At 48.2% G+C, this 128,824-nt stretch overlaps 10 protein-coding genes and 1 long non-coding RNA gene across 19 annotated transcripts in view; 6 read left to right on the top strand and 5 right to left on the bottom strand.

Moving 5' to 3' along the window:
- Positions 1–22,947: 22,947 nt before the first annotated feature.
- On the bottom strand, positions 22,948–54,543 carry LOC126081038 (uncharacterized). The gene is made up of 4 exons (XR_007518277.1): positions 54,366–54,543; positions 53,910–54,119; positions 26,521–26,590; positions 22,948–25,858 (listed from the first exon to the last, which is right to left on the bottom strand). It is a non-coding gene; the product is annotated as an uncharacterized LOC126081038 (long non-coding RNA).
- Positions 54,544–55,104: 561 nt separating this feature from the next.
- SYVN1 (synoviolin 1) lies at positions 55,105–62,414 on the top strand. Of its 3 annotated transcripts, XM_049892447.1 has the most exons (16): positions 55,324–55,396; positions 56,211–56,359; positions 56,580–56,672; positions 56,760–56,912; positions 57,056–57,104; positions 57,506–57,609; positions 58,215–58,341; positions 58,438–58,537; positions 58,622–58,687; positions 58,781–58,897; positions 58,990–59,150; positions 59,441–59,569; positions 59,662–59,829; positions 59,914–60,100; positions 60,948–61,099; positions 61,183–62,414. In XM_049892447.1, exons 2-16 carry the CDS (start codon positions 56,228–56,230, stop codon positions 61,287–61,289), a joined length of 1,845 nt encoding a protein of 614 aa, XP_049748404.1. In that variant the 5' UTR covers positions 55,324–55,396; positions 56,211–56,227; the 3' UTR covers positions 61,290–62,414. The 3 variants fall into 3 exon arrangements, with proteins under 3 accessions (XP_049748403.1, XP_049748404.1, XP_049748402.1); XM_049892446.1 differs by lacking the exon at positions 55,324–55,396 and adding an exon at positions 55,105–55,193 and having other exon boundaries at positions 59,662–60,100; XM_049892445.1 differs by having other exon boundaries at positions 59,662–60,100.
- Positions 62,415–62,464: 50 nt separating this feature from the next.
- MRPL49 (mitochondrial ribosomal protein L49) lies at positions 62,465–66,275 on the bottom strand. Its single transcript, XM_049892448.1, has 4 exons — positions 66,155–66,275; positions 64,762–64,912; positions 63,807–63,931; positions 62,465–63,676 (listed from the first exon to the last, which is right to left on the bottom strand). The coding sequence occupies exons 1-4, from the start codon at positions 66,230–66,232 to the stop codon at positions 63,530–63,532; spliced, it is 501 nt and encodes a 166-aa protein (XP_049748405.1). The 5' UTR covers positions 66,233–66,275; the 3' UTR covers positions 62,465–63,529.
- Positions 66,276–66,398: 123 nt separating this feature from the next.
- Positions 66,399–67,939, top strand: FAU (FAU ubiquitin like and ribosomal protein S30 fusion). Its single transcript, XM_049892444.1, has 5 exons — positions 66,399–66,491; positions 66,757–66,839; positions 66,932–67,076; positions 67,548–67,603; positions 67,766–67,939. Exons 2-5 carry the CDS (start codon positions 66,765–66,767, stop codon positions 67,889–67,891), a joined length of 402 nt encoding a protein of 133 aa, XP_049748401.1. The 5' UTR covers positions 66,399–66,491; positions 66,757–66,764; the 3' UTR covers positions 67,892–67,939.
- A 2,273-nt stretch (positions 67,940–70,212) lies between these two features.
- ZNHIT2 (zinc finger HIT-type containing 2) lies at positions 70,213–71,707 on the top strand. Its single transcript, XM_049892435.1, has one exon. It carries the CDS (start codon positions 70,397–70,399, stop codon positions 71,609–71,611), a length of 1,215 nt encoding a protein of 404 aa, XP_049748392.1. The 5' UTR covers positions 70,213–70,396; the 3' UTR covers positions 71,612–71,707.
- Positions 71,708–72,013: 306 nt separating this feature from the next.
- Positions 72,014–76,402, bottom strand: TM7SF2 (transmembrane 7 superfamily member 2). 2 transcript variants are annotated; one of them, XM_049892433.1, is made up of 10 exons: positions 76,105–76,402; positions 75,537–75,733; positions 75,377–75,431; positions 74,918–75,112; positions 74,737–74,840; positions 73,227–73,346; positions 72,978–73,146; positions 72,670–72,750; positions 72,463–72,585; positions 72,014–72,185 (listed from the first exon to the last, which is right to left on the bottom strand). In XM_049892433.1, the coding sequence occupies exons 1-10, from the start codon at positions 76,157–76,159 to the stop codon at positions 72,025–72,027; spliced, it is 1,260 nt and encodes a 419-aa protein (XP_049748390.1). In that variant the 5' UTR covers positions 76,160–76,402; the 3' UTR covers positions 72,014–72,024. The 2 variants fall into 2 exon arrangements, with proteins under 2 accessions (XP_049748390.1, XP_049748391.1); XM_049892434.1 differs by having other exon boundaries at positions 76,163–76,402.
- Positions 76,403–76,491: 89 nt separating this feature from the next.
- VPS51 (VPS51 subunit of GARP complex) lies at positions 76,492–92,034 on the bottom strand. Of its 2 annotated transcripts, none has more exons than XM_049892431.1 (10): positions 91,706–92,034; positions 91,116–91,245; positions 80,712–80,858; positions 80,390–80,609; positions 79,437–80,154; positions 78,806–79,021; positions 78,402–78,650; positions 77,845–77,966; positions 77,668–77,755; positions 76,492–76,833 (listed from the first exon to the last, which is right to left on the bottom strand). In XM_049892431.1, the coding sequence occupies exons 1-10, from the start codon at positions 91,928–91,930 to the stop codon at positions 76,573–76,575; spliced, it is 2,376 nt and encodes a 791-aa protein (XP_049748388.1). In that variant the 5' UTR covers positions 91,931–92,034; the 3' UTR covers positions 76,492–76,572. The 2 variants fall into 2 exon arrangements, with proteins under 2 accessions (XP_049748388.1, XP_049748389.1); XM_049892432.1 differs by having other exon boundaries at positions 76,493–76,833; positions 78,402–78,620; positions 91,706–92,033.
- A 4,359-nt stretch (positions 92,035–96,393) lies between these two features.
- TMEM262 (transmembrane protein 262) lies at positions 96,394–97,255 on the top strand. Its single transcript, XM_049892443.1, has 3 exons — positions 96,394–96,831; positions 96,933–97,032; positions 97,179–97,255. Exons 1-3 carry the CDS (start codon positions 96,658–96,660, stop codon positions 97,253–97,255), a joined length of 351 nt encoding a protein of 116 aa, XP_049748400.1. The 5' UTR covers positions 96,394–96,657.
- ZFPL1 (zinc finger protein like 1) lies at positions 96,649–101,664 on the bottom strand. Of its 4 annotated transcripts, none has more exons than XM_049892439.1 (8): positions 101,581–101,664; positions 101,048–101,157; positions 100,623–100,734; positions 98,991–99,184; positions 98,823–98,895; positions 98,602–98,748; positions 98,294–98,417; positions 96,649–97,755 (listed from the first exon to the last, which is right to left on the bottom strand). In XM_049892439.1, exons 2-8 carry the CDS (start codon positions 101,147–101,149, stop codon positions 97,569–97,571), a joined length of 939 nt encoding a protein of 312 aa, XP_049748396.1. In that variant the 5' UTR covers positions 101,150–101,157; positions 101,581–101,664; the 3' UTR covers positions 96,649–97,568. The 4 variants fall into 4 exon arrangements, with proteins under 4 accessions (XP_049748396.1, XP_049748393.1, XP_049748394.1 ...); XM_049892436.1 differs by having other exon boundaries at positions 101,472–101,655; XM_049892437.1 differs by having other exon boundaries at positions 101,499–101,655.
- Positions 101,665–101,712: 48 nt separating this feature from the next.
- On the top strand, positions 101,713–109,205 carry CDCA5 (cell division cycle associated 5). 2 transcript variants are annotated; one of them, XM_049892442.1, is made up of 6 exons: positions 101,713–101,935; positions 102,163–102,257; positions 102,342–102,401; positions 102,487–102,522; positions 107,020–107,451; positions 107,624–109,205. In XM_049892442.1, exons 1-6 carry the CDS (start codon positions 101,890–101,892, stop codon positions 107,702–107,704), a joined length of 750 nt encoding a protein of 249 aa, XP_049748399.1. In that variant the 5' UTR covers positions 101,713–101,889; the 3' UTR covers positions 107,705–109,205. The 2 variants fall into 2 exon arrangements, with proteins under 2 accessions (XP_049748399.1, XP_049748398.1); XM_049892441.1 differs by having other exon boundaries at positions 102,342–102,407.
- Positions 109,206–124,244: 15,039 nt separating this feature from the next.
- NAALADL1 (N-acetylated alpha-linked acidic dipeptidase like 1) overlaps positions 124,245–128,824 on the top strand; it is a 10,485-nt gene continuing 5,905 nt past the window's right edge. The window contains exons 1-8 of the mRNA XM_049892430.1: positions 124,245–124,429; positions 124,512–124,684; positions 124,771–124,892; positions 125,278–125,400; positions 126,765–127,048; positions 127,138–127,242; positions 127,927–128,012; positions 128,094–128,213. Coding sequence (XP_049748387.1) covers positions 124,245–124,429; positions 124,512–124,684; positions 124,771–124,892; positions 125,278–125,400; positions 126,765–127,048; positions 127,138–127,242; positions 127,927–128,012; positions 128,094–128,213 — 1,198 coding nt within the window. The remainder of the gene's footprint in view (positions 124,430–124,511; positions 124,685–124,770; positions 124,893–125,277; positions 125,401–126,764; positions 127,049–127,137; positions 127,243–127,926; positions 128,013–128,093; positions 128,214–128,824) is intronic.

Genomic DNA, 128,824 nt, shown 5'->3' with positions numbered 1-128,824 from the left:
TGGGTTTTGCATTTTGTGTCTTGTGTCTTGTTGCCTCTCTGCCTCTCTGAGTCCCCCAGTCTCTGAATCTCTCAAACTCTCTAGATCTGTTGGGGTCTCTCTGTGTCCCACTGTACCTGTGGGTCTCTCAGTCTCCCTGAGTCTCTCAGTCTCGCTGCATCTCTGGCTCTCTCCAGATCTCCCTGGGTATCTCTGAAATTCTGGGCCTCAGAGTCTCTGGGTGTCTCTGAGTCTTTTGGTATCTCTGGGTCCCTCTGGGTTTCTGAGTCTCTCAGAATTCCTGGGTCTTGATAGTCTCCGTATCTCTGCGTTTCTTGGTGTTGCTGGGTCTCTCTAAGTCTCTGGGACTCTAAGTCTCTGGGTCTCATGGTCCCTCTGGTTCTGGGTGTGTCTGCATCCCTCTGGGCCTCTCTGGGTCTCCCAGTCTCAGTGTCCCTTGGTCTCTGGGTGTCTCAGTCTCTCTAGGTCTCTCTGGGTCTCTCTGACTCTCTTGGTGTCTTTGGGCACCTGTGTCTCTCTGGGTTTCTTAGTCTGGTTGTCTGTGTCTCTCTGGGTCTCTTGAGGTCTCTAAGTTTGAAGATGTCTAGGTCTGAAGGTCTCTGGGTCTTTCCAGGTCTCTTGGTCTCCCTGAGTGTCTTAATCTCGGTCTCTGGGTCTCTGGGGGTCTCTAGGTCTGGGTCTGTCTGGATCTCCTTAGTCTCTGTGTCTTGGTCTACCTCCTGGCCCCCATCTGTGTTCCCTGAGGCCATCAAGGCCTTCTCTGACCACCTGGTCTTCATCAAGGCATCTGTTTTGCTCCCATGTGGCTCTCCATCATCTGTTTGTTGTCGGCCTCCCCCAGAATGGTCAGTCTGTGAACATAGCAGCCTCCACGGCCAGCTCTAAACACAGGTACATGGTGCTTACTAAAGAGGCCATACATGACTCAGCGCATTTGTTCTTCACAGTAACCCTGTGAAGTGGCTATTATTAGTAGCCTCATTTTACAAAAAAAAACACAATAAACCACAGAGTTTTGGTTGTTTCCGAAGAGGTGAAGTCACTTGCTGCCAACAGCTAGTAAGTGGAAAGCTGAGTTTCGACCAGGCCGACCTGCTTGGGCCTCGTGCTGACGTGTAAGCCAGGTGGCCTGGCTGTCTGGTCCAACAATGTCCCCGGACAAAGCCTGACATAGGAAGGTGCTCAGTAAAATGTGAATGAATCCCCTGGACCAGCTATCTTCACCCTCTCCCTCCTCCCCACCATAAATAAGTCTAGAGATCAATAAGGGGTTACAAAAATAAACAGCCTGTGAGTGGGCACATCGCCTTAACCCTGGGTGGGCTCCAGGCCCATTCCCTTCAGTGCCAGCCCCCTGCTGCTCAGAAATCTAACACTCTCCACATTGGGAAGAATTTTTTTTTAAACTTTTTATTTTGAAAGAATTTTAGACAGATGCAGATGTCGCTTAAAAAAAAAAAGCAAAGAAAGTTTCCATGTGCCCTTCACCCAGCTTCCCCCAGTGTTAACATCTCACATAACCACAGTACGATTATCAGACCCAGGAAACTGGTAATGATACCACTAAACCACAGGCTTTATTCAGAATTCCCCATCTCTACCCGCATTCATTTTAGGGTTTGTTTGTTTGTTTCTAGTTCTACCCATTTTATCACATGCATAGATTTGTGTAACCACCACCTCAATCAGAATACAAAAGTGTCCCATCACCTCAGAGAAACTCCCTCCTCTATCCCTACCCACCTGTCTTAGTCATCTAGTGCTGCTATAACAGAAATACCACAAGTGGATTGCTTCAGCAAAGAGAAATTTATTCTCTCACAGTCTAGCAGGCTAGAAGTCCAAATTCAGGGCATCAGCTCTAGGGCACATCTTTCTCTCTGTCACTCTGGAGGAAGGTCTTTGTCGTCAATCTTCCCCTAGACTAGGAGTTTCTCTGTGCAGGAATCTCAGGTCCAAAGGACACGGTTTGCAACCGGCACTGCTTTTTTGGTCATATGAGGTCCCCACTCTTTGCTTGGTTCCCTTTCCTTTTATCTCTTGTAAGATAAAACCTGGTGCAGGCCACACTCCAGGGAAACTCCGTTTACATTGGATCAGAGATGTGATCTTAGTAAGGGTGTTACAATCCCACCCTAATCCTCTTTAACATAAAATTGTAATCACAAAATGGAAGACCACCACACGATACTGGGAATCATGGCCTAATCAAGTTGACACATATTTTGGGGGGACACAATTCAATCCATGATGCCACCCCGCCCCTAGCAACCACTACTCTGTTGTCCAGCTTGATAATTTTGTCATTTCAAGAATGCTATATAGATGGAATTATACAGTATATGACCTTTTGTGACTGGCTTTTTTTCACTCAATATAATGACTTTGAGATCCATCCAGGTTGTTGTATGTATCAATAGTTCATTCCTTTTTATTAACCAATCGCTGTAGAGTTGACTTTGACTCATAGTGACCCAATGTGTGTCAGAGTAGAACTGTGCTCTATAGGGTTTTCAATGAGTGATTTTTCGGGAGGTAGATTGCCAGGCCTTTCTTCCAAAGTGCCGTTGGGTGGACTAAAACCTTCAACTTTTTCGTTAGCAGCCTAGTGCATTAACCGTTTGCCCCACCCAGGGACTCCTTTCCTTTTTATGACTGAGTAGCATTTGGTGGCTTGGATGTACCACAGTTTTCATTTTCTTGCTGAAGGACTCTTGAGTTATTTCCAGTTTGGGGCTTCAGCAAATAACGCTGCTATGAACATTTGTGTACAGGTTTTCATATGGACGTGTTTTAATTTTTCTAAGGTCGTATGATAATATGTGTTTAACTTTATAAGAAACTGCCAAACCATTTTTCAGAGTGGTTATTCTGTATTGTGTTTTATTATTATTATTATTATTATTATTATTTTAGCCCTCCTTTTTTTTTTAATAGGTTAAAAAAAAGAAACAAGAAGAAATTGATGCATTTGAATTGTGGTATTGGTGAAGAATATTGAATATACCGTGGACTGCTAGAAGAATGAACAAATCTGTCTTAGAGGATGTACAACTAGAATGCTCCTTAGAAGCAAGGATGGCGAGACTTTGTCTCTTGTACTTTGGTTGTGCTATTAGAAGGGACCAGTACCTGGAAAAGGACATCATGCTTTGTGAAGTAGAGGGTTAGCAAAAAAGAGGAAGACCCTTAACAAGATGGATTGACACAGTAGCTGCAACAATGGCCTCAAACAAAGCAACGATGGTGTAGGACCCGACCATATTTCATTCTGTTATAATAAGGTTGCATGTGAGTCAGAGCTGACTTAACGGCAGCTAACAAGGATAGGTGTGCAGTGGTATCTGACAAGGGCTTTAGCGTCCATTTCCCTAATGGCTAATAATATTGAGCATCTGTTGTGTGTCAGCTTGGCTGGGCCACAATTCTGGTTTGGCAGTTATGATGTACTTTGACAGTCATATGATGATATGATCACTTCATGATGAGATTTGATATAATATGATCACCTCCATGATGGGATCTGCTATGAGTAGCCAGTCAGTTGAAAGGGAGTTTCCTTGGGGGTGTGGCCTGCATCCAACAATATAAGTGGACTTTTCAGCAAGGCTCATGGGCTTTTGCTCACTCGGGATCCACTGAATAGCTGGCTCCTATTCATCTGACCTCCAGTTCTTGCGACTGGAGCTAGCAGTTACCTGCAGTCTCCCCTGCCAGTCTTGGGATTCCTCCATCTTTGAAACCTGTAAGCAAGAGCCCTGCTGTCTGACCTGCCGATCTTGGGTTCACCAGCCCCTGTGACTGTGAGGCAGGAGGAGCCTCTATCCTAACCATGGACTTGGGATATTCCAGCCTCTACGATCGAATGACCCATTTCCTTGATATAAATCTCTCTGTGTATATATTTATACACTTAACTGGTTTTGCTTCTCTAGAGAATCCAGCCTAAGACAGCATCTTTTCATGTGTTTATTTTCCATTCACATATTTCTTTGGTGAAGTGTGTTTGAGTTTTTGCCTGCAGTTTTTTAATTGGATTGTTCGTTTTCTTACTGTTGGGCCTAGAGCATTCTTTACATATTCTGGATACAAGTCCTTTGTCAGATATGTGATTTGCAAATATCTTCTACCAAACTGTAGCTCGTGTTTTCATTCTCTTGACAGTGTCTTTCACAGAGCAAAAGATTTTAACTTTGAGGACATGCCATTTATCAATAGTTTTGGTATAGATTGTGAAAAGGATTTCAAAGGTAGGGTTTCTCCCATCCCTGAAGGCCTATTACCCCAGAGAGAGGACAAAAACCAGGCAATGAAGAGAGGCAGCCAAGAGCAGGTCACTGTCAGAAAAGGGCCAGAGGCGTGGGACTTCCAAGCTGCCCTAGGTGGACACATATGAGGACACGCTATGGCAGAGAGGCCTGGCGGGGAGGAGGAAGGTGGGGAAAATGAGCAGGTAAGTCTGGAGTGTGGATGGGTGAAGGTTGCCCTAGAACACTGGCCCAGGAGGCAAAAGACAGCCAATGTTCCAGGCCTGGTTCTTGGCCCCTTGCCACTGCTCATGCTCCCCAAAATTGCTCCCTGAATTTCCTCATCTAAATCCAAAGGCTCCTCCCGGCCCTGACTGCTCTTCACAATCCACCCTTGTATCTCCAGCTGCCCTTTCAACATCTGCACTTGAATTCTCAAAACCACCAGCTGCTGTTCAGTTGACTCCAACTCATGGCAACCTCATGTGTATCAGAGTGGAACTGTGCTCCACAGAGTTTGTGATGGCTGATTTCTCAGAAGCAGATAAAAAAAAACCCAAAAACCAAACCCAGTGCCATCAAGTCGATTCCGACTCATAGCAACCCTATAGGACAGAGTAGAACTGCCCCATAGAGTTTCCAAGGAGCGCCTGGCTGATTCGAACTGCTGACCCTTTGGTTAGCAGCCATAGCACTTAACCACTACACCACCAGGGTTTCCAGGAAGTAGATCACTAGGCCTTTAATCTGAGGTGCCTCTGGGTGGACTCGAGCCTCCAAACTTTCGGTTAGCAGCCCAGGATTTTAACTGTTTGCACCACCCAAGGACTCCCCCGGATTCTCAGGCACCTCTAACTTGTTATCTGCCCTATGAACCTGCACCTTCCCGGTCTACTTACCAATAAAAATAACCTGTTGCCGTCCAGTGGATTCCAAGTCATAGCAACCCTAGAGGACAGAGTAGAACTGCTCCATAGGGCTTCCAAGGAGCGGCTAGTAGATTCGAACTGCCAACCTTTTGGTTATCAGCTGAGCTCTTAACTACTGTGCCACCAGGGCTCCACTTACCAATAGTTGCTAAAAAAACAAAAAAACTTACAACGAGGAGTCTTTTTTTTTCTCCTAATGGCTAGTATGTATGTAACAGAACATTTGCCATTTCAACATTGGTCACATGTACAGTTCAGGGACACCAACTGTGTTCTTCGTGTTGGTCAACCACCACCGCCCATTTCCAAATGCTTCCATCCCCTTAATGGACCCTCAGTGTCTCCTGCGAGTGATTTTTTTACGTAAACTTTATTTCGGCATAGCAGCCATTCAGAAAAGTGTGCAGATCAGAAATGAGCAGCTTGATGAATTGTCAGAACGCACCTGTGTAACCAGCACCCAATTCAAGAAACAACATTACCCGTCCTTCCTGTCTCAGTGGCCTCATCCTGCCCCTCCCCCCAAAGTTAACACAATATTCTGGCTCTAGCCTGTCATCACAGGTTCCATTTGCCTGTTTTCAAACGTTATGTAAATAGAATCCCACAGTAGGTCCACTTTTGGGTGAGATTCAGTCATGCTATTGCTTGCTCTTTGTTCTCCCTGCTGGGCTGTGTTCCCTTGAATAAATATTTGGGAGTATTGCTACCTTCTTCTCATCCCCAACATCCAACTTATCACGAAGTATCGTGGCTTCTAGCTCCAAAGTGTCTCCCTAATCCATGCCCTCCTCTCCTCCCCACAGCTTCTCCCCAGTCCACGCTGCACCATCTACAGCCTGGGTGACAGCAATGATCCCTAGACAGTCTCCCCACATCCTTCTGCTCTCTGCCACCTCTAATGGTTCTTCCCCCCAAACACTGAATGACCTTTTTAAAATAGTTCTTTGAATAAAATTTTTTTCCGGTTGTCGTCAAGTTGATTTTTGGAACTACATCTCCAGGCCTTTCTTCCAAAGCACCTCTGGGTGGACTCAAACTTGCAACCTTTTGGTTAGCAGGCAAATGTGTTAACTATTTGCACCAACCAGGGACTCCTTTTAATAAAATACAAAAAATACAAGCTCCTTAACCGTGGTGCTTACTTATCATGGTCTGGCATCGTGCTTCCTAGTTTACTTCTTGTCCTTTTTTCCCTCTAGAAGGTCAGTGCCTCCAGAACAGGGACTTTGTCAGCCTTACTCATCCTCGAACCTCCAGCCATGGTTCAGGGCCTGGTACGTAGTTGTATCGCTCATATTTGTTGAGTGAATAAATAGCTTGCATGCCTGGCACAATAGGTCCTGGCTCACTTCTCCAGCCACATCCCTGGCCCTGCCCCTCCACCACCGCCCTCCAGGTCCCACCAGCTCTCTCAATTCTGTTAATCCCATTCCTTCTTGCCCCAGGGTTTCATACATGCTAGGCCCTCCCTACAGGACCTCTCCTGGTGTCCTCCCTTTGAGGAGGAGTCTACTTCCAGCCCCATGTTATGCTTAGCCACGTGACTTGGCTTTACCAGTGGAATTTGAGCAGAAATGGTGTATACCACATTAGGGCATATGAGTTAAAAGCCATTGCTCTTTTGCATCTGCCCTGAGCCTGGTGTGTCCCAGGTAGGGGCAGCCTCTGGCCTGGGTTCTGGAATAAAAAGTGGAGTCAAAGCTGAACCGTAAAGGGCAGGTAATATGAACAGGAAATAAACTTTTCTTTTTGAGAGCCACTGAGATTTTTGGGTTGTTTCTTATTGGATTCCTACTTGGGGCTGTAACAAATCGCTGCTAACTTAACGACTTAAGACAACACGAATTTACTATGTTACAGCATAAACACATGCTGGAGGTCAGAACTCCAAAATGGTTATCACTGCGCTAAAATCCAGGTGTTGGCAGGGCTGTTCCTTTCTGGAGGCTTGAGGGAGCATCTGTTTTCTTCCCTTTTCCAGCTTCCTGAGGCTGCCTGCGTGCCTTGGCTCATGATCCCCTTCCACCTTCAAAGCCAAAATGGCTGATCAAGTCTTTCTCACACTGTGTCACTCTGACATGGACTCTTCTGCTTCCCTCATCCATATTTAAGGACCCTTGTGACTACAATGGGCCCACCTGAATAATCCAGGATAATCGCCCTATTTTAAGGTCAGCTGATTAGTAACCTTAATCCTACCTGTCACTTTAACTCCCTTTCGTCATATAACAGCATATTTACATCCCACAATAACCACAGCATAATCTATACTATGCTAATTAATACGCCACCAGATGCAGTTTTTAGAGTTACACCTAAAACCATACCCCCACGTGTCTGTCAGTTTGTTGTACTGTGGGGGCTTGCGTGTTGCTATGACACTGGAAGCTATGCCACAGGTATTCAGATACCAGCAGGGTCACCCGTGGCAGACAGGGTTCAGCTGAGCTCCCAGACTTCTAACCATTCACAGTTTCAAAAGCACTTCTACATTTTAGGTATCTGTTAGAGCAGCACCCCACTCTCTGGGTACCAAACTCTGTCTTAGTCATCTAGTGCTGCTATAACAGAAATACAAGTGGATGGCTTTAACAAAGGGAAGTTTTTTTTTTTTCTCAAAGTCTAGTAGGCAAGAAGTCCAAATTCAGGGTATTGGCTTCAGGGGAAGGCTTTCTCTGTCGGCTCTGGAGGAAGGTCTTTCTCATCCATCTTCCCCTGGACTAGGGGCTTCTCCGCACAGGAACCCTGAGTCCAAAGGACGTGCTCAGCTACCGGTGCTTCTTTCTTCGTGGTATGAGGTCCACAGCTCTCTGCTTGCTCCCCAGGGAAACTCCCTTTACATTGGATCAGGGATGTGACCTGAGCAATGTTGTTACATCCCACCCTAATCCTCTTTAAGCAAAGGCAGAGATCATGACTCAACAACACATAGGAAAATCATAAAATGGAGGACAACCACACATGGCCTAACCAAGTTGACACATATTTTGGGGGGACACAATTCAATCCATTACAGACATGTTCAAAGTAAGTGAATGAGGCAATGTTCTGTTGTGATCCGTAAGGTTTTCACTGGCTAACTTCCAGAAGTAGATCACCAAGCCCTTCTTAGTCTGGAAGCTCTGCTGAAACCTGTCCACCATGGGTAACCCTGCTGGTATTTGAAATACGTGGCATAGCTTCTGGCATCACAGCAACACACAGGCCACCACCGCACAACAAACTGACAGGTGGTAACTAGAGACAAAGAGGATGACTACATAATTAATTAAAAAATATATCTCAATTTAAAAGTTTTACTCTTAATAATAAAGTCAAAAAGCAATAAAAACACATAAGTACATATATACCAAAAATTGACAGAACAAGGCAAAACAGATAAATTATAATCGTATTGGTAGATTTGATGGTACATGCAGAAAAATAAACTAGCAAGGATATAAAAAAAATGAAGAATATGATTAACAAACTTGACCTTGTGGATAAACACGGAGCACTGCACCCAACAAATACAGAGTAGGTGTTGTTTTCAAACATCACAGAACATTTTCAAAAAAAGTTGATCAAATTCTTGGCCATTAAGCAACTCAACGAATTTCAAATAATTAAAAAAAAATTTTTTTCTGTTTTATGTTAAACATTCCAACGAACAGATAAATAGAAAAAAATCTTAGGTATTTGAAATAAAGAAATGTTTTCCATAATTTCTGGGTCAAGGAAAAAAGATCGTAACAGAAATTAGAAAATACTTACATTGAAAATTACTATATGTCAAAGTCGGGGGACACAGCTAACAATTCTTAGAGGAATTTATGATTTCAAATGCAGATATTAGAAAGTAAGAAAGGCTGGAAGTTAATGAGCTAAGCTCCATCTTCAAAAGAGTAGTTACCATTGAGTCCATTCCGACTTAATAACGGGCGACCTCTGAGTGGACTCGAACTACCAACCTTTAGGTGAGCAGCCCAGCGAGTTAACCATTCACACCATCCAGGGACCCCCAAGCTCCAGCTGAATTACAAAAGACCAAAGGGACTTCGAGTAGCTGAGGAAAATAACAGCTGCCTGAGTCCTCATCTCCCAAGCTTTCCCCCAAAACAAAGAGGAACAACAAGGGAAAAATAAAACTATGCCAAAGCCACGCCCTCAGCGTGACGTGAAAACAGAGAGTGGCCGAACTTCAAAATAACTGTAACTAAATAGAGAACACACCAAAGCCCAGCGCTGAGCTCTCCTGCCCCACCTAACCCCAGAGGAGGAGCGAAGAGGGGAGCTGGCAACTGGGTCTAAGGCTGTCTAGTGCCACCAGCGGAACGACCAAGTCCTTCCGAAGTCTGAAAACACTAAGAAAACGCCCTGGCAGATCAGAGCTCAGACTACTGGGAAGGGAATTAAAAGCATGCGCGATTTGGAGGGACAGTCTTTGAAATGCATAGCTTGGGGACCGTTGGGGGCGGGGGGATGGGGCGGGAGAGAAAAAAAAAGACGAAAAAGAGCGAGAAATGCCCTTTGGTAATTGAGTTGAGAAGTGGAAAAGAAGCAAAAGGGGCAAATTTTAGGGTCCTGCAAGACAAAAGCGAGCCAAAAAAAAAAAAAAAAATCGGAGAACACAACCCCTCCCCCCCCCCACCAAAACAAACACAATCCACTGAAGAATCTGGACTTTGCTATACTGACATAAGAGTGTGCTGTTCAACAAGGAATCTTGAAACACTCCCCAATACCACAAAAATGAACAGGAAAAAGATTTAACAGATCCGTATGGAGCTATTACGAAAAATCAGAAAACAAAATCCAACACACATCAACTGAGGAAAATCCCCACCCCCACCTGAGAAAACAACCCTGAATTCAAAGACACGGTATTCACACAAATTGATCATATATTAGGTCACAAAGAAATCATTAATAAGTTCAGTAAAGTAGAAATATTACAAACAGTATTCACTGAGCACAATGTAATAAAATGAGAAATTAACAAAAACAAAAAGGCACTTCTCCCTGGAAATTTAAACCACCTGCTAGTGAACAACTCTTGAATGAACGACAAACTAAGAGAGATTGTCAGCCAGAGTTGGGGTGGGTGAGTATATGGAACTCTCTATCATCTCTATTGTTCTGGAAATCTAAAACTATACTAAAAAAAAATTTTTTTTTTTTAATTCCCACAAAGAAAAACCTAGGTGCACATGGCTTCAGTGGTGAATTCTACCAGACATTTACAGAAAAATACTAAACCTTCACAACTCTTCCAAAAATAGAGAGGAGGGAACAATTCCCAGCTCATTCTATGAGGTCAGTATTACCCTGTTACCAAAATCACAGACATCTCACGAAGAGAAAATTGAAAACCAACATCCCTTATGAATATAGATGCAAAAATCCCCAACAAAATACTCGTAACTGAGTTCAGCAGCATGTAAAAGAAGATCATACACTAAGAGGGATTACCCTAGAAACGCAAAGTTGGTTTAACATACAAAACACATTCAATTTAATACAACACAGCCTTGCTTGCTGAAAGTCAAGAGGACTTGAAGCACTTACTGATGAAGACCAAAGACCACAGCCTTCAGTATGGATTACACCTCAACATAAAGAAAACAAAAATCCTCACAACTGGACCAATAAGCAACATCATGATAAACAGAGAAAAGATTGTCAAGGATTTCATTTTACTTGGATTCACAATCAACACCCATAAAATCAGCAGTCAAGAAATCAAAAAGATGCATTGCATTAGGCAAATCTGCTGCAAAAGACCTCTTTAAAGTGTTGAAATGCAAAGATGTCACCTTGAAGACCAAGGTGTGCCTGACCCAAGCCATGGTATTTTCTATCGTTCATATGCATGTGAAAGTTGGACAATGAATAAGGAAGGCCAATGAAGAATTGATGCCTTTGTATTGTGGTGTTGGCGAAGAATACTGAATATACCATGGACTGTCAAAAGAACGAACAAATCTCCCTTGGAAGAAGTACAACCAGAATGCTCCTTTGAAGCAAGGATGGCGAGACTGCGTCTTACATACTTTGGACATGTTGTCAGGAGGGATCAGTCCCTGGAGAAGGAGGTCATGCTTGGTAAAGTACAGGGTCAGCAAAAAAGAGGAAGACCCTCAAGAATATGGATTGACACAGTGGCTGCAACAATGGGCTCAAGCGTAACAGCAATCGTGAGCATGGTGCAGAATGGGGCAGTGTTTTGTTCTGTGGTACATAGGACTGCTATGAGTCAGAACCGACTCGATGGCACCTAACAACAATAAATTAATAAAATAGAGGGGAAAAAAACACATGATCATCTTAATAGACAGAAAAAAAGCATTTGACAAGATTCAACACTCTCATGAGAGAAACACTGCACAAACTAGGAATAGAAGGGAACTTCCTCAACCAAGTAAAGGACAAATATAAAATACCCACAGCTAACATCATGCTTAATGGTGAAAATCTGAACCCTCTCCCTGCCCTAAGATCAGGAACAAGACAAGGATGTCGACTCTCACCACTTCTATTCAACATTGTATTAGAGGTTCTACCAGAGTGATTAGACAAGAAAAAGAAAAAAGGCATTCAGATTGGAAAGAAAGAAGTAAAACTACTTTTATTTGTAAATGACGTGATCTTCTATATAGAAAATCCTGAAGAACTCACTAAAAAACTATTAGAACTGATATATGAGCTCAGCAAGGTTTCAGGATAAAAGGGCAATAAAAAAAATCAGTTGGATCTATACACTCACAATGAACAATATAAAAATGAAATTAAGAAAACAATTCCATTTACACTAGTATCAAAAATAAAATAATTAAAAATGAATTTAACAAAAGAAGTGCAAAACTTGTACACTGAAAACAACAAAACATTGTTGAAATGAATTAAGATCTAAAGAAATGTAAAGACATCCCAAGTTCATGGACCAGGAGATTGAACATTGTTAAGCTGATTTACAGATTCAATGCCATCCCTATCAAAATCCCAGCTGCCTTTTTTTGCAGCAATTGACAAGTCAGTTATTAAATTCATATGGAAATGCAAGAAACCCTGAATAGCCAAAGTAATATTAAAAAAAAAAAAAAGAGCAAATTTGGAAGACTCACACTTCCAGATTTCAAAACTTACTAGGAAGCTTCAATAATCAAGACTGTGCTTTACTGGAATAAGGATAGACAAATAGATTTACAGAAATAGAATTGAGATTCCAGAAATAAATCCATATATTTATGGTCAATTGATTTTCTGTAAGGGTGCCAAGATCACTCAATGGGGAAAAAATAGTGTTTTTATAAAATGGTGTTGGGACAAGTAAATACATACATGCAAATGAATGAAGTTGTACATCTACATTACACCCTACAAAAAAATTAGCTCAAAATGGATCATAGAACTAAATGTAAAAGCTAAAATCATAATACTCTTAAAAGAAAACATAAGAGTAAATCTTCATGACCTTGGGTTAGGAGATGATTTCTTAGATTTAACACCAGAAGCACAAGTGACAAAAGAAAATAATAGATAAATTGGACTTCATCAAAATTAAAAAGTTTTTTTTTATTGCAAAGGGCACCATCAAGAAAGTGAAAAGAAACCACAGAATGGGGGAAAATATTTGCAAGTCATATATCTGATAAGGGACTTGTATCCAGAATATTTAAAGAACCGTTAAAAATGCAGTAATAAAAATATAAATACTCCTTACTTTTAAAAAAGGGCAAAAGATTTGAATAGACATTTCTCCAAAGAAGATATACAAACAGCCAATAAGCACACAAAAAGAGGCTCAAAATTGCTCATCATTAATGAAAAACAAATCAAAACCACAATGAGATACCACTCCACACCCACTAGAATGGCTACAATAAAAAAGACAGACAATAACAAGTGTTAGAGAGGATGTGGAAAAATAAGAACCTTTGTGCTTTGCTAGTGGGGATGTAAAATGGTGCAGATGCTTTGGAAAACAGCCTGGCCATCCTCAAAAAATTAAATATGTTGTTTCCATATGATCCACAATTCCACTCCTAGGTATATACCCAAGAGAATTGAAAACATGTTCATGAAAAAACTTGTACATGACGTACATCATGGCAGCATCATTCATAACAGCCAAACAGTGGAAACAACTCAAATGCTCACCAATTGATGAATACATACAGAAATTGTGGTATATTGTACAGTGGAATACTATTCAGTCATAAAATAAAATGGAGTACTGATACTACAACATAGATGAATCTCGAGAACATTCTACGTGAAAGAAGACAGTCACAAAAGACCACATATTGCATGATTCCGTTCCTACAAAATGTCCAAAATAGGTAAATTCATAGAGCCGGAAAGTAGATTTGTGGTTGTCAGTGGCTGTAGATGAGAGAGAAGGAGGAGCGGCTGCTTATAGGTATGGGGATTGTTGATGGGTGATGAAAATGTGCTGAAATTAGATTGCGGTGATGGTTTCACAACTTAGTGAATTTCCTAAAAACCATGGAATTGGACACTTTAAATAGATAAATTATATGATATACAAACTATACCTTCATAAAAATGTTTTTAGAAAATTATAAGAGACTCCTGACCTTGCAAAATAAATCTTAAAACCTAGGAAAAATGGATGATTTCCTGGAGAAATAGAGAATAGCAAAATTTACCCCTTAAAGTTAGAAATCTTAAACAGACCAATATTAATAACAAAAAAAGTGGAGAAAGTCAATTAAGGAACTACCCCACCAAAAAACTCTGGGCCCCGATGGTTTTACAGGGGATGCCTTCTGAATCTTCAAAGACCAAATAGTCCCATTGCTCTATAAATTTGTCCCAGAACTTCGAAAGTGAAACAAAACTTCCCATTTCTTCTTTTTTTAATTTTATTGTGGTAAAATATATATAACAAAAGTTTTTCTTATTTCTTTTATGAAGCAAGCATAATATTGACACCTAAGACAGTATAAAAAAGAAAACTGCACAATGATATCATACATGAATAGTGATGCAAAAATACTAAATAGAATATTAGCAGACAGAATCCAGCACCACATTAAGAAAACAATACACCGTGACCAAGTGTGACTTATTCCAAAAATACAAGTTTGGTTCAATATCAGGAAATCTATTGATATCACAACCATATTAATAGATTTATGGGAAAATATATCTTCATAGATGCTGAAAAAGCCTTAAATAAAATTCAAACCTCTCTTGATGAAAATACTTAAGAAAGTAGGAATTGAGAGATGCGATGCAGTGAACTACTTAATATGGCCCTTCAAGCTATAGTCTAAAGCCAAAAACCCTGGTGTCATATTGGTTAAGAGCTACGGCTGCTAACCAAAAGGTTGGCAGTTCCACCAGGCGCTCCTTGGAAACTCTATGGGGCAGCTCTACTCTGTCCTATAGGGTCACTATGAGTCAGAATTGACTCTATGACAATGGGTCAATGGGTTAGCCATAGTCTTTGTGACTCTCACACAATGATTGTGTGGAATTATGCAAATAAGCTTCTTGTGGCCCATCAAGGGGATTGGGCAGCATTTCTAATAGTGAAAATAAGGTGCATGGCACCCTTGTGGGGGTGGAGCCATGCAAATAAGGTGTATGGAACCCTAAGGAGGGGATTGGCTAGTTTTGCCATCCTACTAAGCTTAAAAGAGAGCCAATTTGAGAGCAAAGAAGGGACCTGACAACCATCAAGAAACAGCTGGGACCCTTCAGCCAAAGATTAGGCAGGCCTGTAAACAAAAAATAACACAGGTAGTTCGACCATGTATATAAGACTAATGGGCACACCAGCCCAAAACCAAAGATGAGAAGGCAGGAAGGGACAGGAAAATTGGACAAATGAAAATGGGGAACCCGAAGTCGAGAAGGGGAGAGTGTTGACACATCTCGAGGTTGGCAATCAATGTCACAAAACAATTCGTGTATTAATTGTTTAACGAGAAACTAATTTGCTCTGTAAACTTTCACTAAAGCACAATAAAAAAAGAAAGAGTAGGGAGTGGAGCATGTCTTTTGGACCCGGGGTCCCAGTCCTGGGAGTGCCCTAGACCCAGGAGACAGAGAGAGAGAGCTGTAACATTGGAGAGACAGTGAGAGTTGGTAAGAAGTGGTAGCAGCAGAGGCAGTAGAACCAGGAGACTGTGCGGTGGGTGTGCCGAACCATGGAGTGAGGGAGAAAAGCTGAGTGCCTTCGAGAAGAAGGCTTATGGGCAGAGTGGGGTGCCTCTGAATACTTATCAGCAGAGCTAAAAGAGCTTTGTAACACTTGCCAGAGCAGGCCAGAGACCCAGCCTCAGCCCTAGGGGACGAAGGCCAGAGAGAGGCCAGCCTGGCTACTGCACAGCTGTGAAGAGGGCTATCCTGATGGAAGAACTATATATCCTGAGTGTTCCTGAACCTGAACTGTAACTTGTCACTTCGTTAATAAATCCCATAACTGTGAGTATGGTCTGTGAGTTCTGTGTGCCCATTGCAATGAAGTATTGAACCCAGCAGAGGAGTAGAGAATGCTGAGGCGGGGACACTTGGTGTCAGAATTGTTAAAAAGGTTGGAGAGAGTAGGTGTGTCTGACCTCTGCCTCAGAGGAATCAGCCTTGGGCTGTTGATGCTGGTAATGATTCTCCCCGCCTGGTGAAGTTAGAAGAGGTCAGAGCCCTCCACCACTACGCCATTTTTACAAGATATACTTCCTTACTATGTGTCTTAGTTATCTAGTGCTGCTATAACAGAAATGCCACAAGTGGGTGTCTTTAATGAACAGAAATTTATTTTCTCACAGGAGGCTGGAAGTATGAAATCAGGACGCCGGCTCTACAGGAAGTCTTCTCTGTTGGCTCTGGGGGAAGGTCCTTGTCTCTTCAGCTTCAATTCCTTGACTCCTTGGTGATCTTCATGTGACATGGCATCTATCTTCCCCCATCTCTGCTCTCTTGCTTGCTTGTTTAATCTCTTTTATTTCTCAAAATAGATTGATTTAAGATATAAAACTAAAAAACCAAACCCAGTGCCGTCAAGTCGATTCCGACTCATAGCGACCCTATAAGACAGAATAGAACTGCCCTATAGATTTTCCAAGGAACGCTTGGCAGATTCAAACTGCTGACCCTTTGGCCAGCAGCCGTAGCATTTAACCACTACGCCACCAGGGTTTCTGATTTAAGATATACCCTGCACTAATACTGTCTCATTAATATAAATCGAGTCATAGATTTAATGCAATCCCAATAAAAATACCAACAAGGTTTTTTATAGAATTAGACAAATTGATATTAAAGGTCATATGGAAAAACAAACATACAAGATTAGCCAGAAAGATACTGGGTGGGGGAAGAAGAACGGAACTAAGAAGAAAGATTTGAGAGCCAGCCTCCAAGATGGCCCCTAATGATCCCTTCGTCCTGGTATTCTCTTCCTTGTATAGTCCCCTTCCACATTATACCAAGGTTGGTCTGTATGACCAAAACAGAAAAAGTGATATATGTCACTCCTAGGTTAAAAAAGGTTCCATCATGGGCTCTCTCTTAGATCATTCATTCTGAAGGAAGCCATGTTGTGAGGAGTCCCATGGAGAAGGCCATATGGGAGGAACTGACATCTCCAGCCAGTGAGGAACTGAGGCCTGTCCACAACCACATTACTGAGCTTAAAGCTGATCCTTCAGGCTTCAGCCTCAGCTGAACGTCGAGACGACTGCAGTCCTGGCTAATGGCTTGAATGCAACCTCACGAGAGATCCTGAGCCAGAATACCCAACTACGCCACTCCCAGATTCCCAGTGCTCAAAAACTGTGTGAAATATTAAAGGAGCCATGGTAGCGCAGTGGTTAAAGTGCTCAGTTGTGAACCGAAAGTTGGCGGTTCAAACCTACCAGGCACTCTGTGGGAGAAAAATGTGGCAGTCTGCTTCCGTGAAGACTTACAGCCTTACAAACCCTATGGGGCAGTTCTGCTCTGTCCTATGGGGTCATTATGAGTCAGAATTGACTTGATGGCAGTGGGTTTGGTTTTTTTGTGGTTGCGTTGTTTTTTGGTTTTTTATCAACTCCACCAGTTGCCACCAAGCTGATTCCGACGCATGGTCCATAGGGTTTTCAGTGGCTAATTTTTGGGAAGTAGGTTACCAAGCCTCTCTTTCAAGGCACCTCCAACCTTTCAGTGAGCAGCTGAGCAAGTTAACTGTTTATACCACCTTTGCTGTTGTTAGTTGCTGTCTAGTCAGTGTGAACTCATGGTGACCTTATGTATAACACAATGAAAAATTGCCCAGTCGTGCACCATCCTCATAATTGATGGTATATTTGAGCCTATTTTTGCAGTTATTTTGCACCACCTGTTGTTGCTGTTGTGTGCTGTTCTGACTCATAGTGACCCTATAGGACAGAGTAGAGGTGCCCCATAGTATTTCCTAGACTGTGATCTTTACGGAAGCAGATCACCAAGTCTTTCTCCCATGGAGCCAATTGTGAGTTTGAACCAACAACCTATTGGTTAGCAGCAGGGCACTTAATCACTGTGCCACCAGAGCTCCTTTTGCACCACCTAGGGACTCCTAAAACACACTATAAAACCTTTTATAATTAACACAGTGCTGGTGCATGAGTAGACAAATAAACCAGTGGAATGGACTAGAAGCCTAATAATAGACCCTAGCACACATGAGAATTTAGCATACGAAAAAGTAGCACAGTAGGCATTTCAACTCAAGGGTCCAAAGACAGACTTAATAAATAGTGCTAGGACAACTATGCAAAGATTTGGACAAAGATAAAATTAGACCCATACCTCACACTAGACATGAGAATAACTCTAATTGGATCAGGGATGTAAATGTAAAATATGAAACCATATGTCTTAGTTACCTAGTGCTGCTATAACAGAAATACCACAAGTGGGTGGTTTTAATGAACAGAAATGTATTTTCTTACAGTTTAGGAGGCTAGAAGTCCAAATTCAGGGCACCGCTTGTAGGGGAAGGCTTTCTCTCTCTCTGTCAGGTCTGGAGGAAGGTCCTTGACTCTTGTGAGCTTCTGCTCCTAGGCAATCTTCATGTGGCTTGGCATCTCTCTTCCCCCATCTCTGCTCTCTGGCTTGCTTGTTTAATCTCTTATATCTCAAAAGAGAGTGACTCAAGATACACCCTACACTTATCTGGTCTCATTAACATAATGAGACCACCCATTCCCAAATGGGGTTATAACCACAGGCATAGAGGTTAGGATTTGTAACACATATTTTCGGGGGACACATTCAATCCACACCACCAAACAAGTACTAGAAGAAAATATGGGTGAATTCCTCTTTAACCTTTGAGTAGGCAAGGCTTTCTAACTGTAATTCAAAATCCAGAGACAATAAAAAGAAAAGATTAATACATTTGACTCACTAAAAATGAAAAAAAAAAAAAAAGTTGCATGACAAAAACACCCTAGATGCCACAAAGACACCTGGCAAACTAGAAGAAAATATTTACAACATGTTATCATTGATATAGGAAAAACTATTACAAATTGAGGGACGAAGGACCAAAGCCTTGATTTAAAAAAAAGGGGAAAAGATATGAACAGAAAAAAAAGATATTAAAATGGCCCTCAAACGTATGAACAAATGTTCAAACTCATTTGCAACTAAAGAAATGCAGACTAAAACCCTGAAATCCCTTCCTTCACCTATCAAATTGGCAAAAATTAAAGACGCTGACAATGCATTCTGTCGGCGAGACCGTGGGAAAACAGATCTCCTACATTGCCAGGGGAACTGGCACAACCCTTCTGTAGGGAAATTTGGAAATACTTAGCACGTATCGGAAATACTTAGATGTTGCTTTTGACCAAGCAATCCCACTTACAGGAATTTACCATAAAGATACACTCCCAATGGTATAAAAATACGTAGGCACAAGATTACTCACAAAGTGTTAATAATTGCAAATTATTGAGAGAGCCTTTACATACTACGCATGCTAGCAGATTGATGAATACCCTCAAGTGCACCCACTCAATGAAGTACGATGCGTTGCAGCATTCTGAAAAATGAGGAAGAGCTCTATTAACCGACAGAGAGTTGTTTCCAGGATATGTTGTTAGGTGCAAGAAAGCAGCTCTGGTTATGCTATCCTTCACGTAAGAGGAAAGAGGTTTTAAGAAAATATACATATTATCTGCTCATTTGTGCAAAAAGAAATCCAGGAAGGATAAACCAGAACAAATGGCGTTTATTACCCATATGGGGTGGGTAAGAATGAGGCAGAAAGAATCATGGGATGGGGCTGGGACTGAAGAGGTGAGGGAAGAGTGACACTTCTCTGAGTCCACCTTTTTGTACACCTCTGACTCTTAGACCCAAGGTAATGTTTCACCTACCCCCCAAAATCAATTAATTAATTCAGCTAGGAGGGTGTGTGGGATGGCCCAGAAAGGAAAATAGTAATACATGAACCAAACTGTATTAAAACTAACAAAGCACACTGGAGGGAGTGGGGTAGAAAATAACTAACTTAAGTAACTTTGGAAAATGGCATTTTGACTATGTACTTTAAGGCAAAATATAAAACTACTTTAATTAGCAAACACTGAACACAAGTATTATACGCTAATTAGTAAATTTGTTTCTCAAGGAGATATGGGTAGAAATTCAGAAACTATTTCATGTATGTACTTATATTGAACAAATCATTACTACTGTATGTTTTCACAAATAACACAACCACATAAGTAATCCACCCCCCCCATATAACCTGCAGCATAGTGCACTTATGAAAATAGCCAGGGTGGGGGGGAGGTTGGCAAAAAAACTTATAATGCGTGTGTTATTTGCATAAAAATACAGTATGTTGTGGCTAATGAAAGCCAGGTTTCTCACTGTCGGAGATAGCAGTCACAAATAAGGAAAGGAGGAAAATTAGAATGAACCCTGTGGTGCTGGACTGGAATCAGAGGTATAACTATGAACTCACGGTTTTAGTGTATATACAGACAGACAGATACAGGAATAAACAGATGTGTGTGTGTGTCTGTGTGTATATACATGCATATATTTCTTCCTCTACCACTGAGATGATCTAGAGGCGATTACGCTCCAGTAGCAATGGGCACACTCAAAACTTAAATCCTGGTTTTTAAATTCCATTCTCCAATAAAAGGAACCAGGGATCTTTGGAGAAATGGTGCATTTCAGGCTTGGGACTGAGATGATACAAGATGAGTCTGGAACATCATGTGGTGACAGAAAGAAAGAAGTGCTCAAAAAATAAGGGGCTGGGAAACTAATTTGCTCTAAAGCACAATAAAAAAAAAAAAAAAGAAGAAGATAGGGAACTTCCACTGGAATGTAAATCTATGCACTGCTTTCTTCATCAAGAAAGTCTACGAAAAAAATATCAGCTGAACCAGAAAAAAAAAAATAAGGGGGACATGTTGCAACTCGAAAGGTTAGATAGGAACCTTAGAGGATAGTGGGTTTATGAGGGAGGAAAACCCATGGCCACTGAGTTGGATTCACACCAACCCTACAGGACAGACTAGAACTGCCCCATAGGTTTCCAAGGAGTGGCTGGTGGATTGAAACTGCTGATCTTTTGGTTAGCAGCTGAGCTCTTAACGACTTCACCACCAGGGCCCCAGTGAAGGAGGAACAACTCAGAAAAGGAGAGTGAGAATGGTTGCACAACTCAAAGAATGTAAACAATGTCACTAAATTGTACCGTAGAGACAATTGAATTGGAATATGTTTTGCTGTGTATATTCTCAACAACAACAAAATAGATAAAATTTAAAAGAAACTAAGAAAGAAATAAGGAGTCACCACCACCACTACCCACTGCCGCTGAGGGGATCCCAACTCACAGAGACCCTACAGGAGAAAGCAGAACTGCCCCATAGGGTTTCCAAGGAGCACCTTGTGGATTTGAACTGCTGACCTTTTGGTTAGCAGCCATAGCTCTTAACCACTATGCCACAAGGGTTTTGGAAACAAGAGGTACATATCAAATTACCATCAAAGTCTTATCAAAAGACAAGCACCAACTGGAAGGAGCTCCCAAGGGCCAAAGCTGGGACAATTTGAGGAACAAAATAATGATAGTAATGGATTATTACTCTTAGAATAAAATAAACATCTACAAGTCCATACTGGTATAAGCAGATAAATAAGTAAATTGGGGCGGGGGGTTGAGAAGACAGCTCTTCCTTGAAGAAGAAATCTGGTAAATAAATGTAGGAGGAATGATGGAAATAGAAAATCATCATTAGGCAAACACTACAATAATAATCATTGCAGGCATGAGTCATTGAAGGATGTTAAAATTAGTGGATAAAAGTATGATGAGAAGCAAGGTGTTTGCATAGGTCAAAGTAGCTCCCCACAAGATTTACAATTACGAAGGGAAAAAAGAGTAACTTTACAGTGGAGAAACTTGGCAGATACTGCCTAAGCTAAGTGATCTAAGTTAATAACACAGTAATAATACATACTGACATCAGCACCATCTGATGCGATGCACTGAGAGAGCACGGCGTGACTTCTACAGTCTTCTTGCCAAAAATGAATAAATGCAAACTAATCATTATGCAACATCAGACAAATCCATATGGAGAGACATCTACAGAATAACTCGCCAGTACTCTTTGAAAGTGTCCAGTTCATGAAAGAGAAATTTGTCCCAGGTTGGAAGACACTGAGGAGCCATGAGAACTGTAGTAGCCGGCCTCCAAGATGGCTCCCCAATGACACCCACATTCTGGTATTCATGCTCTTGTGTAGTCCCCCTTCCACACGGAATAGGGTTGACCTGTGTACCCATAGGGCATTGTAGAAATGACAGAGTGTGACTTCTGAAATGACATCATAAAAGACTTTGCAGGTTTCACTGTCCCTGGGAGAAACCAGCTGTCATGCCATGAGGCCACTCAAGCATTACCATGGAGAGGCCCCATGGTGGGAAACTGAGGACTTCTGCTAACAGCTATGTGAGTGAACTGTCTTGAAAGCAGATCCTACAGTCCCAGTCAAGTCTTCAGATGACAGCAGCCCTGGGTGACATCATGATTATAACGTCATCAGAGACCCTGGATGAGAACGACTCAGCTACCCCAAATTCCTGAACCAGAGAAAGTTTGAGATAATAAGTGTTTGCTGTTTAAAGCTAAGTTTTGGGGTAATTGTTACCCAACAGTAGATAACTAATACAGCAATTAAATGCAATTTGGAATCCTGGATTGGACCCTCGACCAGAAAAAAAAAAAAAAAAATCACTGTTGGAAAAATTAAAATAAGGCCTTTAGATTAGTTAAAAATACTACACGGATGTTAATTTCCTAGTTTCAATAACTATCCCAGGGTTGTGTATGATACTAGCATTAAGAGAAGTTGGGTAAAGGGTATACTCAACTCTCTGCATCATTTTTGCAACTTTCTGTAAGTCTGTTAATCTTTTATTTCAAAATATGTAACGTTTAAAAAGAACAGCAAAATAATACCTAATGAAAGTAGAAGGAATAAAATAATAAAGTTAAGAGTGGAAATTAATAAAATAGATAACATGTAATGGAAAGAATCAGAAAAGTCAAATTTTGCTTTTTGAAAAGACCAATAAAATTGACAAACTTCTGGTATGATTAATCCATAATAATTGTTTAAAAGGGAAGGCACACCAATTATCACAGGAATGCAAAAGGAGATATAACTACAGATGTTAATTTTTTAAATGAGGATATTATGATCAACTTTATGACAACTTTTGAAAATTCATGTGAAAAATGGACAAATCCTCGTACAAAAATATTACTGACTCAAAAAAAAAAAAAAAAAAACTGGCTCAAGTAGAAATAGAACACCTGATTGGCCCTATAACATTAAAGAAATTTAATCAGCAGAAAAAAATCTCACCACAAAGAACATTTCACAACTATATGGCTCCACCTGTAAGATTTACCAAACATTCAAAGAACAAATAATTCTATCATGTACAAATGCTTCCAGTGTATAACAAAAAGGACCATCCCCCACAGCTGTCTTAAGGGTAGTATAACCAAAAAAAACCAAACCCACTGCCGCCGAGTCGACTCCGACTCATAGCGACCCTATAGGACAGATTAGAACTGCCCCATAGAGTTTCCAAGGGTAGCATACTAGATCCCAAACCTAACGAAGACTGCATAAGAAAGAAAAATTACAGGCTAATATAGCTCATAAACAGAGATGCAAAAATCCTAAAACAATTATCAGCAAACTGAATCTAGTAACATATAGAAAAGATAACACATCATGACGTACTTGGATTTACTCAAAGAATGTAAGGTTAGTTTAATATTATTAGAAAATTTAATTCATGTAGTTTATACCTTTAACAAGGAGTCCCTGGGTGGTGAAAACAGTTAAGTGCCTGGCTACTAACTGCAAGGTTGGCAGTTCGAATCCACCCAGAGGTGCCTCAGAAGAACGCTCTAGAGATCTGCTTCCGAAAGGTCACAGCCATGAAAGCCCTATGGAGAGTAGTTCTACTCTGCAACACATAGGGTCACCATGAATCAGAATGCACTTAACAGCAATTGGAAAACACCTTTAAGAGATCAGAGGTGAAACCTTGCATCATCTTACCACAGAGCGTGCATCTTGCTGTGCCCAGTGAAATATCCCACAGCGCATATTCATACCCGTAGGGCTGAGAACAGCAGCGGGGCAGTGATGGGTAAAAAGTCATCTGAGCCAGGGGTTGATATGGGATCTAAATATTGGGAGTTTATCTGGAGTGCAGTCAGGGTGGCTCTGAGGAGGCAAATCCTTTCCATCCTTAGCTTGAACATTTTTTGTAAACATGTTCATAAGAAAATAACCACCTGGGTTTATGAGCAAAATAATGAGTTTTAAAATAATAAAATTTGGGATAGTGGTGTCTTTGAGGACCTCTGCATCCTCAGCATCTCCACCTACCCTGCCCAGCCAAGAGCAGGCCGCCATTATCTCTCCCCTGGCTGCCAGTCAGCTGCCTGACCACTTCCTGCTCTGATCCTGCTCCCCTCCTCCTCTGTCCATCTCTGGACTGTGGCCACGGTGATTTCATCCAGTGCACATCTGCTCCACTGCTTAAACCTCTCAGTGCCTTCCCACTGCCCCTAATATGAACCCTAAAACCTTAGAGATCCGACCGCCTCTTCAGACTCATTTTCTGCGGCTCTTAGCCTCGCTCTCCAAGCCCCAGTCACCTGGCTTCTGTTTCCTTAAATATACCCTAGCTATTATGGATTGAGTGGTGTCCTGGTGGCACAGTGGTTAAGCTTTCAGCTGCTAACTATAAGGTGGGCAGTTCAAATCCACCAGCTGCTCTTTGGAAACCCTATGGGAGCAGGTCTACTCTGTCCTATAGGGTCACTATGAGTCAGAATTGACTTGATGGCAAAGGGTTTGGTTTTTTTGTTTTTGTTTTGGTTATGGATTGAATTGTGTCCCCCCAAAATATGTGTTGTAAATCCTAACCCTTATACCTGTGGAGGAGCCCTGGTGGCCCAGTGGTTAAGAGCTTGGCTGCTAAGTAAAACGTTAGCAGTTTGAATCCACCAGCTGCTCCTTGTAAACCTGGATGGGACGGTTCTACTCTGGCCTGTGGGGTTGCTATGAGTCGGAATTGACTCCACGGCAACGGGTTTGGTTTGGTTTTATACCTGTGGTTATAATCCCATTTGGGAATGGGTTTTCTTTGTTGTGTTAATGAGACAGTGTAGGGTTGTGTTTTAAGTCAATCTCTTTTGAGACATATAAGAGATTAAACAAGCAAGGAAGCACGCAGAGATGGGGGAAGATAGATGCCAAGCCACAAGATGATCGCCCAGAAGCAGAAGCTCAGAAGAGACAAGGACTTTTCTTGAGAGCCAAAAGAAACAGAAAGACTTCCCCTAGAGCCAGCGCCCTGGATTCAGACTTTTAGCCTCCTAAACTGTGAGAAAATAAATTTCTGTTTGTTAAAGCCACCCACTTGTGGTATTTCTGTTATAGCAGCACTAGGTAACTAAGTCACGAAACTTTCAGGCTAAAGGATCCTCACATTGATCCTTATTCCCTTCTCCCCTCCTCCCCCCTACTCTTCAGTCATCTTTTTTATTTCCTCTTAAAATCACTTCCTTATCTCATTTGCCATTACTTTTTATTACTCATTACCAGGCATGGCCCTTGAAAACCTCCCTCCCTTACAATTGGCTTCACTCTCTACTCCCCTGACTCCCAGCAAAATGCAGATCTCCAGAGAACTCCAAGAGCTCCTTGGGGATGGCAGAGACACAAGATGGAAGGAGCCTGGGTCCCTGAACAACCAGGTGGAAGCCTACCCTCTGATTGCTCCTCTCTCTATCAAAGACACCTGTCGCAGCATAAAAATTACACCAAAACTTTGTGGTTTAAAAAAAAAAAATTATTATCTCATAGCTTCTGTAGGTCAGGAATTCAGGAGCAGCTTAGCTGGGTGGTTCTGATTCATAATCTCTCATGAGGCTTGCAGTCAAGATGTTGGCCAAGACTAGTCATCTGAAGGCTTAACTTGGGCTGGAGGATCCTCTTCCCATGTGGCTCACTCACATGGTTGTTGGCTGGAAGCCTCAGTTCCTTGACACATGGACCTGTCCATGGGGCTGATTGCATGTCTTCATAACATGATGACTGGTTTCCCCCAGAGCAAATAATGAGAGTCTTGGTTACCTAAAACAGAAATACCACAAATGGATGGCTTCAACAAGCAGTTTATTCTTTTACAGTCTAGTAGGCTAGAAGTCCAAATTCAGGGTGTCAGCTCCAGGGGAAAGCTTTTCTCTCTGTCTGCTCTGGAGGAAGGTCCTTGTCATCAAACTTTCCCTGGTCTAGGAGCTTCTCTGCACAAGAACCTCTGGTCCAAAGGACACGCTCTGTTTCCGGTGCTGCTTTCTTGGTGGTATGAGGTCTCCCACTCTCTGCTCACTTCCCTTTTGTCTCTTGTATTATAAAAGTTGGTGCAGGCCACACCCCAGGGAAGCTCCCTTTACATTGGTTGAGGGATGTGACCTTAATAAGGGTGTTACGATCCCACCCTAATACTCTTTAACATAAAATTACAATCACAAAATGGAGGACAACCACACAATACTGGGAATTATGGCCCAATCAAGTTAACACATATTTTGGTGGGACACAATTCAATCCATGACAATGAGAGAGCAATCAGGAATCCAAAATGCCTTTTATAACCAGGTCTCCAAGTCTCACACCATCACTTTCTCTTTATTCTACTCATTAGAAATGAGTCACTAAGTCCAGCCCACATGCAAACAGAGGGGAACTAAGCTGCATCTCTCCAAAGGAGGAGTATGAAGAACATATGGACTTACCATAAAACCATCACCCCTGAAAAGCTCCAACTCTGGTTGAACCCTTCCATCTGCCTTCTTGATATTGGCACTGAGGAGAAAAGAGATCAGATAACCAGAAGATTGTTGCAAACAAACCTCCTTGGGCACTCACGCGCCCAGGCAATCCTATTGCAGTTCTCTAGTACATAATTCTGAGGTAATTATGTCACAACTTCTCCTCAATCGATCCTCACACCTCCAAGGCCCTTTCCCTCCCCTCTCCTGCTCTCCCATACTACCTGAATCTGCACCTGTACTCACCTTCTCTGCCTTCCCTCCTGCTGAAAACCAAAACCAAACCCATTGCTGTGGAGTTGATTTTAACTCGTAGTGAGTCTGTAGGACAGAGTAAAACTGCCCTGTAGAGCTTCCAGGGAGCACCTGGCAATTCGAATTACCAACCCTTTGATTAGCAGCCATAGCACTTAATCACTATGCCACCAGGATTTCCTCCCTCCTGCTAAGATGGAAGAAATGTCTCTTCTCCTTTCAAAGGTTCTGAATCCTCCTTGTCTGCTCCGCCTCCCCCCACCCCTTTATTTCTCAAAATCATCACTTCTCTGTGTGTTTCCTTGTTTAGTTGTTGTTATGTTGTGTCATTTGTTTGCTTGTTTTGGTGAAAATATACGCTACAAAACATATACCCCTTCAACAATTTTTACATGTATTGACAATGGTGACATTCTTCACATGTGTCACCATTCTCACTCTCTGCCCCTATTTTTTCACCGCTTTAACTTATACTCCTTGCTTAGCTTTTGTTTTTCACAGACTGCAAGCTCCCTGAGGGCAGGGCTTTTTGTCTATAGCATTCACTGAGGCAGTCTAGTTTATGGTGGGCACTCAACTGAGTGAATGGAGGGAGGGAAACTCCATTCATTCTAACAGGAAGGAAGAATGAGGTGGCAGAAGCAATTAGGAGAGGTGGGAGGAAGGTGTGTGCACCGAATTTCTTGCACCGAGCAAGAAGGCCCATGAAGGCAGACTGTGTTGTTTTGCTTACCACTGAGTTCTCAGCATCCAGCCTGTGCCTGACACATAAACAAAAAAAAACCAGACTCGTGGCTGGCAGGTTGGTTCCATCTTCCTGTGACCCCATGTGTTACAGGGTAGAACCGAGCTGTATAGGGTTTTTTGGGCTGTAATCTTTATGGAAGCAGATTGCAAGGGCCTTCTTCTGAGGCACCTCTGGGTTGGTTGGAACCACCAACCCTTCGGTTAGTAGCCAAGAGCTTAACTGTTGGCACCACCCAGAGACTCCTGGTACATAATATGCTTTTGTAAATGTGTGCCCTGTTGGCATTTTTTTTTTTGGCACAGTGGTTAAAGCACTTGGCTGCTAACTGAAAGGTAGGCGATTCAAACCCACCAGCCACTCCACTGGAAAAAGATGTGGTGGTCTGCTTCCGTAATGATTAAAGCCTTGGAAGCCCTATGGGGCAGTTCTACTTTCCTATAGGGTCACTATGAGTCACAATCAGCTGGATGGCAATGGGCTGTTGTTTGTCGTAAATGTGTACTGACTGGCTGGGCACCAGCTGATTCTCCAGGACCCCACCTTGTTACCGCCAATGCCTTCCTTTCTCTGTACTTGGGTGATGAGGCTACAGTCAGTCATCTGCCAGCTTGACTGGGGCTGGCGGATCCCCTTCCTCACATGGTAGCTCACTCGCATGGCTGTTGGCTGGAGGCCTCAGTTCCTCACCACGTGGACCTGTCCATAGAACTGATTGAGTGTGTTCCCATGACTGGGGGCTGGCTTCCCCCCGAGCAAGTGATCTGTGAGAAAGCAGGAATTCAAAATGCCTTTTATAATTAGGTGTCCGAGTCTCACATCATCACTTTTTCTTTAGAAGCCAGTCACTAAGTCCAGCCAACACGCAAGGGGAGGGCTGAGGGTCCAGGATCTATCTTCAACCTGCCCCTGTGTTCTATTTCCCTGTCACAGATGACCAGGCTGGCCTGAGTTAAAAGTCCTGACATGGTCTACCACTTGGCTGCCTGCCCCCCGCAGAGGGGAGAGGCTTGGGCTTCCTGTCCCTGCCCTCTGAGGACACCCAGGCTTGATAACTTTCAGACCAACAGGCAGCCTGGCTTTGCTCAGAAATTTCTGGGAATGACTCAGCCCCAGACATGTTTCTGGGGGGATGGGATCCACCATAGCCGTGGAAGAGTTAGGTCTAGACGGTGGGGCCTGAGAGCTCACAGACTAAATTCCTCAGCCTCTCCAAGCCTGTGTTCTCATCAACAAAATGGCGAGTTGTCTGGGAGAACGAGAAAACCAACATGCTGAAAAGTGCAGAGGGTGTGAGTGGGGCTGTGAGGCCACACTGCCTGGGTTTGAATCCTGTGCAAATCTTAGGAAAGTTAATCTCTCTGTACCTCAGTTTCCTCACCTACGACCCCGTTCTGTTGCCAGTCGAGTCAATTTTGACTCACAGTGGCCCTACAGGACAGAGTAGAACTGCCCCACAGGGTTACCAAGGAGCAAATGGTGGTGGACTCGAACTGCCAACCTTTTGGTTAGCAGCCGAGTTCCTAACCACTACGACACCAGGGCTAACATTAGTACCTGGCTCATAAGACTGAGGACTAAAATGGTGCCTGATATCCTGTACACACTGGATGTGTGATTGTTCTTATAATTTATAGCACCTGAGTAGTTTTTTCTTTTTAAGTAGTCATTTTTGTTACTCTGAGCCCTGCCCTGGTGGAGGTCACAGACACAGACGCGATTACAATATAGGATCATACTGGGCTGCGTTCAGTCGAGTCAATAGCTGTAGGCACCAAGAGGAGAGAAAGAGTCACCCAGCTTCCTGGCTGACACTGGAAGGGTCTTTGGGCGCGCACTAAGGGTTTTCTGGCAAACAGGAGAGGGAATAGCACCCTGCACAAATGGAGGAGCAAATGCAAAGACAGCTAGGCTGGAGGGGCAGCAGAGTTTGGGAATGGGACGAGCTAAGTTTGCCTGCAATGCAAAATACATGACAGGGAGTGGGGAGGTGACCTGAAAGTAGATGATGCAGGGCCCTGAATGCTAGCTTATGAAGTATGGCCTCGGTCAGAGCAGCGAGCCTCCTCCCAGCTGCATTCCTGGACTACAGAGTTTGGAATGGTAAAAACCTCGTGTTCCACAACGCATAATCCCTGATGGAGCAGGAGAAAAGTGGGATGCAGATCTCAAATTCTTGTAAAAAAAAAAAAGACCAAGCTTAATGGTCTGACTGAGACTGGAGGAAGCCTAGCAGTCATGGTCCCCAGGCCCTTTGTTAGCCCAACATTGGAACCATTCCCAAAGCCAACTCTACAGACAGGGATTGGACTGGACTACCAGATAGACAATGATACTAGTAAGGATTGAGCTTCTTGGCTCAAGTAGACACTTGAGACTATGTGGGCAACTCCTGCCTGGTGACAAGATGAGAAGGCAGAGGGGGACAGGAGCTGGTTGAATGGACATGTGGAATACAGGGTGGAGAGGAGGAATGTGCTTTCTCATTAGGGGGAGAGCAGCTAGGAGTACATAGCAAGGTGTGTATAACTTTTTGTTTGAGAAACTGACTTGATTTGTAAACTTTCACTTAAACCACAATAAATAAATTAAAAATTAATTAAAAAATTAAAAAAACCCCACATGTTCCAGATGTGAGTTCGCTTCCTCCCACAGCTGCAATTGTGTGAGACTTCAACTTGGAAGCGAATTAAACGGGGATAGGGACGGTGTCCCTCGTCGAGACATCCCTTCTGCTGGGGTGGTTCCAGTGGGTATGGTGTGGTTCTGAAACCAGCTGATCCACGGAGGCTTCTGTGTCTCTGGATTGCAGCCATCACCTCACTTGAACAGCTGTGGAGGCACCACCTGCAACATGCCACCTCCAGTAGATCTGGCAGGGGCTTTGCCCAGGAAATGTCTTACAAGAACCCAGCAGACTGTCCCCTTGTCCTCCAGGAAGCTGCTGGCCTCTGGGTCCTTGATTCTGCCATATCCCTCCATCAACTGCCAGGCCCAAGACTGTCCACCCATCCAACCATCCATCCATTCACTTCTTCAACACTCACTGAGCTCTTATTCTGTAGCAGCCCTGGACCTGGGACTGGGAACAGGAGACTTATCAGACACGATGCCTACTATTTTGGTTATCTATTGCTGTGAAACAAACCACCCTAAACCTTAGCAGCTTACAATAGCAATCATTTATTTCCTACCATTTTGCAATTTGGGCAAGGCTTTGTGGGAACAGCTTTTCTCTCGTCCATGTGGCATCAGCTGGAGCAGTTCAACTGGGGCTAGAATATCCACTTCCAAGTGGCTCACTCATATAGTTAGCAAGTTGATTCTGGCTGTTGACTGGACCCTTGATTCTCCTCTACATGAGATTCTCCACAGAACTGCTTGAGCTTCCTCACAGCATGGTGGCTGGATGCCAAGAGAGGGAAAGGGAAGCTGCCAGTTCTCTTAAAGGGTAAGCCCAGAATTGGCACAGCCTTATTTCCACTGTGTTCTATTGGCTCAAAGCAAGTCACAGGTCAAGCCCAAAATCAAAGGGGTGGAGAAATAGACCCCACTTCTCTGTCAGGTGGTATAATAAAAAACTTGTGGCTATCTATAACCCACAAATCTACCAAGGAGTGAAAAGTCTTATGCTACTTAGATTACATTAAACACTGAGACTGATCAATTGACTAATTGGTGGGATAACTGCTTTGGTTTGAATGATGAGATTTAAGGATTATTTCCCATTCCCCTTGTTCCCATGGGGTGGTCTTTTCTGAAATAACTAACACACCTGGTCTCAACCCACTTGCCCTCACTCTCTCCTCCCAAGGACAGGAGTGGCTTTTCTGGTTAGTGAGGTTGATAGAAGGAACCAAACATGCTCTGTTCGGCCCTTTCCTATCTCTTCCTCCTTGGGATCTGCCTGCCCATAGCACACATGTATTCTGCTCTGCCTTTTGTCATTGATTAAGGACCCCAAAGGAGGAGAAACCCGTGAGAACAGAGCGGCTAAGTCTGTCCAACTTAGGAGAGGTATAGACAGATCTAAAGTATCATTTTCCCAACAACTTGATTGGTAGCAAAAGCAACCTCTGATCTCTAGCTGATGTGTTTATTTCCCAGTTGGTTCTGAGTTTGAGCAGGAGGGGACTGGTGTTATACCTGTGCCCTCCAAAAACCCCAGGGCTAAGTCTGTCACATAGTTGGTACTCAATACAAATGTGTTGAATGTGACAAGAGAATGCTGATAACAATTCTGACAGGACAGGAATTTGGACCATGTTGCATTCACTCATTCAGCAGAAGTTTGCTGAGAACACCTATGTGCCAGCTGGCCACAGCACGACCCTGCGATTCGTGGCTTAACGCATCTCTCTACCATGAGACTGAAAACTCCATGAAGTCAGTGTTGTGTTTTGTCCTTCAGTATCCCCAGAACCTGGCATGGGCCTGCACACAGTAGTCCCTCAGTAAATGTTTACTGATTAAAGGAATGATCTCAGAAGCCAAGGGAAGTCCAAGGGCAGTCTAGACAGACAGACTGACTGCCTGACAGACTAGCACTTGCATGTGGTCATTGTTCTGGGGGAGGCATCCTGGGGAAGCCAGAGGAGGTGACCCTCCAGGCTGGGAGGATCTGGCCATGTTGTGCCAAGGAGATGGAAGTTTCCTCGTTTCCTCTTTCATGGAGGGAGACGGAGGATCCAGAGGAGACTAGAGGGTAACCACATGGAGGTATCCTGGGATTGTCTCCACCCAGGGACTGCTCTCCACCCTCACAATTACACCCATGTGCACACACTTCCTTTAGGGGCATGCTCTCACCCACCAATTATGCCTTGTATATAATTCTGCTACCATGTTTATTGGAAACCCTGGTGGCACAGTAGTTAAGAGCTATGGCTGCTAACCAAAAGGTCAGCAGTTTGAATCCACCACATGCTCCTTGGGAACTCTATGGAGCAGTTCTGCTCTGTCCTATAGGGGTGCTATCAGCCAGAATGGACTTGATGGCAACATATTTGGTTTGGTTTGGTTTATCATGTTTTCACACTTGCGAGTAGACATTTGTTTCCAGCTGTCTTCCCTGCTGGACTGTGCACTTCCGGAAAACAAGGGCTGTATATTCTCATCTCTGTTCCCACTGTGCCTACAATGGGCTCAGACTAGAGAAGAAACACAATTTAATAAATGCATGTTAAATAATGGAAGAAATCGAAATCTCAATGGACCTGAGCTGAGGTCCCTGGGGAGATGTGTGCCTTATAAGTAGAATCTGGCCAAAGAGAGAAGTGGGCACTGCAGTTCAAGGAACGTCAAGAACATCTACATTTCAAGCAGGCAACAAACCAATTACACAGAACCTGGACAGGAAACATGTAACAGTGATGCTGGCTGGGGGACTGGAGAGCAGGAGACTCAGCAGCCAGAAATCTTTATTTCTTATGTAATTTGTAAAAGTTGTAAATGCATAGGCCAAACAAAACTCAACCATGGGCCAGATGCCCCCTGGGGCAGGCGATCCATGTCCCTGATCTGAACTGAGGCTGCCCATTCTCTGGAATGCTACTGGCAGGCCCTCCACACCGTGACCTGGAATTGCTACACCTTTATCTTTAAACCTTCATTTCCTTTTCTGCTTATGAAAGGAACTTCCACTCTTTGTGAAATTTTCAAATCTTTCAGAAGTTTATATATAACCAGTAAACTTACACCTAATCCTATATCCCTCCACGTGTCTGTCAGTTTGTCGTGCTGTGGGGGCTTGCGTGTTGCTGTGATGCTGGAAGCTATCCCAATGGTATTCAGATACCAGCAGGTTCACCCATGGAGGACAGATTTTAGCTGAGCTTCTAGACTAAGACAGACTAGGAAGAAGGGCCCGGCAGTCTACTTCTGAAAAGCATTAGCCAGTGAAAACCTTATGAATAGCAGCAGAACGTTGTCTGATATCATGCTGGAAGATGAGCCCCCCAGGTTGGAAGACATTCAAAACACAAGTGGGGAAGAGCTGCCTCCTCAAAGTAGAGTTGACCTTAATGACGTGGATGGAGTAAAGCTTTTGGGACCTTCATTTGCTGATGTGGCATGACTCAAAATGAGAAGAAACAGCTGCAAACATCCATTAATAGTTGGAACCTGGAATGTACGAAGTATGAATCTAGGAAAATTGAAATTCATCAAAAATGAAATGGAACACATAAACATCGATATCCTAGGCATTAGTGAGCTGAAGTGGACTGGTATTATCCATTTTGAATCGGGCAATCATATCGTCTGCTATGCTGGGAATGGCAACTCGAAGAGGAATGGTGTTGCATTCATCGTCAAAAAGAAAACGTTTCAAGATCTATCCTGAAGTACAACACCGTCAGTGATAGGATAATACCCATACGCCTACAAGGAAGACCAGTTAATACGACTATTATTCAAATTTACGTACCAACCACTAGGGCCAAAGATGAAGAAATAGAAGATTTTTATCAGCTGCTGCACCCTGAAATTGATCGAACATGCAGTCAAGATGCATTGATAATTACTGGCAATTGGAATGCAAAAGTTGGAAACAAAGAAGAAGGATCAGTAGTTGGAAAATATGGCCTTGGTGATAGAAACAATGCCGGAGACCGAATGATAGAATTTTGCAAGACCAGCGACTTCTTCATTGCAAATACCTTCTTTCACCAACATAAACGGCGACTATACACATGGACCTCACCATATGGAACACACATAAATCGAATTGACTACACCTGTGGGAAGAGACGATGGAAAAGCTCAATATCATCAGTCAGAACAAGGCCAGGGGCCGACTGTGCAACAGACCATCAATTGCTTATATGTAAGTTCAAGCTGAAACTGAAGAAAATCAGAGCAAGTCCATGAGAGCCAAAATATGACCTTGAGTATATCCTACCTGAATTTAGAGACCATCTCAAGAACAGATTTGACGCATTGAACAATAGTGACCAAAGACCAGATGAGTTGTGGAACGACATCAAGGACATCATCCATGAGGAAAGCACGAGGTCGTTGAAAACAACAGGAAAGAAAGAAAAGACCAAGATGGATGTCAGAGGGGACTCTGAAACTTGCTCTTGAGCATCAAGCAGCTAAAGCAAAAGGAAGAATTGATGAAGTAAAAGAACTGAATAGAAGATTTCAAAGGGCGGCTCGAGAAGACAAAGGAAAGTATTATAATAACATGTGCAAAGAGCTGGAGATGGAAAACCAAAAGGGAAGAAGAACACGCTCGGTGTTTCTCAAGCTGAAAGAACTGAGGAAAAAATTCAAGCCTTGAGTTGCAATAGTGAAGAATTCTATGGGGAAAATATTAAATGACGCAGGAAGCATCAAAAGAAGATGGAAGGAATACACAGAGTCATTGTACCAAAAACAATTAGTTGATATTCAACCATTTCAAGAGGTGGCATATGATCAGGAACCGATGGTACTGAAGGAAGAAGTCCAAGCTGCTCTGAAGGCACTGGCGAAAAACAAGGCTCCAGGAACTGATGGAATATCAGTTGAGATGTTTCAACAAACAGATGCAGCGCTGGAGGTGCTCTCTCGCCTAAGCCAAGAAATATGGAAGACAGCTTCCTGGCCAACTGACTAGAAGAGACCCACATTTATGCCTATTCCCAAGAAAGGTGATCCAACTGAATGTGGAAATTATAGAACAATATCATTAATATCACATGCAAGCAAAATTTCGCTGAAGATCATTCAAAAACAGCTGCAGCAGTATATCGATAGGGAACTGCCAGAAATTCAGGCCAGTTTCAGAAGAGGACGTGGAACCAGGGATATCATTGCTGATGTCAGGTGGATCCTGGCTGAAAGCAGAGAATAACAGAAGGATGTTTACCTGTGTTTTATTGACTATGCAAAGGCATTTGACTGTGTGGATCATTAACAAACTATGGATAACACTGTGAAAGAATGGGAATTCCAGAACACTTAATTGTGCTTATGAGGAACCTTAACATAGATCAAGAGGCAGTTGTTCGGATAGAACAAGGGGATACTGATTGGTTTAAAGTCAGGAAAGGTGTGCGTCAGGGTTGCATTCTTTCACCATACCTATTTAATCTGGATGCTGAGCAAATAATATGAGAAGCTGAACTATATGAAGAAGAACAGGGCATCAGGATTGGAGGAAGACTCATTAACAACCTGTGTTATGCAGATGACACAACCTTGCTTGCTGAAAGTGAAGATGACTTGAAATACTAATGAAGATCAAAGACCACAGCCTTCAGTACGGCTTGCACCTCAACATAAAGAAAACAAAAATCCCCACAACTGGACCAATGAACAACGTCATGATAAACGGTGAAAAGATTGGAGTTGTCAAGGATTTCATCTTACTTGGATCCACAATCAACAGCCATGGAAGCAGCAGTCAAGAAATCAAAAGACGCATTGCATTGGGTAAATCTGCTGCAAAGGACCTCTTCAAAGTGTTGAAGAGCAAACATGTCACCCTGAAGACTAAGGTGCGCCTGACCCAAGCCATGGTATTTTCAATCACATCATATGCATGTGAAAGTTGGACAATGAATAAGGAATACCGAAGAAGAGTTGATGCCTTTGAATTGTGGTGTTGGTGAAGAATATTGAATATACCGTGGACTGCCAAAAGAACGAACAAATCTGTCTTGGAAGAAGTGCAGCCAGAATGCTCCTTAGAGGCAAGGATGGCGAGGCTGCATCTTATGTACTTTGGACATGTTGTCAGGAGGGACGAGTCCCTGGAGAAGGACATCATGCTTGGCAGAGTACAGGGTCAGCGGAAAAGAGGAAGACCCTCAGCGAGGTGGATTGACACAGTGGCTGCAACAATGAGCTCAAGCATAACAACAATTGTAAGGATGGCTCAGGACCGGGCAGTGTTTCGTTCATGTTGTGTTTAGGGTCGCTATGAGTCGGAAGCGACTCGACGGCACCTAACAACAACAACAATCCTATATCCACCCCATTTCACTCATATATGTTATTACCTGCCGTCAAGTTAACCCCTGACTCATGGTAACCCCGAAACACTGCTCGGTCCTACGCCATTCCCACGATTGGTTGCAGATCAGACCGTTGTGATCCACACAGTTTTCTTGGATGATTTTTGGGAGTACATCTCTTGCATTTCAATATGAATTTTACAATCAGCTCATCAATATCTGAAAAAATTCAACCAGTATTTGGTAGGGATTGTGATGAATTTGTAGATTAATTTGAAGACTATTGTCAACATTAAGTCTTTTGATTCAAGGACTTGACTATACGCATTTGTCTTTACATTTATCTAGGTCTTCTTTCATTTCTTTCAATAATGTTTTGGTGTAAAAGTCTTGCACTCCTTTTGTTAAACTTATTCCTAAGTGTAGCCTTTTTGATGTTATTGTAAATGGAGCTGTTTCCTTAATTTCACTTTTGTTCACTGTTAGTGTACAGAAATACAATTGATTTTTGTATGTTGCTCTTGTATCCTGCAACCTTCTTAAACCCATTTATTGACTCTAATAGTTTTTTTTGTGTGTGTGGATCTCTGAGGATTTTCTACATTCTCTTCCTAAATGACTACTAATGTTTTACTATTTCAAACAACATGGCAGCAAACATCATTAGGTTTACATCTTTCACCCCATATACAAGATTTTAAGTGGGTTAGACTCCTGAAGGTGGCAAGTCTAGGTCCGAGTGTATATTCACTTAGAAAAGTTTTTTGATGAACTTTATTGAGGTATAGTTAACATACTATAAAATTTATCAATTTTAAGTATACAATTCGGTGAGCTTTGACAAATGCATATAGTCATGTAATTACTATTACCATCATGATACAGAACATTTCCATTAGCCGAAAACGTTTTCTCATGACACAGTGGAATCCACACTCTGCCTTACCCCCGGCCTTGGCAATCATTTGAGATGGTCTTTATCAATACAGTCCTGACTTTTCCAGAATTTCACTCAAATGGAACATACTCTTTTGTGTCTGGCCTTTCTTTCAGTCTTCCCACAGAACCAGCTGTTGGTTTCATTGATTTTCTGTATTTTTTTTTTGGCGGGGGGGAGGGAGGTTACTTCATTGATTTAAACTTTGGTCTTTTGTTCTGCTTATTTTGGGTTTAATTTGCCCTTCTTTTTCTGGTTTCTAATGGTGGAAGTCAAGATCATTGATTTGAGACCTTTCTTCTTTTCTGAAACAGGTGCTTAGTGCTATAAATTTTCCCTTGAGTACTGCTTTAGCAGTATCTCAGAAATTCTTATATATTGTGTTTTCATTTTCATTCTATTCAAAATACTTTCTAATTTCTCTTCTGGTTTCTTATTCGATCCATGAGTTATTTAAAACCAAACCAGATGCCATTGAATCAATTCTGATTCATGGTGAGTCCATGTATGCAGAGTAGAACTGCACTCCAAGGAGTTTTCAAGGCTGTGACCTTTCAGAAGCAGATGGTTGTGCCTTTTCTACAAGGCAACTCTCAGTGGGTTCAAACCTTTCAGTTAGTACTCAAGCACTTAACCATTTGCATCACCCAGAGACTCCATGAAGTATTTAGAAATATGTTATTTAACTTCCAAATATTTTGAGATTTTCTGGGAATTTTTTTGTCATTGATTTCTAATTACATTGTGGTCAGAGAATACTCTTTATGACTTGAATTCCTTTAAGTTTATTGAGTTTTGTTTTACTTCCCAGCGTATGATCTATCTTGTAAATGTTCTGTATGCACTGAAGAAAAGCATGTATTTTGCTGCTGTTGGAGAGTCCTAGGAATGTCAATCAGGTCAGAGTAGAACTGCTCCACAGGGTTTTCAAGGCTGTGATCTTTCAGATGCAGATCACCAGGCCTGTATCCCAAGGAGTCTTTGGGTGTATTCAGACTGCCAACCTTTAGGCTGGTAGTTGAGTGCTTAATCATTTGTACCACCCAGGGAAGTCCAAAGACTACTACATCCTTGCTGATTTTCTACTTTCTTGTTCTAGCAGTCATTCAGAGTGGGATACTTAAATATCTGACCATTATTGTAGATTTGTCTATTTCTCCTTGTAGGTCTACCAGTTTTTGCTTCTTGTAATTTGAAGCTCTGCCATTAGATGCATAAATATTTAGGATTACTATGCCCTCTTGATTAATTAAGCTCTTTATCATTATAAAACGACCTCGTTTATCACTGTTGATATTCTTTATTCTGAAATCTATTTTATCTGATATTAACATAGCCATTCCAGCTTTCTTTTGACTAGTGTTAGCATGGTATATCTTTCCTGCCCTTTTACTGTTAATCTTTTTGTGCCTTAATACATAAAGCATGTTTCTTATAGGAGATACAGTTGAATCTTGGTTTTTCTTTTTTTAAAGCCAATCTGACAATTTCTGACTTTTAATTGGGTGTTTGGATCATTTACATTTAATGTGATTACTGATATGGTTAGACTTGAATCTATCACCTTGCAATTTGTTTTCTATTTGTCGCTCCCCTTTTTTTTTTCTACTTTTATGCCTTCTTTTGGATTAAATGAATTATGATTCCATTTTGTCTTTTATTGGCTTATAACCTATAATTCTTTGTTTTGTTATTTTGGTGATTGTTTTAGGATTTATAGCATACGTATTTAACTTAGCACAATCTACTTTCTGATACTGTACCACTTCATCTATAGTACAATATTCTTATAATATTATACTTCTAAGTTTCAACAACTAGATGCAGACTGGAAGGGTTCATTCGTCTATGCCCAGAAATTTGGAAGACAGCTACTTAGCCAACCGACTGGAAGAGATTCATATTTATGCCTATTTCAAAAAAGGTGAAAGAGCCAAAAGCAGAAATTATCAAACAATATCATTTAAATCACGTGGAAATAAAATTTTGCTGAAGATCATTCAAAAGCAGTTGCAGCAGTACATCAACAGGGAACTGAAAGAAATTCAAGCCAGATTTAGAAGAGAATGTGGAGGGGATATCATTGCTGATGTCAGATGGATTCTGGCTGTAAGCAGAGAATTCCAGAAAGATGTTTACTTGTATTTCACTGACTATGCAAAGACATTTGACTGTGCATCATAACAAATTATGGATAACATTTCAAAGAATGGGAATTCCAGAACATTTAATTGTGCTCATGAGGAACCTGAACATAGATCAAGAGGCAGTCATTCTAACAGGGTAAGAGGATACCACATGGTTTAAAGTCAGGAAAGGTGTGTGTCAGGGTTGTATCCTTTCACCACATTTATTCAATCTGTATGCTGAGCAAATAACCTGAGAAGCTGTACTATATGAAGAATGGGGCATCAGGATTGGAGGAAGACTCATCAACAACCTGCATTATGCAGATGACACAACCTTGCTTGCGAAAAGTAAAGAGGCCTTGAAGCACTTACTAATGAAGATAAAAGACCACAGCCTTTGGTATGGATTACACCTCAACATAAAGGAAACAAAAATCATCACTACTGGACCAATAAGCAACACCATTTTAAATGGAGAAAAGATTGAAGTTGTCACGGTTTTCATTTTACTTGGATCCACAATCAACGCCCATGGAAGCAGCAGTCAAGAAATCAAAGGATGTATTGCATTGGGCAAATCTGCTGCAAAAGGCCTCTTTAAAGTGTTAAAAAGCAAAGATGTCACTTTAAAGACTAAGGTGCACCTGACCTAAACCATGCTGTTTTCAATCTCCTCATATATATGTAAAAACCGGACAATGAATAAGGAAGGCCGAAGAAGAATTGACACCTTTGAGTTGTGGTGCTGGCGAAGAATACTGAATATACCATGGACCACCAACAGAACAAACAAACCTGTCTTGGAAGAAGTACAACCAGAATGCTCCTTAGAAGTGTGGACAGTAAAACTTCGTCGCACATACTTTGGACATGTTATCAGGAGGCACCAGTTCCTGGTGAAGGACATCATGCTTGGTAAAGTGAAGGGTCAGAGAAAAACAGGACAACCCCCAGGGAGATTAACTGACTGACACAGTGGCTACAACATCGGGCTCAAGCATAACAACAATCATGAGGATGGTGCAGGACCAGGTAGTGTTTAGTTCTGTTGTACATAGAGTTGCTATGAGTCAGAGGCAACTCAATGGCACCTAATAACAACAACGAAGACCAGTTAATACTATTATTCAAATTTATGCACCAACCACTAAGGTCAATGCAGAGTAAATTGAAGATTTTTACCAACTTCTGCATTCTGAAAATTACCAAACACGCAATCAAGCTGCATTGATAATTACTGGTGATTGGAATGTGAAAGCAGGAAATGAAAAAGGATTGGTAGTTCGAAAACATGGCCTTGGTGATAGAACTGACATCAGAGATCACGTGACAAACTTTTGCAAGATCAGTGACTTCTTCATAGCAAATATGTTTTTTCAACAACATAAAAGATGACTAAACTTGTGGTCCTCACCAGATGGAAAACACAGGAATCAAATCAGGTACATCTGGAAAGAGACAGTCGAAAGGCTCAATATCATTTATCAAAACAAGGCCAGGGGCTGGCTGCGAAACAGATCATCAATTGCTCATATGCAAGTTCAGGTTGAAGGCTTAAGAAAATTAAAACAAGTCCATGAGAGCCACAAACACGACCTTGAGTATATCCCATGTAAATTTGGAGAACAACTTAAGAATATATTTGATGCATAGAACACTAATGACCGAAGACCAGACGAGTTGTGGGAAGACATCAAGGACATTATACATGAAGAAAGCAAAAGGTCATTAAAAAGACAGGTCAAAAAGAAAAGGCCAAAATGGATGTCAGAAGAGACTCTGAAACTTGCTCGTGAATGTGGAATAGCTAAAACAAATGGAAGAAATGATGAAGTAAAAGAGCTGAACAGAAGATTTCAAAAGGCAGCTTGGAAAGACAAAGTAAAATACTGTAATAAAATGTGCAAAGACCTGGAGTTAGAAAACTAAAAGTGAACAACACTCCTGGCATTTCTCAAGCTGAAAGAACTGAAGAAAAAATTCACCTCCAGTTGCAATTTTGAAGGATTCTATGGGCAAAATATTGAATAACGCAGGAAGCATCAAAAGCAGATGGAAGAAGCAGGGCCAAGAGGGCGGAATGGTCAGATGCTTCCGGTAATCCCTCTTACAACCCAAAAAAACAAGTGAAACAGTTATATATACGACAAGCTAGGAGCCCTGAACATCAAAGGCAAAGTTAGAAAACAGACTGAGCAGCAGGGGGAGAGAGAGATGGTTCAGAAGTGGCAAGGAGTTGCCAGACCTGAATCGTTGGGGCTGGTGGTAGCATTTCAGATGCAGTTTCCTCTGGGAGAGACAGTGAGCCACACAGCCTACTCACATCTCCAGAATCAAAGAAGAACGGTGCTCTCAGCAAAAGCTAAGTACTTGTGTTTATTTTACTGCGCGCCCAGCACCCAAGCTGGCTTCAGTGGCTGTCGATTTCCCAGGGCCTGAGATAGGTCCTGCTGCACTCTATGAGCCATTCTACCGGCCTTGGAGAAGGAATTAATTCACAGCTGAGGGAAAAGATAATCTGCTAGCTCCACTAAGCTGGGGAACTCAGGACAGAAATAGCTCCTGTCCAGGTGCAAATGGTCCATGGACTTTGAATACCTTTCACCCTTGCATGGACCTGTGTGGGCCCATTTCAGGAGAATAGGCCATTGTTGGCAAGCTGTAACTGTTTCGACTGTGCAGTGGAGAGGTGGGTGTTTGATACAGCTTTGCCTATTAAACAGGGTCCTCACCTACCCACATCGGGGGCCTAAGGACTGGTGGTTCCACCCACATCACCTAGCCACCCGTGACAGTGGTCCAAGGATAAGTGGTACTTCCCAGTCCTTACAACCAAAAGCATTGGGTTCCCATGGTCCGGCTGCAGAACCCACCCACCTGTGTGCTCTGGGGAACTGGGATCCGCTTTCCTCACAGACACTCAGGGGATGGTTGTCAGCCTCCTGCCTTATTCAGAGTGTGACCCTCTGCTGCAACCAGATACCTGTAACTATACCAATCACCCCTGCTCCTCTAAGACTGTAGGACAGAGCCTGTACCACACACTTGATGACCAACTACCTGGACACATGAGCTGAATCCATACAAGACAGTGAACGGACTCCTAGGCTCACATACTCGGTAACAGCTCTAGCCATCTGGTGACAGGACGTTAGAGCTTCAAAAGTGAAAATAATCAAGCTAGCTCACTCAAGCAGCCTATTAGGGCATATCAAAACAAAACAAAGCAAGAAACTAGGATACAGTATGCAAACAAACTAATACAATAACTTATAGATGGCTTGGAGACAACAGTCAATATCAAATCACATAAAGAAACAGACCATGATCACTTCGACAAGCTCTCAAAACAAAGAATCAAGGAATCTTCCAGGAATTACAAGACGCAGAACACAAAAGATTAATATACAGAACTCTTCAAGGCATCAGGAACAAGATCAGGCAAAACACAGAACAAGCCAAGGAACACACAGATAAAGCAGTTGAAGAAATTAAAAACGTTATTCAAGAACATAATGAAAAATTTAATAAGCTGCAAGAATCCATAGAGAGACAGCAATCAGAAATTCAGAAGATTAACAATAAAATTACAGAATTAGACAACTCAATAGAAAGTCAGAGAAGCAGGATTGAGGCAGTAGAAGGCAGAATTAGTGAGGTTGAAGATAAAACACTTGGTACCAATATATTCAAAGAAAAATCAGATAAAAGAATTAAAAAAAATGAAGAAATCCTAAGAATCATGTGGGAGTCTATCAAGAAAAATAACCTATAAGTGATTGGAGTACCAGAATAGGAAGAGATAACAGAAAATACAGAGAGAATTGTTGAAGATTTGCTGGTAGAAAACTTCCCTTATATCATGAAAGATGAGAAGATATTTACCCAAGATGCTCATTGAACCCCATATAAGGTAGATTTCAAAAGAAAATCACCAAGACATATTATAATCAAACTTGCCAAAACCAAAGATAAAGAGAGAATTTTAAGAGCAGCTAGGGATAAACAAAAAGTCACCTACAAAGGAGAGTCAATATGAATAAGCTTGGACTACTCGGCAGAAGCCATGCAGGCAAGAAGGCAATGGGATGACTCATATAAAGCACTGAAGGAAAAAATAGCCAGCCAAGAATCATATATCCAACAAAACTGTTTCTTAAGTAGGAAGACGAAATTAGGATATTTCCAGATAAACAGAAGTTTAGGGAATTCGTAAAAACCAAACCAAAACTACAAGAAATTCTAAAGGGAGTTCTCTGGTTAGGAAATCATTGATTTCAGATATCAACCCAAGACTAGAACACAGGACAGAGGAACCAGATGTCAACCCAAACAAGGAAATCACAAAAATAAATCAAGGTTAAAAAAAACGCTCAAAACAGGGAAACAGCGATAACATTATGGAAAAGAAGATAACATTAAAACAATAAGGAGGGACTAAGAAATGTAGTCATAGATCTTTCATATGGAGAGGAAGTCAAGGCGATATAAAGAAATAAAAGTTAGGTTTAAACTTAGAAAAATAGGGGTAAATATTAAGGTAACCACAAAGGAGCTGAGCAATCCTACTCATCAAAATAAAATACAGGAAAAAAATACAGACTCGACAAAAACAAAATCAACAACAATGCATAATAGGAAAAGAAAATATATAAAGATAAATCACTCAGCACCAAAAAATTAAGTGGGAAAAAGAAACTGTCAACAACACAGTAAAAAAAGACATCAAAATGACAGTACTAAACTCATAACTATCCATAATTATGCTGAATGTAAATGGACTAAATGCACCAATAGAGAGATAGAAAGTGGCAGAATGGATAAAAAAATCATGATCCATCTATATGCTGCCTACAAGAGACACACATGAGACACAAACAAACTAAAACTCAAAGGATGGAAAAAATATATCAAGCAAACAACAATCAAAAAAGAGCAGGAGTGGCAACATTAATATCTGACAAAACAGACTTTAAAGTTAAATCCACCACAAAGGATAAGGAAGGACACTATATAATGATTAAAGAAAGAATATACCAGGAGGATATAGCCATATTAAATATTTATACACCCAATGACAGGGCTGCAAGGTGCATAAAACAACCTCTAACAGCACTGAAAAGTGAGATAGACAGCTCCACGTAACAGTAGGAGATTTCAAGACTTCAACACACCACTTTCGGTGAAAGACAGAACATCCAGAATGAAGCTCAATAAAGACACAGAAGATCTAAATGCCACAATGAACCAAGTTGACCTCATATACATATACAGATCACTCCACCCAAGAGCAGCCAAGTATACTTTCTTTTCCAGCACACATGGAACATTCTCTAGAATAGACCATATATTAGGTCATAAAGCAAGCCTTTACAGACTCCAAGACATCGAAATATTACAAAGCATCTTTTCTGACCATAAGGCCATAAAAGTAGAAACAAATTACACAAAAAGCAGGGAAAAGAAATCAAACACTTGGCAACTGAACAATACCCTGTTAAAAAATGACTGGGTTATAGAAGACATTAAGGATGGAATAAAGAAATTCACAGAATCCAATGAGAATGAAAACACTTCCTATCAGAACCTTTGGGACACAGCGAAAGCAGTGCTCAGAGGTCAATTTATTTCAATAAATGCACACATCCAAAAAGGAGAAAGGGCCAAAAGCAAGTAATTACCCCTACAACTTGAACAAATGGAAAGAGAGCAACAAAAGAAACCAGAAGAAAGCAAATAATAAAAATTAGAGCACAATTAAAATAAATAGAGAACAGAAAAACAATTGAAAGAGCTAACAAGACCAAAAGCTGGTTCTTTGAAAAAATTAACAAAATTGATAAACCACTGGCCAAACTGAGAAAAGAAAAACAAAAGAGGAAGCAAATAACCTGAATGAGAAATGAGATGGGCGATATTACAACAGACCCAGCTGAAATTAAAAGAATCATATCAGACTACTACAAAAAATTATACTCTAACAGATTTGAAAATCTGGAAAAAATGGATGAATTTCCAGAAACACACTACCTACCTAAACTAATACAAACAGAGGTAGAACTAAATAAACCTATAACAAAAGAAGAGATTGAAAAGGTAATTAAAAAATTTCCAACAAAAAAAAGCTTGGCCCAGATGGCTTCACTGGAGAATTCTACCAAACTTTCAGAGAAGAGTTTACACCATTGCTACTAAAGGTATTTCAGAGCATAGAAAAGGATGGAATACTCCCAAACTCATTCTATGAAGCCAGCATATCCCTAAGACCAAAACCAGGTAAAGACACCACCAAAAAAAGAATATTACAGACCTATATCCCTCATGAACTTAGATGCAAAAATCCTCAACAAAATTCTAGCCAATAGAATTCAACAACATATCAAAAAAATGATTCACCATGACCAAGTGGGATTCATACCAGGTATCCAGGGATGCTTCAACATCAGAAAAACAATCAATGTAATCCATCATATAAATAAAACAAAAGACAAGAACCACCTGATCTTATCAATTGATGCACAAAAGGCATTTGACAAAGTTCAACACTCATTCATGATAAAAACTCTCAGCAAAATAGGAATAGAAGGAAAATTCTTCAACATAATAAAGGGCATTTATACAAAGCCAACAGCCAACATCATCCTAAATGGACAGAGTCTGAAAGCATTCCCCTTGAGAACGGGAACCAGGCAAGGATCCCCTTTATCACCACTCTTATTCAACATTGTGCTGGAGGTCCTAGCCAGAGCAATCAGGCTAGATAAAGAAATAAAGGGCATTCAGATTGGTAAGGAAGAAAAGTATCTCTATTTGCAGATGACATTTTTGACCTTATACACAGAAAACCCTAAAGAATCCTCAAGAAAACTACTGAAACTAATAGAAGAGTTCGGCAGAGTATCAGGATACCAGATAAACAGACAAAAATCAGTTGGATTCCTCTACACCAACAAAAAGAACATCAAAGAGGAAATCACCAAATCAATACCATTTATAGTTGCCTCCAAGAAGATAAAATACTTAGGAATAAATCTTACCAGAGATGTAAAAGACTTATACAAAGAAAACTTCAAGACACTACTGCAAGAAACCAAAAGAGACCCACATAAGTGGAAAAACATACCTTGCTCATGGATAGGAAAACTCAACATTGTAAAAATGCCTATTCTACCAAAAGCAATCTATAGATACAATGCAATTCCGACCCAAATTCCAATGAGATTTTTTAATGAGATGGAGAAACAAATCACCAACTTCATATGGAAGGGAAAGAGGGCCCTGGATAAATAAAACATTACTGAAAAAGAAGAACAAAGTGGGAGGCCTCACACTACCTGATTTCAGAACCTATTATATAGCTACAGTAGTCAAAACAGCCTGGTACTGGTACAACAACAGATACATGGACCAGTGGAACAGAATTGAGAATCCAGACATAAATCCATCCACATATGAGCAGCTGATATTTGACAAAGGCCCCAAGTCAGTTAAATGGGGAAAAGACGGTCTCTTTAACAAACGGTGCTGGCATAACTGGTTATCCATCTGCAAAAAAATGAAACAAGACCCATACCTCACACCACGCACAAAAACGAGCTCAAAATGGATCAAAGACCTAAATATAAAATCTAAAACGATAAAGATCATGGAAAAAAAAATAGGGACAACACTAGGAGCTCTAATACATGGCATAAACAGTACACAAAACGTTACTAACAATGCAGAAGAAAAACTAGATAACTGGGGGCTCCTAAAAATCAAACACTTATGCTCATCCAAAGACTTCACCAAAAGAGTAAAAAGATTACCTACAGACTGGGAAAAAGTTTTTAGCTATGACATTTCCCATCAGCATCCAATCTGTAAAATCTACATGATACTGCAAAAACTCAACTACAAAAAGACAAAGAACCCAATTAAGCAATGGGCAAAGGATATGAACAGGAACGTCACTGAAGAAGACATTCAGGTAGCTAACAGATACATGAGGAAATGCTCAGAATTATTAGCCATTAGAGAAATGCAAATCAAAACTACAATGAGATTCTATCTCACTCCAACAAGGCTGGCATTAATCCAAAAAACACAAAATAACCAATATTGAAGAGGTTGTGGAGAGACTGGTACACTCATACACTGTTGGTGGGAATGTAAAATGGTACAACCACTTTGGAAATCAATTTGGCATTTCCTTAAAAAGCTAGAAATAGACCTACCATATGATCTAGCAATCCCACTCCTTGGAATATATCCTAGACAAATAAGAGCCTTTAGACACCCATGTTCATTGCAGCACTGTTTACAATGGCAAAAAGATGGAAGCAACCAAGGTGCCAATCAACGGATGAATGGATAAATAAATGATGGACTATTCACACAATGGATTACTACACACAGATAAAAAACAATGATGAATCTGTGAAACATTTCATAACATGGAGGAATCTGGAAGGCATTATGCTGAGTGAAATCAGTTAGCTGCAAAATGACAAATATTGTAAGAGACCACTATTATAAGCACTCAAGAAACAGTTTAAACAGAAAAGAAAATATTCCTTGATGGTTACGAGATGGGGGAGGGAGGGAGGGAGAGGGGTATTCATTAATTAGGTAGTAGACAAGAACTATTTCAGGAAGGGGAAAGACAACACACAATACAGGAGAGGTCAGCACAACTAGACTAAACCAAAAGCAGTTTCCTGAATAAAACAAACACTTCGAAGGCCAGCGTAGCAGAGGCAGGGATTTGGGGACCATGGTTTAAGGGAACATCTAGGTCAATTCGCATAATAAAATCTGTTAAGAAAACATTCTGCATCCCACTTTGGCGAGTGGCGTCTGGGGTCTTAAACACTAGCATGTGGCCATCTAAGATGCATCAATTGGTCTCAACCCACCTGGAGCAAAGGAGAATGAAGAACACCAAAGACACAAGGTAATTATGAGCCCAAGAGACAGAAAGAGCCACATAAATAGAGACTACATCAGCCCGAGACCAGAAAAACTAGATGGTCTCCAGCTACAACTACGACTGCCCTGACAGGGAACACAACAGAGAACCCCTGAGGGAGCAGGAGAGCAGTGGGATGCAGACCCCAAATTCTCATAAGACCAGACTTAATGGTCTGACTGAGACTGGAAGGACCCCAGTGATCATGGCCCCCAGACCTTCTGTTAGCCCAAGACAGGAACCATTCTCAAAGCCAACTCTTCAGACAGGGACTGGACTGGACTATAAGACAGAATATGATAGTGATGAGGAGTGAGCTTCTTGGATCAAGTAGATACATGAGACTATGTGGGCAGCTCCTGTTTAGAGGGGAGATGAGAGGGCAGAGGGGGCAGAAGCTGGCTGAATGGACACAGAAACAGAGGGTGGACAGAAGAAGTGTGCTGTCTCATTAGAGGGAGAGTAACTAGGAGTATACAGCAAGGTGTATGTAAATTTTTATATGACAGTGTGACTTGATTTGTAAACTTTCACTTAAAGGACAATAAAAATTAAAAAAAAAAAAAACCCAGATGGAAGTGATACAGAGAGTCACTGTACCAAAAAGAACCGGTTGACATTCAACTATTTCAGGAGGTAGCATGTGATCAAGAACCAATGATACTGAAGGAAGAAGTCAAAGCTTCACTGAAGCGTTGACGAAAAACAAGCCTCCAGGGATTAACGGAATACCACTCGAGATATTTCAACAAAGGGATGCAGTGCTGGAAGTGCTCACTCGTCTATGCCAAGAAATTTGGAAGACAGCTACCTGGCCAACTGACTGGAAGAGATCCATATCTGTGCCCATTCCAAAGAAAGGTGATCCAACAGAATGTGGAAATTATAGAACAATATCGTTAATATCACACCTAAGTAAAACTTTGCTGGAGATCATTCAAAAGCAGTTGCAGCAGTACATCAACAGGGAACTGCCAGAAATTCAAGCCAGATTCAGAAGAGGACATGGAACAAGGGATATCACTGCTGATGTCAGATGGATCCTGGTTGAAAGCAGAGAATACCAGGAAGATGTTTACTTGTGTTTTCTTGACTATGTAAAGGCATTGGATCATAACAAATTATGTATAACATCTCAAAGAATGGGAATTCTGGAACGTTTCAATGTACTCACAAGAAACCTGTACTTAGACTAAGAAGCAGTCATTTGAATAGAGCAAGGGGATACTGCATGGTTTAAAATCAAGGAAAGTGTGGTCAGGGTTGTATCCTTTCACCAAATTTATTCAATCTGTATGCTGAGCAAATATTTCAAGAAGCTGGACTTTATGCAGAACGGGGCATCAGGATTGGTGGAAGACTCATTAACAACCTGCAATATACAGATGACAAAACCCTGCTTGCTGAAAAGTGGAGAGGACTTGAAGCACTTACTGATGAAGATCAAAGGATATATAGCCTGCAGTATGGATTACACCTCAACATAAAGAAAACAAAAATCCTTACAAGTGGACCAATAAGCCATGTCATGATAAATGGAGAAAAGGTTGAAGTTGTCAAGGATTTCATTTTACTTAGATCCACAATCAATGCCCACAGAAGTAGCAGTCAGGAAATCAAATGACAGGTTGCATTGGGCAAATCTGTTGCAAGACATCTCTTTAAAGTGTTAAAAAGCAAAGATGTCACTTTGAGGACTAAGGTGCTCCTGACCCAAGCCATCATACTTTCAGTCGTCACATGCATACGAAAGCTGGACAATGAATAAGGAAGACCAAGGAATTGATGCCTTTGAATTATGGTGTTGGGGAAAAATATTGAATGTACCATGGACTGACCGAAGAACGAACAAGTATGTCTTAAAAGAAATACATCCAGTGTTCCCTGGAAGCAAGGATAGTGAGACTTAGTCTCATGTACTTTGGACATTTTATAGGAGAGACCAGTCCCTGGGAAAAAAATCATGCTTGGTAACATAGAGGGTCAGGGAAAAAGAGGAAGACCCTCGATGAGATGGCTTGACACAGTGGTTGTAACAATGGGCTCTAACCGACTCAACAGCACCTGCCAACAACAACGAATCTTGGGGTGAAAGGTGAACCTCAGGAATGGCTTTGGTACTAAGTTAAAAGAGTGTCCAGGGACTATACTCTCAGGGTTTCTCCAGTCTCTCTCAGACCAATAAGTCTGGTCTTTGTGAGTTTGAATTTTGTTCTACGTTTTTCTCCAGCTCTGTCTGGGACCCTCTATTGTGATCCCTGTCAGAGCAGTAGTTGGTGGCTGGGCACCATCTAGTTATGCTGGACTCAGTCTGGTGGAGGGTGTTTAGTCACGTCTTCAAATATTTTTTCTGACCTCTTCTCTCTCTTTTCCTCCTGGGCGTCCAATTTGAACACTATAGATTGTTCCACTACTGCTAATGCTCTATTTTTTTTTTTTCAGTCTTTTCTTTCTCTGTGTTTCCTTTTAGATAATTTCTATTGCATCTTCAAGTTCATGTATCTTTATTTTTCTCTGGTGTCTAACTGCATTAATCTCATCCAATGTGTTTTTTATCTCTGGTATTATTTTTATCTCTAAAATTTTGAGTCTTTTTTTCTCTCTGGGTCAGTTATCAAGTGCTGTTGTAACAGAAATGACACAAATGAATGGCTTTAATAAACAGAAATTTATTTTCTCACAGTTTAGGTGCTAGAAGTCTGAATTCAGAGCACCACCTTTAGGAGAAGGCTTTCCCATTGAGCTCTGGAGAAGGTCCTTGTCTCAACTTCTGCTTCCTGGGTTCCTTGGAGATCTCCATACGTCCTGGCATCTATCTTACCCCATCTCTCCTCTGCTGGCTTGTTTAACTTCTTTTACAGCTCAAAAGACATTGACTCAAAATACACCCTACACTGATCCTGCCCCATTAACATAACGGATACAGCCCATTCCCAAATGGGATTACAAGCACAGGTATATGCCATTGCTGTCCAGTCAGCTCCAATTCATAGGGACCCTACAGGACAGGGTAGAACTGTCCCATAGGGTTTCTAAGGAGCAGCTGGTGGATTCCAAATGCCAACCTTTTGATTAGCATCTGAGCTCTTAACCACTGTACCACCAGGGCTCCAAACACAGCACATATTTTGTGGGGCTATAATTCAATCCATATCACAATTTCCCTCTTATCTCACGTTTTCCTCTTGAACATGTTGTGTATACTCATAAAAAACCAAACCAAACCCAGTGCCATCGAGTCAATTGCGACTCACAGCGACCCTATAGGACAGAGTAGAACTGCCCCATAGAGTTTCTAAGGAGCGCCTGGCAGATTCGAACTGCCGACCCTTTGGTTAGCAGCCGTAGCACTTAACCAGTATGGCACCAGAGTTTCCTTGTATACTCATGCTAGCTGTTTTAACAACATTGTTTACTGATGCTAATGCTACTGATCAACGTCATTCTGTTTCTGCTGATTGACTTCTCTTCTAGATACAGGTCACACTGTGCTGCCTGGTAAGTTTATATCATTGGGAAGCCTGAGGACCTGTTCTTGGAGCTCTTTGGATGTCAACCTGTTGGAGGACAAGAGAGAGGAGGTCTTTCAGAAATATCTAGGCCCTGCTCTTCAGACTACTGAGGATGGCTAGATTCCATGGACACTGGACCAGGCACAGGTTCAGAGAGCAAAGCTAGCCCAGACAGTTGGTCAGGGAGACATGACCACAGCTGCTGGTCCATCCCAATATCCAGCTTCAGAGCAGTTTCAACTTCTGAAAACCTGGGGTACAGAGAAGCCAGACTTCTCAGCCAGACACACAAGCCCTAGCTGCAGATTTCTTCAGACCTCAAAGAGTCAGGTGAGACAGAGATCGAGGTGGTGATCCATCAAACTCTGCTGGACACATGGTGGCATCAAGGTTGCAGGATTATATCTCTTATGGCCTGTCCTCTAGGTGCTCTGACTCTGGTTATGGTAGGCAGGCCCATGGAAAGAGAAGTTTAACTAAAGTGTTCCAGCTATGACTTGGGTGCTATGAAATTCCGGGTGCTTTAAAGAATAGAGGTGGAGCACTTACCTCACCCAGGTCATGAAGGACTAATACAAAGAGGTGGTACCTAGACTGGATCCTCAGGGCAAGAATTAGGCAAACCAAGAAAGCTGAGTCTTGTAATCTAATAGGTGGCCAGGTACCAGGTAGGTATAGGAAGGGGAGACTCACGCCCCTGTCCTTGACCTCAGCAGTCTAGGAAGAAAAGGTTCACGTCTACAGTCAATGTCAAGACAGGGTACTAAGTGCCATGATGGGAGAAGCATAGAGCACTGTGGGAACACAAAGAAGAGGGCCCCATCCAGACTGAGGAGTTAGGGAACACTTCCTCTGATGATACTTGAGAAAAGATATGTTCCTGGGAGGAGCAAAGGCCTATTCAAAAGGCAAGGGGCGAAAGGAGAGACTGGAAGAGCTGACTCATTAGAGGGAGAGCAAGTGGGAGTAAGGAGTAAGATGTATATAAACTTATATGTGACACACTGACTTGATTTGTAAACGTTCACTTGAAACTCAATAAAAGTTAATAAAAAAAAAAAAAAAGGCAAGGGGCCTCCTTGGGGAATGGGATGTATGGTATGTCTAGGGCCCCCAAAAGAAGGTTCAATATGCCTGGAGGGCAGAGTGTGCAAAAGAGAGGCAAGGTGGGAGCTGAGGTGTTGGAGGAGCTTTCTGGCCAGTGTGTGGATACTAAGCTGGGAGGAAAGAATAGGAAAGGAGAGCAGCTAGGTGGCTATCACATCTACCTCGGCATGAGATGATGGTGGTCTGGACTAGGACGGTGGCAGTGAAGATAGAAAGGAAGGGGTGAATTCTAGAGACAATCAGGAGGTAGACTCACGTGGACTTCACCTCTTGCCAAAAGTACAACAAAAGCCTCCTAACTGGCTTCCTTGCTCTCACCCTTGCCCCTATCCCCCTACATAGAATCTGGAAAGACCCTGTTAAACCTAAGTCAGACTTAGGTTACACCTCTGCTCAACACCCTCTGATGCTTCTTGTATTACTCAGGGTAAAACCCAAAGACCCTGAAATGGCCAACGAGTGGTGCTGAAGGTGGCTGAGACCTAACAGCATGGCCAAGTCCAGTCAAAACGACCAGGCGCCAATCCCAGGACAGGTCTTGTTATACTTCTGAACCTCAATTGTTCTACGTATAAAGTGGGGTTAGCACCACCTGGTTCATAAGACTTTGATGATTGGAAGTTAAATGAGATGATGAGGCACAAAGTGGGGGTATTAGCGGCATTCTGTCAATGAGCTGACTGGGTTAGCTGTGACCCAGACATAAAATGAAATACCCCGCAGCCCAGACTGGTGGGAGCTGTGGCTCTGGCCCAGTACTAAACAATACAAACCCGAACCCGTTGCTGTCGAGTTGATTCCGACGCACAGCGACTCCACAGAACAGAGTAAAACTGCCCCACGGGGTTTCCAAGGCTGTTATCTTTATAGAAGCAGATTGCCGTATCTTTCACCGCAGAGGGGCTGGAGCTTTCAAACCGCTGACGTTTCCACTTAGCCACTGCTGCCACCAGGGCTCCTTGAACAATACATGGAGAGCAAAGCTGTAGAAACGGGGAGGGAAAAGTCAATCCTTTTGCAGAGAACACTCCAGTCCCAAGGTTGGCTGGAATTAAAGGTCAGTCTCTTCCCCAGTCCCTGACTGTCCCCTCCCTTTCGAGGCGCGGCAAACCTTCCCCCAGGGCAGATAAATATCACTGGCCCTGGGACTGCGCTTTCCCCACTCCATGCTAGCTCCGGTAGGACCCAGTCGGAGGCAACGCTGCCTTCCGTCCCTGGCAACTACTCACCTGCTTTTCTCTTCCTATAAAACCCGTTGCCGTGGAGTCGATTCCGACTCTTAGCGACCCTATAAGACAGAGTAGAACTGCCCCCACAGGGTTCCCAAGAAGGGGCTGGTGGACTCGAACTACGGACCTTTTGGTCACCAGCCGAGGTCTTAACAATCAGCAAATTTCCTTTCTTTTTCTTATTGGTCCGCGTAACTCTATTGCGACCAATCAATAGCAGCCACGGGAACCCAACTCATTCTCACACAACTTGGGGGGGGCGTGGGGGAAATAATTTTTTGTTTTCTGCACCCAGTTCTCCTGAAAAGCACCTTGTTTATCAAACTGTTAGGAATCGCTCTAGAAGGAGGCTCTAAAACATTTTCTTTCTCTGACACATGTGAAGTCTGTCCTTTGCATACTCCCCCCTCCGAGTGGTACGGCCCCACAGTGCGCCACCAACCACCCAGCCCCTATGAGAGCTAAAGTCCTCCGCTAGGTTGTCCACTCAGAGAGGTGGAGACGATACCATCTGTGACTAATAAATAGGGGGACCCTGAACCACCGGCTTGCCCTGATCCGCTCCGATTACCGCTCGCATCTCCTGCTAAACCCTCTCTTATGCACAAGAAAACCAGCTGCAGTGAGACCATTGCCCCTGGCACCATGGAGAGTGCACGGAACAGACAAGAGCTGAGAGCACTTGGTACGACCCACGCCGCGCCCCGCGCCGCCGGAAGTGAGGTGTCTTACCCCTCGAAGTTCCGGTTCGCAGGGGGTGGGAGTGTTGTTAACCAGAGCGGCCGCCGCAGTCGCGGGATTGGGCGGCCTCGCGGCGCTGAGCTGCTGGTGAGTGAGCTGGCGTCGGGCCTGGGTTGGGGTTGGGGTCGCGGCCTGGATTTTCCCCTCGAGGCCTCTGAAGTCAGCCCGCCCCCTGAGCCCTGCCGCCCGCTTTCGGCCTGTCAGCTGGCTGGAGACCTCAGGCGCCCGCGCGGCCGCGCTCCGGAGGCTGGGCCTTCGCCTGCGACTCTGGCAACTCCTGGCGCTCACAGGTGCGCGGCTGCGAGGGCGACCCGGGCCCCCTCCGTCCAGCCGCTGCACTCCTTCCGGCGGCCGTTTCTCGGGTGCCCAGAGTTGACACTGCCACGGGTCTGGGGGGAGCCAGGATTCCGGGCTGACGTTCCCCGCCCACTCCTGCAGGGCGCGCGTCCGAGCTGCCCACCCTGGCAGAGCTGTCACCGGCGCTGCTGCCTGTCGGGCTGCGCCCCTGCGCCTTGCCTCCTCCCTGCCCAGGCCCCGCGTTCCCGCCTCTAGAGCAGATCCGGTGGTTTTCGCAGCCCACCCTGGCATTTTCACTTGAGGGCCAGCTGTGGCAGTTCCCTCCTTCTCCAACTAGTCTGCCTTTCCTCATTACCTCCCGGAAGGAGGCGGCTTGGCAGGCACCGTGGAAAGAGCCCTAGATTTGAAGCAAGACTGGCCCAGGTTCCAGGCCTTGCGTCAGTGTGATCACTTAACCCTTCCCAGTCGCAAGCTTCTTATCTGTACCCTGGGGGAGTATGGACTATTGTTGATCTGCGGGGGTGAAGTGAAATTTTTCATTTTCCTATTTGTCCTCATTGGAAACCCTGGTAGCATAGTGGTTAAGAGCTACAGCTGCTAACCGAAGGGTCGGCATTTCGAATCCACCAGGTGCTCCTTGGAAACCGTATTGGGCAGTTCTAGTCTGTCCTGTAGGGTCGCTATGAGTCGGAACCGACTCGACGGCAACCGTTTTTTGGTTATTTGTCCTCATGTGTGTCAGATATTGTGCTAGGCTTGCACACCAGGGGTATCACCTGAGTTATTTGCCTTCCTGTCACCATGTAGGTCTCCGGGCCAGGGCAATGTTCCGCACCGCAGTGATGATGGCGGCCAGCCTGGCGCTGACCGGGGCCGTGGTGGCTCATGCCTACTACCTCAAGCACCAATTCTACCCCACTGTGGTGTATTTGACCAAGTCCAGCCCCAGCATGGCAGTGAGTTCAGAGCTCAGGGGAGGAACTCCTTGGAAGGGAAGGAGGAGTCGCTTGGGTTGGGGGCGGGGCTAGAGGTCAGGTAAGTAGGGGTGAGAGGAAGTAGCCACTAGCTGTTTAACTTTGAATAAATTGTGATGGGGATGTAGGAAGGTTCCTGAATGAGGAGCTCCAGGCAGAGGGGAGACAGTGACTTCAGACCATAGCCTCTCCTCACCCCTAGGTCCTGTACATCCAAGCCTTCGTCCTTGTCTTCCTCTTGGGCAAGGTGATGGGCAAGGTGTTCTTTGGGCAGCTGAGAGCAGCAGAGATGGAGGTAAGATGGCAGCAGCTCCAAAGGCGAGGGGCAGGGAGCTGGGCAAGCCAAAGGACGGTTCCACAGCGTTCCCTGCTCAATCCTCAGCACCTCCTGGAACGTTCCTGGTACGCTGTTACTGAGACCTGTCTGGCCTTCACCGTCTTCCGGGACGACTTCAGCCCTCGCTTTGTTGCGCTCTTCACTCTCCTCCTCTTCCTGAAGTGTTTTCACTGGCTGGCTGAGGACCGCGTGGACTTTGTGAGTTTGGTCAGGGGCTTCTCTGGAACAGATAGAAACCAGGGAGTGGCCAGTGGGCAGGCTTGTGGAGGAGTGAAGGCTGGATTATGGAGGTGGGATGAACCCCAGCTTCCCTGATAGACCCCCTCTCTGCTCTGCCTCAGATGGAACGCAGCCCCAATATCTCCTGGCTCTTTCACTGCCGCATTGTCTGTGAGTGAGATTCTTGGGAAGTGAGGGGAGGGAGAAGAGGCACATGGAGGATTGGAACGGGAGAAGTTACTAACTGTGGGCCTGTACCCCAGAGCACAGGCTACCCCCTCGGCCCGCAGCTGGACAGGAAAGATAATTTAGGAAGTTGATTTGCATGTCTCTCTGCCCCGTTCCACTCCAGGGCCTAACTGCCTGGGCCCTCAGCTCTGCTCACCTGGAGCTTGGGCTGCCCTAGTGTTCCCTGAAGCAGAACTGGAGTTCCCAGGGGGCTGGGTTTGGTGGAGTGTGACCACCATGGCTGGGGCCATGGTCGATTTGGAGTTGGAGCCGAACTAGAGCAGGAAGTGACTGTCAGGCCCTGGGCTGACCCCACCCACCCCCCATTTGGGGGGTCCCCACAGCCCTCATGTTCCTTCTGGGTATCCTGGACTTCCTCTTCGTCAGCCATGCCTATCACAGCATCCTGACCCGTGGGGCTTCTGTACAGCTGGTGTTTGGCTTTGAGGTAAAACTGCCCTGGGAGGTCGGAGGGACAAGCCTGAGGTGACACCCTATGTGCCTTGAATAACCCAACAAACCCTTACTAAGCACCTGCTCTGTGCCCAGCCCCCCCACCCCCACTCCTGGGTAATTGGGGAAGACACAAAAAGAGGCGGCATGGAGAAGTCTGGCCTGGGTGCTCAGGGGAGGCTTCCTGGAGGTGATGCCAGAGCTAACTTGATGGACAGGAGAGAATTAACTTGATGGACAATTGGGGAGGCGTGACCCTGGCAGAGAGACAGTGTTCAAAGATGACAGTTCACATCTGTTTGCTTTCTGTTGTGTGCTTACCATGTGCCAGGCCCTGTACTGAGCACCTGACTTGCTTATTTTAATTGGCAAAATGTTGTCATAAAGGAACAGTGAATTCTGTCATTTGACAGACAAGCAGCTGAGGATAAGAGAGGTTCAGTGAGTTACCTAAAGTCGCGGCAACTAGTAAGCGGAGGAGCGAGAGGACCCCAGCTGTCTGTGTCCAGATCCTGTGCTTGGAACTCTCGTACCCTGGTGTGCAGAGGCCTGGGTGTAGCAGAGTGTGGCTGGAACAATGCCCTATGCTCCTCCCTCTAGTACGCCATCCTGATGACTATGGTGCTCACCATCTTCATCAAATATGTGCTGCATTCCGTGGACCTCCAGAGTGAGAACCCCTGGGACAACAAGGCTGTGTACATGCTCTATACGGAGCTGTTCACAGGTGAGAGGATCCTGGACCCCCCTGACCTGGACCAGTGTCCCAGACTCTGTTTCCAAGGCTGGTGACCTTCTGTTCTCTGCATCTCCCCAAACCCAGGCTTCATCAAGGTTTTGCTGTATATGGCCTTCATGACCATCATGATCAAGGTGCACACCTTCCCACTCTTTGCTATCCGGCCCATGTACCTGGCCATGAGGTGAGCCCAGCCCTGCCCCCTTCCCCCTGCCGCCCCTACCTGACCCCTCCCCTCCCCCTCCTTTCACCCAAACTGTCCCTTCAGGCAGTTCAAGAAAGCTGTGACAGACGCCATCATGTCTCGCCGAGCCATCCGCAACATGAACACACTGTAAGTGGGCCTGTCCTGGCTTCTCGCCCAAGCTCTGCCCTGGGTACCCCCTGCCTGCAGTTCTGGTCCTGACATGTCCCCGGTCCTAACCAGGTACCCAGACGCCACCCCAGAGGAACTCCAGGCAATGGACAACGTCTGCATCATCTGCCGGGAAGAGATGGTGACTGGCGCCAAGAGGCTCCCCTGCAACCACATTTTCCACACCAGGTGGGAGGGCCCTGGAAAGCCTGCACATGAACGATGGGCCTGGGAGACAGACCCTGGGGACCTACTGACCACTGCCTGCTCTTGGCCCCCAGCTGCCTGCGTTCCTGGTTCCAGAGGCAGCAGACCTGCCCTACCTGCCGCATGGACGTCCTTCGGGCATCGCTGCCAGCCCAGTCACCGCCACCCCCTGAGCCTGCAGACCAGGGGCCACCTCCCGCCCCCCAGCCCGCACCACTCCTGCCCCAGCCCAACTGTGAGTGCCCTCCCCATTTGGCCATCTGACACACCACTGGTCCTCACCCTGGGCGGGGTGTGGGAGACACTGAGGTGAACGGGATACAGTCCCTGCCTTCCAGTAGTTCACAGTATGGGTGGGAGGGGCGAGTAGACCAGAAAGGGACGATAGCAATTCTGAGGCATTCTCCTGAGGTGGAGGCAAACTCAGAGGCCTGGGGCTTCAGACAGCCCCCAACAGCCAAGACCTGCCTGGGAGTTGGCTCTGTCTCTTTTTTGGCTTTCTTTCATCCCCTTCTCTCTCCACAGTCCCCCAGGGTCTCCTGCCTCCCTTTCCTCCTGGCATGTTCCCTCTGTGGCCCCCCATGGGCCCCTTCCCACCTGTCCCACCTCCTCCCAGCTCAGGAGAGGCTGCGGCCCCTCCATCTACGAGTGCAGGTAAGCCTTTTGGGTAGTGTGACAGCTGGGGGTGCAGGGGACAGAATCAGAGACCCTGCAGTACTCACTGACTTCTCGTTCCTGTTCTTCAGCTGCCCTTTCTCGGCCCAGTGGAGCAGCCACAACCACAGCTGCTGGCACTACTGTTGCTGGTGCCTCTGCCCCGGCACCTGGTTCTGTCCCTGCCCCTGAGGCTGGCCCCACCCCAGGCTTCCCCTTCCCTCCCCCCTGGATGGGTATGCCCCTGCCTCCCCCCTTTGGTAAGTTGGGCTGCTCTTGGGCTGTTCTGGACGGGGAGGGTGGGCCAGGCCCAGCAGCCAGTTTGAGCTACTGCCTCTCCCCAGCCTTCCCCCCAATGCCCGTGCCCCCTGCGGGCTTTGCTGGGCTGACCCCGGAGGAGCTGCGGGCTCTGGAGGGCCATGAGCGGCAGCACCTGGAGGCCCGGCTGCAGAGCCTGCGCAACATCCACACGCTGCTGGACGCTGCTATGCTGCAGATCAACCAGTACCTCACTGTGCTCTCCTCCCTAGGGTGCGTCTCACAGGGGACAGGGTGTGCTTGGGGATGCCCGTGGAGCTGCCAGGAGGCGGCCCCAGCAGTGGCTCTTGGCCTTTGTCCCCCTGCCAACCTGTGACACCTGTCTGGAATCCCAGGGTCTCGGGCATTCTTGATGACTCCCAGTGCCTTTTCTCCTCCCACTCCAGAAAGCATGTCTGGATGCAAGGAAGTGGGAGTGATGTTTATTAGAGCGCTGGTCTGGAATCGTGTTTGTATTTTTCTGAAGTCAAATCATTTATAATCCTAGTGCTTGTTCCTCAGGTAACACCCTGCTACATACGGTGACACTGTGACTGGTGATCACTGCCCCTGGAATGGGAAACCAAATAATAGTCATTTGGAGCCACCCTGGCCTGAGGTCTAGTCCTGATCCCCAAACTTGCTGGCTTTGTGATTCCATGACCCTAGTTGACAAGAGAGCTGTAATTCCTGCTTGTGATAACACATACAGTGTGCCTAGCATCCGCGGTAACAGCCCAGGCTGTGTGGAGCTGGAAGCCAAGGCTGAGCACTCTGACTTACTCAGTGGGTATGTGACAGGTGGCTACCCTCTAAGATGCCTGGCACCCCAGAGTGAAGAGTACAGCTTAACAGTGAACAAGGCCCCTGCCCACAAGTGGCTCACCATCTGTGTGTGTGGTCTGTAGCCACTCAGCCCTTGAGCTGCCCCATCCAGGAATCCAGTCAGTACAGGTTCCTGGTGTCTGCTGGTCACTAGGCACAACAGTGGTGGACTCTGCCCTGCCAGGCTCACCAAGGGCCGGGAGAATCAGCCCAGTCCAGGATGCCATGGGAGCACCCACCTCTTTCCTCTTCCTAGGCCCCCCCGGCCTGCCACATCAGTCAGCCCCACTGAGGAGGCTGCCCCTACAGATGTTGCTGCTGCCTCCTCCACTAGCATTCCCAGCTCCGAGGCCACCACTCCATCCCCAGGAGCCTCCCCACCAGCCCCTGAGACTGAAAAGCCTCCAGGTACATGTGGTCAGCCTCTGGGTGGTGGGCGGGGGGAGGGGAATGAACGCTTCAGGTTCCACTTGTGACTCTTCTGTCCCCAGCTCCAGAGTCAGTGGGCGCTGAGGAGCTGCCGGAAGATGGGGAACCTGATGCAGCTGAGCTCCGCCGCCGCCGCCTACAAAAGTTGGAGTCCCCTGTTGCCCACTGACACTGCCCCAGGCCCAGTCCCTGCCCCCGCTCTCTTGAGCAGCCCTCGCTGGAACACGTCCTGCCACCAAGTGCCAGCTCCCTCTCTGTCTGCACCAGGGAGAAGTAACCCCCAGCTCTGAGAATGAGGAGATGGCCTCCCCTAGCCAAGCAGAAAGAGGCCTGAGTCCCCAGCTGACTCCAGGCGTATGGTCCAAGGCAGCCGTGGGGATCTTGGGTCAGTCCCAGCCCTCCTCCCACTCTTCAGCCCTGTGTTCTGCTGGGGCCTGGCTGGGCTATGAGGGCAGAAAGGCTCCGCCTCTGTGAAGCTCTTACTTCCCATCCCTTTCTGGGAGAAGGGGCAGCCCCTCTGAGCCCTACTTGTGTGTGTGGAGTCACGCTGCAGTGCCCAACAGTATTCACTCCCGTTCCTCAGTGTGGACTCCAGAGGGGCTGGAGGTTGACCAGGATCTTGCTTCCTGGCCCACCCACCGAGACTGGTACTGATTTCCTTTTCTTACCCCATCTCCCCGGAAACCGCTTGTGGTGGTTGGCTGTGCCCTCTATGCCCTGTGGCATTTCCATGTCTTACTGGCAACCACACAACTCAGGGAAAGGAGTGCCTGGGGGTGGGGGGCAGGCAGGAAGCACTGAGGGACCCTGCCCCGCCCATCCCCCAGGTTCCTCTTCCCATGCCGCTTCTCCAATGGAGACTGACCTAGTCTCATCCAGCAGCCACTGCCCAACCTCCCTGCGGGTTGAGGACTAGTGTCTGCTCTTAACCACTGCAAGCCCCAGCATCATTGGAAGGAAGGCCACTTCTCGGCCTGCAGGACTTTTTGAGAAGAATTGGAATTCCTTCCTTCCTAGTGTCTTTTGGCTTAAACGTTGTCTTTTGAATTTGAATGCTTGACCCCAGGAAGGAGGAGCAAGAGTGCCAGGCTCCTGGTCTGTCCAGTTGAGAAAAGGCTACAGGCCAGGGAGGGACCACAGGAGCCCAGGCCTGCCTACCTGTCTTTTTTCCCCTCAGTTTTGTGTTACAAGAGTTGCTGGAAACAGTTTCAGATAATTATTTAATTTGTAAATATTGTACAAATTTTAATAGCTTAAATGGTATATACGGCCAAATAAAAACTTGCATTAACAACTGGTGGGGCTGGTGTCATAAGATCGGTGTGTTGGGCCCCGATTTCTTTGCTGAGGCTGTAGACTGGAGAATGGCTTGGAGTTTCCAGGAGGGAAACCTGGGCACATCACTGTCCTTGGACAGTGTTGATCATTAAACTACTAAGATATACCCATCTTCCACTGGGAGAAACTGAGCCCCAAAGAGATTAAGTATCTTGCCTTAGGTCAGAGATTAAGTACTGGAGCCAGGATCTGAACTGTGTCTTAGCCAGCTGGATGCTAGGATGGGCTGGGGTAGGGTGGGGATGGAACTCGGGCTTAGACAAGTATGAAAGCTAGCTGGCTTGGGGTGGAATGGGACAGCAAGGGCAAAAGGCCATCTTCCTGCCTGCAAAATCCCTGTCCACCCTTGCTGGGCTCCTGGAACTCCCAAGCACCCCCTTGTGGCCAGGCCAACCAAAGCAAACAATTTGCTGGAGCTTCAGTTTCCAGACAACAGGTTTTTGTTTTTTTTGGAAAGCTGGTCAGGCCCTACTCTGCTGCTCTGGAATGGAAAGAGGGACCCTGGCTGGGCCCTCTACCTCTCATGCCCAGGGGTGCACCTGGACTCTAAGATCTCCAGGACCTATGTCTGAGTCATCTGTACTGTCTGTAGCCTCCAATTAAGCCAGGTCTGGCCTAGGGCAGGGGCTTGAGAATGTTTGCAGCAGTGAGCTCGGGAGGGCTGGGAAATAAATGCAGCCAGTTGGTCTGCCCTGTGCTACCCCTTCTAAACTTGGTGGGCTACTCCTTCCACCAGAGAGGTAGTCACCACCACCCCAGAATTTAAATAGCTGAGCCCAAGGAGCCCTAATAAAGGGAAAGCAGGAACAAGCCATTAGCTCAGCTGTTCCTGGTAGGTCTCCAAAGCAGAAAGCCCTCCCCAGTCCTGACACATGGGTGGAGGGTCCCGGTTCTCCCTTTATGCAAATAAGGCCTAACCCTGAGGCCCTTTGCCCTCACACCCTGCTGGCCCTTGCTCTTAGCCTTGGTCTCTGTACCCCTTTCCCAGCAGCTTTAGCACCCATCCCTTCCCGGGGTCCCCTGGACTCCAGTCTGTAGAGGACGCTGTCATGCAGGCTGCTCAGCTGGGTTTCAGAAGCCCTTCTCCAAGAGCCAGGCTTTGAGCTGCTGGTCAAAGTAGCCCTTGACCCGCAGGGTACCGGTCACCTCATTGACCTGAGTGATGGGTGTCTTTCCCAGCAGTGGCCTTAGAAAATCCTCCACATCCTTCTGTAGGGCCTGAGGGAAAACAACCAATCAGGCCTAGCCAGAGCCCCTCCCTTTTGGGGACAGGGAAGGCAGTCCCAGACTCCTGGGCTCCCGCCCCCTCAGTCCTGAAAGAGTCAGGACCAGACCGTGAACCACATACCCAGATGTCCCCCTCCACCTTCCGGATCACGGTCATCTGGCGGTTTCCATGTGTGATGTCTTTGTAGACAGGGATATTGTGCATCCGAGAGCGCCGCACAAAGTAGGGCAGGTTGGGTGGGGGGTCTGTGACAGGGAGGGACAGCAGTAAGCCAGCTCTTCCCAACCCTCACCCCACCTCAGCCAATGGCCCTTCCCCTCAGAGGATCAGTGCACCCAACTGTACTATGGTACCTCCAGACTCCAGGCCAGAGCCTCCTTTTTCCCTAAGCTTAGAGCCAGGCCCAGATGATTCACACGGGTACGCCAATGCCCAGCTTAGAGCCTGGCACCAAGCAGGGGCTCAACAAGTATCTATGGAGTGAATGAAGAAATGAAGTCAGGGCCATGGCCTCTGGGTCCCCCGGGGGCCAATCTCTGCCCTACTCCACTGGGTCAGGGAGGCTAAAATCAATCTCTGACACAGAGGGAAGGGGATTTACAGGCACTGATCACCTGCCGTATGCTGGCTCCACATGAAGTACATTATGTGCCAGGCAGATGTATTATCCCGGTTTTGCTAAAAGTGAGGTTGGGAGAAACTAAGTGACTAAGTCACACCAACAGTGAAGAACAGGGCCAAATTCAAACCCAGAACTGCCAAACTCTCAAGCTTGTGTTCTCAATTACAGAATAAGGCCTACTGAGGGGAGGGGACCCAAGTTCTTGGGTCTTCTCAATATGCTTCACTTTTCTCCATCTGAGAGGGTCCCTATCCCAATAGTGTGGATGGCTACCAGTGAAACAGATTCACTCCTGGGCCTGCCCTTTGCCATGCGACAGGTGCTAGCCCTGAGGGATCTCAACACATCTGGAACCCACTGAGGAGTCCAGAGCCTCAGCTGCTAGTGAGGCAGGCAGACCACTGGGGAGGATACTTCCCTCAGCCTTCAAGCCACTCCCATCACCCAGCTCACCTTTCGGGGGCTGCCAGCCACTGGGAGTGGGATAATGTTTGTGCTTTGGGGGCTCTGGGATGCGGGTAGGGGGTAACAGGCGCTCCACAAAATGGTATTCATCCACGGATTCCACGAAGCTGGGGTAATCAGGAGGCCCCTGGATTTGGCTCTGAAGCAAAAAAAAGAAAACACACGCACAAAAAAATCTGTCCATCGGCCAGTCTGCTACCCACCCACCTACTCATCACCCACCACAGGATGGGCAGAACGTTAGTAAGTGGAGGAAGAAAATCCTATAGGCAGAGAGGATGGCATCAAGAAAACGCTGGAGATAGAAAAGCACCAGACCTTGGCCAGAGGGCATAGTACATGTGGAACTGGAAAAAGCCAAGCACTCTGATAGACCTGCCTCCCTTTACAAACAAGATGTATGTACTTCTGAGAAGCCAATTAACCGAGTCTGACCAATATGACATTTTCCAGTATTTTAAAGTTTCTCTGAACATTCTGTCAAAATATTGCACTTCTGGGCATCTACAGCAATCCTGATAATACCCCACCCATGCTCATACAATGGGACCCCCCTCCTGGAAAGTTTTAGCACTGTACTAAGTGCTTTACAGGCATTGTTTTCACTTAATTCTTTCAACTCGGCAAGTAAGACATTTTATTACCCCTTTTTACATCCAAGAAAGATCAAGGCATTTAGAAAACAAAAACTAACACTACCTAAGGTGACACTAGGGAGTCCTGGTAGAGCAGTGGTTAAGCACTCGTTGCTAACCTAAATGTGAGTGGTTTGAACCCACCAGCAGCTCCTCGGGAGAAAGATACGGCAGTCGGCTTCCTTAAAGACGACAACCTTGGAAACACTATGGGCAAGTTCTACTCTGTCCTATAGGGTCGTTATGGGTCGGAATCGACCCGACTTAATGGCAATGATTTTGGTTTTGATTTTAAGGTCACACCCCAGAGTTCGTCCTCCCATCCTTTCAGCCCAAAGATCCTTTTGGATACTTCTCCCAACAGATACCCTGGAGTCCTGACAGGCCAGGGGGGTTACAACACAGCAGGGAAGCAGGATAAAGTGGCCTGTGTACCAAGAGCCGTAAGTTCCCAGAAGTGTCACTATTGATCTGGGGCCGGCTCCTACCCTATGGAACGGTTTCCCCTTCGAAAGCCTGGGCAGTTCTGACTAACCCGGTCTGCCCTCCTGCCTGGTTCCAGTCTCCACGCTCTCGAAGCCAAGCTCCAGGCCCCGTAACCTTCCTTCTCGATCCTGCACCTAAGTTCCAGTCAACTGTCCCCAGTCAGACAAGAAAACTAAGACCGTGAGGGTTGCTGCAATTTTAAGTTTACAATGAACAACAGTGAGCCTCACACCCAAACCTCCGCCCTCGGCCTCTCTCACCAGGTACCGTAGCCCGCAGCTCGGCTGGACGCCGGTTCTCCAGCCCCACAGGGCAGCCCGGAACAGGACCGCTGCCATCTTGGCCTGCCACCAACGCTAGCCTCCTGCGCGCGCAACTCGCCTGGCCCCGCCCCTTCCTGCGCGCGCAGCCTGGGACTGGAAAAATGCCTCAAGGGGGCGGGGCCAGGACCGCCCTGGGCAGCATAAACGCCAGGGTAACGCGGAGTCGCTCAGCAGTGACGTGACACGCAGCAGACGGTGAGGACGTGCGCGCCCTGGCTCCTTCCTCTTTTTCGGCTCCATCTTTGCCGTAGCGGCAGCAGGGGCAACATTTCAGGTAAGACTTGGGTCACGGCTGGATACAGAGGGCATAGTGGCGGGCTGGCTGCGAGTTTAGCGGGCGCGGGGGAAATGGAGGAACAGGGCTCCCCTGTGGGCCTGGCTCCGGGTCCCACCGGGCCTCCCCGGTAGGCCCGGCCTGCCCCACGTGAAGCCTCCGGCCACCTCCGTCCCGGCTCAGTCCTATGGGACCCGACACCCATTTCCCGACCCGCTCCCCTCTAGAGCGTGTTTTCCTTTTTTCTTACAATCTTATTTCTTAGTCGCCGTCATGCAGCTCTTCGTTCGCGCCCAGGAGTTACACACCCTCGAGGTGACTGGCCAGGAGACAGTCGCCCACATCAAGGTAAGGCTGTGTGATTTTTCCTGGACTCAGTATTTGTGCTCCTCGCATCCACCCGCCGCGGGAACACTTACGAACCTCATTTTTCCCTGTAGGCTCATGTAGCGTCGCTGGAGGGCATCTCCCCGGAAGATCAGGTCGTTCTTCTGGCAGGCACACCCCTAGAGGATGAGGCCACCCTGGGCCATTGTGGAGTGGAGGCCCTGACCACTCTCGAAATAGCTGGCCGCATGCTTGGAGGTGAGTTGGGGAGGAGTGGCTGTTGAACTACCTGTAAGCTGTTAATGGGCATTGAGTGTGTAGTTCTTGAAGCTTAGTGTCATTTTTGTGGCAACGTAGATGGTGTCATTTCTAGTGAGTATTCCTGTTTGCCTCCCTTAATTGAAACAGTAGAGAGGTTCACGGGAGACGGAGCCAGAGTGTAGTTTTAGGTCAATCACTTATCAGAGCTTTGTCTGAATCTCAATTTTCCCACGAAAATCAGGTCAGACCAGATTTCTAAGCCACCTTCCGGTTCACCTTTAAAATCAGGGGCTGGGAAATTCTGACATGAAACCCCAGAATGTGCCACATCAGCACATCTTTGGTCAGAGATCAAATTTCTACACTGTCCTTATTTTCTTTGGGCCCAGCTTGCTGCTTAAGGCCTGGGTTGAGGGAGGAGGAGTTCTTGCTCTCCTAATTGTTTGCCGTCTGTGTTTTCCATCACAGGCAAAGTCCATGGCTCTCTGGCTCGTGCTGGGAAAGTGAGAGGTCAGACTCCCAAGGTAAGTAAGAGTGTCCTTTGGGGTTTGTTGTCTGCTGTCACGGCTAAGCCAAGGCCTTTGACTCTTGCCCTGTGTGCCTTCTCTCTCCGGGAAGATGAGGCCAAGGAAAAGGGTTCCTCAGAAGATGTCAACCAGGGTCTGATCAGTCCTCTCCTTTTATAGGTGGCTAAACAGGAGAAGAAAAAGAAGAAGACTGGTCGGGCCAAGCGGCGGATGCAGTACAACCGGCGCTTTGTCAATGTTGTACCCACCTTTGGCAAGAAGAAGGGCCCTAATGCCAATTCTTAAGTCCTTTATAATCGTGGCCTGCTCTAATAAAGCCCTTTAGCCCAGCAATGTCATTGCTTTATCTTCATTTGCAGGGCCTCAGGGGAGGCATGGTTCCTAGGGCTAGTTGGTGGTGCGTCTTCTAGCAGAGCAGTGAGGCCTTGTTTCTTGGAGGTGTTGAGTTAGGAAAAGGTAGAAGCTCTTGGTCTGGTGAAAAGAAGTGATAAACTGCAAGAGAAAGCTTTGTGTGAGGAGCAGTAACCACAACTGTCAGCCCTTCAGATGTAGAGCTGGGAAACCCCAGATCCCACATAATTTAGTAATTCTTCCAAGCACTGGTTTCTTTCTATTTTTAACAGAGAAGGAATCATTGTGGTGGGAGGTGTGTTAAGAGGCAGCAGCGGAGGGTAGAAAATTGGGAAACACTGATCTGGCCTTTCCTTGAAGTTGAGTTCAGCTGTGGGCTTGGTAGAGTCCAAGGAGGAAGCTAGTCTGCCTCAGCTTTGGAAAGCTTGGTATTTTGCTTGATGCCACTGGCACCCTGGCGATGGGTGCTCTTGTTTGAGCCTCTGATTGGCTCACTGGCGTAGCTAATCTACTCAGCCGTCTTTGGGTAGCTGACTATTTCAGTGTTCCAGAAGCGGAGCTCCTTTGGGGCTGAATCAGGGTTCCCTCTGGCAGCTGAGGCTCCAGTGCATCAGTACCCACTCGTTCGTTCAGCTACGTTTTTGAATCTGCTGACTCTTGGGTTACAGCATACCAGGATACGATGGTGACTTTGGACTCTGGATTTGGACTGCCTGAGTGATTCTGGCTCTACTTCCTGTCTGACCTTGAACCAACTACACATTTAATCTCTCCAGAGTTGCTGTGAGGATTAAATAAAAGATGTAAAGTGCTTAGATCAGTACCTAGTATAGTATAAGTGCAAATATTGGCTATTTTTGTCTTTAGTGATTAAGATTTAAAAAAAAAAAAGATTCTCTGCCATCTAGGACCTTAGATTCTTGTGGAGAAAATGGCAACAAAATAGACGTTAATAGTCTCAAAGAAAGTAAGCAGTCTGCTACGATGAAATGAAAGGTATCTCTAGAGAAGGTCTCTGAAGATGGGATGTGTGAGCCAATCAAGTGATGAAATGGGGAAAGAGTTGCAGCCAAGAGAACCCTGCAAAGGCAGGGACAAGTGATGTCTGGGAGAGGGTGGCTAACCCTGCAGGGCCTTGTCAGTCAGAGGAGTCTGGCATTCAACTGCAGTAGGAGGCCATGGGGAACGGTTCCAGGCAAGGGACTGATGTGATCTGAGTTGTGATCTATTATTTTTTCTGATTTCCTGAAGGGCTTGCAAGAGAGTTAAGAAACCAGGTAAGGGGTTGACATCCAAGTGAAGGGGCAGCTTAGACCTCCAGTGGACTTGGTGTTGAAATAGATGACCCATATCCTGATAAATGCCAGTTCTTTTGGAGACAACTGGTGAGTGGGATCGGGTGTGCGGTAAGAGAGGAGAGGACCAGGATTCACTATTAGGCACGCCATGGGTCAGGTCTTCCAGCGCTTGGCAGAGTTCTTGGCAGTTCATCACCCCGACTCCCCTGTAAGCTCCATTACGACAGGAGCCCCATCTCATTTTGCTCCCCATTGTATTCTTGCTGCCCAGTATGGATGGCATTTAATAACCACAGCTGGGTGAACGACTGTGATATTCAATGAGAAGACAAAAGACGACGCAAGTTTAGAGAAAATCAAACGAGCTCAGACGTTTGTTAAATGTTGCTTTTTGCTAAAGAAGGGAGATGCCCCCAACGCATTCAGGCTGGGCTCAGGTGCCCCATCTGGGCCTGTCCTCTAGAACTGCCCCTTTGTATGCCTTAGAGTGGCCGCATCTCATCTTAATCTCCCATAGGCCTGGCACAATTAATGGCCCAGAGTAGATGCTTAGCAAAGCTTGGTTTTGGCCACAGCACTTTATAGGATTACGAGGGTAACCAAAAAAATCAAAACCATCGCCATTGAGTTGATTCCGAATCATAGCGACCCTAAGGGACAGAGAAGAACTGCTCCAATACGGTTTCCAAGGAGCGGCTGGTGGATTTGAACTACCGACCTTTTGGTTAGCCTTCGCTCTTAACTACTGAACCACCAGGGCTCCATTACAAGGGTAAAATAATTTGTATTTTTAGGCAATTTGGGGGCCACGTTTCGGCGCAACCACTAGGTGGCGAACTGGCAGCTGCGAATCCCGCCGAGCGTGTTTTCCTCTCCAAGCATTGCCGTAAAGGGCGGGGCTCCTCTGGGGCCCCGGGCGGGGCTCGTACGGTACGCCCGGCTTCTGCGCTTGCCCAAACGCCGCCAGAGCGAGGGGTGCGGGTTGGCTCCCGAGTGTGGGCGGGAATTGCCGAGAGTCCTCGGGTGAGCTTTGGCTAAGCGCTCCCTCGCCCCCGCAGAAGCGGAAGTAACCGAAGAAGCGCCGGAAGTTACCGAGCTATCGCCCTTGTGCGCTCACCTGTGGGTCGTGGCGCCAGTTGCCATGGAGCCGGCCGGGCCCTGTGGCTTCTGCCCAGTAGGGGAGGCTCAGCCAGCGCGCTACACCTGCCCGCGCTGTAATGTGCCCTACTGTTCGCTGCGCTGCTACCGGGCACATGGCACCTGCGCCGAAGACTTCTACCGCGACCAGGTGCTGGGCGAGCTCCGCGGCCGCACCGCCTCGCCCAGCCGCCTGGCAAGCGCCCTACGCCGCCTGCGCCAGCAACGCGAGACCGAGGATGAGCCCGAGGAAGTAGGCCTCAGCCCTGGGCCGGCGCCTGGCGGCCTCTCAGGTCTCTGGGAGCGGCTGACCCCGGCGGAGAAGGCGGCCTTCGAGCGGTTGCTGAGCCGGGGCGAGGCCGGGCGGCTGCTGCCCCCGTGGCAGCCGTGGTGGTGGGCCCGCGGGGCCGAGCCGCGGCTTCTGGAGGAGCTGGATGACGCGCCCGGCAGTGACGCCGCGGAGCTGGGGCCCGCTCTGGCGAGGACCCCGCCGGAGTCCGCGAAGGATGCTGCCACCGCCGCGGAGCCCGAGGCCGCTGAGCCTGTTCTCAAAGACGCATCCGGGGCGGGGGCGCCCTCCGTTCCCGCCCGCATCCCCGCGCTGGCCACCCTGAGCCGCGGCCCGGCCTCGCCGCTCGTGCGCTTCCAGTTGCCCAATGTGCTGTTCGCCTACGCGCACGCCCTCGCCCTCTATCACGGCGGCGACGATGCGCTGCTCTCCGACTTCTGTGCCACGCTGCTCGGCGTTTCTGGGGCCCTGGGCGTCCAGCAAGTCTTCGCCTCTGCAGAGGAAGCCCTGCTGGCGGCAGTCCACGTGCTGGAGGCGGGTGAGCACCCGCCCGGGCCCCTGGGCACACGCGGAGCCATGCATGAGGCCACCCGCATCCTGCTGGGCGAGGGCCCGGCCAACCAGAAGGGTTACACGCTGGCAGCACTAGGGCACCTGGCACAGCTTCTGGGCCGGGCCCGGAAACGGGCCATGGCTGCGGAAGAGCGGGATCGCCTGTACCGGGCACGGAAGAAGTGCCAGTTCCTGCTGGCCTGGACCAACGAAAATGAGGCGGCCCTCACACCCCTAGCCCTAGACTGCGCCAGGGCTCACCGAGCCCATGCCTTGGCAGCCGAGGAGATGACAGCCCTCACCGGGGAGATGGAGCGCCTCTGGGGAGGCCCCATGCCACCTGCTCCGAGGACTCTCATTGAGGAGCTCCCTGGTTGAACTGAAGACCTTTTGTCGTTAATAAAGCTGTGACAGGTCTGCCCTGTTGCCCCGCCTAACTCTACACTTTTGGACCCACAAACCACATCAGTCTTTCCCTAATCAAAGCTGAGCCAGCCAGTTGTAAACACCCCAGCCCCAGGATGGGAAAGAAGCCACACCGAGGGTTCCAGACATTTATCTAAAGTGGAAGAGCAGTCCTGTCCCCGCTGCTCTGTCTTTTGGGCACTGGCTCCGTTTTTTTCCTTGCTCCAAACCAACTCTTCTCTGAGGCTGTTTGTCCCCACCTCCCCTGGCTACTGATGGAGCTCAGAGAGGTGCAGGCCTTTGAGTCCAGGTGTGTCCAGGCTCTTGATGCTGGGTGTGCTGGTGGATGGTGGGCACGTGCCCTGACCTGGAGTAGGTGTGCCACCTCAGTAGATGTAGGGCACTATGCGGTAGGGCACACACTGGCAGTACTCACGCCAGGCCAGGCCGTACTTCTGCAAGCACTGCCGCTCGTCACGCGCCTCCCGGTGCACCAGCAGCGCCGTAAAGTAGAGGAGGTAGAAGTAGGGCAGCAAGTGGGAAGCCCCTGTAGAGAGGGTGGGCTCTGTGACCACCCAGCAAGCCCCCCAGTTCACAGGATTTCCACACCCAAATACAAAGACATAAGGCTCAACAATGAAAAAGCTTGTTTAGGGTCTGCAGCAAGGCCCTGGCATTGCCAGGCTGGCCCGGAAGCATCTGCCCCAGCCACATGCTGGGTCTATGCCCACCTCCCTGACTACACCCAGATGAGGCATCCTGTGGTCCCCACTGTACCTCTGGCCCTCACACACATCCTCCCTGTGCCCACCCAGCCCACTCACCACAGGGCAAGGACCAGGCCAGAGCCATGATGAGGTCTCCAAGGTAGTTGGGATGGCGGACCATACCCCACCACCCAGACACCAGTAGCTGCCGCCCTGTGGCTGTAGAGATGGTCTTGAGGTCTGGAGAGAGACAAGTAGTGGTGGGTGCTCCCAGGAAGCCCAAACTCCCTGCCTCACCCATGGCACCCTAGAGACCCAACTCACCAGCCACTCTAGGATCAGAAGGATTCTTTCGGAAGGTGTTTTTCTGGGAATTGGCCCCACGGAAGATGTAGTAACCAACAGCTGGGGGGAAGAGTGGGTAAGATGGTCAGGTCCAGGGTCATAAACTCTGTCAGACCATAACTGTATGCCCACCTTTGTCCCCAGATACAGTTGGCCTGGAGACCCAGCACCCAGCCCCTGGCTTTAGAGAAGCACTTGAGGCTTAATGCCTTCCCAGTAGGTGCTGAACAGACAAATGAAAGGGGAAGGGGAATGGTGGGCCCAGCCTGCTCCCCTTCCTGACTGACCATTGATGAGGCAGATGGCAGAGGCCATGGGCAGCCCCAGGGCCTGTGGATGGTGCAACAGGAACTGAGCCTGCAGGCTGTAGGTGAAGGGTACCCAGGCTAAGTCCCCGAAGACCAGCATGAAGCCAAACCCGTCATGTGTAATGTCCATGGTGGTAAGGACGGCCTCCTGCAGGGACAGGACCCAGATACCTCAGCTTAATCCCTATGAGGCTCTCTGAAACCCACCCCTGCACAGTCCAGCCTCACCTCATACCAGAGAGCATCACCCACGTAGAGCAGCTGAAAGCCATTGACCAACCACATGGCCAATGAGGGACTGCCCCGAAGCTCTGCCTCCTGCATCAGCAGGGCCAGGTTGATGAGGACCTGAGAGAGTGGTGGAGATGGGACAGTCTGACCCCAGCCGGGATACACAGAGGTGGCAGCACTGGGTGGGGCAGTGGCCAGCCTCACCCCTTCTCTCAGCTGTCACAGTTATTCACTCTCCAGCCCTTCACTGAATGTGTCCAGGCTCTGTACCTGTGGTGGTCACCTCTGCAGGTGCTCCTAGCCCATTTTCTCTTGCCCTGTCCTGTTGGGTGACCTCTGGGAGAGCAGTTGGACACTCAGGCTCCAGAGTTAGGACAGACCTGGCTTTGAATCTCAGCTTCACTACGTAGGCAGGTCGCTTACCCTCTCCAGAGCCTACTGTGTCCCCATGTGGAAAATGGGGATCATCAGTGCTTACCTCTTGGAGCTGTGTGAGGAACAAATGATGTAATGTGAGGGAAGTGCTAAGCAGTGTGTCTCTGGCGCAGGGTAAGAGCTCAGGGATGGTTAGCTGGGAGCCCGCCTGCACTGAGCACCTCCTTTTAGTGGCGCTGGGGTTGGTACGGAGCCCGGGTTGCCCAGTGGTTAACCCTTCGGCTGCTAACCAAAAAGTTGGTAGTTCAAATCCACCAGCTGCTCCTTGGAAACCCCTTGGGGGCAGTTCTACTCTGTCCTGTAGGGTTGCTATGACTAAGAGTCAGAATTGACTCAACGGCAACGGGTTTAGATTTCGTGGAGGGGGGCCTGGTGCTGTCGTTAGGTTACCTCTTCTAATCTTCACAGTCACCTTGGGAGAAAGCTCTTGGTTACCCTCTTCACAGATGAGGAAATCACCCTGAAGGCCCGAGGCCGGGATCCAGATCTGGGATGAATGCCTGGCTCCTTCCACCTCCAGATTAAGTCATTTCCGGGGTGCTATGAGAGACCTTGCCCTTGGGAGAGCTTAGCCAAAAGCCAGCCTGGGTGATGATAGCCAAAGAACAAGGTGAAATGCTGTCAAGGCTGCCAGCGGCAGAGGGTGGTCAATTCTCACTTCTGCTCTGCCGTGACCTACCCGGGAGCAGGTGACTGCTCCCTCCTCCCCTGGACATAGTCTGTGCTTCACTGCTTTATTTAAAAACCACACTTGCTCTTTTTCCCATCTGCTGTATTTTTTATAGCACTTTTCGCGCCCTGACGTGCTATGTATTTTTTACTTATTTTCTTTTTTGTCTTCCCCACCTCGAATGGAGGCTTCACGAGGACATATTTTTTTTAAATCTTCTGTACCTGTTTTTTTCTCTTGTCTCCCAGTACCCAGAGCATCCCGAGGGCAAATGGTGGACTCAGCAAATATTTGTGGAATGAATGACCGATTAATGTCAGCACAGTTTTGGCCGTGACCTGCCCAACCACTGCCCCTTCCCACCCATCCCCTGGCCCAGCCGCTCAGACAAGGCCAGCATACCCAGCCGATGAGGCCAGGCCGCAGTTCACAGAAATATTTGAAGTCCAAGAAGTGGATCCGTGGGTTGAGCTCCCGTCCCACGAAAAAGTCATAAATTGGATTGCCTGGAGAATATAGAGGGTGAAAGTGCAGGTGGGTGCCCCCATCGGCCTCCATCCTCACCCCCTGGGACCCCTCTCACCTGAGTTCCCGCCAGGTGCCAGGGCTGAGGCAGGAGCTACCTGGGACTTCAGATAGAGGAGGAGGCTGAAGATGAAGGCGATGAGGGTGGCGGCAAATGCCAAGGGCAGGAGCATTTCCGGGAGTGCACCCAGGGGCAGCCCAGCTAATACCCCCAGCCCGAGTAACAGGGCTGTCAGCACCAAGGCCTGGAAGCCTGAGACAGCACACAGTGAGCTCTGGGGGCTGCGCCGCTCCACTCCTCCCAACACCTTGACCTTTAGAGAGTCACCCAGTCACAGCTCCGGCCTAGAGGAGCAGCACGTGGGTGTGGCAGAGGAAGAAGTGGTGTGGAGAGGGACAAGGAGCATCTCCAGGCTGTCCTTGGTGGGGTCGGGGGCTAATTTCCAGGGATCCCCCCTAGGGGTAGGGCACAGCTCCCACCCGTGCAACCCAGTGCAAGGGCCCGTCCTCCAGGCACCGTTAATGGGGTACTGCAGGCGACTCTTGTCCTTCAGCTCCTGCCCCTCGGCCACCTGGGGGCACAGAGAGCCTCTGATAAGGGTTGTGATGGCTTCTCCTAGCCGAGCCCCTACCCCGACCCGCCCCTCCCACCGCCCGTTCGCGAGCGGAGCCCACACCTTGTGCGCCGGCAGTAGGTAGAGCGCCGCCTGCAGGCCGAGCCAGGCGAACCACAGCAGCAGCGACCTCGGGCTCCACAGCTCCTCGAGCCCGGGCAGGTAGGGGGGCGGGCCCAGGAGGCGTGCCGGCCCCGAGCGGGCCACCAGGAGCAGGTGGAACATGGTGGCAGGGAGCAGCAGCATTAGCGCCGCAGCGCCTGGGGCGGAGAGACAAAGACGGTGGCGTTGGACGTCGGCTCCTGCTCCCCCTCTGCCCCCACTGGCACCCTTAGCATTCTCATCGCCTGCCTCCAGATTCCGTTCTCAGCCCTTTCCCTCAAGGTCCCCCGGCCTCTCACTGGCCTTCCCTGACTTCCGTCTTGGTCCCCCGTCCCCAGGCCCCCTCGAAGACCCTCCCCCGGCTCCCCTTACTCCTCCCAGTCGCCCACTCCATAACCCCCTGCGCTGCAGTCCCCAGAATTGGTCCGGCTCAGAGCTCAGCTCACCCTCTCCAGACGTCCTCCCTCTGCCTCCATCCCCGGGTCCTACCCGCCCAATCCTCCACAGCCCCCGCCCCGCCAGCACTCACCCCTGGCTGAGCCTTGCCCCAGCCCCCCCTCAGTTCCATCTTCTCTAGGCCTCATTACCCAGCGGCCCCCCGAATTCCAGCGGGGCCCGAGGGCCCTGAGAGGCCATGGTCTCCGCTCTGCCTGGGGTGCTCACAGTGCCTGTCAGGGAAGAACAGCGCACCCCAACCCCCACGAGTGGGCGCGGTGGCGCCGAGGACCCGGCCCGCTGCGCCTGCACCTGTCTCGGCTGAGTCAGACCAGGGCCGGCCGGCAACCAGGCCTTTAAATGGACCCGCCTCCAGCCCACCCTGGGCCCAGCCGGCCAACCAATCGGCTCTCGGGGGCGGCTCCGACGCGGCGTTGTGTGTACCCCAAGGCTCCGCCCCCGGCAGAAGAAAAGCAGGAGCCGAAGGGAGACAATGCATCTTTATTAGGCCGGTCCCTGATGGGGCGGGAGGCCAGGGGACGGGCAGGATCGGTCCTGGCGGCTAGCCGCGCTCGCAGATGACCTCGACGACGCTGGGCTCCATGGGCACTGGGTCCGGGCAGCGCAGGGCAGCCGAGGCCACCACTTCGTCCAGCAGCAGGTGCACGAGCTCTTCGTCGGCCACGAAGCGCCAGAGGTAGAGCTGCAGGAAGTGGCAGTCCACCTGCACCTGCTGCAGCCCGAAGCGCCCAAAGGTGCGCAGGCGCACGCACTCCAGCAGCGTCTTCAGGCTGATCTTGATGATGCCGGTCAGCACGGACACCTGCAGGAGGGGCACGAGCATGCAGCTCAGCGACAGGTGGTGGGAAAGGGCTGGATCCTGAGGGAAGGGGCTGCCGAGTTCTGGGCAGGGGCCCGGGAAACAAGGTGACAGGAACAGGGATTGGGGTGTAAAGTCCCAGGACCCAGTAAGAGGGAAGGATACCGGGTTAGTACCATCATTTTGACGGTAGGGGATGGATGGGGCCCAGCACTCAGAGACAAAGATGAGGGTCAGCACTGACGGGGGGAATGACTGAGTTAGAGGGAAAGGAACACCAGGTCCCTGAGCTTAGGGTCTGGTGCAGCAGAGACCACAGTGTGACCAGGAATCCCACAGGAGAGCCAGGATAACTGTGGGTACACCCTGTTGCTGTCCAGTGGGTTGTGACTCATACTGACCCTACAGAACAGAGTAGAACTGCACCATAGGGTTTCCAAGGCTATAAATCTTTACAGAAGCAGACTGCCACATCTTTCTCCCATGGAGCAAATGGTGGGTTCAAACCACCGACCTTTCAGTTAACAGCAGAATGCTTAAACACTGCATCACCAGGGCTCCTTACTGTGGGTACAAGAATAGGGCAAAAGAGGTATACTAGGTCAGCACCTGCACCCAGACTGGGAGCACACCAGGGTCAGTGGATGGGACCATGGGATGTTGGGTGATCAGGTAGTGGAAAGAGTGGGTCATTGGACCACCACATGCTCCTACAAACAGCCCTGGGGAAGCTCAGAAACAGGGACTGGGGGGCCAGGGTCACACCCAGCTGGGCTAAGACAGGACCCTTGGGCTTCTCCAGCCACCCAGGAAGGCAGGGTCACTGGGGCCTCGGACCTTGTTGAATTCCACCGGGCTGAACACGTCAATGCGTTCAGAGAACAGCTTCTGAATGTTGCTCAAGAGGTTGGTGTCCATTGGGGCACTGGAGGGAAACACAAGGAAACAGAGCCTGCCCTGCACCCTCGCCCTCTTTTGCCCACTCCCCCTCGGGTCCCAGCCACATGGCCAGACCTGGGTGTATAGCTGGGCGCATAGCGGCCCTGCTGCCGAGAGCTGCTGTACACCGAGAAGGTCCTCTTGCTGGAGTCGCTGCTCTGGGCCTTGCGAACACCTTCCTCATACAGGAGCCCCACCTAGTGGTGAAAGGGGGCACTGCAGGGAGGCCAGAGCATGGGGGACCTCCAGCCACCAGCGGCCCTGGGCATACCCAAACAGGCCCAGCAGGCCCTAGGTTACCTATTTATTTGTTACAAGAATCACAGGGTCATCACCACTGGGCCTAGTACCTAGATGGTACCCTGTCACTATAGAAGCAATGGAATAAGACAAAGGCAGGACACAGAGTCGGTACCAAGGCCCAATCTTCAGGCCCAGCCCTGCCTCTGCTCTGGGGGGACTCTGGGCCTCAGCTTCCTCAGAGTGAAATTGAGGCAATGATGCCACCACCCAGGACTGAGGAGGAACAAGGCCATGGATGCTGGCACTGCCCTGCCCCTCCTGTCTTGAGCCTCAGGTGGTCCCCCCCACCCCAGCCTGTGTCAGGGTCTGGTGGCCAGCCCAGGCAGCACCTGCACATCTATAGCCGTCGTGTCCTCCACAACCCGCTTCATGACAGCACGCACGTTTCGTGGCTCCAGGGTGCTGAGCCAGTCCCGTGTCTCCACGCTCTTACGCAGCATCTGTGATATGACCAGGCCCTGCACCTTCACGTAGTGGGTCAGCAGCCGCCGCGCCGTCTCCCTGGCCTCCGCACACAGTGTGCTCACGGGCGTCACTGGAGACTGGTCCTGAGCCAGGGAGGCAGAGGAGCACTGGACCTGGGGGCAGCCCAGGGCTACTGCCAACCAGGAGCAGGGCCTGGACTGGGCTAGGTGGAGGTTAGGGTTGGCACAGGCAGCTGGTCTGATGGTCTGGGCCTGAGGGCACCACCATCCCTGCCCCCGGGAGTTGGGGTCTTGGAGTTGGCAGGTACCTGCACCAGAAACTGTTCGTCGGTGAGGGTGAGGATATAGGAGATGGTGGCCGTCTCATAGTCCAAGCAGAGGCGTGAGAGCAGGAGGAGCAGCGCAGGTGGTGTGGCGCCCCCCTTCTCCCCTGGGCTGTCGCAGAAGCTCTGGGCCGTCTGGCACATGGAGCGGATGAAGCCCACGATGAGGCCCTCCCGGACGCCCTGGCTGCAGAACTCACCCTGAAGAGGGGTGGATACACAGCACATCCCTTCTTCTGGGCAGAGGCTGCTGGTGACCCTCTGCAGGGTCCTAAGTGCCCTGGCCCCTCAACACAGGCAGCCTCACCCTGCATTCCAGGACCTCAGAGCAGCTCCCTGCTGCAGGGGTGGGGTGGAGGGACAGAACGGACAGAGCTGGCATTGAGGACCCTGCCGCACTCCTGTTCTCAGCCCGGCTGCAGATACCCCCCTAAAGCCTTCCGGACCCTGCTCAGCTAGTCTGTGTCCGCCTTCCTCAGGAGAGCCTGAAACCACAGCCTGAGTGCCTGTGGCGGGGACTGGGGCCCTGGGCTGCCTGTTCCCTACCCCCCAGCATGGTGAAGGGTGCTGAGGGTCACCCGTGGGATGTATAAGAGTGCCCAGGGTCAGGTCGTACCCGGAAGTAGGGCTTGTTGGAGAAGGACACCTCCTTGGCGGTAAAGAGGTGCACGGCGGCCAGTGAAGCCTTGATGTGGCTCAAGACAGAGCTGGCCACGTTGGCCAGCAGCTCCGCCAGGCCTGGGCCTTCCTTCCCAGCCAGGCGGGGCGCAGCCAGCGCCTGGCGCACATCAGTTAAGCAGCCCAGGAAGGCAGCCCGCAGGCCCTGCAGGTGGTGGCCCAGGCGCTCTCGGGCCACCCGCTCCACGATCTCTGTGGCTGCCTCGGCAAGCCCTGCAGCAGCCAGCAGGGCCCCGGGCGCCCGCAGGCGCCGGTGGAAGCGGTCCAGCGCCCGCACCAGCAGCGAGTTGTCACCACCACCCTGCTCCTGCGCCAGCCGCTGCTCCACCAGCGCAAAGTACCGGCCTCCCAGCTCATGGGCGAAAGCTGCCAGCTTTTCAGCTCCCGCTGGGCCCTGGGCCGCAAACAGCTCCTGGTAGGCCGTTGCCACCTGGCAGAGGCCGCCCACGAAGCCGCTGCCCCCGTGGTCGGTGAACTCTAAGATGTCAGGCGCCGGCGGAGAAGGGCCCAGCTCGGCCTCCAGGCTCCGCAGCTCATCCTCCAGCCGGCCGCGGGCATGTGCCAAGAACTCCTCACACAGCTCCTCGGCCGGCTCGCCCAGGGCTAGCAGCAGCTCCACACACTCAGCTTGCTCAGGGGCACCCGAGCCGCCCTCCCTGCAACCAGAGATGGCAATAAGGGCCAGGCAGGGGCCCAGGCAGCCAAGGGGGCAGCAGGAGGGCTGGGCGAGGAAGGCGGAAGATGGTAGGGGACAAGAAAGCCCTGGGCAGGGCAACAGCTCCTGAAGGACATGCATGTGAGGGCACAGGAGCCTAGCGTGGGTGGGGCTCCGAGGCCCAGGGGGGCAGGACCTCTGAGGTAGGCTCGGCTGAGGGCCTATGGTGCGCCTACCTGAAGCGCTGCCGGAGCTGCTGGGCCAGGCGAGCCGTGATGACCTGGCAGTCATCCTGGATGGCGCGGAACGAGGGCAGGTGCTGGTACTGCTGCAGCACGGCCCGCGCCCGGCCCTGGTAGCGCACCGCCTGCCCGTAGGCGCCCAGCTCCACGCACTTAGTGAGACGCGAGGGCAGCTCGAAGAGGAACTGCAGCTTCCGCAGCAATGCGTGGACCCCTAAGGTATGGGAGGTGGGGTGTTAGCCCCAGAGCCTGCGGGTGGCCCACTTTAAGACAAGGCCTGGGCGGAATGGGACTGGGGGCACGGGGCGGAGCCCACCTGCCAGCTTGGTGATGCGCTCATGACGGTCCTGCAGCGTCGCGCTAATGCGTGCGCTGAAGTCGGTGATCACTGCCATATTGTTCGCCAGCCGGTCCATCTCGTCCTCCATCTTCCGGAAATCGTTCTTCATCTTCCGGATGGTGTCTGACAGGCAAGGGCCAGGGGAAGGAAAAGGGATGACTTGGGGGGACGAGGCGGGTGAAGCACACAGGAGCAGCACTCAGCTTCAGATGTGGTCCAAGGCTCATTCCCACCCACCCACATTCACAAAAAGGCCGCAGCCGGCTCCTCGAGAGTCACAAAATACCTAGCAATAAATTTAAGACGTCCAGTATTTACGTGAATACATTTCATGTCAGTTGCTAAGGAACATACTAGAAGGCCTGAATAGGTGGAAAGGTGTGCTGTGTTCCCGGATAGGAAGCCCAACATCACAAAGATGTCAATTCTCCCTAGAGGTTTAACTTGATTCCAGTAACATTTTAAGAGACCATTTTTTGGAAAAATATAAGTTAATTCTAATGTCCAGATGGAAAATAAGAATACACAGGAAAATTCTGAAAATGAAAAGTAGTGAGCGGAACTAGCCTTACCAAGACTGAAAGCATGATAAAGCTATAATAATTGAAAATGTATGACACTGGTACATGGACAATTAGTGATCAACTGAACAAAGTTAAAAAAAAAAAAAAATCCAGAAACATTTAACATTATGATAAAGGCAATATTTCAAGTATGGGGGAAAGACGACTTACTTAATGGTGCTGGGACAACGGGGAAGTCAGCTGAAAATAAGTTGGATCCAATACACACACACACACACAGGGCAGATGGATCAAAGGTTTAGATGTGATTTAAAAATAAAACCACAAAAAAGAAGAAAAGGGAGCATTTAAAATAATATTAGGGGTATAAAAGGTCTTGCTTAGAAAGGTCCCAAACTCCAAAGTCATCAGAGAGATTAATAAAATTGTCAGCTCTGTAGAAACTGCCATACAAACTAAAGAAAACAATTACTGCAAGTGTATCACACCTGGCGACGGCCCCCCTAGCATGGAAAGAACTCCTATAAATCACGATGAGAAAGAACTCCATAAAAAACAGGAAAGGGACATTGACAGGCAGGCAGTTCACAGAAAAGGAAATCGAATGGCTCTTAAATGCGTCAAAAGATGTTCAGCTTTACTCACAAGAGAAACCGAATTAAGACTACACAGGTGGAGAGTGACTGGTTAGTGGGTGACAGGGTTTCTGTGTCTGACGAGTGATGAAAAAGTTCTGGAATTAAATAGTGGTGATGGTTGCATAACACCAAATTGTACACTTTAAGATGATGAAATGTTGTGTTATGTGTATTTTACCACTAAAAAAACCCCACCACACTGAAATACCACTCTACACCTCTCAAATTGTCAAAGATCGAAAAGTTTCGTAACTTAGTGTTGGCCAGTGTTACGGATTGAATTGTATCTCCCAAAAATCTGCATTATAAATCCTAACTCCTATGCCTGTGCTTATAATCCCATTTGAGAATGAGCTTTCTTCATTATGTTAAGAGGCCCTATCAGTGTAGGGTGTGTTTTAAGCCAATCATCTTTGAGATATAGAAAGAGCTGGTCAGGACAAGCAAAATTAGCTTTCCATATTAACACAGTCTGCAGGACAGGACCATTTACCAAGCTAGAGATGACTTCAGAGAGGAAAAAAAAACAAATACAGCGACCCTAAAGGACACAGTAGAACTGCCCCAGAGGGTCTGCAAGGAGCGCCTGCTGGATGTGAACTGCCGACCTTTTGGTTAGCAGCTATAGCTCTTAACCACTGTACCACCAGGGTTTCCTCAGAGAGGATGGTTACTAAAACACAGTCATACAAGATGAAACATATATACTACGCCCATGTTTTGGGGCCACTGGTTGGAGTCGCTGGTATTTCACTGGAAAATGATGGCTTTAAAAAGAACGTCAATTCAAGGACAGTGCTGTACAGTGACAAACTGTACAAAAGCTGAGCAAAGGTAAAGATGGAAGCTGAGGGGCCTACAAGGATGGTGGGCTAGTATCTTCTGGAGGACATGCACAGGCTTGGAAGCTCACAGGCATTTCTGCCCTCCCAATTGATCCTTGCTTTTGCTTACAAGCATTTCAACCTGTGACACAGTTCTTCCAAATGCTACAATCAGGAGAGCAGGATCTTCTTGTAGAGGGTGTTTGAAGCCATGACACTTAGATGCTAGTGCAAGGCAACTTGGATCTGGTTTCCAAAGGGTAAAATCCAAAAACTATGTTACTGAATTATAGTAAAAGAAACTCTAATACTAGTGTCAATGTTGCAGTTACAGGGTCATTAAATTAGAAATAAAAGTTACACCATGTTGGGGGGAACACAGGTGTATCCACATCATTGAGTAATATAGACTAAATTGTATCTCCTTAAAAAACAGAGTGAGTAATCCTTTTATTGATCTATGGTGTTAGAAGTCAGGACTCTGGCAACCCTGGGAGGGGCCAGAGGTGGGGCTTGCTCCTCATGCTTACTCCTTAATCTGGATGCTCTTTACATTCATGCGTTCCCTTTGTGAAATTCATGGAGTCCTGGTGGCACAATGGTTAAAGTGCTTGGCTGCTAACCAAAAGGTGGACAGTCTGAACTCACCAGCCACTCCACAGGAGAAAGATAGGGCAGTCTGCTTCTGTGAAGATTTTCAGCCTTGGAAACCCTATGGGGCAGTTCTACTCTGTATTATAGGGTCACTATGAGGCAGAATCGACACAAAGGCAGGAGTTCAGTTTTTGGTTTGGTTTATCTACTTACGATCTATGCACCTTTCTGTATGTTTGTTAATCTTCAACAAAAGTTACTGTTAAAGATGACTTTGTCATAAAATGAAACACAGTGATTTTTAAAAATGCACAGAGAAGAAAACAGCTGATTGCAGAGTAATGACACTATAACTGATAATAAATAAATAAATAAGGCCATATTAATTTAATATCATCAATATTAGTGGCTGCCTCCAGGTAGGTAAAATGAGTGGCTGGCGGAAGGAACTGGAAGAAAGCTCTTCATTGTACCACCTCAGGGACCTTTCTAGTGTTGAAACTGGGAAATGCATTATTACATAAAGTCATGCTCTAGGCCAGACGTTGGCAAACTATGGCCTGGGGGCCAAATCCAGCTCCATCCCTGTGTGTTACTGTTGTTTTTCAATTGTGATATAATCCACATACCAAAAAACAACAAAAAAATCACCTTTTTAAAGTGTACAATTCAGTGAATTTAGTATATCCACAAAGCTGTGCGGCCAACACCAGTACTTAATTCCAGAACAGTGCATCATCCCCTCCACCCACGAGAAAACACTGGCAGTCACTCCCCATTCCCCTCCCCCGCCTCTGGCAACCGCTGGTTTATTTTTGTCTCTACCGACTTGCCTATTCTGTACATTTAGGGTAAGTAGAATACCGGTCCTCTCGGTTCTGGCTTCCTTTACTTAGCATACTGTTTTCAAGATTCATCTATGTCTTTGCACATATCAGTACTTTATTCCTTTTTATTACTGGAAATTATTCCATTGTATAAATATACCACATTTACTCATGTATCAGTTGATGAACATTTGGGTTGTTGCCACTTTTTGGCTATTATAAATAATGCTGCTATGTACATTTGCATGCTGCTATGAAAACCTGAAGAAGCCCTGGTGGTGCAAAGGTTAAGCGCTCGGCTACTAACCCAAAGGTTGGTGGTTCAAACCCACCCAGGGGCTGCTTGGGAGAAAGACCTGGTAATCGGCTCCTGTAAAGATTACAACCTAGAAAACGTATGATAGTGGCGACACTAGGGCTGGTGTCACCCAGTGCGGTAACTCATGGTGTCAACCCCCCCATGGACCTCCTTCCATATCAGACCATACAGAATCCTTAGCAATGTTTATTATCAATTTTAATCATAGAATAACATGTGATATAGTTGTAAACTGCTTAAATGTAATATTTCTTAGATTATATGAATACTAACAAAATTGTTTTGTAAAGTCTTCCTATATTAAATTATAACATTATTAGTAACTGAGCGGAAGCCTTTTTTTATTTTTCCCCTTCTTTTCCTTTAATTACTACTTCATTCTCAAAAAAGTTATTGATATAGGTTCACAAATACTAACTACCACAATATTGTAGCTAAAACACCAGAAAATTTGACAAAATCAGAGACTATAAAGACGCCAGCAGGAATGAAAACAACAGTGCCTGCTTGTAGCGTGTGCAGATGAAAGCTCGGGATTCGAGGCATCACTTTAACTGGGTGATAATGACAGCTCTGATAGGAGCACATCACAAGGTTCAAGAAGTAAATCAGCACAGAGTTTTAGCCTGTAGGTATACTGATACATGTAAGCTCGGCTTATGAAAAACGGTTTTGTTGTTATAACTACGGGGATATTTTTATAAAAAATAATAAATTTCTGCTGAAACGCTGCACAAAAAATTTATGCACAGTCATTTTGGTGTCACTGCCTCTGACGGTGTCACCCAGTGCAATCTACACCCCCATGCCCCCTCGTGATGTCACTGCCCCATGGGGCAGTTCTACCCTGTCACGTGGAATGGCTACAAGTCAAAATCGACTTGGTGGCACCTAACAACACAAAAACTTATATACAAGTTTTTGTGGAATTGTTGGATCAAATGATAATTCTGTGTTTAACTTTTTGAGGACCTGCCACTGTTTTCCACAGTGGCTGCACCATTTTGCATCCCCACCAGTGATGTAGGAGGCTTCTAAACTCTCCACATCCTCACCAGCGCTCCTTATATTCCTTTTCAATTTTTTCCTTATTATAGCCATCCCAGTGGTATCGCATTGTGGTTTAACTTACGTTCCCCTAGTGACTAACGATGCTGAGCATTTTTCATGTGCTTATTAGCAATGTGTGTATCTGATTTGGAGAAATGGTTGTTCAAGTTCTTTTTAACATGGTCTTTTTTTTATTGCTGAGTTGTAAGGGTTTTCTATATAATCTGGACACTGGACCCTTATCAGATACATGATTTACCAATTATTTTCTCCCATTCTGGTGGCTGTCTTTTCACCTTCTTGATAGTACCCTTTGAAGCATGAGTTTTGAATTATGATGGAGTCCAACTTATCTATTTTTTCCTTAAGTTGCTTGTGCTTTTTGTGTGATATTTAAGAAACTGTTACCGAGTCCAAAGTCACAAAGATATACACGTATGTTTTCTTCTAAAAGTTTTATAGTTTCAGCTCTTACACTTAGGTCTTTGATCCATTTTGAGTTAATTTTTACATATGTGAGGTAGGGGTCCAAATTCATTCTTTTGCATGGGGCTATCCAGTTGTCCAAGCACCATACACTGAAAAGATTAGTATTTCTCCATTGGTCTCGGTAGCCTTATCAAAAATCAACTGACCATAGATGTATGGGTTTATTTTTGGACTCTCAATTCTATCCACTAATCTAGATGTCTATCCTTATGCCAACACCACAGTCTTGATTACTGTAGCTTTGTAGTAGGTTTTGAAATTGGAAAGTGTAAGTCCAACAACTTGGTTCTTCCTTTTCAAGATTGTTTTGGCTATTCTGAGTCCTTTGCATTTCCATATAAATTTCAGAATCAGCTTTTCAATTTCTGCAAAAACAAATACAAATGCAAAAAAAAAAAATACAGCTGGAATTCTGATAGGAATTGTTTTGAATTTGTAGAAATTTGGGGAGCACTGCCATCTTAATAATACTAACTCATCCAAGCCATGAACGTAGGATGCCTTTCCATTTATCTGGGCCTTCTTTACTTTCTTTCAACAATGATTTCAGTGTACAAGTCTTGTGATATCCCTACGTATTTTAATCTTTTTGATGCTACTGTAAATGGAACTGTTCTCTTAATTTCATTTTTGGATTGCTCATTGCTACAGTCATTGCTAGAGTAAAGAAATACAATTGACTTTTGTATATTAATCGTGTATCCTGCAACTTAGCTGACCTTGTTTATTGGCTCTAATAGCGTTTTTTGTAGATTCGGGTTTTCTATATATAAGATCATGTCATCTGCAAATAAAGATACTTCTTCCTTTCCCAGTGTTAAAATATTCTCTTATAATCCTTTTTATTTCTGTAAGGCTGGTAGTAATGTCCTCTTTCATTCTTCATTTTAGTGATTTGAGTCCTCTGTGAGTTGGAATCAACTCAACGGCAATGGGTTTTTTTTTTTTTCTTCTTGTTCAGTCTAGTTAAAGGTTTGTCAATTTTCTGATCTTTTCAAAGAACCAACTTTTGTTGATTTTTTTCCATTTTTTTTTTATGATCTATTTTGCTGTAATCTTTATTTCTTTTTTTTTCTGCTTGCTTAAGGTTTAGTCTGCTCTTCTTTTTCTAGTTTCTTAGAGTGGTAGGTTATTGATTTTAGATCTTTATTCTTTTTTTTTACATTTCCTTTTTTATTGTACCTTAGATGAAGGTTTACAGAACAAACTAGTTTCTCATTAAACAGTTAGTACACATATTGTTTTATGACATTGGTTAACAACCCCACAACTGTCAACATTCTCCCTTCTCAACCTTGGTTTCCCTGTTACCAACTTTCCTATCTCCTCCTGCCTTCTAGTCCTTACCCCAGGGCTGGTGTGCCCCTTTAGTCTCATTTTGTTTTATGGGCCTGTTCAATCTTTGGCTGAAGGGTGAACCTGAGGAGTATCTTTATTCTTTCTTAAAGTAGGTATTTACAGCTATAAATTTCCCTCTGAGTACTGATTTAGCTGCATCCATAAATCTGGTATGTTGCTTTCTTTCTCATTCATCTCAAGGTATTTCTAATTTCCCCTTCACCCATTGATTATTTAGGAGTGTACTGTTTAATTCCCACATATTTGTGATTTTCTCAAATTTCTTTGTTACTGATTTCTAATTTATCTCACTGTGGTTGGAGTATATTTCAATTCTTTTAAGTTACTGAGGTTTATGGCCTAAATTCTCCTTCATTTTTTAAATTGTGGTGAAAATATATACACCAAAACATTCACCAACTACTTCATTTTTGGATAGTTTAGTGGACGCAGAATTCTTGGTCGACAGTTTTTTGAGTACTTTGGATATGTCATGCCACTGCCTTCTGGCCTCCATAGTTTCTGATGAGAAATCTACTGCCAGTTTTACTGAGGATCCCTTGTACATGATGAGTCATTTCTCTTAATGCTTACAAGATACTTTGTCTTTGTCTCCCTACACTTTCACTGCAGTGTATCTAGGTATGAATTTCTCTATCCTGCTTGGAATTTGTTGAGCTTCTTGGATGTCTAGATTATTTTTCATAAAATTTGTAAAGTTTTCAGTTATTATTTCTTCAAATATTCTTTATGCCCTCTTTTCTCTCTTTTAGCACTGGGTAAGCTCCAAGTCAGGTCAAATAAAGACAAGCCTTTTAGGTGGAGTCTTCCAGGGAACTAACAGACAGGTCAAACAATGACCATTCTTTCAGCATGAGGTTTTTGAAAGAGCTCCAGCTCCATTCTGCTCCCTCTAGTACTGAGCATACAGGCTACTATTTTTCAAGTCTACCACCGAGCTGGAGAGCAGGGAATGGGACTAAGGCAAGCTAAAATACCACAAAGCTCACTAGTCTTACCAAGAGTCAGCTATTTGTTTTCTTTTTAATGAACGTGCCCCTACTTGCTGTAAGCATTTGGTTAATTCTTGGAGTTCTTGAAAAGTTTATTATGACAATTTCCCCCAGTTTTTTTTGATAGTTTTACAGAGGAGAGAATTTTTGGAGGTATTTACTCTGCCATTTTTGCTGACATCACCCTGGGATCTTGCTGCCTCTCTTTGGAAATAAAAGTTTTACTGAAAAACAGCCATGCTTGTTCATTTACATATTATCTGTGGATGTTTTTGGGCTACCTTGCAAAGTTGATTAGTTGCAACAGAGACGAGATGGTTGACAAAACTTAAAGTGCTTACAATCTGGTCCCTTGCAGAAAAAGTTTGCTGATCCTGGTCTAGGGTCTTTACGGTCAGGCCCTGCCACCCTCATGCCCATTACTTCTGTTTGCCCTGCTCTGGTCATATGGCTTTCCCAAAGTCTTGGCATGGCTGTTTCCTCAGCCTGGACCACTCTGTCCCCAGATCCCTCCCGTGGCCAACTCCTTGTCTCTCACCCTAATTGGTACCTTCTCAGGTGTCACCTCCTCAGGTGTTGCCTTTTTCTGCCCCTCTTTCTAAAACTGTTTTCACCATCTCCACTCTAATATATTATCCTGCCTTATTTTCTCCACAGCACTTGTCAAAAGTCAAATGATCCAATCTGATCATATTATCTCTTTCTCTAAAATGTTCATTCCATGACAGCTGAGAAATTGTCTTACTCATTGCTATATCTCTGTGCCTAGAACAGTGCCTAGCACACACAGGCAATCAAATGTTCGATGAGTTATTGAATGAATGAATCAGCTGAACAAATGTATATTCATGCTAACACTGCACTCCCTCCCCAGCTGTTTCTGTCCCTATTGCAGATGTATCCTCTTCCACACAGCCACCAACAGAGACACTTCTCAAGGCTCTGTCCCACGCTCTCTCCTTTGCTCTGGCTCTGTCCCCGCCTTGGGCAATCACATTCACACTTTCCTTTACACTCACTTCCTCTTTGCAGCTGACTCCCAGGCTTATCCGTCCAAGCCAGACCTCTCATCTGAGTTCTAGGTCCACACATGCATCTGCTTTCTTGTCAGTTTTGTCTGCATGGTTCCGAACACCTTAAAACCTAGTTCCCTTAATGTCAAGCTTTGAGTTCTCACCCTTAGATGAACCTGATGAACCTCCAGCATGAGCCAGAAGACCATTCTTTAGAAACACTCTAAGAATAGACTTATGGGTTGGGATGGATCCCCCAAAGTTTCTTCTAACTCGAGATCTGACATTGATTTCTAGAGCTCTTATGATAAAGACCTACATACTTCTTGTGGTCTACAAGGGGGCTTCGTAATCTGGCCCCACAGACTCCTCCAGGCTTATTTTGTGCCATGTTCCCCCATAAGAAAAACAACAACGAAAATCTAGCTCATTATATCCCTACTCCCACAGCTGATCCTCTCGCAGTTTTTGAGCACCACACCTATTATCCAGTGCTCAAGCAGAAACCTAGCGTCATTCGTTACAGCCAAATTTCCCCAACACCAAGTCCTACCAATGGTGCCCTTAAATACTTCTCAGTCTGCCCATCATTGTCCATCTCCACCACTTCCATCCTGGTGATCTCTGGCTTGGACCACTGAAGTGGCCTCACTCCTGCCACCTCTCCAATCCATCCTTCCCACTGCAGCCAGAAGGATCTTATGAAAACAATAATCCAGCCACGTCACTTATCTACCTAGATTCTTGATTGTCTTAGTGCTCTATGGATAAAGGTAAAATTCCACCACATGTCCTAGAAAGTCCCTAGTTAAACTCCACCACATCTACCCACCTGCCTGAGTCTCTGCCCACACTGCTTCCCTTCCTGCTACAGTGGATGAGCTCTCAGCCCCTTGCTAAAGCCAAACCCTCCACCCATGTTCTGCTCCATCTCTTCTCTCCTTCCTGAGGGCTTTGCCCTGCAGTTTTCTTTCTCTTCTGCATCATCAATAAGCACTCCATGCTACATTACTGTCGTTAGCACTTTGCCCAGTCGATCAATTCTACTTTCTTGGAGTACTTTCCTCATTTACTTCTAAGACACCCATGCTCCAGGTTGCCCTCAAACTGCCTGGCTGCTTGTTCCCTTTGTGAGCTCTTCCTCCTCTTCACTGAATGTTGAGATACCCCAGGGCTCAGTCCTCTGACCTCTTCCTGACAGTTCAATGCTGGGGTGTCAACAGAGAACAAAAGCTAGTGTGGGTGAGAGCTGAATATTTTCTAGTACAGTCTTGAAGGGAGACTAAAGGGAAGGAAAGGGGGAAAAAAAAAACCAAACCTTTACGTGATCTTTTGTCCCTTAATGACATAAACTTGATGTCTCTTTAATTTAAAAAAGAGAAAAGACAAGACAAGATCACTCTCAAGGGATGCCTGGGCCAGACAAGAAAGTTCCTACTAATAAGAAAAACTAACGTTTACTGGGGCTTCCTTGGTATAATGAATTCTTCTAAGTGCTTTAGATAAACTAGTTTCATTAAAAAATTTCATGTTATTCTTTCTCCCCTTGGTCCTCAAAGCAACAGCCTTCTGCGGGCAACTATTACCCCTATAAAAGCTCAGAAAGGGGCAGGGGAAAGTGGATTCATGGCAGCGCAAGACTGGAATCTCGCTTTCCTCCCCATAAATTCCCTGTTGCTTTTCCCAACACAGGGGATGGGGAGGAACTGGGGGTTGTATGCCGATAAGATGGTGCATCCCAGCGGGGTCACCTGTGGCTGAGATGAACTTGTTGTAGTTCTCATAGACCAAGGTCTGCATGTCGCTGTCTAAAGCCCGGATCTGCCGCACCATGTCCGTCTCACTGTCCATCAGCTGGGCCAGGGGGCACTCCCTACGCAGCTGGAGGAAGTTGGATGGTTAGTTTTTCTGGTCAGGGAACACACATGTCCCCAAGCCTTACCTCCAACTGGTAGGCTTTCAGTGCAAGAAAACCCTGAGCTCACCCCTATTAAGAATACCAGACACAGGGACTGTAAACTGCATGGCTCAGGGATTACGAGGTTCAACATTCGGTGTGTGTCTGCATATGAAATCCTGAAACTCAGTTGATGCCCAGCCCAGCGCCGGTCAGCACCTGACCACGCCCCCTCGCCCAGCCCTATCAGCGCTTCAGCCCAAGCTACCTCAGACCTGTCCAAGCCTGCCCACGTCACCTTAGGCTCCAGCTCTGCCACTACTCCCTGGGTGAGGGCTGTCCTCCCCGGGTCCAAATCCTGCTCCCCTCCTCCCCGCCGCGCAACAGAATCGGAGGCATCATCTAGGGGTGCAAAATATCGGGACCCTGGGTCCCCCTACACACCTTGTCCAGGTACACTTCCGGGTCGAAGTGCGCTCCGTTGAGATCTATCGGGTCCAGGGGGTCCGGCCCTGCGGGTCGCCCCGCCGCCTCCCCCTCCGAGAGGCCGTAGTATAGCTTCAGCATCCCATGCGCCTTCCGCCGCCTCTCCGGTGCCTCCGGTTCAGGCCCCTCCGGGGAGTCCCCCGGTCCAGGCCCGGGGCCCAACCCCCCGGCCGCCGCCGCCATCCCTCCAGCTGCCGCCCACGGGCGTGAGATTGGGAAGGGGACCGGGAGGAGGGACTTCCGGGAGACATAAAGTTGTTGTTGAAACGAGGCAGTCCTTCAGCTGAAACGTCCCCCTGCAGCCCTGGGTCCTTCGAGACTAGAGTTCCCCGGCGCCTGGCCTCCTCGAGCGAAGAGGTTCCGAGAGAGCCCTGGTTCCGCCAGTTTTCCGGGCGGAAGAATTTTGTGGAACTGGCCACCTTTTACTTCCCTCCTAGAAGGAGGGCGGGTCGTGGCTATCCCACCTTGCAGCCCCACAGCCACAGCCCAAGGAATATGTCCCCAGGTACAGTAGATGGAGCCTGGCCCATGGAACCAAAGAGACTGTGCTAGGAATCTTGCGTCTGCCTAATTACCTGGGCAGCGGTTGTTTTCCCCGTTTGTAAAGTGGGCGTACATACGTCACAGGGGAGCTGCAAGAATTAAATACAGGTACAAGTACCAGGCACCATGCCCCTCGTGTAGTGTTTCTCAAGGCCAGGTCCTCTAACGTTCACCGGAACTGCTTTCGGACTCACCTTGGCGCCTTATGAACAGACTCCGGGCTCCCCCTAGACCTAGCTTTTTTGCAAAAGACCACACGTCCTTCTGGTGCACACAGGTTTGGGAGCCCCTGTTACACCATGCGTAGAAGACAGATTCGGCAAATCTAAGTGACTGAAGGTAGGTGCTGAGTGAGGCGTTGGATGGAAACGTTGAGACTAGTTCCCAGGTTTCTGACTTGGGTAAACTTGCACTGTTCACAGGTGGTGACAGCCCAGGAGGAAAGGGAATGACCTGACGTTTAGTCTGGGACATGCTGTGTTTGAATGGATGAAAAGGGGGAAAAGACTGTTCATCAACGTGGTCCTTAAAACATTGTTTATGATGGGCTGGGAGAAGGAAGGTTGGAATGGAAACCATCCATCTTTGGCAGGAGTCCTGCAGGCCAAACAGCAGGCCACCTGTTTTTGAATGGCCTGTGATCCAATAATTTTTCTAATGCTTGAAAAAAAAAAATTTCATGACACATAAAAATTATATGAAATTCATATGTGTCCATCAAGTTTTATTGGAACACAGCCATACCCGTTTGTTTACATATTATTTATGACTGTTTTTTTGTACTACAAAAGCAGTGTTGTTTCAACAGAGATCATATGGCCTACAAAGCCAAAAACGTTTACTATCTGGCCCTTTAAACAGAAAGTATGCCAACCCCTGAACCAAACCCACTGCTGTCAAGTGGATTCCAACATAATTAGTTGCCATCAATTATGACTCATGATGACCCCATATGTGAGTAAAATTGTGCTCCATAAAGTTTTCAATGGCCGATTTTTCAGAAGTAGATTGCCAAGCCTTTCTTCCAAGGAGCTTCTGGCTGCACTCACGCTTCCAACTTGTCAGTTAGCAACCAAGCACTTTAACCATTTGCATCACCCAAGGACACCAACCCCTGAATCTATGGGCTGCTTAAAAATACAAAGGAAGTGAAATTAGTCAGTTCCAAAAGGACGAATACTGTATAAGACCACTATTATAAGAGCTTGAGAAATAGCTTAAACTGAGAAAACATTCTTTTGTGGTTACGAGAGGGGGGAGGGAGGGAGGGTGGGAGAGGGGTATTCACTAATTAGTAGATAAGAACTACTTTAGGTGAAGGGAAAGACAGCACACAATGCAGGGAGGTCAGCACAACTGGACTAAACCAAAAGCAAAGAAGTTTCCGGAATAAACTGAATGCTTTGAAGGCCAGCGTAGCAGCGGCAGGGGTCTGGGGACTATGGTTTCAGGGGACATCTAAGTCAATTGGCACAATAAAATCTATTAACAAAACATTCTGCATCCCACTTTGAAGAGTGGCATCTGGGGTCTTAAACGCTAGCAAGCAGCCATCTAAGATGCATCAATTGGTCTCAACCCCCCTGGATCAAAAGAGAATGAAGAACACCAAGGACAGTGATTATGAGCCCAAGAGACAGAAAGGGCCACATGAACCAGCGACTACATCATCCTGAGACCAGAAGAACTACATGGTGCCCGGCTACAACTGATGACTGCCCTGATAGGGAACACAACAGAGAACCCCTGAGGGAGCAGGAGAGCAGTGGGATGCAGACCCCAAATTCTCATAAGACCAGACTTAATGGTCTGACTGAGACTGGAAGGACCCCGGTGGTCATGGCCCCCAGACCTTCTGTTGCCCCAGGACAGGAGCCATTCCCGAAGCCAACTCTTCAGACATGGATTGGACTGGACAATGGGTTGGAGAGGGATACTGGCGAGGAGTGAGCTTCTTGGATCAGGTGGACACTTGAGACTATGTTGGCATCTCCTGCCTGCAGGGGAGATGAGAGGATGGAGGGGGTTAGAAGCTGGTGAAAAGGACACAAAAAGAGAGTGGAGGGAGGGAGCAGGCTGTCTCATTAGGGGGAGAGTAATTGGGAGTGTGTAGCAAGGTGTATATGGGTTTTTGTGTGAGAGACTGACTTGATTTGTTAAACTTTCATTTAAAGCACAATAAAAATTAATACAAAAATACAAATGAACATTTTAGCCTATGGAAATATATCATCTTGAGAAAATGAAGAGTATAAAAGTTTGATCTCCTCGTAGAGTTCTATAAACTTAAAAAAAAGTTACAGAATACCGGTAAGAAAAATTATCCAAAATACAGAAGTAAGGCTGAGTGCATAATCTTTTCAACGCCATACTAAGGCATTGTTTCCTGAGCCCGCCCAAGGGTTATTACCCACAGGAATGTTATTTGTTTATTTACGACTAAGGGTTTTTAAGGGTTTAGACTGTGAAATTACAAGTTAACTTGTAGATACTGTCCAGGAGAGATGCAAAAAATACTTATATCCCATAGAACAGATAACCTCAAAGGTTATAGTTTTCATTGCCCTGTGGGACATCAACCAGTTATAAATCTACCTATTCTAACATTCCTGTTGAAATGCCTACCCAGTTGCCATTTCAGTGGGAACCCCCTCACTGATGAATTTATAAACTGTAGTTATATGTTCATTCCGTACTTAGAAGTCGTGTTTTAAGTTTTTGAAAATTATACTTTGAGAACACAGTGTGATTTTTTAAAACGTTCTTTAAAATTACATATATATATGTACACCTAATTCTATGAAATTGCATAAAGATGGGGCCAGAAGATGCCCACTCACCAAATGGTTGAAGGGGTTACCTGTGTTGGGGTGGGGGTAGAAGAGGGAGATTGTGACCTTTTCGTCTATATGCTTGTGTATTATTCAAATCTTTGACAAGAACACATTCATTTATTACTTGGGTAATTTGTTTAAATAGCATTGAGCTAGGAACCTAACGTATAAAAAAATCATTTGTTTTCAAATGAGAGCTAAGGTAAAAACAGGAGTTTCAGCAGTGGGACCCTGGTTGGACACTGAGGGTATCACCCCCTCTACTGTGGTAAGGATGGGGGTCTGAGGGACTGTTGTGATTCGTAACACTGATTGGGCAGCGAGCACAGATGGTGGGTGCAGGACCCCTAACCCAGCTTCTAGGAGGCAGGACTTCCTGGGTTGGCCTGGCCTGGGAAGTAGTTTGCAGGGCAGCCAGTCAGGCAGGAGGCAGTAGAGCGGCTGACGTTAAATGCTTTCCTCCTCGGTTCTCTTACTTCACTTCCTGGGAGCTTGTGTGTCCCGCCACACCATTTGGGGCTGCTTTTCCAGCTTATTTTGTTGACACCTGGACTTTTCACTTCTTACATGAATGGGCGACACTTTTTCTTCCTGGTTTCCCTCTGCCCCTGCCCGTTCACAAGCCTCAGGTAGAACCTCAGTTTCAGCGCTCACTCCCTCATTCATTGGCTGTGAAAGCAAGAGCAAGAGTCCCTCTCTGGGCCTCACACTCATGTGCAAAACAGGATATATACCACCAGCCCCAGCTTCCTCCTGAGCTGCTGGAAAGATGGAAGTGATGGGAATGAAAATGCTTTGGGCACCTGAGGGTGGCAGAGAGAACACGGGTCAGCATGGAGACCCTGAAGGAACACATGGGAGGATAATGGCAGAGAGAACATGGGTCAGCATGGAGACCCTGAAGGAACACATGGGAGGATAAAGAGTCAGCTGGCCTTGGGCCAGATCTGGGGAGGGCATGGGGAAGCTACTGGGAATCGGTGTCAAGGGACACTATTGTCCCTTCCCTGAGTCCTCCCCATTCGGGGCTGGAGCAAATACTTGGAACTTGGAATTCACCCTAGGGCCTCCCCGCACCTGGCAGTGCCCTCCTACTACACACCTGGGTCCTAGTCTGATCTTAGACTTGCCGTGGGCCTGGGACCTGTCTCTGGACTGTTCTGAGCCCCTGCCTTCATCTGAAGAATGTGCCCACACTACCTCCTCCGTGGGACTGTGGAGGGGACGCAGGACACACACTCGCATACCAAGTGTGAGAGGTGGGCTGAGGGATGCTGTCACCAACGGGATGGGCCCCCACTGATGAGTGCCTTCACTGGCACACCCCTCCACAACTCGGAGCACCCTTGGCCCCCGTATTAGCAGGCACCAGCCTGTGTTCTGGAATCCTGTCCCCTTCTATGTCCTCCTGGTTCTAGAAGCCTGCTGCTCTTCCAGACTATCCTCTCTAGAACAGGAGGGCTCTGCTGCTTTCCTGGCGGTGCCTGCTGGCACAGGCTCCACCATCCGACTTGAGTCTCTGTGGCTGCCAGGATGCGGTGGCAGGACCGCCTGGCGGTGCTCTTCTTTCCACAAGGCTTGATGCTCACTGTGGCGGCACTGATGCTCTTCTTTGTACACCTGAGTGTCTTTGCCAGCGACATACACAACTTCTGTGTCACCCACAACTACAACCGCATGAGCTTCCACTACACGGTCTTCCTGATAGTAGGGCCAGGGGGTCAAGGGCTGGCTGGGGGAGCCCCAAGGGGCTGATGGCAACCCCACTGCTGTGTCGGGGGTCACTCTCCCACTGGACGGGTCTATAGTTCTCCCAGGTGATCAGCATCTGCTGGGCTGCCATGGGGTCACTCCAGGCTGAGATGACAGGTGACAAGTTCCTTCGCTGCTTTGCCCTGACCACCCTGAGTGAGTTTGGGGTAGGGGGAGGTTGTGCTGAGGAGCCGGGGAGCTCTGGAACCGAGACATGGTGGGTTTGGCGGTGGGGGCGGGGGGTGCGGAGAGGGAAAGGACGCAGGAGTGTTAGGCTGATGGGCACTCTCTCCTCCGCCCAGTGCTAAACGGAGCCATGTTCTTCAGCCGCCTGTCCCTGGAATTTCTGGCCATCCAGTATCGGGAGGAGAGCCACTGAGGCGTAGGGACTGGAGGCGGGCTGCGAAAGGGGAAGGAAAAGGCAGCTCGGTGTTTTAATAAAGTCTGTTGTTTATTTCCACCTGTCAGCTCCTTCTTGGGTGGGGTGGGAGGCTGGAGGCCCAGGGGAAGCAGGTCAGGATAGGTACTTAGGCTGCAGGTACTCCAGGCCCCGCCTGCAGCAACCCCATGGACTTGGCTTTGGGCCTGGGCTCTTAGTGTCTCAGGCTTGAGGAAGAGGTGTGGGAAGAAGGGCCCCCAGGTCTCCCCGCCTCTGGCCTCCAGGTCCTAGGCTGGCGCAGCCACAGGTGAGCTCAGGAGGGCCCCACACGGATGTGAGGGTTCATGAGTGGGTCCAGGTTGGGGTCACTGTCAGCTGCAGCCCGGCCCAGGCGAGACATGAGGGCCAGGAGGGCCAGGAAGCCCAGCAGCCCCAACAGCAGCAGCAGCCCCGCCCGCTGCAGCAGGGTCAGTGGCCGCTTACGAGGCCCAGCCCGGCTCCTGCGGGAATGGGGGAAAAGTCCGTTCAGGCCTCCAGTCCCTGGTTACCCCCATGGCCTGGAGAGAAGCCCTGGTCGTGACACTCATCTTCCAGCCTGGTGCCACCGTCTCTGAGCCTCAGTTTCCTCATCTGTGCCATGGGAATGCTCGTGCTTACACCTGCCCGCTGTGTGGGTTACTGTGAGGCTCAGCCCAGGTGAGGCACCCGACTGTTGTGTAAACCTGATAGGGTCCCACACCTGGAAATGTCTCAAGGACTAGGTAGTGTCAGAGCAGGAAGGGGCATCAAATAGCCTGAAGACAAGCCTCACACGTAGCAGGTGAAGAAACAGAAATAGTCTCAGAGAGGGGCGGACCTAAGATGCCTACTGCTGAGCCAGGGCTCTCTGCATAGCCCCAAACACCAGAAGCAGATATTACACAGAACAAGCCTCCCTGTCATGAAATCATCCCACCTGGAGCCTCTGGCTCTCACCTTCCCTCACCCCTCTTCCTGGCATCCTGCCCCACCTGGCTTGCCCCTCCCGACCCTGTGTACCTGAGCAGCTGGGCCAGCCAGCCCAGAGCAGGCCGGCGGCGGTACTTGTCATCATCACAGTCCCCATGGAGGCCTGGTGCCCGGTCGTCTTCCCTCGTGTCATATACCTTCCTTGGGGCTGAGGCTGCAGGGGTGAAGCCACCAGCATGGGCTCAGGCAGACAGCACCCCAGAATTGTGGGGAGGTAATGTTTATGTATGAGTGGGGAAGGGTCCCTCCAGCTGGGGCTCTGGATCCCTGGGCTGCTTTCACACACACCACCCAACCCCTTCCTGTCCTCCTCTGGCTTGGCCAGTTCCCTGGCTCACCGTGGGTCAAGGGCTCGGGACCACCCATGTGGATCACCGTGTGCTGCTCGGGCCGGCCTGGGGAGGCGGGGGGCCGGGGGGCCTGGCTGTAGAGGGCTGTGGCAGCAGAAGCACTGGCTATCTCCTCTTGTCTGGGGCTCCCACCGGCTAGGGGGAGGAAGAGAGTTGTCAGCAGAGCAGGGAAACAAAATCCCCAACAGCATGTGGAGGCCACCACTTACCGTTAAAGCTGGACCAGTCGGAGAAGTCAGAGGTGTTGAGGGGCTCAGGCTCTGGGCTCGCCACCTCATCAATCTGGAAGAAGGAATCTGTATCACCAGCCTGCCCAGGGGTGCCTCCCCCTTCATCTGGCCCAGGACAGAGGAACAGTCAGACAGAGGGACTCTCACCAGAGGAAGGCCCAGTCCTGCCCGGGCCCAGTTGACTGTGGCCAGCTTCTCTCTCAGTGCAGAGGCCACAGGGCCAGCCAGGTTGGAGGCAGGGAAGATGGGGCCGTTGCAGTTGGGGCACTGGTAGCCGGCAGGGGCCGTGTTTCGGGGTAGCTGGGTGGCACGCTCATTGAGGCAGGCCCAGTGGAAGAGATCTTAGGGCCCATGAAGGAGGGGAGGAGGGGCATGAGGGAGAAGACCAGGCTTAGTGCCCCGTCCCAGCACCTCACCACAGGAATATCTACAGGCATACACATATGCCCAAAATCTCTCCTTCCCAGCCTCACCCATTTCACTTTACCAGCGCTCCCTAAGCCTTCAGCCTTCTTGGTTACCACCATCTGACTAAGCCAAGGCAGGTGCAACCAAGCTCCCAAGGATGGGAAGAAGGTGCCAGCTAGCCTTTTAGTGAGTCCTCTCTGGGCCTGCACTCATTGTTGTTTGAGCTAACAGCTAATCAAGAGCAGTTTCTGAAATGGTTCCTTGACATACAGACCGGCACACACTCTATCTGCATACATCCATGGGCACAAACATACATGTGCTCATATACACAAACTCAAACCCCCACCATTTCTTATATCAGTGCTTGCAAGCACATTCACCCTCACACATACACATCTATATATTCACACGTCTGCTAACACTCTAGCTCACTCACCTATGCGGTCTTCTGCACCCCCATACCATATCTGTGCTCACATTTTCACATCCGTGCACTTACCCATCCACTACCCACAACTGCTAATGAACACAGTAACGCTGAGGTAAAGATGCAAAGTACACCGTATGCTCGCATTTATACATGCAATCCCAGGGTTAAGAACATTTGACTAGTGTATGATGTGCAGTTATGAACCAAGCCCCATAAAGCCTATCATATTAAAAGTTCGAGGTACGTACAATGGTCCGTAATAACAAACAAAAGCTACTTTGCAATGCGCATCAAAACATTACCATTATTACTGTGTTATTATATAAAGATGTTTTAGTGTGGCTTGAAGTGTTTAAGGTTTTTTATGCATACAGAGGTACACTACGTACTACGTACTAAGACAAACATTTCACTAACTGACATTAGACAAGATCTGTACCTAACTGTTTCAACTTACATACAAATTTGAATGGAACTCGTTCATAATCTGGGGTCTGCCTGTACACAGGCACTCACATTCAGAAATACCCACATAGAGCTGCCTCCTTTGTACTAGCTTCTTCAAAAACTTCAGGGAACGAGCAAGTTCTAAAATAAGTTCTCTTACGCTAGAGGCAGGTCAAGGTCATGACCCAGGCATCTGCTAAAAGTTCCATTAGAAACTCACTTCCTCTCTCTTTAGTCTTGGAATCAGTAATGGGTCCCGAATGTCCGAAAGCCCCAGGTCGGCAAGGCAGGAACTAGGAGCTTTATTTTTTAGAGAAAGATACTGGGGCCTAGAAAGGGAAAATGGTTTGCCTGGGGTCCCAGCAGGAGGACTAGAATCTGGGGCTCTGGCCTTCCAGGCTGAGGAGTCTCTACCCAGGGAGGGCCTGGAAACCAGTCACCAAGTTGGGCCCTGAGGCTGCCCTGGTCCCCCCGAGGTGCCCAGACCTCACCGTAGCAGATGAGGCGGATGGTATCCCGGGTGGCCAGCGGCATGTTGCACAGACGGCAGGTGGGGTTGTAGTCACTGTCCTGGAGCCACTGCAGGTAGGACTGGATGATGCACTGGAGTGGGAAAGAGATGCCACAACTGGAGCAGGGGCTCCACCGTCTATCTCCCCAGGGCCCAACTGCTCTTCTCTCATCACAGAGGAGACACAGCCTGTCATCTGTTCAATCAACAAACATTTATTGGGCACTTGTTGTCTGCCAGATTCTGCCTTAGATGCTGGGGATACAGCAGTGAACAAAAGAAACCAAGTCTTTGCTCTCATGGCGTTTCCATTCTTGTGTGAGACCCTCCAGTCAGTGATTGGGAGGAAGCCCATACTGCCTGTCCCCCCAGCGCCCTGTTTAGCCACTCCCCTGAAGGCCCCACCTTGGTGTGGTTGGCCACCATGCAGTGCTCGCAGACGTTGACCCGATGTTCGAAGCAGAAGAGGTTGGTCACCTTCCTCTTGGGGCACTTGCAAAGCCCCATGGTCGACCCTGGGGGAAGGGCCTGGGTTAGCAAGGAGCCAGGCTCTGGGAACTGCCACTGTGCGCTACTAAATCTGTTCCTTTCCACTCCCTACGCCCCTAGACACCTTTCATATTCGTCCCAACCCCGAATTCCTGCTCGCTGCCCCTCCTCACTCCGGGCCACGCCCCTTGCATACACCCCGTCTCCGGCGACCCCCATTCCTCCGGGATCCCAGCCCCCCTTCACCCCGCCAGGGCCCCCCAACAGCGTCTCTCCCTTACCACCGGTCCCGCCCCCAGGAGCCCCTCCCGAGCCCCACCCCCTCCAAGCCCCGCCCCACCTTCTCCACAAACCCCACTCTCCCGACCGTGTTACTGGTAGGCCGCGGCACTGGTCCCGACGGGCGCGTGAGGTGATTCCAGGAGCAGAAGGACAGACACTATGCTCACCAGAGCTCCCGCTCTGTTCCCTTTAGCTCCGGCCGCTCGGATTACCCCTCGGCTGCCACGTCTCTTCCGGGTGCGGCGCGCGCTGATGACGCCACAGCGCCTCCGCGCCACATCTCTGCTGACGCCAGACGTGAAAGCCGGCGAGAAGCGGGGGGGCGGAGCCAGGGCCAGGCGGCCCTCCCGCCTGGCGCCACTTCCGCTTCCTCCTGGTAGGGCGGGTAATTCGAACGTTTCCTGGAGCAGACGGCGCTCCGGGTTGGCGCGAGCCGGGGGCGGCGGCGGCCGAAAAGATCGAGCCCAAAACCAGCTATGTCTGAGAGGGGGGCGCGGTCCGGAGGGGCCGCCCGGCGTTCTGGTGAGTGGAGGGCGCGCGAGAGAGATGAGGCCGGGCCGTTTGGGCAACGCACTCTCGGGCAGGAAGGACCCCTCCTCCCAGAGAAACCCCGCGAGGCAGGCAGGCTTGTCGGCCGTGGGAAGGCGCCCCAAACGGCCTATTTGGGAACCTCCTCTCCCTCTCTCCAGAACCAGTTCCTTAGACTCTAGGGCCTAGAGTCCTCCCCTACCTCTTTTTTCTGTGTGCAGGTCCGCAGTCCCCATCTCCTACCAAATCTCTGCGGAGATCCCAGCGGAAATCAGGCTCCGATCTCCTCAACACCCTCCCGGAAATCTGGCCGAAGGTGAGCCCCGGCTTCCTCACTCAGTTCTTGCCCTGAGGCCCCCGGACTGATGTGGAACTCATGCTCACCCTTCTTCCTGTCCAGGCTCCTCATGCGGCCCCGGCCAGAAAGCCTATCGTCTTGAAGAAGATTGTGGCTCATGAGGTAGAGGTGAGGGCTATCGGGGCTTGTGGGAGGGGGAGCCAAGACTGCAGGCTGGCGAGGTGATCAACTAGTGTTGTCTCCGCAGATCCCAGCTGTCCAGTCGCCTCGAAGGAGTCCTAGGGTGAGTTCCTTTTCATCTGCTTAGAGAGGAATCCAGGACACTCTAGGACTGGGGCGGGGCAAAATGGCTGCTCACATCTGCATAGGGAGCTCACTTCGAAATGGTTGGGATTTGAATGCCTCTGGGCACCTGCATGCATTGCCTGTCTTGATTGCTCCCTGTAGACCTCACATAGTTAGCTCCTGGTGTATTTTTACTTTTTTTTTTTTAGAGCTTCTTTTAAAATCTAAGCTACGTCCTAACTATTCTTTCTTCCTAACCCATCTTGTGTCAGCTTTTATTTATGATTGTTATAAAGCTTTTATTTATAGTTGTTATAAATCACGTAGAAGTTATTACCAAGTGTCTTAGTTCTGTAGTGCTGCTATGACAGAGATACCACAAGTACGTGGCTTTAACAAGCAGAGATTTATTTTCTCACAGTTTAAGAGGCTGGAAGTTTGAATTTAGGGTGCTGGCTGTAGGGGAAAGCTCTCTGTCTCTGTCTCTCTTGGCTCTGGAGGTAGGTCCTTGTCTCTGAGCTTCTGCCTCTGGGTATTTTTCATGTGGCTTGGCATCTCTTTTCTCCCCTCTCTGCATCTCTCTTGCTTGTTTAATCTCTTTTATATCTCAAAAGAGTATTTCTCAAGACATACTCTACACTGATCCTATCTCATTAATATAACAAAGACAACCTATTCCTAAATGGGTTGATAACCACACACATAGATATTAGGACTTATAACACATTTTGGGGGGACACAATTCAGCCTATAACCCCAAGGTTGTTCCATTAACAGAAAACTTCTGCCTGAAGATATGATAAATGAGAAATACTAACTGCTTTTGAGGAGCTCATGGAGTTTGCAGTCAAGTGCAGAGAAAGACAAATGAACAAATAATTACAACCGTGTGCAGTGGGATAAAGCACTAGATGCTATGAGGACATCCAACCCAGACTAGGTGGCTTAGGGAATGTTTTGTGGAACATCTAAGTCAATTGGCATAATAAAATCTATTAAGAAAACATTCTGCTTCCCACTTTGGAGAGTGGCATTTTGTGTTTTAAACCCTAGCAAGCAGCCATCTAAGATGCATCAGTTGGTCTCTACCCACCTGGAGCAAAGGATAATGAAGAACACCAAAAACAAGGTAAATATGAGCCCGAGAGACAGGGCCACGTAAACCAGAGACTCCATCAGCCTGAGACCAGAAGAACTAGATGGTGCCCAGCTACCACCTGTGACTGCCCTGACAGGGAACACAACAGAGAATCCCTGGTGGAGTGGGAGAACAGCTGGATTCAGACCTCAAATTCTTGTAAAAACTCCAGACTTAATGGTCTGACTGAGACTGGAGGGACCCCAGAGGTCATCATCCCAAGTCCTTCTGTTAGTTCAAGACTGGAACCATTCCCGAAGCCAACTCTTCAGACAGGGATTGAACTGGACTATAAGACAGAAAATGATACTGGTGAGGAGTGAGCTTCTTGGCTCAAGTAGAGACACATGAGACTATCTGGGCAGCTCCTGCCTGAAGGGGAGATGAAAAGGCAGAGGAGGACAGGAGCTGGTTGAATGGTCGTGGACAATACAGAATATAGGGTGGAAAGGAAGAGTGCTGTCACATTAGGGGGAGAGCAGCTAGGATTACATATTAAGGTGTGTATCAGTTTTTGTATGAGAGACTGACTTGAATTGTAAACTTTCACTTAAAACACAGTTTTAAAAAAACTTATGAAAATAAAGAACTAGGTTAGACATAACATATTTAAAACTTTGTTGAAATACATTGAGACTTACAGAAAAGTGTTAGGAATATTACAAGACTGGTGCTTGGCTACGAACCTAAAGGTCACCAGTTCAAACCTCCTTAGCGGCTCTGTGGGAGAAACACCCGACAATCTGCTTCTGTAAAGCTTACAGCCTAGAAAACCCTATGCGCCAGTCACTTAGGATTGCTATGAGTTGGCACTGACACCATGGCACCCAACAACAACAACAACAAAGTTTACCCTTCACCCAGATTCTCAAATTAACATCTTTACTACATTGGCTCTTTCATTCTCTCTACGTCTCTTCCTCTTCTCTGAACCATGTGAGAGTACCATATTTTTTGCAAATAACTTGTCTTCGTAAATAACATGCCAACACATTAAACGGGCATAGCGTGCTGCCATGGATTGAATTGTGTCCCTCCAAAATATGTGTCAACTTGGTTAGGCCATGATTCCGAGTATTGTGTGGTTGTCCTCCATTTTATGATTGACATAATTTTCCTATATGTTGTAAATCCTAATCTCTGATTGAGATTAGGATTTACATGAGGCAAGATTGAATTATGTTGAAGAGGATTAGGGTGGGAGGTAACACCCTTGCTCAGGTCACATCCCTGTTCCAATGTAAAGAGAGTTTCCCTGGAGTGTGGCCTCCAACACCTTTTATCTTACAAGAGATAAAAGGTAAGGGTAGCAAGCAGAGAGTGGGGGACCTCATACCACCAAGAAAGCAGTACCGGGAGCAGAGCACATCCTTTGGACCTGGGGTCCTTGCGTGGAGAAGCTCCTAGTCCAGGGGAAGGTTGATGAGAAGGACCTTCCTCCAGAGCCTACAGAGAGAGAAAGTCTTCCCCTGGAGCTGATGCCCTGAATTTGGGCTTGTAGCCTACTAGATTGTGAGAAAATAAATTTCTGGATAGCTGGCAAATCCCATGGGTTATTTTCAAGAACCAGAGACAAAAGGCTAAATAGACTCCTTTGTCTCACAGTGATATGCACCCCCCTCCCCCCGCCCAGCACCGCCCAGACGTGACTGTCCCATTATGCAGAACTTCGCTCAAAGAGTTTCTCTTCCCAGATGCCTTCCCTGTCACTGTCACATTTTTCCCTGTAATTCTCCATAGGCATTATCACCATCTGGCTGTATGTGTGGTTGGTGGTTTGTCACATGCTGGTTGGCTTTCTCTCCCCTATAAGGAAGTGTGGGAACAACTACATCCTCCATGGTAGCCACTTATTCTTGTTCATTGACTGATAGTTGTGAGACATTGAGCATATGAAGCTGTTAGGACCTGGATGACTGCTTGGCTGTAGGGGAAGACGTAGTCAGGAATGAGTCCCGTTTGGTTCAGCATCCCGAGACCCATGGGGCAGATTCCCCTCAGAGGTGATAACCAAGAAATGCCTATTGATAATATACCTCCCACGAGAGGGTATGTCCTGCCTGCTGCGCACCCCCCCCCCCCCCCAGCCCTGGCCACCGTCAAGGTTTACGTACATTGTTCTTTCAGTGGTGCTAATTGAGCTCCTGCTCTAGGCAGGGCTCAGCTGTCAGTGCTGAGCACAGGCAGGGTCTGCCCATCAGATGAAGCCAAGCTCACATTCTAGCTGGGGTGACAGAGTTAACCAGAGAGCAGTGGTTGCTGTCCAGGAAATAAAGGAGATCATTGTGCCAGAGAACGACTAGCAGAGGTGAAGAGGAGCTGTCTAGGTCAGTGTAGGGAGGGTCTCCCTGAGGAAATGGCATTTGAACTCAGAGTGGACTCACGAGGAGCCAATAGGCGAACCTCAATATGCATGTCAGGTTAGGCCACTCCTTTTCACAAGCTTGCCAAGGCTCCCTGTGTCTCTCACAGGGTCCTACAAACCCCCTGTGGCCCCCTCCCCAATTACCTCTCAAACCCCTTCAGTTCCCCTCCTCTGCTTACTCATTGCGGCTACACCAGCCTGCTTGCTCTTTTGCCGTGACTGCACCCTCGCCTCAGGGCTTTGTGCTTTCTGTTCCCTCTGTCTGGAACACTTTTCCTCCAGACACCCGCATGACTCACTCCCTCACCTTCCAGCCGTAGCTCAAATGTCAGCTTCTCAGTGAGGCCTGCACTGACTTCCTATGTAACATTCTCCACCCCGCTACTCTTCGTTCTGTTTCTTCTGTAGTGCTTAATGCCTTCGAACATGCTACATGATTTTACTTGTTATCTGTTTTCTCCCACTAGAATGGAAGCTCTGTGGGAGCAAGGGTTTTATCTGTTTTACTCCTGGCTGTCTTCCTGGTGCCTAGAACGATGCCTGGGACATAGCAGTTGGTCAGTAAATACATATTGGCTGGATGGACATTTTAGGAAAATTAGCCTGCCAGCTGTGGCAAGTGGACCCGAGAGGGCGGCGTGGGGGAGGCAGGAAGAGCAGCTAGGAGGATGTTGAGCTGGTCAGATGACAAATAATGGTGGCTTGCATCAGTCAGAGAGGTGGCTGGGTTCTGGTCACATTTTGGAGACAGCTGATGGTCACAAGTCTTGGGTCACAAAAGCGGACTCCTCAGAAGCTGGGATAAATTGTTCTTTCCTTCCTTCCCCACATTTGTCTCATGTTCTGATTTGTTACTAGGTCTTTCTCTTCTTTCTCCTTTAAAAGTGTTTATCCGGTGAGTCCGTCTTTCCACCTAAGTCTCCCCGGTCCTTCCTGGAGGGAGGTGGTACAGCTGAGTAACAGGGAGGCGTCTCTCTTCTGTCCCGGTGCAGATTGCTTTTTTGTTAGAGAAAGAGAACAAACCTCCTAGCAAGGAGCTGACTAAGGAGGACCTCTTCAAGACGTGTAGCACGCCTGTCACCCCATCCACCACTCCTGTGCTGTTACCCCTGACTGTCGAGTCCAGCCCCAGGAGCGGAGACCTGGATACCAGAGACTTGGAAATGTCTAAGAAAGTCAGGCGATCCTACAGCCGGCTGGAGGCCCTCAGCTCCACCTCCATCCCAGGCCGCCGGTCCTGCTTTGGCTTTGAGGGGCTGCCGGTGGCACAAGATTTTGCCAGAGTCTCACCTGTGGTGTGTTCGAAGTCATTTGAGGTCACCGGTGTCTCTGTGAAGCCCTGGGCCCCAGATACAACTCTCCCTGGGATCTCCCCACCAATCACAAAAGAGAAACGAAAGAAGAAGAAAGTGCCAGAGATCCTGGTGAGTGAGGGGCAGGGGCTTCCCTCTGCTGTCACGCAGCACAGCCAAAGACATGTGGGTTGGGCTCAGCTCTGTTGTTTGGGGGAAAGGTGGCATCTGCGGGGGGTAGGTGGAGGTGCTCCGCCAGCGTGCTCCCTCTGCGCTCACCTGCCCCCCGTTTCTCTTCCCCCAGAAATCGGAGCTGGATGAGTGGGCCGCGGCCATGAATGCTGAGTTTGAAGCTGCTGAGCAGTTTGATCTCCTGGTTGAATGAGATGAAATGGGGGTTCATCTGGCCAGACTCTCCCCTCCTCCCCTGTACATAGCTTCCTTCTCCCCTCCCCCTGTGGTAGCCTGGAAAAGACACTGGGGTCCACCTCTGAGGGTTCAGGTGGCGACGGCCATCTCAGTTGCAGGAAATGGGGTCCATCTGGCTTGGCCACTCATCAAGGTCCTGTCTCTAGTATGTGGCCCCCTTGCCCTTCCTCTCTGCCTCTGGGGATCTGGCCAGAGGGCGTTAAAGGGCAGGGGCTGGAGGGTAAGGGCACCTCTGCTCTTGTTGGGAAGTGTTTGGCTGCTCGGAGCTGGCCCCGATGGAAACTGGCACCAAGGGCTATGGCCGGCTTCTGATGCTCTCTCTCTAGTTGCCTTCTGTTGGGCTCTTGGTTCCCAGCTGCAAGCCTAGCTGTGTAAAGAGGCTTTAGGTTCCATGGGGTTCCTCTTAGATGATGTCGATGGTCCAGGAAAGAACTTTGGGTTGGAGGACAGCTTTATCTTTGAGGAAGAAGCTGGCACTTGGCCTGTAGAGTCTACATTTTGAAGAAGGGAGGGAGGCCTTGGTTGGGTCTCAGGCCATAAGCTTTTATGACTAGGAGCTTTTTTATAGTCTTGTTTTCTGTTGTTGAGGTCCTCAGTAAATGCCAGGGGTGCTGGCTGCTTGGAGCTATGAGTGTATTTTAGGGGGTGTGGCGGCCATGGACTGGGCTCACCTGGGCACCTCTGAGGGGCTAGGATGGGGCCTTACCACCCTGCCGCCCTGCAGGAAGGACCCATGGCAGGAGGCTCCCCGTCTCGTCAGTCACACCCATTTCTTACAAAAAGCACTGAGGTCTACTCAGCTCTGGAAGAAAAAGTTACTAGGTTGGAAAGTCCCAGTCCCATCAGCATTTACAACTATACTCGTGAAGTTCTAGGAAGACTTTCTCAAATGACCAGAAAGGGATAGAAGTTTATAGAAATTTTAGCTTCCTTGTTCACCTCTCAGAAGAGAATGCTGCCTGAGGAAGGTACCAGGAGCTGAGTTAGGGGTCTCGTCTCGGGGGAATATCCCCCTGTTCCCTTTTCTGCATACTGGTACCATGCTACCATCCTGCCATAGCCCAGGCCAGTATTACTTTTGGTGCTTCCACGTTCATGGAATTGGAAGCAAGAAGTGTGGAGGGGCTGCTGGATAATAGAACATCGGGGAAGACAAGTGCTTGGTTGGGGTAATTGGACGCAACGGCACAGGCCTGGTGGGCGCTTATAAAACCCTTTGTGAGGCCTGGGAGTCCCAGGGCATCTGTTTGGCATGTTGTGCCTTGTCAGACCCTGCACACAAGCCCCCTGCGGATGCCCTTTTAGCTGGACCCCACTGGAAGCTTTCTTGTCCTCACTCTGGTGAGCGGAGCTCTTGGGACGTGCATTGGTCCTGTGGTGGCGGCTCAGGGTAGACAGATGGGGTTGAGTTGACATACTGCAGACTTCTCGGTCCATGAGCAACTGAGAATGTAGGGTTTAAGGAAAAGTTGTTTGTTTGTTTGTTTGTTTGTTTTTAATAAAAAAACAGATTAAAGAATTTCTGCTTGTTTGTAGACTTTGTTTCTATTATTGGGGCAGAGGCAAGGCTGTGAGGTCTAGGAAACAAGCCTTCTTTGGGCTGTCACCAGGGTTTTCCCTTTGTACAGTGGCTGTCAGCCTGGCCTCCCACCAGGGGACCTGTGGCAGATCATGACCCCATCACCACCATGCCTGTTTTTCTGTCTGGTCACCCATCTCTGCCTGGAGAGGCGACCTTGAGGCAAGGCCTGCCTGCACCTGTCTCCTTGCTTGTGCAAGCCTCCCTCAGCACCCAGGGGAGATGCTGGGCACCAAATGCCCTCTCAAGTCCAGTCTTCATCCCCCTGCGCCTCTTTCCTTTCAGGTTCCTTCAAAGGAGCCAGAGTCCTGCAGCTGCCCAGCCTAGATGCTCCACAGCTGTGGGTGCCTGGGGGAGGAGCTGGGGAGCTTGTCAAAGATGCAGTTTCCTGGGCCCTATCTCTGGAAATTCAGTGGGTCTGAAGCGAGGCCCAAGAACATGCGTGCAACTTGATGCAGGGAGCCCAAACCAGCTTCCCTCCGTCTCATCCTCTGCACTCATCCTTGCCTTCTAGTCTTTACAACAAAGTCAAGGCCATTCAATTCTTCCCACAACCTTCCCAAACCTATCCACTATTACCCCCTTTCCCTACCTGGAGAGGGACCCTCTTTTCAAGGTCAACCTCCATTTATCTCTGAGACCTTGCTTGGCTTTTTCCTACAAGTTCTAAACAGGCTTGTATCTATTGTAAAAAACAACCCAAAAGTCTTAAACGCTAGCAAGCGGCCATCTAAGATGCATCAATTGGTCTCTACCCACCTGGAGTAAAGGATAATGAAGAACACCAAAGACAAGGTAAACATGAGCCCAAGAGACAGGGCCACATAAACCAGAGACTCCCATCAGCCTGAGACCAGAAGAACTAGATGGTGCCCAGCTACCACCTATGACTGCCCTGACAGGGAACACAGCAGAGAATCCCTGATGGAGCAGGAACAACTGTGGGATGCAGACCTCAAATTCTAGTGAAAACACCAGACTTAATGGTCTGACAGACTGGAGGGACCCCGGAGGTCATGGTCCCCAGACCTTCTGTTAGTCCAAGACTGGAAACATTCCCGAAGCCAACTCTCCAGACAGGGATTGAACTGGACTGTAAGACAGGAAATGATACTGGTGAGGAGTGAGCTTCTTGCCTCAAGTAGAGACACATGGGACTATGTGGGCCGCTCCTGTCTGGAGGGGAGATGAGAGGGCAGAGGGGGACAAGAGCTGATTGAATGGACATGGGGAATACAGGGTGGAGAGGAGGAGTGTCCTGTCTCATTAGGGGGAGAGCAGCTAGGAGTACATAGCAAGGTGTGTATAAGTTTTTGTATGAGAGACTGACTTGAATTGTAAACTTTTAAAGCACAATTGAAAAAAAAAACAAAACTCAAAAAAGCCTTGGCCAGCATCTGTATGAGCTACTACCGTAGCCCCATCCTTCCAGAGTTAAGCTCCTTGGAAGAATGCTCTGAAGTTCTGATTCCTTTCCTTTTGCTGCGGGTGCTCTTATCTCTCAGACTGGGCAGAGGCAACCAGGGATCCCCTGATACTACAGGCGGGTCCTCTGCAGCCTGGCCTGGAGCGACCTTTCTCAGTCCTCTTGGCACTGCTGGCTCCTTGGTGGCCCCTCTTCCTTGGGTTCCCCTTAAACACCAGGGCCCCCGGGTTCAGTCCTGGACCCTCCTTCCAAACTACTTGTTCTCCCTGGATAAACTCAAGCTCTCTGGGCCACCTCTTTGTCACAGACTTGTCAGTCTTTATCTTCAACTCTTGAGCCTCAAACGAGAATCTGGAACTGCCTTCCAGATCTCTCAACCGAGAAATCATCTCAAACTCAGCTCATCGGCCAGCTCACCACCTCCTGTGTGCCCTAGGCCTTAGTGTTACAGCTGCCCTGGTCATAAGCCAAAACCTGAGCGTGGGCAGTTCTGCCCTCTCCCTCGCCTCCCCCATCCGTCAGCCTTGAGGCCTGTCAGCACTACCCCCTCAGCATCCCCCACAGCCACTGGACAAACGCACTGACTGTGAGTGGGCCTCCTTCCCACCAGCCTCTGTCATCTCTCCAAACTGCCCACACTGGGGCCAGAATGAGTTTCCTCAGAGTCAAAATGTGGTACTATCATCCCTTGTGTAAAACCCTCTGGTGACTGCCCATTATCCATGTGGTGGCGTAACACGTGGTCATTGGTCTTTGGTTGTGCTGTGTCGCAGCCTCCTCCAGGTGGGAATCTGCAGGATCCCACTTCCCTCCGTGGAGTGAAGAGACCAGACACTGGTTCTCCCTCATCCAGGCAGCCAGGAGGTGGGTGCCTGGCTCAGCTCAGCTAATCAGGTTCTCTACCTGAGAGAGGACCACAGACAAGGATGACAGGATTCAGTGAGGGGGGCGGCACCACATGTCCAGGGGCAGTCATTCCCCTGGCCTCCATTGTCCAGTGTGGAGATGGCAGGATGCTATTGTTTGCTCCTGTGGTGGGCTGTAATGTGGTTCTGGCCACCAACAGCAGTAGCTCCTGCCTTTTTGAATCTGGTTCTAAAATTTCCTTCAGTGACTCCCGATTCTTCCAGTAAACTTTTCTACTCAAATTAAGGTCCCTAGGTGGTGCAAATGGTTTGTGCATGACTATGTTTTTTTTTTATGTTATAAAGGTTGGTGGTTTGAACCCATCGGAAGAAAAGACCTGGGGATCTGCTTCCTTTAAGATTACAGCCAAGAAAACCCTTTGAAACAGTTCTACTCTGTAACACTTGGGGTCTCCATGAGTCAAAATGGGCTTCATGGCAACTAACAAAGACTGCTCAAATTAGCCAGCGTTTTCAGTGGTTTGCAACCAGAACCTTGACTCCCTCAGCAGGGCCCACAAGGACTCCAGGACAAGGCTGGGACCCGCATCTCTGGTCTGATGGTCCACAGACTCAGTGTAGGCCCCAAGCTGCAACCAAGTCTGCACCGGCGAGCCTTTGAAGAGCCTGCTGTCTGCCTTGAGTGTTCTGCCCTACCCTTACCTTGCTGGATGAATCCTGCTTGGGTAGGTCACTTCTGCCCAGCCTTTCCTTCCTGCCTGTCTCCTCCGCAGTGGTCACATAGTGGGCAAGAGCACAGGGTCCAAGTCCAGGGGGGTTTGAATCCTGGCACAGCCAGTTATGCGCTGTGTGATCCCAGGCAAGTTAATTAACCTCTCTGTGCCTCAGTTTCCCTATCTGTAAAATGGGAACAATAATACAGTAAAACCTGCAAAAGCCAGAACCTGTGTGAGGTGGAAACCTGTCAGAAGGAAAACTCAAATATTTCCCACAAATAGAGAGCGTTAGAAAGTGGTAAGACTGCACCTTGTCAAAGGCTGAAAACTCCCGAGACTTGGAAAAACAAGGCAGTCCAGTTGTGTTCCGGCTCTCACAGGTTTCACTATAGTACCTACCTCATAGCGTTTTGGCGAAACCAAAATAAAGTGATACAAGTAAAGAGCTTAGCATGTAGTAAATACTCAATGAACAATAGTATGTTCAGGTAGAACTGTGTTTAATAAGTGATCACTAGTCGTGTCATACCCCATCCAGTATTCACTCCTTAAAGGAGGAAATTTGGTTTTGTTTCCTCCCAACACTCAGAGGAGGGTCTTGAATAAAGTCAAAAACAAACCAAGCCCAGTGCCATCGAGTCGATTCTCATGGCGACCCTATAGGGCAGAATAGAACCGCCCCATAGAGTTTCCAGGGAGCACCTTGCAGATTCAAACTGCCGTCCCTTTAGTTAGCAGCCGTAGCACTTAACCACTATACCACCAGGGTTTCCTGAATAAAGTTAGATCTCAGTAAATATCTGTGGGCTTGACTACCCATTGAACCTGAGCACCTGAGGCTGCCCCACCTGTCAGCAGCAGAGAAGGATTTGAACACGGGTCTACTGATTTTCAGTTCTGAGCTGTCTTCTAAGTCCAAATTAAGCACCTGTCTACTTGGCCAGTGGGACCTTGGAGGGGGCACCAAAGGAACGCTAGGCATTCTCTAGGGAGGACCTTTGGTGGCCTTGTGGAAAGACGGGTTGGGCACAGTCAACAGTTCAACAGGCAGGCCTGAAGGCTGGGCTGTGGGCAGAGAGAAGAGCTCAGGAACTAAAGGCCCTTGGCCTTCCTATTTTATTACAACTTTCTTCATTTCTAACTCCTTATATGTACTGTATTTTTATACAACTAACAAGCGTGTCATGCGTTTTTTGCCAATCTTGCACTCCCTGCCCCAGGTATTTTTGAAGCACCTATGCTAATTTTTTTTTACAGCAACATGTAAAAAAACTAGCATAGTGTTCTTACGAAAATACCTGGGGGTGGGGTGGGGGGGCGCGGTTGGAAAGAAAATTATTTGCATAAAAACACGGTATATTTCTCCAGTCACCCTCCTCACATACTAACTGGTAACTATGAAACTTTTCATGCCTCCCAGTTTGCTCTGATGAGCCCCAGTGTGGGGACCTGGTGTTAAGGTGGCCAAATTCAGCACATTAAAAAACAGGACACCCCGTTCAATTTGAATATCAGATAAGCAAGGAATTTCTTTTAGTATGACCAAAAAGAAAAAAAAAAAAAAAACCAAACCTATTGCCAGAGAGTTGATTCTGACTTACAGTGACCCTATAGGACAGAGTAGAACTGCTCCATAGGGTTTCCAAGGAGCACCTGGTGGATTCAAACTGCCTACCTTTTGGTTGGCAGCCATAGCACTTAACCATTATGCCACCAGGGTTTCCTCTCTTAGTATAAGCATGCCCAAAATCAGACAAAGAACAAATAATTTTCTAGTATAAATATGTCCAGTGCAATATTTGTGACATGCTTATAAAAAAAAATTTTTCATTGTTTATCTGAAGTTCGAGTTGAACTAGGCATCCTGTGTTTTATTTGACAACCTCCAGGGTGCACTGCTATCTACATGTACAGGCCATCACAAGAGGCCTGCTTTTGTGGTGTGACAGTGTCTCAGGCACACCCTCCCCAGTGTTAGCATAGTTTAGATACTTGTCATGTGCAGCATTGCAGTTGCCTCTCCTTCCCTCCCAAGACCCTCCCTCAGCTTCCAGCTTCCTGCTCCCTCTGTCTCCTCCTCCCACCCACCTCCAAGCTTCACCCAAACAGCCCCTGCAGACAAACACACAAAGACTTCCGGTGCCTCCTGGTAACCTGTGGGCCCTTTGCCCACTACCCTGTGTCCCAGCAGGGGTGTCTCACTCCTGAACACACCAGGCGCTTCTATACCATCTTGCTTTTGCCCAAGCTGCTCCTTCCTGCACCACCCTCTATCCTTCTCTGGCCAACAGACATCCTGCTCATTGTGTAAGATCAGACGTCATCTGCTCGGTGAAGTTTTCTAGAGACCCTAAGCAAAGTGTGCGGCTCCCCCTCTTGCGACCAGGGCTTCCTGTACAGATTTCTGTTGTATCACATCTCCCGGCTCTGTGATCATCTGCAAACCTGGGGCCTTCTCCAACCTCCAGACATGACAGAAACAAGTCATGTTCTTTTGTGTGTTCTCAGGACCTGGCCCAAGGTCAGCCAGTGTCTACTGGGGCCCATTCACTGCACAAATAAATCATATTCTAGCACATTAATAAGTCATAATTTACTTATCTTTTCTTGTATTGGGGCCCATTAGATCACCACGATGGACCTCTGCGTGAATTTTTTCTTTTTTCCCTTCAGAGTTGTTTTTAGGCCATCGTTTCTGAAGTGAAGTTACAAGGTGCAAGGCTCTGGCTAATTTTGTAGCTCTTGTTATCCGCTGCCAGGTTCTCCCTGGGAAAGATCACACAGGCACAGAGCTGCCTGCTTCCAAGCACCCACACCAGCCTGGAGCTGGCCTCGTTCCTGGATTATGGGCCTTCTGTGGGCACTGGGGGCCCCCGAGATGCCTGTCTCCATCATGTGGATGGGAACTGTGTTCTTTTAGGCCGCCTGGAAGAAAAAAAAAAAAAAAACCCATTATGTTGACTAGATTCCAACTCATAGTGACCCTACAGGACAGAGTAGAAGTGCCCCATGGGGTTTCCAAGGCTGTAGTCTTTATAGGAGCAGATCACCACATCTTTCTTCCATGGAGCGGCTGGTGGAGTCGGACCACTGACCTTTTGGTTAGCAGCTGAGCACTTAACCACTGTACCACCAGGGCTCCTTTAGACCACCTAGGAAGTTTCAATGGAGCCCTGGCAACGTGACAATTAGGCATTCAGCCGCTGACCAAAAGGTTGGCCGTTCAAATCCACCCAGCGGCTCTATGGGAGAAAGACCTGGCCATCTGCTTCCATAGATTACAGCCTAGAAAACTCTATGGGGCAGTTTTGCGTTGTCACATGGGGTCGCTGTGAGTCAAAATCGACTCAGGACGGTTTAGTGTATTGCAGGGAGCACATTCTGTAGACTCCTGCCTCAAACCCAGAGGTCTGTCAGACGTCGGGGTGCAGCTTAGTGTGATGAAGGGGCCCCATCTGCAGTCGCTACTTGTCCTTGATCATTTGGGCAGCAGATGCCCAAGGTTCTGAAAATCTGAAGGTGAAAAATGGTGACGACTCTGTCTAGCGACTCAAGACTTTTGTGACTTGGAAAGAAACTGCCATTTCAAGCCTTGTTGGTGGAACATGTCACACCAGCTGCTGGAGAGCAGCCCAGAAATCCTCAAGCTTGTCTGGGCTCCAGCACCACAGGCAGGACCGTTCCGAGAGACCCTGGGAGGGGCATTTGCTCAGCAGAGAAATGCGTGGGCAGAAGTCCACTTGGCAGAGGGTGGAAAGGGACCGGGAGAGGAGTGAATGGCCTGGACAAGGCCTGGCGGTGGGAATGCGTTTGGGGTGGGATTGGGAAGTGAGACCCTGTTTAGTCTGAGTAGAGGCTTGTTCAAAGGTGGTGGAAAATTAGGTGGGTGAGAGAACAAGAGTATTGTTGACTGGGGTCTGAATGGCATGGTGGGCACTCTGCCCTTTGGTTTGCTTCTCCACGTCCGTCTGACAGATTATTTCCACACCAAGAATGGGAGCAATTTGCCACTTTTTCCCAAATTTTTTTTTATTTTATTTATTTATTTTTAATATAATAAAAAAACCTTCTATAGGATTCCTTTAAATAGCATCCCCACGCTCCCAACCCACACACGACTAAAATGCTATAACTCTACAGCTTCCATAGTGTTGCCAGATAAATCACCAAATGAAACCTGTTACCAGCAAGTCAGTTTTGACTCATGGCATCCCCATGTATTACGAAGCAGAACTGCTTCATAGAGTTTTCTTGGCTGCTATCTTCACAGAAGCAGGTCACCAGGCCTTTCTTCTGTAGTGCCACTGGGTGGGTTCCAACCACTAACCTTTCCATTAGTCCAATGCAAACCATTTGCACCTTAGATAAATTATAGGACACCCAGTAAAATTTTTATTTCTGATTAACAACAAATAATTTTTTAGTATAAGTATATCCTAAATATTGTGTGGGATATACTTATACTAAAAAAAATTATGTGTTGTTCATCTTATATTGAAATTTAACTGGGCGTCTTGTATTTTATTTGCTAAATCTGGCAACTGAAACTCTGAGAGGTCTGGCTTACTGGTGGTGTAGCCTCTGTGGACTGGAGGCTGCCCCAAGACAATGTAACAAGGCTGCAGCTCACCTGCCTGGGCTTCTGTCCCCTCAGTCTCCCAGGAGCCGACAGAGGGCCTTCCCCAAGCCTGTGGTGGAATCAGTGGCGCAGCCTGCTGAGAAGCGGAAGCCTGAAGATTCTCAGGTCTCCAAGGAGTCTGACGAGGAGGTGACAGGCAGCACCAGGGCCTCCCAAGGCTGAGGGCAGAGGCCGGGTGGCAGGGGTAGAGGAATTCTCTCCCCTTCCTGGGTGGAGCCCAGAACTCCAGCCATCTCAGCCCCACTCTCTTGCTGCAGCCTCCAGCTGTGGGAGGGGGGAGTCTGGGCCCAGCTTGGAAGAAAGGGCAGAGGTCTGTTCCAGGAGCACTTCCTGGACAACTTATTCCCACTTGTGGCTTTCCTCCGTGGGTGAGCTATACAGAGGGTGGGGCCTCTGACAAGCAGAGAGATGGGCAGGGACGCATGGTATGGAAAGACCAGGTCTGGGCCAGCAGCCTGGTGCCCTTCAACCACCCTCTGTACCTTCGCTGCAAAGCCACCTTCTTTGCAGCCAAAGCTGGACCTGCAGCCAGAGCCCACCATCAGGTTCCTGTTTACACTTCTAAACACGTCAGAGGCCACCCAACCCAAAAACCCTGAAGAGTAAGCCTGTGTGAGTGCGTGTGACTGTGTGGTGGGGGGTGCAGGGGTCTGCTTCCCCCGGAAGAGTAAGCTTATGTGGTGGGGGTTGTGCAGGGGGCTGCTTCCCCACGACCATTCAGACCTGGGTCAGGACTCAACCCTGGACTGTGCAGAGGGGAGGCCCAGGCAGGACTGAAGTCTGGATCCCCCGCCCCCAGTCTCTGACCCTCTGGTCCAAACCTCACTACCTGCCCACCCCAGGGACTCGAAGATCCAGGAATGCCCATTCCTAGATAAGGAAGACTGGGGCCCCCAGCGAACCTCAGTGGAGATCAGTCATTTGAGGGAAGACTGTGAGAGGTGAGCCAGGCTTGGGGGGGTGGCCAGGCAGAGTGACAGGACTCCCCTCAGGAGGCCAGGCCTGGTTCTCCCTTAGAGCCTGGGGCTTGACAGCCCTGAATTTGCACATTCACTCCTCCCTCCCTCACTCCCCACTTTCCTCTTCCTTCCTCTTTCCCACATCCCTCCTCCCTGGCAGGGGACAGACAGCAGGTCCTTACCCCTGATTGCCAGCATCCTCCTCATGTTGGGGTCACAGCCATGGCCACAGCTCTTTTGCATTAGTCGACCGTGCACCCGCATTAGCACATTAGTCCCGTAGCTGCCCAGGAGGGACCCCCACCTTTAATTGTCCAAGCACTTGAGAGGTGGCCGTCCTCTGCAGCTTGGGTCAGTGCAATCCCAGGACGCCTTGCCCCCCTGTAGTAATGCCAGATGTCCTGGATCGGGGTGAGGGCACTCCCTCAGGGCTGCCCACGGGCTCCCACAGCCCTGGACCTGAGGGGTCAAAACTTCCATTCCTACCCAGTTGACCCAGAGTGCTCAGGCCAGGCTGGTTCAAGGTCCACCTTCTCCCTGGCTCAGAACCATACAGACTCCTGTCACAGCCCCTACCTCAGTCCACCAGGTGGCTAGCCCTATGCCTCCCTCTCTCAAGGGTGACCTCAGGGTTTCTAGCCCAGCTTGTATGATGAAGCCGCTTGCCTTCTCTTGCTAAAGAAGAGAAAAGGTGTCTTTAGTCTCTGTCTGGAGCCCCCTGTTATAATTCCCTCCCCACCTGGTGCCTTTGCCAGGATGAGGAGACTGGGCTTATAGTAGACCACCACCGCAGTGGCTGTAACAGGTTATATACATGCAGGAGGTGTGTGTTGGGGCTCTTGGGACAAGACCTAGGGACTGAGGAGTCTCTCTTTCGACCCTAGGGTTTGGGAGTCACTGAGCAGGACCAAAGTGGACAACGTGGCCCTGGGGGAGAGGCTGCAAAACCTGGTGAGACCCTCAGCCCTGGACCCCCTTCCTTTGTGGCCTCCTCCCTGCCTCCCAGCCCAGCTGGGCACTAGAGGGGCCTCAGGTGTCTGCCCAAGGTCTCCTCCCCATTTCTGATGCCTGCAATGCTTTGTCCCAGCCGAACTCACTATATAAGACCCTGAAGCTGGAGGAAGAGATGGCTAGCCAGGAGGAGGCCCAGGCCGGCCAGGAGGAGGCCCAGGCTGGCCAGGAGGAGGCCCAGGCCAGCCAGGAGGCAGTGCTTGTGCAGGTGCAGGTGTGAGGGCAGCCCACAGAGCGGGGGGGCGGGGGCTGATGGTAGTGGTTGGAGGGGGAGTATTGGCCCAGCGTCGCTCACCGAGCCCTGCTGGCCCACAGCGGTCCTGCTCCCAGCAGACAGCACTGGTCGTCCTGCTGCCCAACCCCCGCCACGACCACAGAAGCCACAGTCAGCCCTGGCCGGGCCCCAGGCTGGAGAGTGGTCACCTCCTCGGGAAGCCGCTACAGCAGCTGCTCTCCAGGTCCCAGCAATAAACTTGGCTGCTGAGCGACTCTGCTGCGTGTCCACGGGTCCTGGGCGTTGGCAGGGATCCAGAGGCCACAGCTCTGAGCTGAACTCAGTCCGGGGGCAACCTCTAACAGCCACCCCCAACTCCCTCATCTGCCCTGCCCTGAGCCCCACGCCCCGTGGCCCTGCCACCCTCTCCCCCAGAGGAGGTTCTAGGTCAAGTTGATGTCACCTGGGAGAGAAGCGCTCTAGGGCGATGTCCCCTGATAAGCTAAGCAAGCGCTGGGGTGGGGCTAGAAGGGGGGGCGCCCCCTCCCCAGGGGATCAAAGGCAGCTGGTACCACTCCAAAGGGCAAAAAGAAACTGGGAGGGGTAGGAAGAGCCACTACCCACCTTGCAGCCTTGAGTAAGTCTCCCTCATTGTAAGAAACAATTCCCATACTAACAGTGAGCAGGGTTCAGGTTGTTTTTAACTCATTAATGAGGGAACCAGCAAGATGACAAAGCCATTATAAAGCAGGATATAAGAAACTGACACATATATTTAGTCAATGGGGGAAAAAAAAGAAATCCTGAGTTAAGATTGCTAAATTAGATTTTAAAAATTGGTTATCCTGTAAGGCAATTAAAAAAAAAAAACCTTATAACCTTTAAACCAACTGCCTTTGAATCGATTCTGACTCATAGCAACTCCATGCTCCATAGGGTTTTCATTGGCTAATTTTGGAGGAGTAAATGGCCAGGCCTTTCTTCCGAGGGCCTCTAGGTGGATTTGAACCTTTCACCTTTAGCTGAGCATGCTAACCGTTTGCACTGCCCGGGGACTCCCCCATGACCTTTAAAAATAAAAAAACCAAAGCCGCTGCCATCAAGTCCAACTTATGGCCACCCCACGTGTTACAGAGTAGAAATGACTATCCTTTGATAATTTGGGACGTGTACAATATATGCTCCATAATCTCCTCTTTGGAAACCCTGGTGGCATAGTGGCTAAGTGCTATGGCTGCTAACCAAAAAAAGGTCGGCAGTTTGAATCCACCAGGCACTCCTTGGAAATTCTATGGGCCAGTTCTACTCTGTCCTATAGGGTCCTATGAGTTGGAATCACCTCAGTGGGAACAGGTTTGGTACCTTTGGTTCAGAGGCCCTGGGTGGCACAAATGGTTAAGTGCTCGACTACTAGCCGGAAGGTTGGCAGTTCGAACCCACCTAGAGGCACCTTGGAAGACAGGCCTGGTGATCTGCTTCTGAAAGGCCAGTCTTGGAAACCCCATGGAGCACGGTTCTGCTCTGCACATAGGAGGTCTCCATGAGTCAGAAGAGACTCCATTGCTCCACAGAAACAACAAATCAACAAGATACAGGCATCCGCATGGTCCTATTTGAACCTGTTTCTTCCAAAAGCCTCCAGCACCTCAGCCTGGAAAACGAAGTGTGGTTACATTAAGACCACTTGGCTGCAGAAATCAAGTCTATTACAGAGCCCCCTCCCCAAACACCTCTGAACCACAGAAGTGCTTACCGATGTCCCACACACATCCTGGCCACGGTTTTGCAGCCCAGGGCCTTGGAATTGCTGCTGTCCTGGGTTCAGCTGTACTAGCAGTGCAGGAGCCCGGCCAGCAGTCCCTTGGAAGGGGAGGTCCTGCACCAAGGCTGCGTGGGCCCCAAGGCACTACGAGGTCTTTTAATTCACACACACGCACACATACACGTTCCCCCAGAACTGCTTGTCAAAGTGGGCTACTAGAGAGGCCGTGAGCTGTGTCCAGCTCTCCTGGCCCCCTGTCATCAGGCCCTGTGTCTCGGTGGTACCGGTTCTCTGGCTGATGATTATGTGATCCCAGTGGACCTACCCAGCTCAGACCTGGCTTCAGGCCCAGCAGACGCAGGTCTGGGTGCCTGGGCTCCCAGCACTCTCCGTCATGCCACTCCAGCTGCTCTTGAAAAGGCCCGTTTCCTCCAAGCTGCTAAAGCCTCCAAGTGGAGGAGCAAGCAGGACTAAGAGATGTTTTTCAAGGTGGGAGAAATCAATGGGAGCGTGCAGGCAGGTGGACATGATCCCCTCAAGACAAAAGTGGAGTAGGAGAGAGCGGGGACCTTGCTGGAGCCACGTTCCTAAGTAGTTGAGGGGCTGAGCTCCAGTGCACAGGGGCAGAGGTGGGCCTGAGATGGGGTATGGGCCGTTCACCCACAGTAACTGGAGAGAGGGATGAGGAGGTGGGCAGGGGCTGGCTTTCTCAGTGAAACAGGAAGCAGAGAGAAAAAAATACCCAAACCTGTTGCGGCAGAGTCATAGCAACCCCACAGGACAGAGTAAAACTGCCCCCAGAGGGTTTTCAAGGCTGTAATCTTTACAGGAGCAGATTGCCAGGTCTTTCTCCCGTGGAGCAGCTGGTGGGTTCGAACCGCTGACCTTTCGGTTAGCAGCTGAGTACTTAACCACTGTGCCACCCGGGCTCCTTGAAAAGGGAGAAGAGGGTCTGAAATAGTTGTCTAGGAGCATGGGAGAGAGTGGGCCAGGGAAAGATAGTGGAGTGCCAGGCAGTACTGGGGACCTGTTTGTGGTTTGTGATCACAAACGGAAAGTGAGACCAGCCAGGTCACATGACTCTCCAGGCAAATCCAGGTGCCAGGCAGGTGCAGGCACAGAGGAGGTGGACAGTCAGATGTAACCAGGTAAATGTGACCAAAGCAGAGTCAAGGGAGTTGAAAGGGTTTGCAAGAGGGAGGTGAGGGCCTCTGGAAAGGAGGGGGCACCAGCCGATTGGTGGCCCTGCAGAGACCAAGGAACTACTGGAGTCAGTGTAAACTGGAAAGGTAGAAGGTGGTCACACCCTTTAGCCACCTTAGGTGAGTTCCATCCCCACATTCACACTAAAAGTTCAGGGAGGGATCACACCACTGCCACCACTCTGCCCAACTGAGATGGGGAAGGAAATTGATCGCGTTTGTGTCTGGTTCCTCCAGCAGTGTAGACACCATCTGACTCCAACAGCCTGTGCCAATTTCTTGTGTCTCACACCCTCTCAGACATGAGCCGCACTCACAGAGGAGTCACCCACTCAGATGTCACCACTTCTTGCTCAGGAGTTGCGGCTAAATCATTCCAGGAGGGGGTGGGGCTCAGCTTATCGGCTGGCCTTGGCATCCCACTGCCGACCTGGTGGCGACTGTCCTCCTGTGTCCTCACAGGAATGTGGGCTGTCCCTGCACTGATGGGCTTCTGATAAGATCCAAGGTCATATTCTGGGCACTGATAATCATCTGGCCAAGAAGGGCAGCTTCCTGGTGCCCCTCCCTGAAGTCACTGATCACACTACACCCCCTTCCACCCCAATCCTCCCACGCTCACCCTCCAACCAGCAGCACAGAGGAGATGGGCATGGGGTGGGGGACAGGTGGTGCTAGCAAAATGGGACTGTGAGCAGGAAGGACGCCGGCTCTGAGAGGCAGTCTATGAAATCACACACGCACCATGTACACACGCACAGTCCACCACGGCCCAGCTCCCCCAGCTCTTCAGGCATCTTTGGGCCAGCCAAATGGGCTATAAACTGTCTGGTCAGATCAGAGTCCCAAGGTAGGATGGCCATGGCAGATGGGGAGAGCCCTGGAGAACCTCTCAGTCACGAGATCTGGACGAGGCCCAGTACTTGGAGATGCCCTCGGGGTCTCACTTTCTCTCTCCACTTTTGCCCATGCTGGGCTCTCTGCATGGATGCCTGCTCTCCGTGCTGAATGCCTGCTCATCTCAGATGTCCCCCCAGACAGAATTCCTCATCCTCCCCACTGGGGGCACTCTGGTCCTCTTCTATAGGGGCACTTATCACTTCACTCAACTCAAAGCCTGTCTGTCTGCCCTGTTGGGCTTGAGTTTCTGGTAACCTTTGCTTTCCCAGGATCTAGCACGGACCTGGCATAGAGCTGCAGGAAAGAATGGCGCCTGCATGTATAAGTGAAGGAGTAAACAAATGTATAGATGGACAGGTGAGTGAATGGATGGGTGAGTGAATTCTACACAGGACCAGGGGATGGAGAAGGAAGTCACTTTGCCAAGGAAGCATGGGCTTTTCCCACTGTCCTCTGTAACAGCTTCCCTTTCCAAGAGTCCCACCTTCTCCCATAAGTGAGACCCCTTAAGGATAATACAGAGAATTCTTTGGGTCTTTCTTCTTTTAGCTTTCAGTTTTGAGATTTAGGGGTCAGGTGAAGGAGGGGTGACTAAAATCTACTGAACCCCCACTATATGCCAGACACTGGGCTAGACGTTGTTACAGATGCTATCTTGTTTAATGACAACACCGCAACATTTTTTTGAAGTAGGTTCTATTAACCACATTTTACAACTAAGAAAATAGGTTCAGAGAGCCTAAGTGAATTGCCTAAGGCCACAGAGATTACATCAAGAAAGGATGGAATTAGGGCTCAAAACCTGCTTAGGCAGGCAGGGCTGATGAAATGACACCAAAGGGGACAAAGGCGGTGATGGTGGCAGAGGCTCACCCGTCTCTGGACACAGAAGCTCAGAGGTCCAGGTCTGGCGTGGCCTCTGTCCTACTGGGAGACCCTGGGTGAGACTTTCCTTACCCGCTGGGCCTTACTGTCCCTGTGTGGACGTAATGCCCTCGGAGGTCCTTTCTGGGTGAGTGATGTGGAAACTGAGGCAGATGTGAACAGATGCTGCCCGCTGCCCTCACGTGGAGCTACTTCCAGCTTCAGGATGGTCCGCACTTTCCCTGCCAGCTGAGGGACAAAGGGCAGTGCCACCCACGGGGTAATGGTTAACAAGCTTGATATCCTATCTATAAGGAGCTTCAGTCAGGGCCACCCTAGTCGGCCGAGACTCCGTAGGATGCAGTGGGCAAAGGTGCTGGGGGTGGGGGTAGGGGCTGCTGCCTTCTTGGGGCTAGGGATCATCCTGGGCCACTTAGCCATCCCCAAAGGGGCCGACCCACTGGTCTCCCAGGACCTGGACCTGGAGGTCCTGAACAGTGTCATGGGACAGCTGGAGGCCAGCAGAATCCAGGAGAACCTGAGGTGAGAGACCTGTCTGGCCTCCCCTGTTTGCCAGAGGCCCCTCCCTGATGCTGACCCTGTCCCTCCCTCTGCCCACCTGCAGAGAACTCTCCCGGGAACCACACCTGGCCTCCAGTGCCCGCGACGAGGCCCTGGTCCAGCTGCTGCTGCAGCGCTGGAGGGACGAGACGTCGGGCCTGGACGCGGCTGAGACCACCACGTACGAGGTGCTGCTGTCCTTCCCCAGCCAGGAGCAGCCTAACCTTGTGACTGTGGGTGAGGTCCTGCCCAGGCTTGGAACTGCCTGTGGGGAGGGGGTGGGGGGCTGCCGGGCCAGCCCTGACACTGCCCACCCCTCACAGTGGACCCCAACGGGAATGTCGTCTTCTCCTGCCGCCAGAGAGAGGAAAATCTGACCGGGGAGCAGGGGGGACCCGATGTGGTGCCACCCTATGCTGCTTATGCTCCCCCTGGGACCCCGCAGGTGGGCCGGAATACCCTCTCCCCTCTGTCATGGCCCAGCTTCCCCTGGCTCCCCCACCCAGCCTCCCAACGCTGCCCCAGGGGCATCAAGGAAAAGTGTCTCAACTGGGGCTCAGCATTCAGAATGACTTGCCTCTACACTCCCTCACTACTTGTTTTCTCCATCACTTAGTCATTCAACAAACACTAACAGCTCCTGCTCAAGGCCAGGCCTGATACAGGCACCTGGACACAGAAGAAATTGGGTGTGACTGCCCTCAGGGAGCTTTACAAGCTTGGGGGAGAATCTAAGCCCTTCATCCTACCACCCAGCCTTCCCTCTCTCCTCGCCCCGCCCTGTCCTTCCCTGGGCCCGCTCTGAGGATCACTTTTCCCCTTGGGCATAGGGCCGCCTCGTCTATGCCAACCGGGGCTCAGAAGAAGACTTTAAGGAGCTATGGACTCAAGGCATCGAGCTCAATGGCACCATTGCCCTGACCCGCTATGGAGGTGTAGGGCGTGGGGCGAAGGTGAGCACCAGCCCTTAATGCAGGGGGCCTGGGTGGGGGAGAGAGGCTGGCCATGGAGAAGGAAGGGGGAGGGTAAGGAGCAGTGTTGAGTGGTGGGCTGCACCCTGGGCTGGGGGTGGGGGGACAAGTACAGAAAAGCTGAACTCTGAGTTCCTGGGTGGTACAAACAGTTAAGTTCTTGGCTGCTAACCAAAAGGTTGGAGGTCTGAGTTCATCCAACAGTGCCTTGGAAGAAAGGCCTGGTGATCTGAAAAATTAGCCATTGAAAGCTCTATGAAGCAGGACTACTCTGACACACATGGGTTCACTGTGAGCCAGGATCCACTTGACGGCGATTGGTATTCATGTTGTACCACTGATTGGTATTCGTGTTGTGCCACTGACTTGCTCTGTGACCTTGGGTGCCTTCCCTAACCTCTCTGATCTTTAGGAAATAAGGGGATTGGGCTACGTCTTCCTGTGAAGTAGTTTTTTTGAATATTCAACTGAAATCCCTCCTGTTGCCCCTTCTGCTTTTTTTCAATTAAAAATTTAGACTAGGTCTTACATGTCTATGGTTCAAAAAAAAAATTTTTTTTTTTTTTTAAATATAAAATGGTTTGTTGTTGTTGGGTGCTGTTGAGTCAAGTCCAGCTCCTAAAGACCTCATGTGACGAAGCAGAACTACCCCACAGGGTTTTCTTGGGTGTAATCTTTACCGAAGCAGATTGCCAGGACTTTATCTCTCGGAGCCTCTGGTTGAGTCCCTGTCAGCTTGCAGTTGTGCCAACAGGGCTTCTTATAAAAAGGTATAAAACCAAGCCCAACCTGTTGTCACCGAGTCAATTGCTGCTCATAGCGACCCTACAGAACAGAGCAGAACTGCCCCCAGAGTGTTTCCAAGGAGCGACTGGTGGATTTGAACTGGTGACCTTTTGGCTAGCAGCCTTAACACTTAACCACCGTGCCACCAGGGCTCCGTAAAAAGGTATAGCATGAGAAAAAAATCTTCCTCTAGACACATTTTTCAAAGAGGTAACAAGTTTTATTATTTATGGGATATCTACCCAGAGTGTTCTTATGGGATAAGCACATGCAAATATGCCCTTATCTCCTCCCCCTTTTCATGTCAATGTTGCGTGCTAGGCCCACTGTTCTGAGCCACACACCTGTCACTTCATGCAGCTGCTGCTGGGTGGTGTCCACGGTCTAACCAGGCCCACTGGCACACATCTGGCTTGTTAAAAGTCTTTGCTGTTACAAAGCAGTTTGGCAATACACGCCTTGCGCAAATGCCATCTTGCCTGGGAAGATAGCGCTGTCCCTAGGAGGGAGGAAGAGGAGCAAGAAGTCCATCCAGCCCCGGCCTCCTCTGCCCCCTGCAGGCAGTGAACGCCGCCAGTTACGGGGTGGCAGGGGTACTAGTGTACACGGACCCTGCTGACATCAACGATGGCCAGAGCTTGCCCAACGAGACCTTCCCCCACTCGTGGGGCCTGCCTCCCTCGGGGGTGGAGCGAGGCTCCTACTTTGAATACTTTGGAGACCCCCTGACTCCCTACCTTCCGGCCACCCACTCCTCCTTCCGCCTGGACCCTGCCTCTGCCTCTGGATTTCCCCCAATTCCCTCCCAGCCCATTGGCTTCGAGGATGCGAAAGTCCTGCTCTGGTGAGCTTGTGCCCTGGGGGCCCCTCCTAGCCCCAATAGCCCCAAACTTTAACCCCCACACCCGCTCTGAAGGGCCCCCTTCTCCCCAGTAACCTCCGGGGAAACTTGGCACCGGATACCTGGCAGGGAGCCCTGGGCTGTGACTACAGATTGGGGCCCGGCTTCCGGCCTGATGGGGAATTCCAAGCAGACAGGTGAGTGGGCCCCACCTCTCCAGCTGTTCCCCACTTCCCCAGCTCTCCTCTCCTCTTGTTATCCTCCTCCCACCCTGGGCTTTCCCTCTTCCCACTTCATGGCCTGGCCTTTCCATTTCTTTTCTCTTGCATCCCCTCCCCCCACCCAAAAAAACAATGCCTTTTTTTTGTGTGTGTGGGGCCCCTCCCCGGGCCTACCCCACCTCATCTCCCATAGCCACACCTTCCCCTTTCTTGAACACCCCAAGCTCAGTCCTGCACCAGGGCCTCTGCACTTGCTGTTCCCTCTGCTGGGAACACTCTTCCCTGCGCTCGCTCCTGCCTGGCCTGGCCCCCTGGCTTCCCTCTCTACAGTGTCCCCTGGGTGCCAGGGTCCTCTTGCACATCAGCTTGTTAGTGACTCCCAGGCCCTTTTCTCCTCCTGCACTTGTTCACTTCCTCCTGGGCCTGGTCCACAGCTGCCTCATTCTTTGCCCAGGGACTAGTATGGCGCACACTAAGTGCCCAATAAATATTTACTGAGTGAGTGAATGAATGAATGAATGAATGAAAAGGAGAGTTGGAATCAGAAGACCTGGGCTCTAGGCTCGCTGCCACTCCTTTCCCTCTCTGGCCTCAGTTTCTCCTGGGTTGGGTGAGGGAGAGTGCAGGGCCAGACCCTTGACACGCCCCCCACTTCCCCAGCCAGGTAAACATGAGTGTGTACAACCATCTGGAGCTTCGGAACTCCTCCAATGTCCTCGGGATCATCCGCGGGGCTGTGGAGCCTGGTGAGCACCCCTCGCTGCTCTGACCCCTTCCCCACCCTCCGTCTTCCCTGATTCTCTGACCCTCCACTCCTCCTCGGCCAGACCGCTATGTGCTGTATGGAAACCACCGGGACAGCTGGGTGCACGGGGCTGTGGATCCCAGCAGCGGCACCGCTGTCCTTCTGGAGCTCTCCCGCGTCCTGGGGACCCTGCTGAAGAGGGGTGAGCCCCGCCCCCAGTCCAGGGCCTCTCCCCCTTGTGTCTTTCTTGAGCCCGTGGGCACCCTGTCCTGCCTCCTCTCTCATTCTTCCGGGCCTACTTGTGCCAAGCCTGACGGGCCCAGGGGGGCAGAGAGGCATGACCACCAGCCTTAGCCTGAGTAGCCCTGTGTGGGACAGGGAATGGACTGTGGGCTGAGTCCTGGAGCCAAGCCCGGGCGCCTCAGTCACCAAGCCAATGCCCAGCCTCTGTCCTCGGGGAACTGCAGCCCAGCTGGGGACAACAGACAATCACAAACTCAACAAATAATGTCTCGTGTGCTACTATGTGCCAGGCCAGTTCCAGGCACCAGAGATCCCACAGTGGACACCCCAGAGTCCCTGCATCACAACTGTGACACGTTCTATAAAGAAAAAAATATCTAAGGTGCTAGCCACCTCCGGGAAGGCCTCTGCGGAGACAGCAGCTGAGCGCTTCAGGGAAGGATGGGAGGAAGTTCTGGGTGTGGGAAGGACAGTGCAGCTGGGAAGGAGGCCGGTGTGGACCGACGAGGGGGCAGAGCAGGCAGGTCTGGAGTTTGGAGTTTGCCCTGAGGGCAGCGAGAAGCCACTTAG

Source organism: Elephas maximus, chromosome 7 (assembly GCF_024166365.1).
Source record: "Elephas maximus indicus isolate mEleMax1 chromosome 7, mEleMax1 primary haplotype, whole genome shotgun sequence".
In the NCBI taxonomy this organism is placed as follows: Eukaryota; Metazoa; Chordata; class Mammalia; order Proboscidea; family Elephantidae; genus Elephas; species Elephas maximus.
Note: the sequence above shows the minus strand (reverse complement) of the source record. Positions and strands in the feature narration are given on the sequence as shown.

Coding starts and splice junctions, on each gene's coding strand:
- ZFPL1 (XM_049892439.1), bottom strand. CDS start 101,149: ATGGGGCTTTGCAAGTGCCCCAAGAGGAAGGTGACCAACCTCTTCTGC. Junction 100,735..101,047: donor TGGTGGCCAACCACACCAAG/GTGGGGCCTTCA, acceptor TTCCCACTCCAG/TGCATCATCCAGTCCTACCT. Junction 99,185..100,622: donor CATCCGCCTCATCTGCTACG/GTGAGGTCTGGG, acceptor ATGGGCCCTAAG/ATCTCTTCCACTGGGCCTGC.
- CDCA5 (XM_049892441.1), top strand. CDS start 101,890: ATGTCTGAGAGGGGGGCGCGGTCCGGAGGGGCCGCCCGGCGTTCTG. Junction 102,258..102,341: donor TCCCGGAAATCTGGCCGAAG/GTGAGCCCCGGC, acceptor CTTCCTGTCCAG/GCTCCTCATGCGGCCCCGGC. Junction 102,523..107,019: donor CGCCTCGAAGGAGTCCTAGG/GTGAGTTCCTTT, acceptor GTCCCGGTGCAG/ATTGCTTTTTTGTTAGAGAA.
- TMEM262 (XM_049892443.1), top strand. CDS start 96,658: ATGCGGTGGCAGGACCGCCTGGCGGTGCTCTTCTTTCCACAAGGCTTG. Junction 96,832..96,932: donor ACTACACGGTCTTCCTGATA/GTAGGGCCAGGG, acceptor ACGGGTCTATAG/TTCTCCCAGGTGATCAGCAT. Junction 97,033..97,178: donor CTTTGCCCTGACCACCCTGA/GTGAGTTTGGGG, acceptor TCCTCCGCCCAG/TGCTAAACGGAGCCATGTTC.
- SYVN1 (XM_049892446.1), top strand. CDS start 56,228: ATGTTCCGCACCGCAGTGATGATGGCGGCCAGCCTGGCGCTGACCGGG. Junction 57,105..57,505: donor CTTTCACTGCCGCATTGTCT/GTGAGTGAGATT, acceptor GGGTCCCCACAG/CCCTCATGTTCCTTCTGGGT. Junction 58,898..58,989: donor AACCACATTTTCCACACCAG/GTGGGAGGGCCC, acceptor CTTGGCCCCCAG/CTGCCTGCGTTCCTGGTTCC.
- MRPL49 (XM_049892448.1), bottom strand. CDS start 66,232: ATGGCAGCGGTCCTGTTCCGGGCTGCCCTGTGGGGCTGGAGAACCGGC. Junction 63,932..64,761: donor TGGCTGGCAGCCCCCGAAAG/GTGAGCTGGGTG, acceptor TCCCTGTCACAG/ACCCCCCACCCAACCTGCCC. Junction 63,677..63,806: donor AGGTGGAGGGGGACATCTGG/GTATGTGGTTCA, acceptor GTTTTCCCTCAG/GCCCTACAGAAGGATGTGGA.
- VPS51 (XM_049892431.1), bottom strand. CDS start 91,930: ATGGCGGCGGCGGCCGGGGGGTTGGGCCCCGGGCCTGGACCGGGGGAC. Junction 79,022..79,436: donor CCAACAAGCCCTACTTCCGG/GTACGACCTGAC, acceptor ACCCCTCTTCAG/GGTGAGTTCTGCAGCCAGGG. Junction 77,756..77,844: donor GCGCCCAGCTATACACCCAG/GTCTGGCCATGT, acceptor GTTTCCCTCCAG/TGCCCCAATGGACACCAACC.
- FAU (XM_049892444.1), top strand. CDS start 66,765: ATGCAGCTCTTCGTTCGCGCCCAGGAGTTACACACCCTCGAGGTGACT. Junction 66,840..66,931: donor AGACAGTCGCCCACATCAAG/GTAAGGCTGTGT, acceptor TTTTCCCTGTAG/GCTCATGTAGCGTCGCTGGA. Junction 67,604..67,765: donor TGAGAGGTCAGACTCCCAAG/GTAAGTAAGAGT, acceptor CTCCTTTTATAG/GTGGCTAAACAGGAGAAGAA.
- ZNHIT2 (XM_049892435.1), top strand. CDS start 70,397: ATGGAGCCGGCCGGGCCCTGTGGCTTCTGCCCAGTAGGGGAGGCTCAG.
- TM7SF2 (XM_049892433.1), bottom strand. CDS start 76,159: ATGAGGCCTAGAGAAGATGGAACTGAGGGGGGGCTGGGGCAAGGCTCA. Junction 75,113..75,376: donor CCTGCAGTACCCCATTAACG/GTGCCTGGAGGA, acceptor GTGCTGTCTCAG/GCTTCCAGGCCTTGGTGCTG. Junction 72,186..72,462: donor GGCCTGGTCCTTGCCCTGTG/GTGAGTGGGCTG, acceptor CCCTCTCTACAG/GGGCTTCCCACTTGCTGCCC.